General features: G+C 41.5%; 2 protein-coding genes across 6 annotated transcripts; both read left to right on the plus strand.

Moving 5' to 3' along the window:
- Window positions 1-23,907: 23,907 nt before the first annotated feature.
- Window positions 23,908-69,396, plus strand: TAF1B (TATA-box binding protein associated factor, RNA polymerase I subunit B). 2 transcript variants are annotated; one of them, XM_088162396.1, is made up of 15 exons: window positions 23,908-23,997; window positions 24,754-24,852; window positions 25,338-25,425; window positions 27,220-27,317; window positions 27,607-27,702; window positions 28,286-28,418; window positions 31,759-31,915; window positions 38,042-38,141; window positions 57,499-57,646; window positions 59,708-59,885; window positions 60,184-60,230; window positions 62,979-63,069; window positions 63,524-63,594; window positions 65,498-65,723; window positions 68,739-69,396. In XM_088162396.1, exons 1-15 carry the CDS (start codon window positions 23,980-23,982, stop codon window positions 68,929-68,931), a joined length of 1,743 nt encoding a protein of 580 aa, XP_088018522.1. In that variant the 5' UTR covers window positions 23,908-23,979; the 3' UTR covers window positions 68,932-69,396. The 2 variants fall into 2 exon arrangements, with proteins under 2 accessions (XP_088018522.1, XP_014750477.1); XM_014894991.2 differs by having other exon boundaries at window positions 23,909-24,011.
- A 145-nt stretch (window positions 69,397-69,541) lies between these two features.
- Window positions 69,542-117,867, plus strand: GRHL1 (grainyhead like transcription factor 1). Of its 4 annotated transcripts, none has more exons than XM_088162395.1 (16): window positions 69,542-71,524; window positions 80,353-80,539; window positions 83,538-83,608; window positions 85,074-85,464; window positions 86,221-86,297; window positions 87,102-87,258; window positions 87,726-87,837; window positions 88,813-88,907; window positions 101,186-101,344; window positions 106,781-106,868; window positions 109,050-109,189; window positions 110,000-110,037; window positions 110,125-110,213; window positions 111,973-112,058; window positions 113,627-113,691; window positions 114,760-117,867. In XM_088162395.1, the coding sequence occupies exons 2-16, from the start codon at window positions 80,474-80,476 to the stop codon at window positions 114,872-114,874; spliced, it is 1,749 nt and encodes a 582-aa protein (XP_088018521.1). In that variant the 5' UTR covers window positions 69,542-71,524; window positions 80,353-80,473; the 3' UTR covers window positions 114,875-117,867. The 4 variants fall into 4 exon arrangements, with proteins under 4 accessions (XP_088018521.1, XP_088018520.1, XP_088018519.1 ...); XM_088162394.1 differs by lacking the exon at window positions 69,542-71,524 and adding an exon at window positions 71,534-73,099; XM_088162393.1 differs by lacking the exon at window positions 69,542-71,524 and adding an exon at window positions 76,745-76,865.
- Window positions 117,868-129,210: the final 11,343 nt, after the last annotated feature.

Raw genomic sequence — 129,210 nt, forward strand, 5'->3', positions numbered from 1 at the left:
CTGGCCACACAAGTACAGACACAGACATGCCCAATAAGCTTATGATCTTTCTGTCCCATATTAACATTGTGCCAAATTTGGCTTCACTTTTCCACCAAGATTTTCCCTTCTAGTGGTGTAAAAATCAACAGAGCTGATTTTCCCTACACCTGGGACTGAGTTTTTCTGTGTGCCTGTAGCAAGACGAGTAAATTCATGTCAGAATGAGGAGGGATGTGCTGCAGTGTGCTGTATCCAGCACGGAGGTTGGATGATACACCTGTGCTTGACTGGGCTGAAGATCACATGGGTCATCAGCATCTTGAAAGCAGGTGAAACCCCCACCTCATGCAGCTGTGGGACTCTAATCATAACAACCCTGTATGTTGTGACCACCTCCAATGCCTCCTGTGAGCCCTCCTATGCCAAAGAAGCACAAGCAGGCACTTGTAACCTTTGAGGTTTCAGTCATTGTCCTTTTTTTGTGACCGAAAGTGGCCAGCAGGTTTAGAAACCTCAGCCTTTTCCCTCTTCTCCTGATCATCCTCCTGGCTTAGAGAATTTCTGGGACTTTCTCTTGGCTTCTGCCTGCAGCAGTGTGCATGCCCCGGGCTGCCTCTGTGCACGCTGCAGAGATGAGCACCTCCAGAGGGAGCATTCGCCCCATCTTAAAACACCATCCACACACGGGCAGGAATCTCCTTTTCTCATTTTCACCTGGTGAAAAACACGTGAAATGCTCTCACCTGAGCTTATAAGTGCCAACGCTCTGGTTGACTTTTGCATGTCAGAGCGTGTAGAATTCAGGGTGAGAAATTGCTCTTTCCATACTGCCAGAAGGGAAAGCAATCCAGGAGGGACTGTAGACACCTGGATGCATTTACAGGCAAGAGAAAGAGTTCAGTCCCTGCTCACCAGTGACAGATTTCTCACTGTATATCACATTAGTGGAGTTTTGAGCAGTAACCCTAGTCCTGAGGTGGAGAGTAAAACACCTAAAATTGGGTTGTGTTGAGAAGCTGCTGAAGCATTTATAGACCTGAGAAGATTTGCAGGTCCAAAAGGCAAAGGAATCCCTCCATAGGAGGCATAGAGCTCCACATAATCTCTTGGCATTTTGGGGTGAGCTGCAGCTGGACTGCAGAACTCTGAGAGGTACCAGCAGGAGGACAGAGCAGTTCTGCCATAGGAGAACCTTCTGCCAAAGGAGTTCCTCCTCAGCTGGCAAAACCCATTTGTATGTGGTGCTCACTTAGTCCAGTGAGTCCAGTCCCAGTGACACACTGTTTACAGTGATACCTTACAGTGCTGTAAAACATCAGCTTTTCACTTTAGATTGATCTATGTTCCAGGCATTTTGTACATCAGGAAATTGTGATTCATCATTTTACTGTTTGTCTCCAGTTGATATCATATCTTATTTTTGTACGTTTGTATATGGGGGAAAAGGGACAAGACTGAGACTGAGTTCTTCTGCAGCAGGTGAGCTGGAATTCTGCTTTTAGAGGGGAAGCATCTTGCTTGCTTGCTTTCCTTTGAGACCCATCTCCTCCCCTCTAAAAGACAGAACCACAAGGTGCTTTACTGGGCTCAGTGCTTGCTCAGGAATCCCTGGAACATTAATCTCCTCTTTGTCAGACCACGTTTGCTAAGAGACTTCCATGTGAGAAGGGTGCCTGCTCAGGGCAGCACCACATCTCTCATAAGAACTCTGTGAAACTCTGGGAGAAATGCATTAAAACATCCCTGGAGTACTGTCACAGAGCTAATAGCACAGCCTCCCTTCTTTTTCCCATCATCTGCCCATCCACAAGCCTTCCCTGATATTATAAAAGAAGGTAGGTACTCCTTACAGTTTCTGATTATATTTTATAATTTAATTGGAAGTAATTTCCTTCTTCTAATAGAATCTCTTATAACAGCCTTGTTCAAAAATATCAACCCCAAAAATGTGCTACAGAAATTTCTATAAAAGTTCTGAGGCTTCTTCAATTAGTTTTTAAAGAAATCCTAAGTTCTCATGGAGTGGGCACTTCCAGAGAATTATGGGAAAATAATCACGATCTTGTAATTGAAAGTCAAAAAGCTCATAGATGCTCATGAAACCCTCATTTCTGCCTCTATAAATGGTGTGATTCTGGGAACTTGAGTGGAAGCAGGTAGGATAGTCCTTATAGCAGGGTAGGGAGAGGAAATATGTAACTTTGGAAATTGATCAATTAACTTACATTGTTACAGAAACTGATCCTGATCATGTTGATATTCTTTTAAAATCCCATTATAATGCATTAGATAATGTTGATTTCCCTGCAGATTTGACCACATGTCCACTACACAGACATGTAAGTAAATTATAACCTACTTTCCCACCAACTCTGCTTCTACTTAGATTACTTCTTTCTCACCCGTGCTGCACACAATAATTTTCAAAACAAAGTGAATAAACTAGCATAACCATTTAAGTGCGTTTCCACTGATTCCCATACTTAAATTAAATATGCAAATGCAGACATTAAAAGGAATGACTTATTCATGTTCTTAGGCAAAGCATACATATTAAATTAATGTATGTGTATCAAAGAAGACACTAAGTGCTGACTCTTGGAAAGCCTGTGTAAGAAACTGTACTACAGACTGTTCATTTAATATTTTTTATTGCTTATTATGAAACTTAGAAAGACTGACTGTATTGATTCTATCTTAAATATTTGTCAATATATTCTCATTTAGAGCAACCTCCTCATTTCCAAATATATATTTAATGAAGCATTATTATACTCTTAAACATTTTAAGAGTATATTTCACATTAACATCTATACAAGGGAACAACTTTGATGTAGCACGTCAGATGGGAAGTTATCAAAGTAGCTAGGTAGGATTGCATGTAGCAAGCTTCACCAATACAGAAAAACATATTTTTAAGAATGACAGAGATTGGTTTTAATTTTCACTTTTTCTTAGAATCTCGTTTTTATGTGTTGCTCAGGTGAATATTTCATGTACGTGCATTTTTAAATCTCTTTATACCACAAGAGAAGACTGGGAGGGGAAATCATCTGATGATGATTTTTGTGAAGTTACTTCTTTTGTCTGCCAAACAGGTGAAGGCTTAAGTGATCTGCAGTTTAAGTCTCAGAATTCCTTGCAAGAAAAGGTGAAAGCTTGTCAAGCTTACAAAACCAACAAATAGCTCAAGGACAGTGCTGGAAAGGATGGTTTTGGCACATTCAATTACTGGAAAGCTTTCACATGAGGAAAATTGTCTTCAGTGGCTGAACTGCCTTTGTACATGGAGAATTAAAGTGCCAAGGTTAAGGCTGGAACAGACTCAAGTTATCTCACCCAAGTTAATAGGTAGGAAACAAAAAATGGAATAAGTGAAGAAGAAGGAAAAAACCAACATAGCTAAGATAGGAATCTGCAAAGCAAGGAGAAAACACAAAGTTGTATTCACAAGATGGGTGGCCAGGTAAGCAAAAGGCAGTGGAAAACTTCATTTGCAAGGAAATTGAGAGAGGCTGGGGTGCAAGAGCTGATTGCTTGGACACTGTGCAATGAGCCCATGCAGTGAGGTGCAGGAGCCAAATCTTCTGGTGCAGGACCCGAAACCAGACATTTACAACATAGTGGGAAGTTCCTTCTGGCTGGAATACAGCATTGAGAGCAAGGCAGAACTCAGGTAGGGAGGTAGGGATGACAGAAAAGGACTGTACATTACTGATGTGGTAGTGTGTGCAGAAGGAAAAACATGATATAATAAAATCAATCAAGGTCAATTGACTTCTTCAAAAGCACTGTAAGTCTTCATGTTAATACAGCAGTAGCATAGATCTACTAAACTCTCTAGATAAAATGTGACTGTGGTTATGGGAGAGTGGAATAGTGTTAGACAGTCAACAGAACTGTGGGACAGAACACCTGTGCCTGGAGATATATCAGAGAAGGATGATCTCAATAATAAAACTGAGGCTGCAGGTGATGACAGCTCCATTCTTCTTGATTATGGACTGCTGGCAGACGTTTTTAAGAACATATTTATCGAGCTTTCAGGAGGCAGTGCTAATTCAAACACAGTGAGAATGTTATTGAAGAGGTGGCTGTAGAAAATGCCCTGATCGAGCAGATCACAGAGCTTTCTGAACAAAAAGATAAAAAAAAACCCTGTGCTTTTCTGCCTCCTTGTGCTTGGCTTTTTTTAATCTCAGAAGAGTGAAGGAACTTTGAGACTTGGCTGCAAAGGAGATCCTTGAAGTCAAAGATATATAACTGTGTCTGCATTTTGGGAAGGAGAAAAAACTCATGAAGAACTCCAGACCCAACTGGTGACAATCCAACCAGAAAGGGATATGAGGAGCAGGCAAAGAGCCTACAAGAAATGGAAAAAAAGGGGCTAACATGGAAAATTTTATCTTATAGGTCAGAAAGTGTGGGGAGAAAATGAGATCTGTCAAAAACTGGTTTGTGTTACACCTTGTAAAGGAAATTAAAAACACATTGTAAAATATCCTTTAGTCATATAAAAAATAGAGAGCAAAAAGAGAAATTTGAGGCTGCTATGGGGTAAAATTGGAGGTTGAGGTAAAAGATAATCTAAGTATGGGCCAAAAAATGAAATGAAAACTTTGCTTCAGTTTTTAGTCAGCACAGTGACATGCCAAGATGGTGTGACTCAGGTGAATGAGAGAGCATCTGGAGCAGAAAAAAATCCAAAGGCAATCCCATCTCTATCCAAAACCCTGACAGAACCTGCACAGGAACCTGCCCAGACTAGTAAATTCATGTGTTACCTCAGAAACAGATGTTGGGAGAAAAACAAGAGTATCTTCTATGTTTTAGAAAGCATGAAATATTTTGATCTAGCTAAACACCAACTGTTAGTTTGATTTCAACAGCTGGCAGAGATAGACAAAAGAGTATAGTTTAGCTCAGCTTAATCCAAGGTAGGTCTCTAACCTGCCCCCTCTCTAATAAGCTTAATCAACTCTTAGCAGAGAAAAACCCCAATGTTTTTCTCATCCTAAGTAAAGTATTTAATACAATGTTGCCTTAGAAACAACTAAATGAGGAACAGATCAAAGGCAAGTGAAGAAATGGCTAATATGGAAATAGGAGCTAAAAAAAATATTGGGGTAGAAGACAACTATTTAGGGTGCTACTAAAAAACTGATCTTGGAATCAACTTTTTTTTTAAATTAGTGAGCTCAACAAAAAAAACCATGACAATGCTAATGGCAGTTGTCACTGACAAAAACAGAAGAATCAAAATACAGCTCAGAAAAAACTGAAGGGCTTTCAGGATTATAAGAATAAGTAAATGACAGTCTTTCAAGGACAGAGCCATGCACTAAAAATTTCTTTGTGGTTTTGCTGTAAGCTTGGAATTAATTTGTTGGTGGGCAAGAAACTCTTGTGGATTTCTATGAACACTGGTGCCTTTAAGCCAGGTAACTATGGTGAAGAAAAATGTGAACTTAGTGTTTGCAACCTTAGATTTCCCTAATAGTCAGTGACAAGAAATGAGACACATTCTGACTTCCCGTTATAAAAAGAGAATGACCTGTACATGGAACTTACCTTAAACTTAGACTACAAAGCTTGAATGTCTAAAGTTAAATTAGATGAACATCCCCAAGAAATATTTGTCATGAAGGTCCTGCTTCATGCAGTATTTCATCCTGTGTGGTGTTGTTGACATTTTCTTGAAGCGATTGATGGGAGCTGAGCAAGGCTGTAAAAGCCAGATGCCTAAAGTTTCAATTATTTTTTAAAGGATGAAGTGTCTCAGGCCTGTCTTTGAAACACTTCTGCTGTCTGCCTTTTGAAGGCAGTGGTGATGGTGGTGAGCTCAGCCCCAGCAAAGTGATGCTGTGGTGGGGGCCTTGCTACAGTGACATTCCCTGGGTAAGAGTGAGCACATGGATTCTGTGCTGTGAACAGCAGCTGAACACCCAGCAAACACATGGAGCCACACCACCAAGGTTTGGGGTCATATTTTTATGCAGTTGGTGACCCCTGTTGATGGCTGCATTGCAAAGATGATGGCCCTGGACTTAGCTGAAATCCAAGGAGGTGAGTTAGACACAAGCATAAATGCTCTCATTTATTTTGTCTCCTCTTTTCCTAGAGAAAACTAAGGCAAAGAGATACAAACTGGAGTGCTGCCAGCCTTCCTTCTCCCCAAGCAATGGGGCCCACTGGGTGTTAGGAGGTCAGTTTGGGTTGCAGGAAAAACTGGGGTACATCACCGTCCTCTGTCATTAGCAAAGATTCTGGAACTACCAGAGGAAAGGTCTGGGCACTACTGCAAAACAAAAAAATTAACTTCCAGAAGAAGGTTTATGGATGAGGAGGAAACACACAGCATCCTCCAGTGGAAAGCAATCATTTGGGACAACAAGTCAGCCACAACTACTAGACTGAGAAGACAGAAAAACTGTTGGGCATATGCCACATAGACTTGGGAATAAAGTCATCCTGCACCAAATTCCCCTGGCAAAGTGAAAATCCCTCCTGAAGATTGCTTTGAGGAGAGGTTGGATCTCCACTGCTGTGTTCTGGTGTCTCTCAGAGCACCTGCCCTCGTGATTAGACACTAAATTCTGCCTTGCCATCTCTCATCAGGCCAACTAAGACCAACAGGGGCAATTAAATGCTGGAGGAAAGGATAAGGATCACTAATCAACTTGCAAATCGTCTAATCAAACCACGCTGTTCACATCCCACTGTTCCAGTGGATTTATAACTATAATTATCCTATTTTAATTTTTTCCCAATCAATTTTACATGAGTATTTATTTTTGTGCACTAAACATATTGTCCTCCATAGACTCAAGGAGTTTTTTATAGTCATGCTTCTTAAACAGCCACCTTGCTTGGCAACTCTTAACCTTGATGCATATATAGACAGAGACAAAAAACATTTCTAGTGTATGGCTCTATGCTAAACTGAAACATTTTTTGGTATTTATATGTCTTGCTTACATATATATCTACTTTTCATAGGGGATTTTGTGAAAAATCTGAATATTAGTAGATAATTTAGCTGCACTATAAGAGATGAAAGATTAAAAGATACATTATAAAAGATTGCATGAACTTTTTTAGAATGGTTTTATTTTCTGAACAACTAAAATCCTCACATCTTCAGTGGTCCTGTGCAGGCCTTCCCTTTTCACATCAGCTAGACCTAATATATTACATATTGCAAGAACAGTGTTAATGAGGAGACCATTAGCATATACTTAGATAACCTAATATTTTATATTTTAAAAGTTTTTAAAAGGACTTTTGGAAGCAATCTTTCATGTCGAACTTCTCCAACACCATTGGAGCAGTTACCATGAGGTCTCTCTTAGACCTCTGAAAAAATCTCTTTTGACCTGAGGACGTTGAAAAAAAATCAAGGACCCTTTCCTTTTTTGTGTTTCCCAGGGCAGAGCCCCTTCATGTCTCAGAGATGCCATTTCAGGTGGAATAGATAAAAATGGAGCCCCTTCCTTGTCACTTCTGCTTCCCAGCTGTGAGAGCATATTGGATATGCAGAAAAAGTGAGGCAGGTATAGGTTTGGGCCCGTATGTCTGCTAACTGACTCTTATAGCAGCGTGGTTTAATGACTTTTGATAGAATGTTGCAGATTACATGAGCTGTTGAATCCTGGCATGAGTTTTCTTAGGTAAGCACTGAAATTCTTGGCAAGAAATTAAGAAGATTCACAATCAAAAATGGGATGGAAGCCAGTGAGTTTGTGAATTACCCTTGTAGGAAAATGCAGTCCTGTCCATTATACTGAGCCAATGTACTAAGGACAAAAATAGAATGAAAATTATTTCTATACTTACAGCTTGTCCAAAATAATGTTAATGCCAGAACACTTATCAGGCTTGCATTGTGTGTAAAGGCATGGAAAATTTTAGTTGTTCTAAGCATATAGGTTTGGAGTAAAGAAAGAGAACTATTTTCCACAGCTATAAATGAGTCTTCACCTTTATGGTGCACTGTTCAACCTGCTCTGACAATTCTCCCCATGAAAACTCTTGTATTGATCCAACAGCTTCAGTCCCCAGCTAAGGCTTTCTTCATTGCTATAAGCAAAGCAAGGGTCATCACAGCAAATATCTGACTCTCAGGAAATTACAGAGCTTTAGTAAAAAGAAAATAAATTCCACCTTTTAAATCAAGAAGCTTTTGTGACCATTTGTGTTTTCCATATGTGCTGATACTGTATGCTGAGCCAAAAACATCTTTACATCCCCAGTCTTAAAGCTGAAGAGGTAGCTGTAACACATCAAGCACAGCTCCATGTTGCTACTGGAATAAAGCCTTCACCAAGCTGCCAAAAATAAAAATAAAACAAACCCCCACTCTAAAATGTATTTCTGTATTCCAAACGGTAGTGAGAGATGACAAATAGCTGGCAAAGGCAGCAATTCATTCGATCAATAGATAACTACACAAATTCCAGCAGAAGCCTGGAAAATGCCATTACTGAAAAATAAAGCACAGTCACTGAGTCACCTCCTGCAGTCAATCATACCCCACGTTTAAGGCAAGTCTTCTTTTCATGGGTTCAGGGAAAGTTAACTAGGAATAAAAAAATACGTGGAAGACATACAAAACAGCAGTCTCTGCAAGCTAGATTTTAGGGCTTGACTGGGGGTTAATCCAGAGCAGTGCTTATGGGGCAGAGTTTTATGGCAGGGCTCCTCTGCTGCAACTTTACAAGCAGTAAATTCAGAAATACAAAATAAATGTGGAGACTGTGTAGCCCATAGCTCCCTATTGACTCACAGCCAGCAGAGTTGCCTGCTTCATGGGATTTACCATGTCTGGATTCAGCTGTCAGAGGATGCTGAATATATATGGGAGATGGGAGCAGGTGAACCTCCCCCAGAGACCCTGGGAACCCCCAAGGCTGGCTGCTGGGGTGATGGGCACACTTGTACTGGCAGCTAAAGCACACCAAGCTCACAGATGGATAATGGGATTTTTACATCTGCTCAAACAGTAACAGTATGTAGTCCTGGATAGAAATATTTGTTTCTCTCTCTCTGAACTCTGTTTAGAAAGGAGTCTTCCAAACCTACCTAGTTTGGCAAAGTTCTTTTCCCTAGGAGAATGATCATGGTCTCTCCTTGATGTTTGCTGCAAGAAAACTATGTGTAAACTGGAAACCATCAAAAATCCTAACACTTCCAAACTCACAGAGCAAATCAATGTAATAATAAGTGGAACTCTCAGACTGATAAAACCACTGGGAAGCCAAATATATTGAAGAAGTGGCTGTTTATAGTCCAGCATTGAAGCAGCAGATACATACCCACAGTACTTAAAATGTGTAATGAATTATCTACTGTCATTCACTGCAGTACAGTCCAGATAAACCAATCACGTGTTTAATGGAACAGTGGCATGCAAGCAATATTGGAATTCAACTAAAGAAAAAACTGCAAATGACAGTAGAGGATTGCATTTTCATTGATACTTCATTAATCAATGATTGGGATAGCCACCTGCACCCCAGTAGGCCCCTGAGCTATTTATATGCCAGAAAGCTGAACCCTTAGAAACACATAATTTGAAACCCCTATTCCTACAGAAAGGTCTTTGTTAAGGACAAGCTACAAGATTTTCCAGAACGGGGATGTAAAACTGTCCATACAGCTGTACATACACCATAGAATTTAGAGAATTCTAAAATGTTTGGTAAAATGCAAGTAACAAATTATCTAAGTACAACGAGATAAACAGGGTGTTCTGAAGACAGTGGCATTGCATCAGTTAGGAATTCAGCCCGGTTTTATTATTTAGAAACATGGCAAATAATTTATTACTGTAACCATTTGCTTAGGGGCTCAATTAATAAATATTTATGCAGCTGTTTCAACTAAATGTGGTTTATCAGTAGAATGTCCATGGGTATGAATGATGTAATTTAAAATCATTATATATTTAATGGTCTGTTCAAGGATAAATTAACCTGTATAGTACAATATATGTTACTAATGTGATTCATTGATTTTTTACTAGAAGGCATCCAGATACAGACATATATTGGAAATGCAAGAATTTGTTTATTTGATAGTTTAACTACCTCAGATTAAAAAGCAGGATTATTATGAAAAGGTTTTGAAGAACACATTAGTACTTTGTGATCTATTAGGTGCACAATTTGATGTGAAAAAAGTATATTTCTAAAACCAATATGCCATAAGCATCTTTATTTGCATTGCTTGGAAGTAACACAGTTTATAACACATTTTATATTGAAGAGCGTGCTGAGAGATCTCAACCTGCATCTCTCTTGCCAAGTGTAGCTTCCATCTCCAGAAGAGGTTCACTTTGAGAATATCCCCCATGGTAGAGCCTCCACAATGTCCTGGGATCTCTCTGAGGAGGTGACTAGTGGAAAGAAGGACATTGCCTTTGCCATTCCCATTGGCTAAGATGCTGGAAAGGATTTTGGCAAGACCTGGAGAGGAACTGAACCCTGTTTCAAGTCTGGTTTCTTTGCTCTCCTTACTACCTGAAGCAACCAAAGGCAGCTGTGAAGGGAAGAACTGAAGCTCTCTTCCTGATTAAAATTTTGCACATCTTCCCCAAATGCTGCTTCTGCCCACCAGCATATATATTCCCCTGCTGAATGCTGGAACCTTACCTTAATGAGACAGCATGATTTTCTACCTGATTTATTGTCTCACCATAATACAAAGGTGCTTGTCTGCAGACTGGATCCACGTGAGATGACACAGCTCCAACCAGCAGTAAATGCAGGAGCTGTTGCATGCACATGGCTTAGACACTCCATCAGTATTTCAGAAGGATGTGTTTTTCTCCACAGTGTTAAAATGCTGAAGTCAAAGGTTCCACCATTGCTAATAGTTTTGGGGCTGCACCTTTTTTCCCGGCATGGAGAGAATAATTTATGCATCTTGTATTGCTTGTGGGAGTAAAACTAGAAGCAGGTGCCTACATACAGACTCTTCCTCACTGCTTCTCATTCTCTGAATTAGTTATTTTTTATTGTTCTTATTTTTTATAAGGCAAGTTCTCTGATATCTATTAAGCTTTTGCTTCAAGTGTGTCACCACCAGACCTCCCACAGATATTATTTATTAAGGACACAGAAAACACTTGTATTTACAGCTCTGATGGCCACCAGCCAGCCTTGCAGCTCTGCTCCAGGGCTGGGCACAGTTACACAACTTCTGCAAAACAGGGCTACATTTGAAAGTCTGAAAACCCCTTTGCACTGTTTGTATTTGTTTCACTATATTTATTGTTTCTAACTTGGCAACCAACCATGTAAATGTGTAGAAGTATCGACTTTTCTGGCAGGCAATCTGTGTTCAACAAGGCAACATAATGATACCAGCCTCGCTGCAATGCAGCAGCCAAACCTAACTTCTGTCACAGCATAGAGAGCGTCCTAGCTGCTTTATTCTTGAGAAAACACTGGTAAGCGGTTTAAAAGTGTACAGCGTGCATCCATACTGATGCTTTATAAACTGTAATATGAGAAGAACTACCAGTGTAGGGGATGGGAAAGGAGAACAGGGTTTCCTTGGGGCAGGTCTCACAGCAGCTACTGCAGCAAGGGAAGGTGCATCAGCAATACACTATGCTGTAGCAAACCTCCACAAAGCCTTGCTCTCATCTAGCCAGCACTAAGGGTGCTTAGAAAAGGAAATAGGAATTGATGTGAAAGTATTTTCCACTTTTTCAGACCGGGAACTGCCAACTGTAGCATTTTTTGAACTATTATAGGCCCTACAGTATACACATGAATGCATACAATTATGGGAGTATGGGTATAGTGTTTCAGTGGCTTCTATCACTCTGGGAGTAAGGCATATTTACTTATTACACTGCTCACTTCAGGCATGTGACCCAGGTATGATCCAAATGATTGAAATTAGGAGCTTTATTATAGATGTTCCTAATAAGCTGAAATTAGACGACTGGAATGTACTTCCTGAGTGTGGGTGCTGTTGGCAGCACCAAGAGCCTACACTGCAGAAGCCCAAGTACAAGTGAATTTGGATAGAGCTATATTAAAGAATAATAGAATGTCCTGAGTTGGAAGGGACCCCCCAAGGGTCATTGAAGTCCAGCTCCTGGCCCTGCAAAGGACAAACCCAAGAGTCACACCATGTGCCCAAGAGCATTGTCCAAACACTTCTTGAGCTCTGTCAGGCTTGGTGCTGTGACCACTTCCTTGGGGAGCCTGTTCCAGTGCCCAACTGTCCTCTAGGTGAAGAATCTTTTCCTGATATCTGACCTAAGCCTCTCCTGACACAACTTCATGCTGTTAATCATGTGAGATCCTAAATACATGTGACACCTCAATGCAGCTGGACAGATGATTTCCTGCCTCAGCAGGCTCCATGCCAGAGCACCCACCAGGTCTTCCCCAGCACTGGGATACTCGTGGCTGTCACCATTGCTTCTCAGCCACCAACAGCTTTTCCATTCAGCAATACCTGAGATTAGATAAGAGATAAAAGTAAGAAGGAAACTGCAAAGGGTTGTCAGCTGCTCCCAAAGGGTCCTCTAGTGAAAATCCTCAGCTAAGATATTGCCTCCTTCAGGTGCATTGCTTTGTGTGTTTGGGGTTAAAATGCTACTGATAAGACTGACTAGAAGACAAAAGGAGTTAACACTCCTGAAGAGGGCAGGGAAGGTGAATGGAAAAGAGGACCCAGTTTGTCATAAACATTCTGTAAACAACAGTTTCCTGCCCGATCGCTGTGACCTGACCACAGCGACCACATCTCCAATGAACCTCATGCTCTCCTGATGATAAGCATCCCAGACAGAAAGAACGTGACATACCCTGAGGTTCAGTGACAATCAAATTGTGATTCATAAATAGAGAGTTTCAAAAAGGAGTAGCAAACATGATTTTTTCTATATCTTTCTGCCTCAGAAAAAGGCTGAGAAACATATTCTGTCTTTTCTGGTTCTAATGGGAATGTTCTTCATGATACTATTCTGAGCTGGGCCCAGAGAATGTTTAAACTGTGTGTAAATTCATCCTCAAGGCCTGCTTCTTAATACAAGACTTTCCCAGAATGTGATGTTTGAGTGGAGAGCTGTGACAATTGCAGCTACATATTAAATATTGAGAGATATAAATAGTTAATTTTACTTCTTCTCAGTCTCCTCACGTATTACTTTACCTTCCTTAATGATGAAGTCTTTGGAGCCAGGAGTGCATAGCAGCATTAGTGTGGAAAGTGCCAGGCAAACCCAGGCAGAAGCAATGTCGTGGCTCTGCCAGCCCAGCAACCCCAGCAGCATCTCCCCAGACACTGGGAGAGCTCTGCAGCACCTGGTCAGCACCTGCACGGGACACCCAGACCATTGACATCACAGGGTGCTCTGAAGACCTGGATCATATTTTACACCTTGGGTTTTTTCATAGCCAGAATGTTTATAGATTTTTAGCTCTTCTTTCTCTTGGTGGTTACACCCTATCCAAGGAGTGATGGAGACAAGGATGGAGAGTTCAGACATGAGTGCAGGTCTCTGATCTGTTTGCCAGGTTGGAAGCTCTCTGCTACCCAGCAGAGAGCACTTTTTTCTTCACAAGGATAATTCTGGGCTAGACTGTTTTGTTTCCCTGTGTGCTACAGAGCTACTCCATCATGTATGTTCTCCTGTGTGGGTGGAGATAATCTCTGTACCGTTGCCAGCACATTCTTAACTCTTTTGAAGCTAAGGGTCACATACGAGTACTTTCTGTCATTGTCAGCCCATGCTTCAAAGTTATTTCAGACTTACTTTGTGAATGGATTATTTTAACATACTTGACTATGTAATTTTGTTGAAATGACCTTCCTGCAAGTTTAGAAATAACAAAGCAAACTAGTAAACCATGTGTTGTTTTTTCTCATGGGTTTGAGAATGAGTAAGTGTGGAAAGTGGGCAGATTTTCACTTCAGATGTTATTTCTGCACCAGTTTCATGTATTCACCTTGCATATGCAGACCTTTTGTTTGCCAGGAAAAAGCTTGCACTGGGCTGCAGCAGAGAATAAAATATAGACAATTTCTCCCTACCTAGGCAAATTTTGACATATCTCAAAGACCGTCACCCTGAAATTTCAAAGCTCATGTGCCAGGCCCTAAGTATCAGGGAACTATCTAAAATTTCTTTGGAAAAGATGATGTGGATTTTGAAGATGTTTCCAAGACCCTCTTGTCTTCAGGTAAAGATAGGGGAAAGCTATGGTAGCCCCACATTTGGAATGTAGTTGCTGATACAGTTCTCACCCTACACCTATTTTCCTTTTCCATCCTCTTTCCATTTCCTTATCCCAGCACTGCTCCGCACACCTCTCCAGTCCCAGGTGTGCTCCTTGGCCTGATCAGGGAGACCACAAAACTCCAGAGAGGGGGGAAAAGAACACAGGCTCCCTTATTCCACCCTCCCAGGTCTGTGCTTGCACAGAAAGACAAGAAGGAAGACACATGAAGGCAACCTGAAACAGATGGGCTATTCCAACTGAGTTCCTTACCTGGGAGGTTAACCAAGCCATGGCTCAGCAGGACTGACAGCAAGTGCAGCCTCCAGTATCCAGGCCAGCAGCAACACAAAGGATGAACCATTGCCTAATACTGTACGTTTTCACATGCAAGTGAAAAAGATTGAAATGTGTATGAGCTAGGGAAAAATATTATGACAACTTGACATGTTTACAATTTTGAGCCAGACAACTATTTCACTGTGGATTAAAAAAAAAAAAATTCACACAAAAGCTTTTCTTACCTTTTTTCTCACCTTTTCCATTGTCCAGGAGAAGAAAATTTATGAAAAGGAGAAAAACATTTCCCTGTTACCATCCCCCAATTTATTTTTTAAACTTTTACATGTCTACTTCAGCCTTATCTCTCCTTCCCGCATTTTCCTGCCTCTCGAGACAGAAATGCTGATCAGATGGGGTTTCCCTTCCAGACTGAGCCTTGTAGGACTTCTCCCATTTCAAAGATCAGCTCTAGTCCCAGCTAAATGCTATGAGCTACAGGGAAAAAAACCCAACCAGCTAACAAATGTTGGCGAGACCACAAAATACAGATTGTGTCTGTAGGAGGAATATATTCTCATGCTGGGGAAATACTGAATTTTCACAACATTGAAGCAGATAATCTGGAGGAGGATGGCATTTTTTTCCCTAGCACTCCCTTATACAAATAAACACCGCTGAGAAAACAAACTTGTTTAGGTGAGAGAGGGCTGAATTAAACAGCGGTATCCATTTGTGGTCACCTAAAGCTGCTTCTATGCAGATTGCTTATCTGTGTTTACTGCTCTAAATTGCCTAAATGGTGTGAGCAATTCTGGGGATGGGTGGATGTTGTTTATGTAGTTGTTTAGGTTTGTTTGCCCTTGTCTTATGGATGGAGATAGACGAAAATAAGATTCTGGTCTGACTTTGAGATCTCCTTTTTCTTCTTTTTGGATGATTGTGAAGCATGCTTAGAGAACATTAGAATTTTAAAACCAGTAAATTCTCCCTTTCCTATCTTGAATTAGTGTGTAGTGCCTCATGTGCATGGCAAAAAAGCAGAAATAAAATTAAGATGGTGAAGGCATCAGTAATTTGGGCACATGGCCTTTTTACCACATATTATATTAATGTGAGAAAGCAAGCATCTCTTTAGCTACCACTGGGAAAAAAAAAATCCCTGAGTAAAATCAAGACCTAAATCCCTACTCCATGAGGCCACATGATTCCCCACACTACCTTCAGACTGTGAGCAGACCACTAAGCAGAGGTGACTTTATTACACAGAAATGTGCTGGATTTTCCTCTGGGTGAGGGTGGGCTTCCCAGAGTACATATGTTGGGGATTTGCATCCCACCTTCCTGTTTTCAAAGTATCTTCTGAGTAAAACTCATTTAAAGAGATGCTTTGTGTAGGCAGTGGATATAGGGAAAGAGGATTACTATTTTTAAAAAACTGTATAGCCAAAGTAAAACATTTTCTGTGTGCGGATCAAACCAAGGAGAGGCTGTAAGGAAATTATTACTTGAAAATTTTTCACCTGCCAGGAACAGAAAAGCAGGTATAAATAAAAACAAAACCAACAACAACAACAAAAAAATCACCAAACAAACAAACAAATCCAAATAACAAAGACATGGCAGGGAGTGAAGTCCCTGATGCAATAGTAAGCGATCGCTCCAGAATAACGTGCTCCACGATTATGCATTGATCTGACTAAGACAGCTCGTGGTGTGCAGATCTACAGATCCATCTGCAAGTGGTGACAGTGATACTTCTGTTTCCCAAGGGTGAGCTAAGGCTGAATACAATCTCCTGTGATAATTGCTGCCATGTGCATTCATACACTTAGCCTGGGTCAGTGTCCAAGTGGACACAATCAAAAATCCACTGAAATGGGTGAGAAAATTTCCACTGTCTTTAACAAGTTTTGTGTGGGATCTTGAAGCTTATACTTTAATGAAGAGCCAAACAGCTTTATGATTAAAAACAGAAAAACAACCACTGCAGGGATACAATCAGTACTTTTAATGACATTAAAAGGCCACCAGATGGACAACTTTCAATCGTAATTAAATTACTGTCCTCAAGTAGAAACAACACTTTTCAAAAACCATTACGTTTTAAGATGAAACATAAAAAGTTGAAAATAGCATGACTCATCCCTAGCTTTCTTCTTCTCAACCTCATTGCACAAAAGCTCTTAAAATTTGGCTTTAGCACTTTTCTCCTAATTACAATGCATGATCCCTTTGTCACTGTGAATTGCACCCTCTTAAACTAAAAATTTGCTAGAATTGTACTGATAAAACAGGGCTGAAACACAATTTGCAGTACTCTAACAGCTTCTCACAGAGAACAGTCAGGTGCATCCTGACTTTCTGCACATATAATTAATAATTAAAACAAAGATGTGCAGAAATAGGTTGATATTAGAAATTAGGAAGAAATTCTTTCCTGTGAGGGTGTTGAGACACTGGAGCAGGTTGCCCAGAGAAGCTGTGGATGCCTCATTGCTAAAAGTGTTCAAGGCCAGGTTGGATGGGGCTCTGAGCAAACTGACCTAGTGAAAGCTGTCCCTGCCCATGACAGGGGGGCTGGAACTGGATGGCCTTTAAAGTCTGTTCCAACCCAAACCACTCTGTAATTCTATAATGATTTTATGATTCATCATTGAAGGAGTAAAGCTTTCCTCTGTGACTTTTCTGTGCATCTACAGAAAAAAGTTCTTCTAATTATATTACTAGTGGTGAGACAAAAAAAGAACCATCAGAGCTCTGTCCCTGAGTCATTAAGGTCTATTTAGTAACACCACCACAAATACCCCAATGCACTGGTGAGCTCAAAACAGCACTGAGCCTTGCTGAGACACAATATGTTCTAGGTCCCATAGCATGCTGTAACTTATAGACTTAATCAAGTTTTGAATAGGGATGGTGACCTTTTCTTTCTTCAGAAAGAAAGGGACAGAAAAATAAATGGTGAGAAATAGAGGGCAAAGACCATTGGGGAAATGAGACTGTAAATCAAAGCAGAGCTATGGCTCAACTTTACCATATTTTCATTTTTATTAATAGCATCCACTACTATGTTTTATGGCCTATCCTTTAAAAAATAATTCATGAATTGCAGGGGGGGTCCTATAAATTCAATTGCAATTTTTAAAAATATTGTAGTTAGAACAGAAAATTTATCTTTCTGAACTCTACTCTTAAACTCCATGATCTGCATATATATTTACAATTAAAACGATAATAAAGCTGAGTATTGTGGGTGGGGAATAGAAATTGAGAAACAATATTCTATTCTTTATTTTAAGGGCGTATTAAATACTATTCTTGGTTTAATTTTCTTCACAGAAAATTCACTTTGCCAGGACCGTGTCTAGTTTAGAACAGCATTTATCAAACATCCTTTGTAACCTTGAACATACATGTTGGTTTTGAAGAGTACAGCAGCACCCTGGCTAGGGTGATCCTACTGGTTCTTCTGGATTCTCTTGAATGCTGCTATATTCCCTTCTTGACAGAGACAACTTGAAAAGTGCAGACTTGAGACCAAAGCTTGGGAACATTCTAAAAATAGGGGATTGCACTCTACTTATTTCTGTTTCTTCTAGATTTGGCTCTCCTTCACCTCTACTTCCTATAAGGTGGAATCATCTATCATAGTTATTTTGGAACAAACATTGAAAACCTGCTCCCAGTGCTCTTCGCATCCATGTACCATGGCCTCTTGGAAGCATGATGGAATGAAGTACAACAGGAAAAGTTGCAGAGTTTTTTTGAGATTTCCATAGTTTTGAAACCAGAAGTTGTTGACTCCTTGCCACAGCCTTGTGGCGTCTTTTTATGAATTTTCTCCTACTACCACATGTCATCTTATAAGTGGTTACATTTAAATTACTGGGGAAAAATTAATCCAGTCTGAAGCAACCATTAATGATACCCATATACATCTCCTGTTTACCAAAACAACATTTGAACAAAGGGGGAAACTGAACTCTATTGTGCTAAAAGGATATGCTGGGTTTGTCTCTTAAGACTTGGTCTAAAAAGAAAGACTTGTCAGGTTGCTTTCACATTCTACTTGCTTTATACCATGCTTTGGGATATTAATGACTGTTTGGCTAACAGAGATTTTGAAAGGGGCATCTGTTCTGAAATTTAACTTCACTTTGAACTCTGCTAGTGTGTAACTAATTTTAAAAGCTTCTGAAACTTAAAATTCACTCAGCAGAAAATGAATAAAGCACATAGGACAGGTGTGTCATGATTCAATAACCAGACTGATTATCAGTGGACTATCAACCATTTGCATCAGTGCTGGCTTCTCCAGCACCTGGAGGAATGACTTGAGCATCACAGTCCTATGTATTGGTTTTTTGGCAAGTTTTTTTTTTTTTTTAGTTTCTTCAGACACTTAAGGTCTACTACTCAGAGAGACATTTAAAAATTTGTCCTGATATAAAACACATTTCTAAAGTATCATCTAATGTGCAGAGGATAAAGTTGCTGCTGCATAAAGTTCTTGGAAAAGACCAAGAAGATTTCAAAAAAAAGCAAATACCGTTTTTCTTTGGCAAGATCATATCTGGTATCCACATATCAGTACTGACAAGCAGCTCAGAGTCCATCACTCTGAGAGTGGCAGAGAAATGGTAAATGAAACATTTCATAGTCACTTCTGCAACCTCAGAGACTGAGAAGTAAAGACTGCTCCTTACTTCTGTGGAGAAACAAGTCTCACATAAGTGATCCCATTTTTGCTATTTCTCTGGTTATGGGCTATTTGAGCTCTGGCAAACCTAATTCTCTATGTTAATAAATGACTGCAGAAGAAAATAAGCCTATGACAGAAATCTACACATAATGATTACAAAACTTACCAGCATTTTTGAGGGCTTAATTAATTATAGGGTGAAAAATGCTCTGTGAGCAACACCCCACACACACCAAGGCTGTGTAGGGCATAATGAGTACATTACTTTGCTTCCCTGATTCTGCTGCTTTCTGCGTTTTTCTGACAGTTTTACATTCCTGCCTGCCACTGCCCACAAATACATTTCTTTGCTACCCAGTCTTAGCAGAGGAGTTCAGTGCTGCACTGTGCACTGAATATGCACAGATATGTGCACAGTGCCTGTTTCCCAGACTGACCATCTCCAGAATCATACTGGATCTGAATTTCTAGCAGTGAGTAGTTGTTCCCAGCTGTATTATTTGGAACCCCTTTGTTAATTCCAGCTCCACAAGGTGGCTCTCGATTCCTTTAAAAATACCACTGCTTTTGAGGATTAAATATATCCCAGAATGATCTTGAGAACGATCATCATGGCTCTATGGATGCACAAAGCTACAGTGGAAACCCTGTAAAAGATAAAAGATCCCCTTCCGTATGTGGCATATTCTTCTTTCAGTAAAGATGAAAACTAAACAAAGTCTGACACTACTGAAATATTACAATTTGAGGAAAGGTTTCATGTCAACTGCTCAATAAAATCTGAAAAACAAGAAAATAAAGCCATTATAGATGCCATTGTGGAATGGGACATTCAAATGCTCACTGCCTGCTCTGTTCTGTGTAGCTCTCTCCTACTTCCTTCCCCTACTTCCATACCTCTGTAGGATCAGGTTAACATAGTCACCAGGTACAGAGGGGGGGCAATCTCTGAGAGTATGGACAGCAGGATGGCAGTGTGGTGCTCCAAAGGAAAGAGACCATGCCTTTGAAGGCCAGGACACACTATGAGGTATTTATTTACTTGACTCCAGCCAGGATTTCAGCATCCCCAGGCAGACCTCCCAAATCCCTCTGTGGCTGAGTTTTACCTGCTAGAGCACCTCATCTGAATGAGAGGTCCTGCCCTGAGGTCTGTGTCTCCAAACCCCCTGGCTGGGTGACCCTACAGCTGATTATCAGCTCTCTGCAGCAGGGAGACCACAGCTGAAACTGGGGCGGGACTGGGGCACCACAGTGTAACTGTGTGAGATGGGCTGGGCTGCAGCACATGGGCAAAGCAAAGGCTGATGGTGTGAACCCCAAACTTAGTGCCCAAGACTGGATCAGTTTGTCCTCCTTCTTGGGTACAATATTGCTGCATTTGGTAGTCAAAAATTCAAATTCCTGTTGCTTACTTCCTAGGAAAATGTTAAGAAAACTTGAGTAAATTTTTGGAAAAAAGGATTATTTGCTTCCTGTTGATTTGTATGTTTGAGGTCATATTTTCAGGTTTTCCACAACAGGGATAGAAATTTATTTAACTAATAAAATTTGAAAGCTGAAGCTGTATAACAAACACTATCGCAAGGCAATGCTGGGTGTGTCTGAGCTGTAACGTTAAATTCATTCTTCTTGTCGCTTCCTTCAAAGCTCTGCTGAGCTCAGCCCCTCCCTGGTTATCCTTCCCTGCCGAGCTTGCTGTAACCCCTACGCCTTGCTGCTGTTCCCACCTTTGTCCTTGCACAACTTGCTGCACCTTTCTTCCACTGCTGGCCCAGCTTCTCCCCCTGACCCTTTCTACACAGTGTAGTCTCTAAAGATCAGTTAGAGTGACGCCATCTGCTTCTTGTTCTCCTAATTTTTCTTTTGTTTTCCATCTGCCTTTAAACATGTGTTCTTCCATGGAGAGATGGTGCAAAGATGAAATTTTGTGTGTTAATAACTGTGTGCATTTTCTATAAACTTGAATCTAGTAGATCTGCCCTGTGTTCATGTGCACAATCTTTGGAGCAGCTGAGGTTGTTGTTCTGCTCTAACTCTTTGTAGTAGGTAAAGACAATGGGTAAAGACTCTAGGGAGCATCTCTGCTACAGAAATTTGTATCCTGGAGCTAGCACAATTTCATGAACAATCACCCAAAGGACAGGCCAAGGGACATGTCTTTCAGTCCAATATGTATTTTTTACATTTTCACATGCAGAAGGTCTGCAGTCAAGTACCAGAAATGTGATATCAGCAATGGAACTCAGTTCATTAAAAATTCAAATCAATGGAAACAACAGGACGTATTATTTATCTAAGTCTTGAATCAATCTGACTACTATGCATAATGATCTTAATTAGAAAAGTGAGCTGAAGCAGGAAGACAGTCTGTCTCCTGGCTTTGAAATTATCATACCCCTATCAGTATGCTTGGGTAACTTGTAATTAGGGACAAAGGTTACACATAATTTTATATGCTGAAAAACCGGTTTTATACATGTCATTTCAAAAAAATATTTAAGAAATAGTTATAAGACTTGGTAACCCTATTATACTTTGATTTTTTTCCACCAGATTAGTAGTCTGCAGTAGTTAATTGACGGACTTCAGAAATACCAATAGAAACTTTGCATTTATAGAGCTGGGACACTAATAAGTAACTAGCAATATCAGCATCAGTCTTTGTAAAAGTTTCTTTACAAAATTTGGTACCTTTTCACATTTGTTTCACCTGCATGAAAAATGCAGCTCAGCAAAGCAGTATGGGCTGTCCAGCAGCAAAGAGTAAGGGCTTTCCTGCTCAAAATCTTTACTGACATGTTACACCAGTATGGCCACAATTATACCTACACAGTTCCTTGTGCAGTCCTCCACATCTTTATTCTTTTCTTGCTTATCTTCAACTATTGGCATTGAATATGAAGTGTTCAGGTTTTGACAAAATGGCAGTCCTGTGATTACACTTCCTTTAATATTTTATTGACCAGCTGTAATTACAAAACAGAAGACCTAACTCTGAGGTCCTGCCTCATCAAAGCAATCAGTTCCACACTTAATTTAAACAAATTCTTCAGTTTAGTCAAATCCACTGGGCAGGCCCACTGCCTGCTCACAGCATCGAGTCACACATGAGCACTGCTCTCAGCAGGAGCAATGCCTTATCTCCTGCATTGGAATACACCTCTTCCTCTCTTATCACAGGTACAGATGTCCTGATTTTTTTTTCCAAGGTAGTATTTAATCTTAGAAATACATTAGAAAAAGATCAAACCATCTCTGTCACACGAAATGGCCTTGCTTTCCCAGAACAGTATTTCCACAAACAAAAAATATGGAAATTAAAAACACAAGTAGGATCTGTTTCATCAAAGTATTAGCTACATTTCTGTGAGGTTGACAATCACCTTTTTAACATGGCAGGAATTACATGCGTAATTCTCTTTAATGGGTGCTACAAATGTTCAGCCCACACTGAAAAAAGATCACAGTTGGTATGAGTAATAACTTCTTTCTTAAACATAAACAGTTACCCTCTAGCTCTCTACATATCCTCCAACATCAATGTAACCACAGCTGTCAAGGCAGCCTCACCTCTTTCTATGTATATTTTAACTTTAATTTTTTCCCATGCTTTCACTTAGTGGACCTTTTTTTTTTTTTTTAAGGGCCTAAACCTGTTCTCCAATTTTGTGGGCAAATCCACTGCAATAACAGATCTTGGTGTTTAGACATCTTTAAACATTATTATTAGCATGCAAGAAATTAGAGACCTACATCAAGATCTGGAGGTTTGGGTGTTGTTTTTTAATTGAAAGTGGATTTCAGATTGTAGTTTCCCTCATTCAAGGATCTGCAAACACTTTTACATAGTTAAATGAGTTATTTTGCCTCCTCCTTTAGAGGCAGCAGCAGCCCCCTTCCCACAGCCTTGGTGGTCACCAGCTGGGGCCAGCAAGGCGATGGGAGGATGAGGATGCAGGAGCTCTGCAGAGAGGACGGTGACGGGCTGAGGCTCGGAGGGCACACGTAGTCTTAGTCTTAAGCTGCACATGTAGTCATAATCCTAAAATGTGCCAAGGGAGGTTTTGGTTGGACATCAGGAAGAATATATTCACAGAAGTGGTGATTAGGCTTTGGAATTAGCAGCCCAGAGACGTGGCAGTCATCATCCCTGGAGGTCTCTAAGGAAAGACTGGACATGACAATGAGTGCCATGGTCTGGTTGATATGGTGCGGGACTCGACGATCTCAGGAGGTCTTTTCCAACCCAACTGATTCTGTGATTCCGGGATGAAATGTACCCTCCAGCCCTTGGGACACCCCACATCCCCTTGAAGCTTCCATGTCCCCTCCGTGGCTGAAGCACAGAAGTCAGAATCATAGAATAGTAAGGAGTGGGAAGGGACCCACCGATCACCGAGCCCCAGCCCCGCTGCCATGGGCAGGAACACCTCCCACCAGGCCAGGGCCCCATCCAACCCGGCCTTCAACACTTCCAAAGGTGCGGCATCTACAGCTTCCCTGGGGAACCTGCGGCAGTGTCTCACCACCCTCACAGGAAATAATTTCTTCCTCCCATCTAATGTCTAACACCTGGATCTCTGTCCCCTCAGTGAAGCCTCAATGACCCCTGGAAGCGCGCCCCTGTGCCCTGGGTGCCACGCTGCGCCCCGAGCCCGCGGCGGCCCGGAACGCAATCGCAGGGCCGCGGTTTCCAGGCGGGCCGCGGAGCCGCGCGGCGCGGTTGCCGTGGAGCCCCGGGAGCGGTGGCCCCGGGCGCGGCCGCCATGGACGATGAGGACGCGGTGGGGCCGGCGGGGTTGGCTGGGCCGGGGGCGCTTCCCCGCCGGGCGGGCAGCGGCTGCGGGCGGCGGGGAGAGGGGGGGGCGAGGGGGAGCGGCGGCGGGCGGTCCGGCCTGCCCACACTGGGGTCCGGCCCGCCTGCCCCGGCCCGGTGCTGCCCTGGCCATACCGGGGCCCGGAGGCGGCGGGCGAGGCCCTGCCCGGCCCCTCGGCGTTGGCCGGTGCTCGGTGTCGGCCGGGGATCTGCCGCCGGCCGGGCCCGGCGGAGCTGCCCCTCCCCATCACGCACGTGGGCGTTTCTGGAACCACTTTGTTTTAATCTGTGGGTTTCCCTCTTCTCTTTCTCTCTCCGGTTTCTCCGGGAGGCACCAGTTCGTGCGGGCTTTCTCCCAACGCGTTTCTTTGCAGTTTTAGAAACGTATTTTTCCTTTCGCCTCCCCCTCCAGTTTTTGTCTCCTTTTTCATTTCTGATGGATGGGTTTTTTTAAAGCCCCGCCACGTGTGTGCGAGGCGTGGATCACCATTCACTTGTTCTGACGCTCACACACGGGAGCTGGCGCTTGACAGCTACAATTATGTGTTCAGAGTTACCTGTGGCTGATGGCAAGTGCGATGATCACTTGTTACCAACCTGAGCTAACACAAAGGGTATAAATTCTCTCCTCTAGAAATCATTTCAGAAGATGTGCGATAGCCTAGTAATAATGCCTTTTGTTTTACCTGAGCAATTGTGAAAGTCTGTTTTTTCTTCATTTCAGAGAGATTTTAATGAGCGCTGTGCCCAGTGTTCAGAAGTGAACTGGGGTCTCACTGATGGAGGTGGATTTTATTGTAGATCTTGTCACTATGTTACTGAGGTAAAAAGACGAGTTGCTGCCTTGGAAAAGGTTTATTCTGATTGGTTCTTGACTTTAAGAGAATGAAAATTTCTTCTTGGCTTTGGGGACAGTATTTTTATTCTTCCTTCTTCATGCTTTAGTTGACACTGTTTAAAACTAATGTTCCTTGAAATCGCAGCACTTGGAATGAGCCCTCTTGGCCGGCTGTGTTGCTGTAGCTGTGGTGTCAGTGTGCTCTCTAGATGCCTTAGAAGCATTGCCTGGGTGTTGCTGTGTTTCATGCAGTTCAAATCTAGGACTGATGCAAACCCTGATGCATGTCACCTGTTTGTCCATGATAGTAATTCTCTGTTTTTTAAATTTCTGAGTGAAAAGTTCAGACTGTCTCATCTCATGTTAGTGTAGGAATTTTTAGTAAATTCCTCCATTTGTTTTATGATGGGGAAATCTGTGCAAGTTAGATGTGGGTCTTTTTCTAGCTAAGATGTATTCTTGTTTTGCAGAGAACTAGAGAAGTTGTAAACACTGATTTTATTACAAATTCAAGAGTCCAAACAATCTCCAAAGGTTCAAAAAAGCAGGAAAAAAATGGTATGTATGAGTTTCTATCTGTATTTTGCAAAAGAGTGGCTGTTTAGCCACTGTTCACGTAGGCCATTATGTCTTTGGTGAAGCACAAAAGCGGATAGGCAGGAAAAACTGTAGGAGTGGGAACAAAATGCACCTCCCTGATGCTGTCACAACCTTCAGAGATCACACTTGGTGACTTCCTGAGCCACAGATGACCTCTGTGAGCCCAGTGATGGGTTTTTTTTTGATTGAATAGAGCTGTGCATTACTTACTGCTGCTTTGATTTGTGGAAGCAAATACTCACTGAAGCTACTGGTGGCATGCATTCAGATGTGGTGATCCTTTGTTCTTTCCCTGTGATGGCTATCACAAAACCAGAGAGGTTGTTTTTCTTGGCAAGTGAGATGTGATGGTGGTCCAGCTCCAGTGTCATTCTGGCCTGTGTTACAGGCACTTGGCCCTGCAGCCTGCACACAAACTGCACAGAAGAGGTTTCATGCAGTTCCAGTAGCTGAACCAGTACTGCATCTTTCTTCCAGAGTCACTATTTTACTTTTAATTTCATGACTATTCAGAAGAATAGTGGTCATTATAAATGAGGATCTGTGCCATGAGGATGTAGTGGTAAAGCTGCTGCCAGAGCTCTCTGTGTGTTCTGTATTGGCTGGATGCATTTCTTACTGTTGCTGCCACTTTCAGAAACCAAAACTGCATTAAAATGCCAAATAAAGCAAGGAGTTATCTTTCTCTTCAATGTGCTGATCTACCTTTGCTCTGCTGTAGAGGCAGCGGATTGCTACATTCCTTTGAAAAGAGCAATTCTGTGGAAGTGAAAGGAGGTGTAAAAAGGACCTCTCCACTTTTCCTTATCCTTATTGCTTCTAAACTTTGGGCCATGTACCACTCATGCTTTTCATTTATCCTGTTGAGAGTTAGTCAACCCCCAGGCTTCCTAAGAAAGAAATGCTTGTCTTCACACACTTCCTTCTGTGAATGCAGCCATGTTACACTCTATTCCATGAATGTATAGGAGTAAGCTGTGTCTGTTAGTTCACAGGTTAGCAGTTAAGAGCAGCATCATTATAGCAGGGCAGAAGATTTGAGCAGATAACTTCTAAGGTGGTGAGATGCAAGGTGTGTTTCAGAACAAAAGTAGTGAAGAACAGATGTGGAAGGAATGAAAAGGGAGTTGAGAAATGCAGAGAAAATTTCTAAAACCAAAAGCTTGTAGAAAAGGTTAGTAGTAAATTTATAGAAGTAAGGGTGAAAAGTAATTGTAATGCAGCCTGAAGAAATATTCAGTAGATTGGAGCAGGCCCACTCCCTGTGAAATTCATGTTATGCTACGATTTTTTAGAAGTTGGGATATTCTTTTTTTTTGAACATGTGTGATTCTGTGTGAGAGTATGGTAAAGCACATGGTGATATTGGTTATTTTTTGCCTGACTCACTACTGTAATATTCCAGTTTTCTGTGTCAGGGGTGGGAAAGAAATGTTCATATTTCATTTTGAATGTCAGGTTCTCAGTTATTTTTAAACTGGTGATTTAACAATGCTCTGCTCAATTACAAATGCCACACTAGACATTATAATGAATTATATTATTCTTGGGGAATGTGTGAAGTTCTTGTTCAGTAACTTTTCTTCACATTTAAGGCTGTGAATAAATGGAAGTTTGTGGAGTGTTCAGTGTAAGCTGGTTTATGCACTAGGATCTGAAATTATTAACCAGCAATATGGGGATAAGTGTGCATAAGGTTGAAGAAACCCAAAACAGTACAAACAAACATAGCCTCCCTTTTTTTTCCCTTAGATGGAGGCTGTGAATGGTATATTTGTGAAGGCTTTCAGCTTGTACTCAAGAAACAGGTGGAAGCTTTAGAAGCATTAGGAGTATGTCCACAAATGAAGGTATGTAGTTGTCAGTGTTGTACACTCTGTGTGTGTGTTACAGAAGGTGGGATTTTAAAAGATTTTAATTTTTGAAGTGAATCCCACAAGTCCCTGTTTAAAATCATTGAGCATATGAAATCAAAAATTGTTTCTCTGGTAATTTTAAAACAGATTTTATAAACCACAGTGAATAAAATTAGAGATGGAATATTATAGAGATTCCTGAGTTAGAAATTACGCTCTGTTCTCTCAGCAATTAATGATCTTATAAACACTGTACTAATTACCATCCATTTGTGTTTATCAGGATGAAATTCTGTGCAATTTTTGGAGGTGTTACCTTCAGAAGAGCAAGCAGGCATATTGCAAGAGACCAGCTGCAGAAACTGTCAAAACATTATCAGTAAGTGAAAGCTCAAACCCCATGAGATGTTTGGTGTCTTTTTAAAAGCAACAACATAAATCTTTGTTTAGACGACATATCTTGCTGATAATAATGTCACTTCAGTATAAAGGAGATCATATAAACAGGCTTGCACATGTCCATTTTATTGGATTTCAGTTTTTTACCTATTTCAAGAGATTAATATTTCTGTGACTGTTTGAAACTTCTTATTTAAAAGTATTGCTTTGTCTTGACACAGATAATCAGTAAATAAAAAACACAATGCAAAATGTATCATCAGCTACCATCCTTTCCTGCCTGCTCTCTTGAAGCTTGAAAGCTTGGTCAAGCTTTGATTCTGTGTTGCCAACTTTCTGGTCATTGTAGCAGATTAAAATATAGTCACTAGAAGTTTTTAATCTTGAGAAATCCTTTAAAAATGCTTCTCGTTCTTTTTTTTTTCCCACTTGCTGGTGATTCATGGAGTAAAAATGTGAACAGTTTGGGTTTTAACTTTTACTGTTAATGTTGCATCTGTCATGCTTTATGTGGTTTGTTAAACTAAGAGTGGCTAATACAAACATTTATGTACAAACTCCAGGTGTGTGAGAGCAGTACTGATGTGGACAGTGATCCAGAGAGACCCAGCCTTCTGCACTTGCTGTCTCTCTCTGAAAGTGAGGGGGATCTGCAGACCGACTGCAGCTTTGCCTCATCAGTGAGCAAGGTCTCAGGTAGGAGCAGTGAGCTGAACTATCTGAAAACCAGTTTTTCTGTAGTTTTTAAATATAAGTAGATTTAAAGTGTATTTGTGTACAGTGAATTGGAGGAAGTGGTTTGAAGGTGTAAATTTTTCAGTCTTGTTTGACACTGTGCTACTTTATATTCTACCAGAAATAGAAGACTTCCTCCCCCAACCCCCACCCAAGGAGATAAAAGTTGAACAGGACCTGGAAATAGAGTGAGAAGTGCAGGAGGAAGTTCTGTTTTACAGCAAGTTTGCTCCATGCCTCGTGTTTGGAGTGGGAAAAAAATTGCTGTTATATCTGCCAAGCTAGATGTTCACAAACACAGCAGCTTTGAAGAATAAGCACTTATTTAACCAATAGCAGAGGTGTCTGTTACGACTTTGATGTTAGAAAACATGAGTTTGTTCTTTAAGGGGGTGTATTTTTTTTCTATCCCATAGATATATTTAGCTTTTTAATTTTTTTCTTTACATTATTTTGGTATTTCTGTGTCTTTTGTCTCCACAATCTTTTTACTGCTTTCCTAATGACCCGTTCTATGAAAAATCGTATTTTAGCATTCCATCAGTTTCTCTTTCTGCTTACAATAGCATCTGGAAAATATTTACAGAATGCTGAAGTTTTTAATTAGAATGTTGTAGAAAATTGGAGTGTTAGGTTCTGCTGGGCAAGTGTAATATCAGACAATGCTGCAATGCCTGATACTGAAAATGCATTGCAAGGCACATTTGAAAGCTTTTTCTTGTGTTTTAAAGTCTTGATGGTTTTCTTTCTTGCTTTATTCTTTGGTTGCTTTTTCCTTCTTTATCTGTCTCTGTGTTTCTTTTTCCCCTGTTATGTACTATCCTCCTTATGTCATATTTCTGTTCTTCTGTGATATTGCCTCTTCTACCCTCAGAAGCATGCATTACAGTATTTTGCAAAGTCCAGAAGTGGTAATAGAGTAAGAAATTTGATCAGCCACAGTAAGGAAACTCCAGACAGAATTAGGGAGGGGGGGGAAAACAGTGTAAAAATGGTGATGCAAATTTTTTTGAATATTATGTTAGAACCTTTCATCCTTATATATTAAAATGACAACATTTTGAGGTAAAGAGTCACTGTATGTTTGTGCATGTAGAATATTGGGTGTTATACAAATATAATACAAAAAGGAAAGAATTGAGTGAAGAATTTCTAGTGAAAATATTCCCTTGAATTTTCTTCCCCTTTTTGATGTCTAGGAGCTCCTTTCTTCCGTGATACTTGTGCCTTTCATAGGTCTGTTGCATAAAGTTTTAGAACTGCAAGCTAGTCCTACGTAGGCCATAATTTATTGTCTTGGTTGTTTCAGAGATTGCATTCAGCATCCAGTAGTCATCACTTTCACTGAAATCACTTGAAATTAGTTGAGTTCAGTGATACTTTAAGTAAATTTTGTTGAAATCAGACAAACATAGAAATTGTTTTATCCATTGAAATGTAGCATAAGTAAGTGTGTTCTAGTCTCTTGCAAATTCTTGTGAAGATTCATAATTATTTTCTTTGGTGTCTTTTCTGCTGAGCTGTTACTGCTACAGACTAGAAACCTCAACACCCTCCTCCTTTCCCCAAGAGGCTTGTCCAGACGGCAGTTGGGGTTTTTTTGTTATTTTCATGTAGGGTTAATAGCAAATTCCACTGAGTATAGCACTGAGATATTGCTAGAGAAGCCTATAAAACTCTTAAATTATTAGCTGCACGTAACTGTGTGTTGTCACACCTTGCATAAACTGGAAGAAATAAAAGGAAATTGTGTGCCATCATTAAGGCCACAAATATAATGAGGATTATTTTAAATTGAGTTAAATGTGAAATTAACAATGAAGCTTCAGTCACAGAGCTGCCTTTAAGCACAGATATCCGTGTGAAAGGTGAAGCAGTTAACTCCAGGGATTAAGGCGGTGTTTCAGTGCTCCTGCCTTTGTTCCCTGACGCACCTGTGTGCGCTGGGATGCTCTGCTCTGTACCGGGAGTTCGGGCCGGCTCTGAGCGCCTGTGCCGGGGCTGTGCCGGGGCTGTGCCGGGGCTGTGCCGGGCCTGTGCCGGGCCTGTGCCGGGCCTGTGCCGGCTCTGAGCCGGCTCTGAGCGCCTGTGCTGTGCCGAAGCTGTGCCGGGGCTGTGCCGTACCCGTGCCCTGCCCGCAGCGCAGGCTCCGGGGCCGGTAGGTGGCAGCGCAGCCCGGCCCCGGAGCGCTGTGTGCGCTGTCCCCATCCTGCGGGCGCTGCCGCTGACCCTGCGCCCTCCCCGCCCGCGGAGCTGCCAGGCTCTCGGAAGGTCCAAATCGTTTTCAGCGGGCTCTTTGCCCTGGCCCTGCGGCTCCCAGCTGGGGAGCTGTGGTTCCAGCTCTCGCCATTCCTGTCTGAGCAGGTGAACAGTTTGTGGTGAAGCGAAGTGAGGAAAATCTCGACAGAGTCAATGCTGACGTTTTGTGCCAGTGTGATTTAAATACATTTTCCTTCATCCTGTCTGGGTCATGGTGTAGGGAAGAGAGGCTTACAGATTTATTTTTTGTTTATTTCTTTGGTTCTCTTTCCCTGAACTTGCAGGTTTCACTGCTGAAAAGGTTCCAAACCTATAAATAACTACTAAAACAAAATTTTCTCTTTTTTCTGTTTCTTAGTTTTTAGTGATTCACCTCACTAAGGAAGTAGAGAGGTTTGGATATTAACTTATTTGGGTTTTTTTCCCACTCTCTTCACCGTTTTCCTACATTCTTGTTCTAACGTTGTTTCTTTGACACTGAATTTATATACTTTTTTTTTAAGAGTACCTGTGTTTCCACAGTTAGAGATCATAGGATAGATGGATTCAGGGCAGACTTTTAACATCAGAAAAGTAATCTGCACTGTAAATGCCTTTTTCAATAAAGTCTTGCCTGTTGAAATTTAAAACTGTGTTTTAATCCCAAACTCAGAGGAATTGATCTAAGTACATCCAATTTTCCCTTGTTTCCTCTCAGTTCCTTTAGCTCTCAAATGGAAAACAGTATTTCCAGCTCATAATTACCATTAATTATATGTTACATGGGAGTTAATGTCCCATGTAACATATGTCCTAGTCAAGTGGAATAGCACTTTATGAAACAGGTTGTCATCTCATATTGTGGTAGATGAATAAATTAGGGTTAAACTATTTCATATAAAAGTACACAAACAAGCAAAAAACTCAAATTAATTATTTCAAAATGTTACAAGTTGCTGAACAAGTCCTGTATATTCCTTTATCTTGTTTTTTGTATGCCATGGTTCATGTATCTGTCATATCAATTGTTCTTTTTCTTTTCTGTTTTTAACAAAAACCCAAGAAAGCACCTCTGTGTACTCTGGATCAGTAGATGGCAGCTTGTATATAGTGAAGAACCAAAAGGAGAAACTGAGGATGACGATGCCAATGACCCTTTCGTTTTGTTACATGGCATTACTCTGGATGAGAGAACCAATTACATTGTCTGAGTTCTTAAGGTATGCATAGTCTCTAGTGAAGAATTGTTGCTTTTATAAATAATAATAATTTTTTTAAAAAAGCTCTGTACTATTGCCCTCGTGAATTTGTAATAGTAAAGAATCAGTAATAGTGAGTTTTTTATATTTAGTTGTCTTGTCTTTCCTTTGTCATAACCATTTGTGCAGCTGCTGTTGGAGGACAATCTCTGTTGATTGCAGTAAATTTCAAAGACCTGTAATGAAGGAGGTTTTGAAGTTAGAGAAGCTTTTTATCCTTCTCTTTCAAAAATTCTTAAGACTTGCTGGAGGTGTGTATGGCCACACTTCCGTGATATTTGCTGTTGTCAGCATGTCAGAATTAAATGAGTAAACATTCTCCAGGACTTACATCAGTGTCATCCTGCAAACAATACCAGCAGTATACAGTGATCTGAAATGTAGCAAAGTAACTTCATGCAATGGAGTTGAAATTAATATAGGAAGATCATTTTGTCTTCATATCTTTTTATCTGTAATTATCAGAGTTCAGAATAATACTTTTTAATATGGTAGAAATAAATTGTTGTAATAATAGGGTTTGATGCTAAATGGAGACTGTCAGGCTACTGCTGACAATGCAGTTCCCTTCTCTCCCCTACAACAAGGCCATGAACACTTTTTTTTATTTACTTCAGGAATGAAAAATAATTCATCAGCTCTTCTTGTTGGCAATAAATATTTTAAATCAGGCCCAAATAAGTTCAGGAATTCCTAGATTTTCCTTCGAAGACCTTTTACATTCTGATATCCTGTTCTTTTAACAACTGTTGAAATACTGGGTATTTCTAAACAGATGGTAAAAAAACATTACTTGGCCAAAATTCAAGGAATAGAAATACTCAAGTAAATACATTGGCAAATCAAATTGAAAACTCAGACAAAGTAAGTGCTTTCATTTTTATTTTTCAAATATATAACCTGTGAGTTAAAAGGCAAGGCAATGGGTACATTGTCCCCCACCTGTGGCATAGCTGCTGGAAGTGTGATGAATGCAAGGGATTTTTTTTCCCCCAGAGCCTGATGTTCCATCGTGGCCTTTCTCTCCTTGCGTGCCAGGTTCCACCTGCACTTCTCTAGCTTTGTACAAGCTTTCCAAGAGGGATAGGTATTCCAGAACACTTTTTTGCAAGTACTTTTGAAAATAAGAGGTTTTTATGTCTTGAAGTACAATAGTTACTACTAGATAATCAGTTGCTATGCAAAACAATTTGACCCTTTCTTTTTACATTAGGGGTGGCTGTTGCCTTCGTTGATCAGAATTGCACAAACCATTGGATATTTGCGTAACTGGATGTGATATTGCATAAAAGATGCTTGTAAAATTTTCAGTAAAATGCCATACTATTCAGAATTCAAACTAGTACCCTGCAATACAAAAGTATTTATTGAGTAGATTAAGAAATAGTAGAACTCAAAGGTAGTGCTCTATTGCAGGATTTTTACTGGCTACATTCTTCTTTAGGAAATTCTGTACAAATCAGAACTACTGTTTTTCTGAATGATCAGCAAATAAATAATGTAAAATCTGTCTAATAATGTTTGTATCTGGCAAAAATCTAGGTAGTAAATTACAAGTTCTGGGACAGAGCAACTGGTTCATGCTGAAGAATTATTAGTTAGCCCATCCTGTTTGGAGAGAAAAGTTAATAATTAAATGCATAGTCTTTGGTTATTGTATCTTGGAAGTTGTCTCTGGAAGCATTGTTGGCTCATAGCAGGCAAAGACATCTTCACATGTTTCTGTCTTAGTACAATGGTGTGGTTGGAAGAAAACCCAACCAAACAACAACCATTGAAGTCAACTGCCAAGGGGGAAGATAGATTGTTTTGTTTGCATATGAATGGTAAATTATTGTATTTGGCACTTTAAAAATTGGAGACTGCAGAAAAGATACTGGAAAATTATTCAGAACCTGGAGACTGTCCTTTGGACTAATATCCTTAAGAGATGAGCAGACTTGAACAGATTTAGAGAAAACATGAAAGCAATAAAAAGGCTGGGAAAAGATTTTAAAAATCAAGTAGCAAATATAGCACAGAAAGGCATAATCTGAAACTAATAATTGGAAACTGAAATGAGATTATTTGAATGAGAAGGTATAATTTAATTAGATAAAATTTGTGTGTAAGACTGTATAAATCATAATGATTCAGTAACTTTAAATGCATTGAACATAAGAACTGGATTGAGTACAGAAAGTGAAGTTGAAAAGAATGTTATTTGTATTGCAAAGTTTTAGCATGATACGATAGTTATATAAGACTGTAATTATGTTATCATGCTTTCCTCCCTACCCTTAAGGTCTTTGCCTTTCAACAAGTTTGATGAAGAAGTAGAAAGAATTTTAAATTGCATGAACTACCATAAAATACTTGTTTTCTGACTTCTGAATATTGAAGTTAAAAAAACCAGACAATGTTCACATTTTTGCATGCATTAAGATACAAAATAACGACAGACGGAAGATGAAAACTATGCAGAGAAAGCATTAAGTATTCAGCATTACCTTTTAAGTCTTTGTAGGCAAATTGTTTTATTTAAACCAGTTGAATTAGAGTTCTGTTTAAAGTTCTGCCTTGTTTTTTCCTCAGTTTGGTTTTCTCTGTACCCTGAAGTCAGCTGACTACCACTCCTCCCTTGTGATACATGCTTAGGCACTAGGGTTGGGCAATCTGCCAGCTTTTAAAGGATTTACAACACCAAAAATATACTCCTCCTTGCTACTTGACACACTTAGCAGAAAAACACTACAATTACCTCCTCTGACAGGAACATTTTGGTTTAAAAATAACACTTTCAACAATGTTCTACTCAAGTCTGTGCTACACATTAAATCATTTTCCATTGTGGATAGTCTTACAATATTCTGTATTATGTATATTATTCATTTAAATAATAAAATAGTTGAATTTTGGAAAAAGTTTCAAGATGCTAGACTTTTGAGATTCTGAGAAATAATGCCTTTCAAATGAGGTTATACCTAGTTGTGGTGGCCAGAGTAAACTTATAATCAGTTTGTGGCATTACTGTGGCTTTAACAGATGCATCACTTCCTTGTAGCATGCTGAGGAACTAGGATTTTTTTCATACTTGGGCCTTATTAATGTATGTTGCTGCTGTAATTAAATGGACTGTGTACTGTATCTGCCAATCAAGTTTTCAAGCACCTCCCTGATAGAACATAGTCCTACAGGTGTTTTGACCATCTGTCTGTTAAATGAAAGGTCTGGAGGAACAGCAGACAAAAGAAACTGTTCTGAAGTGCTATTCCAAATCTGGGCTTTTGGATTAAGTGTTAAAACTTGAATCATCAGCACATTCTATTCATAACAAGGTATTTGTGCTTGCTAGAGTGTAAAAACAAATTTAACCTGAGAGAGAAGAGCTTTTTTTTTTCCTAGAGACAATTTTAAGCTAGAAAATATATTATTTTTAAACAGTTGCAGTGCTTTGACTTGGTGCAGCCATATTAGTGAAAAACTTTTTTTTTTAAAAAAAAGGTGTGGTGGACACTTCTTGTCTGTTGCAGTGTAAGGATGTGGTTCCAGCATCAGTTTAAGCTGTTCCAAGTTTTTGTTGCTCTAGTCTTGCATAAACATTCCTGTTCTTTCTCTTGCCATGGCTACTAGCATTCATCCAGTTTGTGGTTCATTAGTTGAAAATAGATCTACAGAAGATAAATTTTGTAAAAGAAAGTTTCACTGGACATTTTAGTGCAGATTAATGTGCTTCACTGCTGCCCCTTTCTGCGTTGTGCTGGCAGTGATGTTCCTGCAGTCACTTGAGTCAGTTGGAGTGAAACCCTGAAGAGCCTAGTTCCTAATCTGGTGCTCTGAGAAGTCTCACAAATGCTTTTGTCAGCAGGGAGGAGTGTGTGGCAGGGGACTGGAGGAGGGTGGGATTTCCCATTTCAGAGGCAGCAAGCTGTGAGGGTGGTTTGGCTACATCACCACTCCACCACACCCGAAACAAGGTCCTGATTGCCTGTCCTCTTGCAGCTGCTGCTGTGCTGGCTCAGGCGTTCGCTGCTCTCAGTGTCTCGGTTCCAGGCCTTCATATCTGACAGCTAATGATGTGATTGTGCCTTAGTGTGTGTCAGCCAAAGCTTATCATCAGCTGAGCTAGTAATGCATCACTGTTGCTGAAAGGAGAAGGTCCTGCTTCCCTTTTTCCTCTTCTCCTGTCTGTGTGATGCATCCCCTGCCCTCTGGCAACTGTTTCACTTGTAGAACCATCTGTGAGGCTCTTCACAGTTTAGATGATGAAAGAAACCTTGCTGGCAATAGGGTAACAGGTGGTTTTCTGCTGCTGTTGTGACTTATATTTGGGGAAGAGATGAGCAACAGCAGCTCCTGGCTGGATCACAGGGAGGGAGGTCTTGTGTCGAGCTTTTAGTTTGGCTCAGTCAACTTTGTGAAACCATACCTCAAACTTATGTTCCTCAGTTTGGTGGATGACTAAAATGAGCTAAAGAATTGATGTGCCGGTCCTCAGCAGGTCGGGCAGGGTGGCAGGGACCAGCAATGGGGTCTGGGTTTGGAGAACGGGAGCCCAGTGCTCATCTCCACTCAGGGTGGGGAAATGCTGGTTGAGGAAAGCTACTGAAATTTCATGAGCAAAATGATCATTACACAATTTGATTAGACAGGTCTATGCATCACCTGTAACTTCTTCACTTTAGAGACTAATAAGCAGAGCTTTGGAACAAAGGCTATTGGGCAATATGATTTTTCATATTGCTGTTATTTTTCAGGAATCATTATAAATTATCTGAGGCAGTTTTGATCATGAAATGCAATGCACTTTTTATTTTAATCCTGGGTTTAACTCATTTTTTTCAATTAAACTGAAAATTCAGGTAGGACTGCTTAAAAAAAGATAGACTATAATTGCAAACTGTGGAGTAACTAGCTTTTAAACAGAATTTTAGTCAACTTCAATAGATATGCTCTACATACATGGAACAAATAGTGATGAATGCACAGAACTGGGAGATAGCAGGTGAGCTTGTGAATTCCTGTAGGCTCAGAAGGGACATGAAATGAAATGAAATGTGTGTAGACCAAGGAGTTACTAATCTATGTAGCAAGATCAGAGAGGTCCTGTGCAAATAACACATCTCAGGAGGGGAGAAAATGGTTTTCAGTCCTGATATTAGTTAATGAACAGTCTTCTCTGTTCGTAATGTTAACTTATTCAGGTTTAATGTGCTCTTTTAACAAAATTGATTTGGAGAAGAGGAGATGGGAAGGCATTTCTAACTAAGTCCTATGGGAGACTCCCAGTGTGCCTTAGTGTGGAAGGAGTGTGTTGCCTTGTGAGGATCTGTGCTTGTTTAATGCTTGCTTGGCCTGTTGTGAGTATCTGTTAAGATGCTTTTTATTGGTATCTGTTGTTAAGTCTCATCTTTTCCATATATATACACATATATATGTATGTATTCAAGAAAAATATCAAATAATACTATCAACCACTTACCAAAACCAGTTTTTAACAACAAAGATGCATTATTTGTATGCACATAAAAATTGAACTATTTTTATTTATTGGTATGCAAAACAATTTATATTCATACCTCAGTAACACTTATTTGAAAAGTATCATCATAAAAATGTGATTAATGTGGCTTCAGTTCTATGTATCTGCTTATCATTCTTGATTTTCTTCCTTATCACATTACCTAATTCAAACTCCTCCAGTGGAAAGTCAGTGTTTTAAAAGTAAAATTTACTTAAAGCTTTAATTTGGAAAAAAATAAATCCATACGATTCAAAGGAGGCTGAAAGCAGTTCAAGAAATGCAGTAGTTGCAGAAGAATGTGCAGAACAAACTCCTTGTAAGCTTGTTGATTGTATGCTGACTGCCATAACGTTATCATTTGTCAATCACATCTGAGCTTGAACTTAAAAGCCTGTTAAATGATGGAACTGGTTTTTGTTCTGTTGAGCATTTTGAGCGTGTAACATCAGGTTGAATTGCTTAGGTAGCATAATACTGATATTATTTCAAATCAGAAGTTGATTTGTATATTAATTTTATAATAAACATACTACTTTGTCTTCCTGTATATTGTTTTGATTTGGTCTTCATTTTTTTTTATGCAGGTTTGTTGTTGAAGGGCATATTCCATATCTGAATGTTTTTCAGCATTTTCCGGAGAAGATGAAGTTGTGTGGACTTGATCTTAAGATCTTTTGTGTAGAGGTAATTTTTTTCTTAAAGGAAAAGTTGAAGAACCCCCCAACCAAAACCTAGTTATTTAATGGTGTTTTAAATATTTTGGTCACTGTACTAATAAATTGATTAAATCTACTGTTATGTAATCGGGTTCATGTTTCACAGCATTGGAGCCTGGCAGAAGCCAGTGCACTCTGTGACTTGGAGTGCTTTAATCTTTAACCAGTCTTACTAAACTGATTACCTAAGTTAGAATGAAATCAATAAGTACTTGTGGAGAAAAGGGTGTTCAGAACTTCTTCAAGTCTAACAGCTATTTATTATCCTTTCTGGTGCTTATTTGAAATATCTTTTGAATTTGTTTGTAATTTCATATTCTTTTAATGAAATATGGTTTAGATGCTATCTGTTCCTTGCTGTAGTGATTGAAATATATCAAACCTAAAATCTATATGAGGGGATACAGCTCTTCTAGCAACAGAATAGTAATAGACAGTCTTGAGTGAAATTTAAATTTTCCTTATTTGAGATTGTTATGTATTGTGGTAACAATTGCCTGGTGACATTTCTGTTCCAGATAAAAATTTATTATGGATTTTTGAAGTGTGAAAATAAAATTTTAGCTTTTAAGAGGAGAAAGCAGAAATTCTGCCAAGCCCTCACTGATGATGTTGCAAGTAACATTACCATTCTCCAGTATGTAGTTTATATTCACAGGTCATGAGTTGTTCAGAAGTTGTGCCTTCAGAAGTTTTAGCATTTATATTATTTTTGGTTTTATATTACTGCTCTCCTGTCTGGATAAATGAGAATTATGACCTCAACCTCTAAAAATCAGGAGATAAAGTTATTATAAATCCACTTGATTTCTTTGTCTTAGATATTTCCCTAGCAGAAAAGATGTTAGGTTGAAATATGAGTATAAACTTGGTTTTAAGTCTTTGTTCTTTGCCTCCATCTTCTGGGTGAGTTTTGTTTTATGAATTGCAACTGTAAAGCTTGTACCATACCTCAGAGTGGGAGAACTGATTTATAGAGAGGACATGACAGTTTCCTTTGGAGGATCCTAGTGTTTCCTTTCGGGATAGGGCTGCTTCCTCACTTCCAAAGTAGATATCCACACTAATCAAGTAATCTCTTAACTGTGTTTTCACTGAGATATATAGGTACAATTCTGTAAGCTTAATGTACCATTTGTTTTCCAGCCACTCCAGTATTGTTGTGGCTTCCTCTTTTTAGAAACGTCTGCTCCTTACTCTACCTTCAATGTTACTTTAGTAAGGCATCTTCAGTTTTATTTAGTTTTCATGATTTTTTTTTTTTACTACATCATGAAGCTGGATTGCAAAATCTGCAAAATCCTTACTTGCTCTTTCCTACATCTCATGTTTCTCGCTGCAGCACTGAGATTACCAATGTCTTACTGTGTCTGGTTTTGGCATCTGAGTTTTGAGAAATTCGAGAGATGAGGTTATTGTTCTGGAGCAGGAAATGAGATTGTATAATACTCCATTCTGAAAATATAGCTTGCATTCTTTTCTGCTTTGTGCTCTGTATAGAATATTTTGTAGACAATTATATTAAGAAAACCTTTAAGATATTATGGCTGTTATAACCAGGTGTGTAAGTTGCTCTAATGCCATCATTTGTTGTGCTTCAAGTCTGGTGAATATAAGCTGCAGACATGTTCCAAAATATTGATAACTGACAGGACTATTCCATATGTCTCCTTTTTTTATTTTGAACAGATTTTTAGTGCATTTAGTTGTCCTATGCAGCCCAAATTTGAATCAAGAAGTAATTATGTTACGGTAACTTGAAGGATTCGAAATCATACTAAATATCACTTTATCAGTTAAGTGCAGATGAAACCTAACTTGACGAGGCTCATCTTGTATATAAATATTCTCAATGGCCTAAAGACTTTTTTTAGTAACAATTTCCCACATACCCAAAATATGCTGAATTTGTACAAGGTTGAAGTTGTTACAAGTGGTAGAAAAGCAAATGCAACATTATTACCAGATGAGTCATGTCTACTTTCTTTGTAGTGGCAAGTGCATGTATACATGCACAAAGCGTTTTTTATGACTTGTCATTTAGTAATGGTTTTCCATATGCAAGGAATGGGACTAGTCTCAGGCTTCCCAGCTGTGATAAATTTCTGTGCTGTGTAATTTAGGAGTGGACAAATCACTGACAATTTTTCCCTGTGCTGCATACTATTTAGCAATTAGAGGTGATTGCAGTATCTGCCATACAAGGAGAGGCTGAGAGAGCTGGGGGTTTATCACTGGGAAAGGAGGGCTGGGAGAGATTTCAGTCACCTGTATAAATGTCTGTCAGGGGGGAGCGAGGATGGCATCGGGCTTTCTTCTTGATGGTGTGCAGTGGAAGGATAAGAGACAACTGAAACACAGGGCACCAACTGAAAAACCAAAAATTCCATTTAGATATAGAACTTTTTCACTGTATAATGGTGTCTGAGTGCTGGAACAGGCAACCCTGGACCAATGTGGAGTCCCTGTCTTCAGAGGTACACAAAACCTGATGGGACACAGTCCTGAGCAGCTTGCTGTAGTTGATCCTGCTTCAGCAGAGGTGTTGGACTCCATGTATAATCTCCAGAGGTCCCTTCCAACCTCAAGTATGCCTTGTATTCTGTTTCATATTTTCAGTATAGTTGGCAGATAGGCCATCATATTTTGGTAGTGGAACAGCTAACAAGAAGGGCATAATTCTTTGTTCTGCAACTTTATTTAAAATACCTGCCAAAGAGGTATGGTTGTATCTGAACACTTCTGTCCAGAGGTCTGGGAGCTCTGGGCATGACTGTCTCATAAATAAAGAGAAAAGGAGCTTCCAGCTCTCTGTATCATCTTTAACCATGGTGTGTAACTGTTAGACAGATGTAAGGGCCTAGGGCCTAGCTGAAGATAAGTACTACTCAAAAGTGTTTTATGAAGGATAAAAGTACTTTATAGAAGATCTTTAAGGAAAATGAGTTGTTTATCTTCCATATGTATTTATCTTTCCATTGCTCCATGTCAGTTTTCTAAGCTTTTACTAAATTAGTCATCTTATTTATTCCTTCCTCTATTAAATCGCCTGTATATTAGAAATTATCCCTTGGAAAATGGGTTTTACCTAATACAATAAGAGGGTTAACAGGGCAAACAGCAGCAGCAGCAAGATGCTGCTGTTTTGTTCAGGAGTTCTGATTTCCCAGTACAAGGGAGGAAAAGCAACATTTCCTTTTTCTAAAACAAGTATTCTTATTCCATTTGATTAAAATCTTTTTGTCTGTATGAAGAAAGAATAAGATATATAAGTTTTTGGTTTTGTTCTGTGCAGGAAATCAAGGTTTTTTTTCTTGTATTTGCGAATTGTTTGCTTACTACAGTAAATCTCTGCTCACCCTAAGGCTTGTGCCAGTAGCCAATACATCTTTGATAAGTGCAGTCATTTTTTCTCCTTTAGGGAGAAGTCACCTTTGTTCCCCTTTAAATGCACATAGGAGATCTAGGATTTTAGGATATCTATTTCGTTTAAAACCCATTAGTGTAGAAGTTAAGATGTATTTGTAAATTAGTAGTAGTATATATAAAGTTCACTGGATAATTTTTTCAGCTTGTATTATTTTATTGATATTATCTGTCCTCCAGCTGCACACAAATTCATTCTTTTTTTTCTGCAAGAAGTAAGGATACATCTTTAAGATATGCATCCTCTATTTTGCTTTTACATATTTATCTTTATCCTTATAAAAATTGATAAAAGCATCCCTTTTGTCTTGAAATATCAACAACTTGTCTTTGCCATAGGTCTGTCTTGCCATGCATTCTTTACTTGGGACTGTATACCAAAATATCTTTTAAGTATTATTTTGCTTCTGCTTAGAAATTGTTTGTGCTTTGCACAAACTAATTTACATTTAGCTTTCATTACTTTTTATAAAACACATTATTTTTCTGTATATTCTACCTTTAACAGATTGTAAGTGGATTTTTTTTTAATGTGCGAAAGTAATACTTGGTTTTCATTCTCATGTTTTTCACACTCACAAATTTAAATGTATGTGTATATATAGGTAAGCAGGTCACTCCCATGGATGTTGGGCAACATGATTTACTAAAGTACTGAAGATAACAACCACATCACTTTGGAGTATGTGCTGTGTGCAACACGATAGGTGTAGTCTCATAAGCATCTTTCAGATCCTGTTGTGCTAAAGGGCTTTGGAAATGGTTGCCTCTCGATGTACAAGTATCTGGGCTTGGCAAGGAGCATGATGTGTGACCCCAGAGAAGTTCCCTTCTCTCAATCTCTTCTCCAAATTTAGAAGAAAACTTTAGGAAGAAATGAGTTAAGAATCTTTTTTTCTTCCCCCAGGGATGGGGGGCGGCTGGAGAGAGTTGAGCTTGGTGCGTTAGCTGAATTCTGTTCAGACCTGTCTACTAACCTGTCCCTGAAGACAAAAGGAATGGGCACTTACTGAATTATCTTTGCTGCTTCTTCTGCCCTGGGGTGTGGTCATGGAGTGACTTTTCTATAAGCCTTTCTCCATTCCCCCTTCCCTTACTCTTAGGTGGAAGTAGCTGCACAATTCTAAATCCACATGTTTTACAAGGCCACTCAATGTTTTAGTGTTGACAGTGTTGTTGATGCACCTTGCTGCCTAGGAATCTGCATCTTTAAAATACATCCTTTTTTTTTTTTTTTTTTTTGTAATTCAATTCCATCCTCTCTTTTTTCATGATTTTTGTTTGCTTGTTTTTTGTAATCCAGAGTATTGCTGCCTATAACAAGGAATGTACTTACTTAAAAAGATTGGAGCTTGCCAACGTGATAAAGTTACCATCTCTACTGCTTTCTGATTGTTTTAGTATAGCTTTTTGTTTGTTTGTTTGTTTTTCTTTTTACACATCCAACTTCCAACTTAGATTAACAGAAGCATTGTTTAGTTTGAATTCCACTCTGTCTAATTCACCTCTCTCCATCTCTGGATGTCTTGATTCTTAAATGACTCCTACTGTTACTCCTCAGAATTTTCCATGATGCAGAAATGCTTTCCAAACTTCTAGCTGAGAATGGTGGTAGCATTCTTCCTTACCTTTACCTATGGAAAATGCTTGAATGCATCCTGGTAAAACAACAGAAATATACTCTGCTAGTAATAAATCACTGTTGTGGACAAGAGAGAGGAATCGTGAAACTCAAAATCACATGTAATGATTTTTTCCCTTTTATCCCACCTAACTGAAAAGCTTCTTGTTCTTACCTTCTTGCTGATACCTTGTTTCTTTCGCGTTTAATGGCTTATCATTCTACATTAAAATTATGTTTCTTTCTGTCTGTGTTGGATTAGGCCAGTAGCTCTGGGCAGCTCAGTTGTGTTGAGTTAAATAAGGGCTTTTAATTAATGCTCCATTATGAACTGATGTTGGCTTTGATGGAAAATTGAAGAGTTTGAAAACAAATGTTTGCTGCTCTGCAATTCATCCAAGGCTTTCCTTTTCCTAAAGGTAACCTGTAATAGGTGTTGAAATAGATGCTATAATATATTTATAAAGAAATCTTCAGCTCTTTTGAGAATATGCCACTTGAGCATGGAGTGTTTTATTCTGTATGATGCTTTGGCTTTATTTTATTTGTGCTGGAGGAGTATATACCTTGCACTTAAGCATTCACACACACACCCTCCTTAGCTTGGATTAGTAAATTTCTTTCCTTTTTATTTAGGAGTGAAAGGTTTCCTTGAAAAACTGAGAGATGATCATTCTTTTCTATTCTGCCTGGAAACTTTCCAACTCTTTCATTTCTTCTTTTACAGTATTCCATTGTTTGTATTTTCTTTTTGTTCTTCCATTTTTAAAAAATGTTGCTTGGTTTTATTCTTGGCAGCACTTTGATATCCATATTTCTCTAGCACTAATCCTTCTGTAGCCCATCTTTCTGTGTCAGCTTCAGTCTCACTTCTGAGGATATGAGAGATCTGATTTCTGAGAAGAATTTGCCAGGCTGCTCCTCTGCTATCAAATCAAGAATGCTTCTGCACCTTTGTTCTTCATGCTTTACTTTCCTGCGGAGCAGTTCTTGAGTTTTGATTAAATTAAGAGTTACGTTCTTCCAGTGAGACTTAATGGTAATTTTGATTTGGTTTCCCTTTAACTTTCCCGTGGAAAAGGAAAAAAGGTTTTCAGATCAGCTTCTTGTGGGAGCTGGAGCTTCAGTCCACTCTCTCCTCTCCTTTCCTGACCTTACAAAGGTTGCTTGACTGACAGGATATTTTTAGAGTCTGTTTTCCCATTGCCATAGTATTAATTTGTTCAGGATCCATGCCAAGCTAATCATTCTACAGTTCCTGAATCTCCCTTTTACATTTTTTTAAATACTGCATATTAAAGTGGAGAGTCCTTTGATGTGTAGAATTTCTTAAGATTATTTAAAAAACAACATTTGTGTTTCAGAGAACTCCTCAGTTATTTCCTTGAAGCTTCTTGTGTGTAAATCATCTGGGCCTCTCCTTTATGAAATACTCCATTTTATCAGATAGTGGTTTACTTCTTTGCAGACATAATTTTTCTCTTCCTTACATGTGATTTTAATGCAATGGATTCGTATTCTTTGTCCAGTTATAGCACAGTCTTGCTTTTCTTCCTATTTCATTACCTATTTACCTGTGGCATTGAAATTCAGGATTTTTTGGGGGCTGTTTGGGTTTTTAAGTTTCCCTGCTGCTTACAGCTTAGCTACCTTTACATTGTTTTTCATTGCAGAATATCTATAGTTTTCTTGTCCTTTTTTTTTCATCTAGGAGATTGTCTCTGAGCACTGCAGTCACATGCTCCCCATGCTTCAAAAGGGGGATCTTTTTTCAGTAGTTTTCCCTTTATCCAATTATCCCACAATAAAAAGAGGAATATGACGGATCTGTCTGGGGGTGTAGTGACCTACCAGGACTGGATTTGTAGAGATCTACTTGAGAACAAGTTTTAAACTCAGGACTTGTATCCTTGTGCAGTGCTACCCAGTGTGGGACTTGTCTTCCACATTATCAATGACATGTAATATTAATCATTTGTGTTACAATATGATTAAATATTTCAAAGTTTTACTATTGCAGCTGGGTTAAAGATATGGAACTTCACATTTATATCCTTTTTCTCATTGTCTTCATTACAAGCAATATTAGAATCAGAATATAGTTGTTAATACTTGTACCATATAAACACTTCATGCCTTGTGACCGTCCAACAACTCAGTAGCTTAGTAAAACTGCTTTGAATTCCATGGGGAAGTGCCACAAAAATGTATGTGAATCAATTCGGCTTTGTTCAAGCATAGTAAAAGCCATTTTGTTTTGTAAATGTAGCTGAAAAGTTTAAGTAATTTAAGACGCCTCCTGATTTTGATTTCCTTGTGAATGTTGGGGGCAGAAGAACTGTCAGGTAGCCTGGAGGAAAACATAAAAATGGAAGGTTTCTCATGGATTAAGGAAAGACAATTGCTCTCTGCTTTGACATTTACCTGTCATATATGGCCCAAACTAGGAATTGGTTAGTCCTTAGCTTTTGAGCATTATGGCTCAACTTTAGAAGTAATTTGGCACTCAGTCCCCAGTAATTTCTAATAATCTCTACCAGCTTGTTACAAAGTGTGAGGGAATTCATGTAAAATATGCTGCTTGGATTGGTTGAATAATTTGTCTATCTTCTGACCAGAGGTAGCATCTGTATTATGGGTTTATTGAAAAGTAATTCTTCAAATTTGCAGTTCCTAATAACACAAGTAAACCATCATTCCTGTATCTAAGTGTATTGCTTGGTTTATTCACATTGGAAACACTTGTTTGCATTTTGGTTTAGATACTTTGTTTTGTTTCCTGCACTCAGAAGTATATTTCAGATATTTTACTGTGTTTGAAATATATAAACTCCTAGGAAGCTTTGAAAAGTAGCTACTCCTACTTACTGAGAGTATTTTCATTAGATCAGTTAAATGTACATAGCAAGGAAGGATAAAGATTAGCAGAGGGACTGTTACTAGAGTATTGATTCTTCTCTCTTCTTGCTTACACTCAGCTCTTCTGGAGGTCTATGCAAGCTTGCAAAGGTTGTGAGCTGTTTTCACTCATGCTGGTAATTCTTTCCATATTGCACTGATGACAAAGCCTAAGGACTTTTTCATCATTCTTTTCAAACTGAAAGAATTAATATCTCCTCATATAATAAAAGATCATTGGTGACCCTCATTGCACCACAGGGAACAATGAGTTCTGTCTTTAACCATGGAGTACTCAGGGAAAAGCAGGGTGTCTGTGGGGGTGGTGTTACTTAGGAATGTCTGTAGAGTGTTCTGCTCATAACTCATGGTATAAATTCATATGAAGCTCATGGTATAAATTCATATGAAACTCTAATATTTACCCCTGGAGATCCTTGGAAATCTCACAATGACTGTTTTTAGCATCACTAAAAATATAGGTACTTGTCTTGCTCTTTAGGACAATGTCTCTGTTCAGTTTTCTGGTGTAATTCCTTGATTTCTACCCTAAATGTGGCTGAGTGCTTTCATACAGCAAATGGTAGTTCATTCTTTGCAAATGTTCTGTATGAAAGGTGCTATTTATGGTACTGTAATTTCATCATCTTAAAAGCAGATTAGAATTTGCTTCTTTATAGAGTTTGAGTATGTGAATAGAAGTTTATAAACTTGACAGTATTTCTTAAGTGCTGGTGTTTCTTTAGCTGTGGGTGTGGATTTAGTCTCCTAATTATAGTACTCTTCTAGGAGGGACAGGTGAAGTGAATCACTGTTCTAAGACTTTATGTTTCTTGTCCCACTGTCTAAGGAGGAGTGAAATTCTCTGTATGCTTTTGTATTGTGAATATTGCGTGAGGTCATTGTACTGAAATTGTTATTGTGGAAATGATTTATACTGTTTGGTGACTGCTTTAGTGTTACTAATTTGGTAGTAGACAACAATGCTATGCTAATAACATGTTAAATAATTTTCTAGTCTGAAGGTGGTTTTTTAAATAAAATTGTCTGTGAACCAATGAATAAACTACATAGGAAAAAGTAAGATGCATATCACTGATACATGCAAAGATTACTTACACTTGCAAAAGGAATTTTTAAAGAAGAATGATAATTTTGAAAAAAAATTCCAGCGTAAACAGAAGTTCCTTAGTTCCTGCGAGTTCCTTAATTTTCATCATTCTATTCAGTCTTTGTTTTTTCACTTTTCTTCTCCTTTTTTTCCTTAATAAAATTCTGAATCATGTGTGAGCAGTTTGGAATAAGTCAAGCATTCCTCTTTTTGCGTCTACTGAGATATATAATCTCAGAGCTTCATAGTTATAAGAATGCAGATGGAGAAATACTTTTGAAATTTCTCAAACTTCCTTCTTGTCCAACAGCTGATATGAATATCTTCATTCTAGGTGGAAAAAATAATATTAAGTAAAGAAAAATTGATTTGTAGTGTTCTCTGAAAGCTCACGAGCCTTAGTTTAAATACCTGTGTCATCTTAATTCTACAGGTTTCTGTAATCCCTTTATGATGCAGCTTTTGAACACACAGTTCTTTTAGCCCAGCTACATTATTGTTATTTTCTAATAACTCCTGACATCTAATGGAGACTGAAGATGAAAAAAATTATGTTAATGTATAAATCTATAATGTACAGTATCTTAAATACTATATGGAGTTTTGATTGGGTGTTTTGCTTTTCTCACCCTTCCTTTTGTTGCAGAAGAACTGAGATGTACAGAGAGTTGCAACAAGGACTATCAGACATGGGGACAATTTTCCTACAAGAAACAATTAATATTATCTACTTATCTTTCAACCTAAAGAAGAGGTGACTAAGAAGATGTGGTGGTAGTTTGCAGAACATGTTCAGGAAGCAATTGTTAAATGTCTCTTCCAATTCAAGGGCTGGAGATGTCAGCAGAGGTTGCTGGTTTGCAGGTTCAGAATCAAACAACAGGAGATGTGGCTTCATACATTTTGTGGATAACTGGTGAAACTCCTTGCCTTAAAGGATGCTCTGGATGTTAAAAGGGCCAGATGCTGACTGTACAAATGCCATGGCGGAATAGAGATCTGGAACAAAAGAATAGAGAGATCTCACTGCTGAGTCAGCCACAAGTGGTGTGAAGCTGGACAGATGTTTGGTAGTGTTGTGGCTTGCTTGGTTCATAAATCCCTCCCTGCGCATTTTGCTTGCTTGCTTCTGGAGGCTAAATAGATTTTTTTTGATTGATGTGGTACAGTCACCTTTTTTTTTTTTGTTCTAGGGTTTCAGTTAGGCTTTCAGTTTGTGGGTTTTGTGTTCTAGGGAGGTTTTTTAAAGATCGTAAAACTTTATTTTTCATTAACTAGTTATCTTAGAACAACTCTTAAAATCATAGTTCAAGCCTTTAAGTTAGGTGAATTAAATATGGTCTGATAAAGTTTCACATTTAGAGATCTAGAATATTTCTTATTCAACTTGAAAAATGTTGAGGTGGCAAAAGAATACAAAATCATTGCATAAAAGGGGTATGTCTAGCCTACACCAAAGAATCCTAAGCAATAAATATTACACATTTTTCTTAAGCAAAACTTCGCTATTTGAAAAAAGGTTTTTCATATTTGTATTTTTCTAGTGACCTTTTGGTTTGTTTTGATGGAGGAACTATAAAGGAATTGCTTGTTTAATAACTTGCAATGTAAAATTCCTTACTGTTGAGTAGTAGTGATGATTCTAATGCCAGGAGGAAGCAGGAACACTTGCAAGAAGCCTGGCCTAGAAATGTGGCAAGAAGAGAAACATGAAAAACCATGTAAGAATAAATTAATTCTAGGTCATGGGGAGCCATCCTGGGCTGACAGGGATTGCAGCTTAAGGGGTTTTGCACTTTACCCTTAATATTTCTAAACGATCTTCAGTTCTGTGCAGTCTTCTTTTGGCCCTAAAAGCAGGTACAGGTCTTAATTTGTGAACAGATTAAGTTAATACTCTATCTTCTTTTCATTTCTTTGAGTATCGATTGAAGTTGTACAGTAGAGCATAGGAAATTTAGGAATTACTGAAGAGAACATGTATTTAGCTGAGACTCTGTAAGTGCTTTAGGGTGTAGTCATTACAGTTTCATCTCGTATTGTTTCTAAACCAAGATAGCGTCTTAGTTCAGCATGCAGGAAGTAGTGAGCTGCTCTGAATCTTTCCCTCATTTAATATGGAGTTCAAGCCACATGAAACCAACTCAGTTGCAGAATATTTGTCCTTTCTAAGTGCTGTAAAATGGTGCCTGCATTTAATTTTTTTTTTCCACATTAGCTTTTTGAAAGGATTTTGTATCCCTTAAAAATCTGCTACTGACTGAAGCACGTCTTCAGTCATCACACACTCTTAGGAAACTGCTGACTTATGGATTGTCTAACACTCTAGGTTTTGGTGGATTGCACATACATATTTTAGTTTGGGACTGATTCAAACAAAGTAATTGCTGACTAAATCTGTTCATGAACTCATAAATGCAGGTCAAAATATTTGCTGTTTTCTTCTGGAGAGTTTGGACTGGAATGACAACTGCATTCTGCTTCCCTGGAAAGCATATCCGTTAGACTGGCTTTTAGACATGTTCCTCTGTTTGCTGAAGTCTTCTGCTCAAAATATTCCAGGTCTTATGTGTAAGAGCCTCTTTTCCTGACTGAAATTTGAATGACCTTAGTTGCCATATGATTTTTTTATTTCTTTTTTTTCAGTGGTAACTATTTAAAGAATTCAAATTAAGACAGAAGCCAGTCATTCTTGTTTATTAAAAAAAAAACTTTTAAGAGGGATAAAATTCTATCTATAAAAGTTCTGTTAATCAACTATGCTGCACTTACCCAAACAAGCAGGGATTCCTGCTTTGGTCTACTGGTGTTTTGAGGTACCTTGTAATCTTAAGGTTTTTTGGGGGTGGGTGTGTATCTGTCAGTATTCTCTGCCTAACTCCGTATTTTTGTGCATTTTAGCAGGTGCATGCAGTACTTGTTCAGGATAGAAAATAGTGTAGAATGAAAAGAAGCGAGGGTGAGGCTTTTATTTGAAAGGAAAAAAGCTGAGGAGGAAGTTCACTGCTGAAAGGGTTATTGTAATCAAGTTTATCATGAGAGCTTGCTGTTGTGTAACAGAAACTCTAGCTTGTCCATACCTGTCTTTAAGCATTACTTAATGAATAAAGAAAACAAACCTACCATAGTATTTATGAAATTCAATAAAATTTGTTTCCAAACTCTTAAATTTCAATACATTAGGACAGTTCAGCTCCTTATCGGAATCCTTTACGTATTTTTAGAAAGACTGCATTTGTTTGGAAAAGTGATGTTTGACAGAGTTTTCTTGTGAGCATGAACAAGCTAATGCTTGAGCACGTGTCTCTTGTGGTTTAATAATATTGAAACTCATTTATTCAAAAACCACTTTAACCAGGAATCACGTAATGAAAAAATATGTCTTCCTCTGAAAGTGGCCCATTAAAAAGTCTGCTGGGCAGCCAAAATTTTTTTTCTTAGTAAGGGAGTACATCTATATTGGACGTTCAGTTGACTTTTTTCTTTGTATGTAGGTTGCTGGCTCATCCTCATGCCATCTTGAATTCTTCAGTAAAGACTGCCTGTATCAGTTTAATGCAGTCTAATACCCTAGCACCTCTTTTTTTAATCTCAATAAGGCATAAGCTTTGTTTATTGAGTCATTTTCTAAAATTATTCTTTTTGCTGTATAAAGACTCCTCTCACTTGCTCTGCAGCAATGATCAGGAGTAATTTGGGATTCTAGGATGTAGTAGTTCCAGTTGAAACAGTTATTAAAAGGACAGAGGAAGTGACAGCCTGCCAGTGTGACTTCTGTGATTTTCAAATGGTATCCTGACTTCTTTTTTATTCCCTTCTACCCATTTTTTACCAGACAGATAACTTGGGCCTCTCTTTTAGTGGACAAATTAATTTCCTTTTATTTCTTTCTTCTGCTTGATGGCAGGCTTGTAAAGGAGCAGCTTTACTTTGTGCTTGGTCTCCTTGTCTTTTCTAATGGAAGAAGTTTCACGAGATGCATATTTCTTTGCAGTTATCCGAATGGAGTTATAGCAGTTTCACCTGTCTTCTTCTTGTCATTTGGTTCCCTTTTAATAATTCCAGGCACACCCTCTCACTGTTACATCAGCATCTGTATGTGATTCATGGATATCAGGGTTTGGAGAAATCCATCCACTCATTTAGTCCGTGTAAAAATGAGTGCACTGAGTCAGAGGCAGGGCTCATGGAGTCAGTTCTCGTGTTTCAGATGTGCCTGAGGAGAGGAGGCAGGACAGGGTGCAGGGGTTCTCTCTCCCCCAACACTTGGACACTTGCCAGCAAATCACAAGCCTGGGGTGTTTCTGTACAGCAGTGGTGAGAGTTCTGACATTGCCATGGAATCTCAAGATGGTTTGAGTCTGGGTTGGAACGGACCTTTAGAGTCTCTTCAAACATTGCCTATGTCTTTTCTGTATACTTTTGCTCTGGCAAGGAAGGCTTTCCTGAAAAGACTACACAGAATCTAACCGTTTAACAAAGTCGACTACATTCGATTTTTTCCAGCTAGGTTAAATGGCAAAAATGTTTCAGTATTTCCTATTTTTTATAAGTTTGTATTCATCATGGCACACAGCATTAAAGTACCTTAAATTTGTATTTGATGTCTGTTAAATTAGTTTGTGGCTGTTCCAGGCGTGATGGTGGTTGTACCTGAGAGGTAGGTAGAGGTCAGGCAAGGGGGAAAACTAATGTTGTTTAAAAATAAATTGACAGTATTTATTGGTATAGATTTATATGGAAGGTAGCCAGATTAATAGTGCTGCAAGAATACACAGAGAACATGAAAAAAAATCATTCGTGACCATACTAATGATCTTGTATATAATGATTGATCCACAAGGTCATCTCATTCAGTTTTAAATACTAATTTGGCTGTAAATTTCACAGTTAATACAGTTATTGTCTCTACTGTCAATTCTTTTATGCAATCTGCCTGCAGTGTGGCTGGTGTCATCCCACATCAGGCTCATGCTGCAGATGACCAGATATATCTGAACCAGTTGAGCAGCAGAAGCAAAGTAAGGTGAGCCAGGTGCCATAGAGAACTTGACTGCTCTATTCATTGTTGGTACCTAATTTTACCTTGTAAATGTAAAGCCAGCTTAGGTTCCTTGGAATGTGTGTTTCAATCCAGGCAGCATTCAAAGATCTTTACACAGACGAGGGCAGCCATTTAGTTTATTATTTTTACAATAAATTTATTTTATTTTATCTTATTTTATTGGCATGCCCTGCTTTACACAAGGTTTGAACCAAAATTCTGGATTGTGTTGCAAAAACCCCTTATTCAACCCTCATAACTTGTTACTTTGCAAACATACAAGTTAAATTGCTTTCTTAATCCATTTCCTGATGAGCTTAGTACACTCTTTTTCAAACTCAGTCTAAGCTGAATTTGTCATCTTAAAAATGATGAAGCCTTGCTGAGTTGTGGATTATTGCCAGCATATCCAACTCTAAACATTAGAGGATTCCCCGAGATTTACAGAAAGATGATAATGAAAAAATGAGTCAGACATTATGAAGTTCCAGTATTAAATGCTCATTAAACTAATCCCTTGGGAAGAATGTCCATTGTGGAATACAAGCAGCACAGAGTAGGTGGAACTTCAGAGAATGTGCAGGCATAGGGCAAAAAAGGGTCTCAGGATGGAAATGCACAGATAGAAAGATAATGAGGAAGGGAATTGTGCTGCAAAAAAAACTTCTGGAAAGAAGGATGGAAGGGAAACATATAAAATGAAGAATTTAGAATAACTGTATAATTACTTATTTTCAGGAATAGTAGAACGTTATCATTATAACATAAGCTGAATTGTGAATATTGTGAATATGTTAGTAATGGGATATTTTCCTGATACAGGAAAAGGAAATATACAGTTATCCAAGAAGGGAGTCAATCAGACCACATTTAAAACAAGAAACTATGGAGCCTGCAAATTGTTCTAGAAAGCCAGCCAGTGCATACTGTTTTCTATTTGTTGATCAGCAATATTCTGATATTGTCCAAACAAGTAGGAAAGGCTGCAATCTTGGCTTACTCAAAACAATTACCTGTTACTGTGATCTGATTATCATGCTAATAGTTTGGCTCCTCTGCTCCTGAAAACCAGTTTGTTGTTTGTTGTTTTCTAATATAGGTGAAAAATGCCATGTAACTTTGAAAGATAAAGACAACTGATTTAAATAGTGTAATGAATATTTATCGTTATGAAAATCCTGTTATAGACACTTTTTCACCAACTCAACAATGTGTATTTTGTTCTCCTGAGCTCACAGGGCAGGAGAAAGTTCTCTCAAGTAGTACTAGTCTTCTATACTGCTTTCTGGAGAAGACCTGTAGTGACCTTATTTGTCACACGTGGGAATAAGATACAAAGATTTTAAAAACAAAGCTTAAGAAAAGGTCTTGGCAACCCCATCTGGACAAGTTACAAACTCTGTCAACGTTGTTGATCACTCTTGAAGGAATCCCAGCTTGCGAAACACCTGAAAAGACTAGCAGGTGGCATAGCTTTAAAAGGGTTTTCTGTCTGTCTTCCTGGAATTATTAGGTGCCCTTAAGGGTTTGTAACTTGAGTTTTATATGTGGTTTTTATTGTGTTTCCCAGGTTCCCAAAACAAAGTGAGAGCTCAGTAACTTCATGTGGTGATGGACAGGGGAGTTGTCCTAATATGTGGCACAGAAATACATCTTGAATTTTTTAATTTATGATTGGATAAGTGAAAGTTATACTTGGAGAGTGTGTGGCATATGATCTAACACTGTCCTCTATTGTCCAAGTACTCCTCCCTTGGGGTTTAATCATGGGTTGCTGGAGGCAGAGTTTTTTTAACTGAAGGAGGGAGGCCCTGGCTCTGGGTCTTGCTTTCCTAGTGGATTTGCTGGTTGGCTTCCAGTGCAACTTGTTTTATCAGGTCTTTTTTTTTTTTTTTTTTCCCAGAGATACATAGCTAGGTAGAAGGTGGTAAGTTTTATTAATTTTGAGGCTGCTTGTTTGCAGCGTCTTTCTTTTTCTTAATATTGTCTCAACATTTGCTGTCTTGGTTGTGTAGAATTTGGGAGTTCTTTCTCTTTTAACCCTCCCAGTATGTTTGAAATTTTGCAGAATAAAAGATTTTCTATGTGACCTCACAGCTCTTTCAGAGTTAAACAGAGTATGGACAGGGCATACAGTAACTGGTGAAAACAGCCAGCTGCAGAAACCCTTGAGTGTCCTTAGCCCTGACCTTACAGCCTCCAGCCCTGTGCTGTGTCCCAGGCAGGTGTGATGGATGCAGCTGTGCTTGCAGCTTCCAGTTCCAGAGGTGACTGTGCTGCTGGAAGCAGGGGTTCAGTTCAGCCTCACCATCATGGTGCAGCAATGGGACTATACAGGGAATGTTTTTGAGCTTAGGGTTTAAACCCTGGGAAGCAGCAGTTGATTTGGTTGATCCTTATCTTCTATTAGGATGCACATGGCAAGTGTGTTCAGGTTTCTTATGAACACACATCAACAAAGAACAGTTTTTGTCTGTTAACAGTGTTTTTAAAATAAGCCAAGTGGTAGCTCTCAGTCTTAATTTTTATTCGTTGTTTCTATACTATTTGTTTGCCTTCAGAAAAAGGAAGGCATTCGTTGTTCCTGCAAAGCAGAGCATTCTCTGGCCATTTTGAAAAAGAACCAAATTGTCTTCTGGAATTGCAGACAAAATCTTTGAACCAAAAGTAGATGTTGGGCAGAGGGAAGAAGGTTTGATTCACTAAGATAGAAAAGCTGTCTCCTTGCTCTGGTGCAGGAAGAAAAGCTCAGGTAAAATATGATAAAGGTGACTATTGGAGTCCTCCAATTAAGATCTGTATTCTTTAAAGTAGCTTGGTGTCAAATTGGGCTTTGGATAGCTCCATTGGTAATAGTTTAATGTTTGAGAATGGGAATGCTTCAAATTACTAAATTCCCAGTGTCTTAATTTATTTTCATACAGGATATATTATTAAGAAGCTACTAATTCAACTGCTTTTCATTAGGGGAAAGCATATTTCTTTGCTATCTATGAATAGTATTCATGTAATGTTCTTATTTTAATTATGTGGGACTTTAAATTTTTTCTCAATACACTCAAAAGAAGTTACATATGATTCAGGTTTTGTTCCAAGACTGGATTGGTATTCAATTTAGCACTGCTTTTTAGAAGGAACGGAAAGTACTGTGAGCCTGGTCTTCTGCAGAGTTCTGGTAATGCGAGTTTTTCTTGTTTCTCAAGATAGTCCTGGAGCAGTCCAAGCCAATTTTAACACTGTTTAGAAACTATAATGAACATGATACAACTTCCTAACTGTTACAAAAAGTTACATGTGTAATAGTAGGTGACAGCAGAATTATTCATTTGCCTAAGAATGTGTTCATGCAAGTCTGAGCTGCAGTCTGAGGGGAGATAATTTAAAAAAAGACGGTGTAATGTTGGTAATCACGCAAAACAAAATCTGAGCATTGGCTACAGAGCTTATATTAAAATAGATGAAGGCAAATTATTGAATAAAACCACATTAGGTCATATCATGTCTTGTTGTAAACATGGTTACTCTGTATTCTGAACCAAAAAAAAAGAGCAGAAGCCTGAATTCCCTCTCGTTCAGGAGTTTTGAAGCTGTGCACAAAGTGTAAAGCCCTGCTAAGTTTCTTATAAAGGAAGGTTCCATATGTACAAAGAGACTTTATAAAATATGAATATGTGATAAAGTGCTCTGCTGAATTAGAGCCACTGGCTAAAGCAGAAAAATCATTGCTTTTTATTTATTTTAAATGGTAAAGTAGCCTGGACAGCTGAAATTGCTGCTTTTAGAGGTAAATTCAAGTAATCATTTAAACTATAGAAAATTAAGAATGTTTAGTGAAACAGTTCAGGTATTGTGAAATGAGGGTCAAACCCTACATCCATACTTACGCAAACGGCAGGTCCTGCCGAGTTCATTATGAATAAATATGTCAAAATCTTTCTGTAAGTTATACTCTCCTATAGCACCAAACCTCAGTACAAATTGACAGAACTTTCTCGTGCAGCCAGTGGTTTCAAAAAGAGAATTTCATATTTGAAGTCACTAATAAATATGCAAATATGGATTTTTATTATTTTATTTTTTTTTTAACTAAATAGCATGAAAGATTCTGTGGAAGGGTTCTAGAGAATGTGGCCTGAATGTGAATATGGTCACAAAGACTAAGGAGAAGGCTAAAGTGATGATTTTTTTTTTGCCTCAGTTTTTAAGAAGTTTAGGAAATATGTGAATAATGTGTATGTGTGAGGGTTCATAGGCTGTGATGAGATGCTGCACAAATGTTGAGGCAGCTGGCTGGTGTCACTGCAAGGTCACTGTCAACAAGTTTTGGGCAGTTCTGGTGACTGCACAAGTCCTCAAAGGAGGCAGGGGATCCTTCCTCTCTCCTTGGCACTGGTGGGATACATCAGGAGTGTTGGGTGCTGTTTTGGGCTACCCAGTACAAAGGAGACGTGAATGCAGTGGAGTGAGTCCAGTAAAGGGCTGTGGACATGGAGAGAGAGCTGTGACACTTCATCCTGGAGCTGGAGGATATTCAGGGCAGGCATGGTGTGGTACCTGCAGGAGGGTGGAAAGGAGGAAAACCAGATCCTCCTTAGTGGTATCCAGTGAGTGGATGAGAAGAAATGGGCACAAACTGAAATACAAGAAATTCCATTTAAGTGTAAGGGAAAACAAAATCTTTTTTCCTTTGTACAGTGGGGTTGGTGAAACACTGGAACAGATTTCTCACAACCCTTGGAAGCTGCCATCTATGGAGATGTTCAGTATCTGACTGGATGTGGTCCTGGGCAGCCTGCTCAAGCTGACCCAAGCAGGAGTTTGGACCCAGTGGTCTCAAGCAGTCCCTGCCAGCCTCCACCTTCTGTGGTTTTCTGACCTCTTAGCTGTTCAGAAAGTTTGCCCTCAATTGCATCTCTATTGTTTTTTCCCAAAGCTCTCAGTTTTGGAGCATCTAGACACATAATGAGCATTTCATAAGAAAGGTAATGGGAGATCTGAAGCAACTTTCTATTTGTTCTTTATATATTTCATGGAATTTAAAACTAGCACACGTTTCTCTTTGCAGTACTCCATTTTTGTACATGTGTACATTGAGTGCTAAAAGAATCTGTATAAATAATCCTGTACTAAACAGTTCAGAATTTACCATCAATAACTAATTTTAAATAATTAACAAATATAGTAATAGAGCGAATGTATAAGCTCCCTCTAATTCTGTCTTTCAGTCGTGGCCTGTATATGAAGAAGTATTCAACAAAATGCATGAGCTTGCAGCATTTTTAGACCTGCCTCGTTTTCCAGATATAACAGAAAGCTGCTTTCTTCATCCAGACATGCTGTGCATGAAGTACTTGATGGAAGCTAATTTACCTGGTAAATATTTTCCCTAGCCAGAACTGATAAAATTTTTCTGTGGTTTATTAAACTCTAGCAAAAAGTCTTAAATTACTACTTCAGAAGTGCCTGCTCTTTTCCCTTTATTCCCATTTCAGCTTGAACTGAAAGATATTCTTGCTATAGAAAGCACCTTTGTCAAACATTTATAGTATATGTTATAGGCCCAGATATGCAGGGGCACTCTGATGTTGGCTCTGTAAGGCTGTGGAGTGGATACTTCATTTTAAATCTTTCACTATCCATGTGAACTAAGAGGCACCTGTTGAATTCATGTGATATATTAACTTTAGCTAAATGATTCATGAAGTTGGGACCTGATTGCTTAGCTCTGAAATTCTTATATGTAATAATATCTGTACATTGTTTAACAAAGAATAAATTTTATGTATTATGTAATGTTGTATATTGCCATTTATTTTAATCTTAGTTGATGGTGTTTGACAGAGCAGCTGCTGTCTCACTTGATTTATGATTTAGTTCTGAAATCATATATAGCATAAGTATTGACTCTTTTTGTCTGTCCTAAAATTAAGTCTTGAATATTGACTTTTCAAAGAAAGACCAGCATGTCCAAGTGTGTGAACTCTCTATTGGGTTACCATACTTTCTGTCAAATACCACTGTGACTGAAGATGAGTTACACAGACAAATGACCTGTAAACTTTTTCTTTTCTCAAAACATTCCAACAGTTCATAGTAGGGAAGGGAGTTACTGTCTTATTTGGCAATTAATTACAATGAATAAAAGCATTTGTTTTTTTCTGTTTATTCAGTTGAATGAAGAGAAGATAACCCAACAGGTTTAGGGCTAAAATTCTGGAGTAGTAATTCTGATTTTGTAGTTTTATGACAGTGTTGTGAGCCCATTGAGGATTACATTGTTTTATAGATTGCGAAGTATCAATTGAATAAAAAAAAAAAGGCTACGAATTTGTCATTTTCAGATCTTTTGCATAGAAATCCAAAGCTAAGTACTCTTTGAAAATTACTGTGGAAGAGGAATATATTGTCCTTTTCCCTGCAACTAAGATTTTTATCGTGGATAAACATTTTTTTTTAATTGAAAAAGGGCTGCTGCTGTTGTCTAGCAACTAAAAAAGAAGAAATTAATTGGGAGTGGTAAAGGAGACTGAATATCAACGAAGAGACTGTTTTTGTATCTGAAATAAATATGCTTCTAGTATTTAAAAGAAAAATTAGTTTCCACATTATTTTTTAACTTTTACTGTTATGCGCTAGAGGATTAAAAACTGGTTCCTACTGAACTCTTTGTAAGCAGCAGGAGAGTATAAGTACAGCTGGATTAAGGTTGTACTTAGTCATACATTGCTAACCTTTGTGGAATCTGATGGTGATGTAATCAACTCCTGTATTTCTTGCTGAACAGGAAAGGTGAGAAATTTGGGGGATTTGTATCTGTGAAAAATAAGCAGAGGAATAAGGCTGTGTAGATAAGCTGCTGTGTGTCTGGTGGAGCTGCAGCTGGATGTCCCTGGCACAGCCCGCGCGTGCCATGGGGCTGTGCAGGGACAGCCAGGCGTGACCCCGGCACCTTCTGCTGGGCCCTGCCACCACCAAACTGCTCTCCGTGCCCAGCCAGCCCTGTCCCTCCTCTGTGCCCTGCTGATTCCTGCTCTGGGTGTTCAGTCAACATGCAGGGGAAAAGGTCGTGACAAGTTTTTTTTGTTTTGGGGATTTTTTTTGAAAATATATTTATGTGGATTTGCAATAGGCTTTCCCACAAGAATGTTCAGGATGATCTCACTACGTTATTCAAGTAACATCAAAGCACTATTAAATATGTAATTTTTTAATTCTTCATATGAATATATAATAAGTCACAAGTGTTCTCCATGTAAGCACAGTGAAGGTTGCCTAGTATTTTTAAAAGTATCCAAAAATACTCCTCAGCCTGAAAAATATGGCTGTCAAATCGTCCTAAAAGACCTAAGCAATGTTTTCATCAAATGGCCAACATATTTGCACTGTAAAAATATTTCTTGCTTAATATTTTATATTTTTATTTATATTAATCAGATGAATTGCATAATTGGACTTGTCGAGTGGTGAAAAAGATTGGTATTGGAGAAGTGGATTTCCTGACTCTTATGCCTGGAAATAAGTCAACAAGAAAAGTGAAATATGATGTTCTTGCTGCAGCAGTTATTGTAGTGGTCCTCAAATTACTGTTTTTATTAGATGATCACTATGAATGGTAAGTGTACAGACAAATCTGTAGCAACCCCCAGATTTCAAATTGTGCTTGTCTTGGATCGTTCTTTCTTTTCAGTTAAATTTATGCTATTGGAATTTCAGTTAAGTTCAGTAGCTTAAACCATACACTTGAAGGCATTTTAGTCATGAAATATTAGTTAGTTTCAAAATTCATTGAGTTTTATCTGATACTTGGAATAAAATTAGGATGTAATTTTTGTCCATTGTATTTGAACATCATGTGAAAAGTGCAGTATTTGGATCTATGAAACAGCCTGATTTTAAAACTTTTTTTACAGGTTACTTTCAGAGTTTGCTGAAGAAAGAAATAAAAATAACACAGAAGGTACATAAATATTCTAGCAAAAGCAGTATTATGATTCTGTAAATGAAACAGTTTTGCAGTCAGGGTTAGAAAGATTTTTGCTGATCATGAAAATGTGTTTCTGTCATTCATTAAGGGCAAATTTTATTTGGAGAAAAGAGTAGATCCTGTTCATGTAAAATGGCCTGCACATTTCTTATTGTTCGAGATAGGGGAGTTTGGTACACATTTTGCTGGTGCCTCTCTGCTTCTGCTTGTGCATGTTTGCCTCTTGGTTTACAGTTTTATGTGTGGTAGGTGGAGATGAATGGATATGCTGTGAAAAGGGAACACACTTTGATCATAAATAGCAGATACTTACTAGGGGCATCAAACCACATTTATGATAAAATCCAAACTTGTTTAGTCTTGTTAAATAAAATTTCTTAGTGTGTAACATATTTTAGATGTAATCTAGTTTCTTAGTCCAAATAATCTTGAGAGAGTGTGGAAAAGCTAACAGCAATTAAGATAGAGAAGATAATGGTGTGAACATGGTTCTTTGAGGGCAGAAAGACGAAATCAAAGATTAGAAATCTTCAGGAAGACGTTCCATAGCCTGATCCAAATCACAGTTGAAGATAAGACCCAAGATGTGCTACAGTGGTTTATCTGTTAGGCCTTTTGTCCAGTTTTGGGTCATTTTGATGCTTCTGCTGCTTTGTTTAAAGTTCGGGTCCATAATAAAAGTGTCATGTGTGAGCTCAATTACTGCTGTAACTAGAGACAGTCATCGCTGTTAACTAAAACTGGTAATTTTCACATTCAGGTGGATACACAAACTTACGGTGGATTTTTTCATTTCGATTTTACTTCCCTTGAAAACTTGAAGTACATGATAGTGACAGGAGTGGGGAGTTGTGCAACTGCTTTACAAGCTGAGGCTCAAAGCCATTAATGTCTTAATGGGGTTTCTCCCTTATTAACAAGTCTCATTGCCCTTGGGAATTAACAGCTCATTCCTTGCCCACTTTTTAACTTTAAAATCTGCTGGTGCAAATGATCCATATGCTCTGTTTTGTTGTCCCTGTGCTTAAAATATTGAAGGGGGTGGTGAGCAGCTGCGCAGAGAAGCTAATGTGAAAATTTCTGTTAGATGACCAATCAGTGCCACAGCTCAAAACTGACTCTGGCATTTTCCCAAAGTCAGAGTGCTGAAATGAATAATGAATAATACCAAATTTTAAAGATTCAATTTATGTTAACTCCATTCTCAACTTAACTATCCATTCTCTAGTCCTTTTTTAATTAAAAAACAGTGTTTCAGTTCCTACATTTCTTCAAGTCTCACTGGAAGCAGTACAAGAGATAATTGTAATTACCTACTGTGTGTGTTCTCTGAACTGCACACATCCACAATACGGATTTTGTTCAAATAGAATGTGATTGAGATATACATATATAGATGTATATGTATGTGTGTATCAGAGCTGTGTATTTGCCAGTCAGCTCAGCAATATGAATGTCAGACCAGCAGTAGTACTGGGTTATTACAGTGTAGCGTCATGTCTCTGACTATGATTTTGCATGTGACAGATGCTTAATAATTCATATGAAGTTTAACACAAATTTCTACAACCTCCCACATTGCTCTCCCAGCAATTTAGGAGTATTTACTTAAACCTCAGGGTTTAAGGAAATGATGAAGTTGTATCCAAACCTTTGAATTTCAAGGACTACTAAAGGTTCTTTGTTCTTTTCATGTGTCCCTTGCTTTTTGAGACCATCTATGTTTTTAGCATCTAGACATTCTGAGGCAGGATAATGCAAACAGCAGAAATGCAAATAATACAAAAGATATATAAGTTTGATTGTAAGAGCAGTATATTCACTTTCAGGAGAGTCTAAACAGCTGGCTGGCAAAGCTGAGCATGACACAAGCATCGCATGCAGTGCAGGGATGATGGGGAAATGCAAAGTCTGGTTAATTCACAATGCAGATATTCCACCCACGGGGAATAAGAGTTGATTATTTTAAAATATATAAATCGACACCATATTTCTGTTTGGAATTCTTATCCTTACTGTACCCAACTGGTCTGCTTCAGTCTTCTGCCTCTTTGGAGGATCAGTGATAAAGGTGCTGCTAACTGTCCTAAGTCTTCATATTTTTGCATGTGCTGGTAAATACTTGTTCACATATCAACAAATGAAGTTCCTGTGCTCTGGACCATGAGAGGTTGATATGAAGGCCATTGTCTAGTTTATCTTTCCAGCCCTGTAAGGTTTCATGGGTAGTAGGATAGACAGTTGCTGAGCTGTCTATCAGCTATCTATCATGGGAGCTGATGAAACTATGTGAAATTTTGCATCTGAGCTTCTTTAGGTTTTATTTGTTTAAACTTAAGCTTGATGCATAGTTTCATTAATCCCTTGAGTTCAGCTTTGAACAGTTGAAGGCCACTCCACACATTGGAGAACAAGCCGATTTCATAGAGAGGAGGTAGGCTTACCTTTCCAGAAAAGAGGGAAAAGGTTTGATTTGTGCTAAATCTATGAAATCTAAGATATGGGGCTACTTTGCATTTCTTATGACATGCTGTTCTTTCACTCCATTTCAGCATTTCTCTTTCTTACAGAATTTTTAGATCAACTTTGTTTTCTTTAAGCACATAGCATTTGAGGTAGTTTGTGTACAGGTGCAAGATGCAGGGTCTAGCTGCTTGGAGACCACCTTCTCTGTCATTTCTTTCATTTCTTACCAAACTGAAGTGTGTATATTTTATTCAGGTGGCCCTTATTTTGAGTTCAAGAAGTGGTATGAGGTGGTAAAACATTCTTTGGATGTGGAGCAGAAGAAATTGGATGAAGAAAGAGCCAAGTAAGAGGTTTTTAAGTACTTCTTTTTTAAACTAGACAGTTCTACATGAACTCTTGATCCCTACAGAAATTTTTAAAAAGTTAGAAATTTGCTTCACATATCTATCCACCAAGCTTGAGTGAATAGAATGATTAAATCACTGTATTAATTTTCTATTTACACTCATAATGTTTATCCAGGTTATTAATTAAATGCTCACTTACTGTGAAAAATAGCTTATACAGCTGAACAATTAACTGATTACAGTAGATCTAGGCTAACATGCCTTGGTTTGCCTACTCAGAAAAATATTTCCTTTATATGTTGGAGGGGCAGTGGTTTTTAATAGCACTAAACATTAGATTATTTCAATTTTAATTTAAAACTCTATCAGTATTTGTAATAAGTTATTGTTCTTTTATTCATTTGGTCCAGCTTTCTTTTTGTTAACAATTCTTATGTCTCTTACTGGTAGGTATCTGTGGAGATGTGAAAAGCCTTTGTTCTATTCAGTCAAGAAAAAATCTAAAGTTCTAAAGAGAAGACGTGAGTAAACTTTGCTTCTTCCCAGAAACACAGAAATCTGCTCCAACTTTTCCCGTCATGGAAAATCTTCAGCTGTGACTGATAACTTTTACATCTTAAAATATTTTGTCCCCTCTCTTCCATCTCTTGGTACAATTAATGTAGTACTGTTTTATAACCTGTAGCTGGAATTTTTCAAACATGCACAACTGAAACTGCCTTTGCCAGTCTTCCTAACAGCCTACTGAACCATGTCTCAGAATAAATACTCTTGTCCTCATCTTCTCTAGTTCGCCTTTATATCGCTGTTCCTTGTAAGTTGTTGGTCTTCCATAGCTTTCCTTCTGTTTCCTCCTTTAGTTTCTTGTATGCTTTGGTATGAATATCCCAGCGTGTCCTTTGGTAGATCTTGCATGCCTCTCTTCTCTCCCACTCATTCTTGCAACCTTCTGTGGAAAGCAAGGAAGGCTTTACTTGCACAGCCAGCTGTATATGGTTGGAAAGCAGGTACAACTACTGTATTTTAGTAGCTCTGGAAGTACTTGTGAGAAGTTTGTGTTGACATAAAAGCAAAGTAACAAAACAACAAAACCCCAGTTGTCTGTAGAAATAAAGAAAACCAGAATTTTATTCAGCCAAATTAGATCTGGAGTTCTTCATTCTACATTTCATTTTATCCAGAAAGCAGCAGCTTTTTGGGAAGAGATCTATTAAGTGTGGCAAGTGGTACTTTTCCTTTTATATGCTCTTTCAGTTTCTGGAAGCAATGGTTCAGGGACTTCTAAACAAGTTGTATAATCCTCTTTGGTTTGAATTACACATGTTGGATATCTCCTTCAAGAATGCAGTGGGGTTTTTTTTAAGTACTCTTCAAAAGTCAGTTGGGATGATCCTGTAGTCAAGTAATAATCCATGGAAACCACGTTTGATGTATTTATTTCAAGCTTGATGATTTACTCAGATGCCCTTTAATTCCTGCATTTATAGGAAAAGAGATTCCTTTTCTGGCTCTGCTTCTCTTGGAGCTAGAAGACAACTGCTTAGATTACAGAACTTTATCATAATGTTGTGAGCAGGAATATCATATAATTATAACTGGGCAGGATTCATCTTAAAAGAAATGTACCATAATAGAGACAAACAGTGCTGTAGAACACTTATGTGCCAGGTACAGACTTTCAGAAACCTTCCTAAACCTTTGATTTTGATCATAGATTTTAGTGTCATCTTGAAGATAAACTTCCCAGTCCTTGGATTATTTTAGGAGGTTTTTTCTTGTTTTTTTTTTTTTTCTTTCAATATATGAATGAGTTTATTTAAATACAGCTCATAAAAAGAAGTTAAAGCTCCAGCAATGTTTTTAACCTGCTTTTTATCCTAGGTAAATAAGTCATAGGCAGTCATACAGTGTTTGCTGATCTAACATGATACCTTCTTTCCCTTCTCAGCCTCAGTAATTTAGGAAAGCTTGTCATTCATTCACTAGCAGTGGGCAGACATAGAGTGGGGTTTTTTGTCGTTGACGTTTTTTACCAGTTGAAATTTGCACCAGGAAAAGCTTAACCTTGAATCCATGTGTGTATGAATGTGCTTTCTATCAGCATAAGAATCCTGGTGGTATCAAATGGATTTTACAGGTTTTACTTGCATGAATGCTTTAGCGTGCCCCACTACTAATACCATTATATATAGAAGACATGGCACTTTGAATTATGTTTCAAAATGTTTCACTAAAACCTGTAAAGAGGGTGGCAGAGAACCTAGAGACTTCACGTATTTCTCAGTCTTTCATGCAGAGGTTTAAAGAAAAACCAAAAATTTAAAATGCACAAATATGCCATTTTCTTCTTGTATTAATCATCTCTAAACAGTATTCTGGTACTTGATACTTTTGAATTTGTTTCTTTTGTTTCTCTTTGCATAGAAATGGTTGTGAACTTACAAAATCAGTTTAGCAAGCTGTCTGGTTCAGTGCAACGTGCTGAAAAGCCAAATCCTTCAAGTTTTCAGTTAAGTTGGTCTGAAGAAAACACAGATGGGAGTTGTTTTCACGGGCATAGCCTGAAGGGAGTCTTGCAAGAAAAACGTGGTTTACTGACAGCCATGAACCCTGACTATTGGCTGTGTACAGTTAAACTATGTAATGAGAAGTAAGTATTCACATTTTTGCTAAATACATTTTGGAAAGCTCTCCTGAAAGTAAAGTCCTATACATGTATTTTTTGCAAACAGCAAGTACAGGGTGTGTGCAGAGCTATGTGTTCACATACAGTTACAATCATTTCTAGAAAGGGGTGTGTGAGGAATGGATAGTCTTGGACTGTGAGTAGACAAACTGTAACATGAAGAGTGATCAAAGTTAGCTTATGGGAAGAGAGGAGACAAAATCAACAACTAGAGTCACATGACGAGAGTAGCAGCTAGGTGCAAATACTCACTTCATTTCTTCATAGTGTTTTATAAAAATACTTGTGATGCAGCCCTGCAGAGAATGGAAACACAGTCCCATTCCTCTCGTCCCTGGCCTCTAAAAAATCTACAGAAAATTAATCATTGTATCTAAATCACTATACTGATTTTGTGATGGTCATAATCACATTGACTTCTGGATCATATGCCAGACTTTGGTTCTGCCATTGGTTGCATTATGAAACCCTAATCCAGAAGAGGAATGTACAGTGGAAAAGATAACTCTGTAGCTGGCTTGGATTCTCCTGAATTTCTCATGTATGCTATTGGAAAGTGTGTTTTTGGAAAGGAGGTTGGGTTACATTCATGTGAAATGAGATTTCATTTGTCTATTGAATAACATGTGAAATCTTTATCTGGTATATAATTTGAAATGGTATTCAGAGATCAATAGCCCCTATGCAGTCTTAGTGATACGGCCTTGATTTTTAAAACATTAAATTCCCCTTGAAAATAACTGAGTTTTACAAGTATGCAGTCTTTTCTGTCTTTCTGTAGATTTATTTGCTTATCTTTATTTTCCTTTTCACATTACTTTTCACGTACTCACCGTGACAGAAATGGGTTGGAATAATGTAAGCACAGTGTTACATTACAAGGGGTTTGGTTATATGGATTCATTCTTCTGTATGAATAAGAACCTTTTTTTTTTAAAGGGAGTAGAGGCAATAATCCTTTTACCACAGATTTGCGTAAATCTTATGTACACATTGAATGAGTGGATATTTCAGTGTATGTTTGTGTGAATAATCTTGCATGCAAAGTCTGTTTTTAAGCCTACATTTTCATATGTAATATATTAAAATGTTAATGGCAAACTGTCATAGCCTTCATGCGGCAAGACTGGAATTTAAATTCTTACTGGTTAAATTTCCCATTATATCATTTGCAATGCAAGTAGTTAAGTATACATCTGACACTTACTTAACGTTGGAAAACAACATCTATTCCCTCAGATATGAGGGCTTATCCTCTGTGTATGTAGAATAGAACTAAAAAAAACCTTACAAATTGTCTTTCTCTAAAAATCAGCATGGCCTAACTGGACTGCTAAAATGCTTTATTCCTGGGACTAAAATGTGATTACTGTGTCAGCAAAGCTGAGATCAGTCAAATGGTTGGTGAAATGCTTTTACATTTTATTTTAAAACTCTATTTTACTGGATCCTACACTGATTTGATATGGAAGTCTTTAGGTGACAGGAGTTGTACTCAATGTTCCTAAAGGTCTTTTCCAACTAAAGGACTGTATGATTTTGTATGTGATGAGGTATTATAGTGTGTGAAAAATGTGGTAATGCTTTTAGGGGGTCTGAGGTAGGGCAGAGGATGGGATGCATGGCATGAGAGACCTAGTTCCAGATTTCCAGTGTGCCAGACTTTGGGAGGCTTTGTGTTCCCTGAAGTGTGGCTTGCCTGGCACTCAGGACAGGTCTGGCTGTTCCTCCAGTTTGAGGTAAAATGTAAATGTTTGCTGGGCCAGAGGGAGCGAGCAAATGACTTTATAGTCTAGTAATTAGCACACTTACCTGTAAATTGGGACAGACAGATCCCAGTCGTTGTTCTGGTGAATATTTAAGACAGCTGCTCTGAATCAGACATGGGGAACATTTTAAACTGCTTCTCCACATCCCAAGGCAGTAACTAGTAAGTTAGAAGATATATAGGATTTATAGGTGAATATAGCACCTGGGCCTCCATATCAATGTACAGTGTTTTTATTTAAATATTGAAACTTTGTAGTATTTTAAACTAAATTTGAGGTTTATCCAGTTTGGTGTTTCTCCAACCTAAGTTGCTGAACTTAATGTTTACTGAGCTATCTCTGCAGGTCATCCTCTGCAGCTCATCTTTTGTTCCTTCTGACACTTGTTACCAGCAAGTCTAGTTCTGCCATTTTCATTATATACTTATATATCAATCACCTCATTATTTTCATTAACATTTTCACCATGAAAGCTACAAAATAATGAAGCAGAAGGCTGCTATACCACTAATTAATTTCTGTTGACCTCATCAGTGTTTGCCCCAATGTTTCCTGTTACTCCATTAACTTAACTTAGCTTTTCTCTCTTGTTTTCTAGACATGTAATTTGTATTTAGCACATAAAGGCAATGGACAATAAATGAATGGGTTGTTATCCCATGACATAGTGTCAGGAAGATGAGAGGGGAACCCTATGGAGAGGGAAGAACAGAGTAAAGAGCCTAAGGTGTCTGAATTGGATAGTCTTAGAAATTTAAAAAATAGGGTGAGGTAGTAATTTTAATACTTTGCTACATTTGCTAAAAGCTGGAAGAACAAACAGTGATTCCATTTAGTCCTGAAAGGCAAAGAATGTATTCTTTGTCTGGCTGAGTGACATCCTGATTCATAGTGCAAGAAGCTCTAATGGCTTTTTCTTCTTATTGTGATTGCACCAGCTCTGAAGATATCTTGGTTCAGTTGTACTTTGGTTTTGCAGGAGTGGATCACTTCACAGGAATCAACAGTGTAAATTAGAATCATGATTTATGCTGTTGGTAAAATGTAGAGTTTGGCTCTAATTACAGTTTAATATATTTAATACAGTTTATGTATTTAATATACAGTTAATATATTTATACAGTTAATATATTTAATGCAGTTTAATGCTAGCTAAATACTAAATGCACTTGTAATTTAGGGCTTTTGTTTTCTCCCCATTTCTTTTCAGATTGTGTGGTCATCTGGCTCATTACAAAGACGTGGAGTTTCCCCAGAGTTACCATTTTGTACTAGGGTTGTTCTCCTTTCTTCTGAGGATTCAGCCCTCTTATATCCATGATGAGGTGTGTATGATAGAACACAAACTTTTTAATAAAAAACTCTATAAAAAACTAAAATACAGCAGAGTCCTACGGAAGTAAAAAAGGCCTAAGACTGCTAGTATTAAAAACATGTAATTTAGTTGGTTTGATCCCAAACCATCGTATTACATCTAAACTTGCACTGATTCTTTTGTCTCATGGACATTTTTTTGTTAAGATAGTAGTGCTGAGATCTACTACTGTACTTCAGTTTTAGTGTCATTTTATCTATAATTTGTCACTGATACTGGGAAAGGAAACTGCCAAGGAAACTGTTAATTACCATTTATTTTATAAATTTGCATCAGAGACAACAGGAAGCTGTGAAATTACCATTTTTGGGGGCATAATTGTACATATTTTAAGTGTACTGGACATGACAACATCTAATTACATTGTGAGATTTTGCAATTAAAATAACTATTTTTTTACCTACCATTGTATGACAGTAAATTTATTTCTAGAAAATAATGTTTACTTTGTTTTTAAATACTATGTTAACAAATTAAAAAAGCTGTGTGTTAATGTTGTCATTGCAGTGAGTTTTTTCTTTATTATTTCTAAAAAGCATTCCAGTTGTTCTGGAACAACTCTGACACAGTTTTCTACATTTCCTTGCATACTGTATATTTCCCAGTCTTTTGTTATGCCAGAGCCTCTCATTTAGGTTAACACCTTTCAGGTCCACATTCCACTTCAGGCTTCACAGATTTTGCAGATACTTTTGTACCTGGTATAAAATCTGATCCTATTTCTTGTGCAGCGGTAACTGCCAGGTCCTCCTGCCATTCTTCTTTTGCAAGGCTACTGTTAAAGCCTTGAACTTCTTCTGGGCACTTTATAACCCAGTATCTTCAGCAGCTTGTGCCCTGGCCATTCCACCAGTTTCTCATGCTCAATCTTATTTATGCACCGTGTTTTTATACTGTCACAGATGACATGTGAATGAAGTTGGGTGCTGCCACTACACGGAAGACTCCATAACAATATACATACATATGTTGAACCTAGATGCTGTGGAGATACCCAGATGAATAATGCTGATTTCAGCTGAATGAAATTAAAGTCATCATTTCCAACCATGAGTACAGAACTTACCAAATCTGTTTGTTCAAATCCAAGACCAACAGCTGTTTCTAAACATTATTATAACTAAGAAAAACTGTGCCTGCAGACTTGACAAAGAGTAATGACTTTCTCCCTGAGCAGTCAGTGAGATTTAATCTGGGAGGATAATCAATTCAGTGAGTAGATTGCAAAGGGTTTAAACCATGAAGTTGTTTAAAAATCGAGAATGATAGGAGAGGTGATGTGCTCTATCTGTCTGGAGCAAGTGATAAAGTGGTATTTTGCATACAAGTAGGGCAGACAGGACTATTAAAAGTGTGTTTTAACAGTTACATGGAAATACAGGCAAACCAGGAGGCTTTGCTGGCTCAGTAGAGGCAGGAAGAATATGGTGTCCTGATTTGGGGTGACACAAAAGCACAGTTTGGGTGAAAGCTTTTACTTTTTCAGGTGTTTTACTTAGTTATTGAAGCACAGGGATTTAAAGCAATGGTCCTATAAAGTGACTAACATGCAGGTGAGCAGGCATAGTTTTAGCCATACAGAACTAAACTGCTTGATGTGGGAAGAGAAAAGACACTGAATTATTACTTGGTGTGTGTGTTAAGAGATTTCGTAAGTGGGCACAGTGCAGTGTGTCTAAATCTATTGCCATGCTGTGCTAGATACCTCAGACTTCTGGTGAGGTGTGTCTGTACTGATGTTTACATTAATGGACTTGGAACGTAGCAGTATAAATCTCCTCTTGTGTCTGGTGTTTGTGTTTTAAAATTAGCCATTACCTATTATGTTTGACCTCACCTGAGTGAATTACTAATATTTGTAAGTATTAGGTAAAATTATTCTTTGTACTTTTCCAGATGAGTATTTGTATCAGTTAAAAATCTACAGAAGTGTAATATACATTGTCACTCTTTTCAACAGTGAAATGACTGAAAGTCTCATTCTTTTTACTGTAATATCTATTAAAGTTTTGAATTAACTATTCAAAAGACACCTTAGTACACATTAAGGATTAATTTAATTCAGAAGTCTTTATTTGAAGGACTTACGCACTTAATTATAGGTATACTTTTCTCCTAAAACTACTGTAGTAGTAAAATCTGAGCTTCATAAATTAAAAACACTGTGCTCATTGTTGCATTGTTACAAACGTAAGAAAGCTTCCTTAGATGTTAGACTAAATTAAAGCTGAACTTTAATAAACTGACATAAAGCTTGCAGTTAATCATCAAGAGCCATGTGCCTTCTGGACACATAGGCTAAGAGTCAGATTTAAAATAAAGGGTGTGGCCCAAAAATGCTTTTTGTTAGTTCTATCCAGTTTAATCAATCAACTCTTGTGTTGGAGTAGTGGTGTTTAAGAAGCTGACGAGCCCCAGGAGTGCCTTATCTTCGCTGAGGTGTAGCTGAGCTCTGCTGGGACAGCTGCAGTGAGTACAAGCCGGAGGCGGAGCCGCGCCGGCCGAACAGACACTGCGGGCACAGCCGAAGGGCAGGGTGTCTGCACAGCCCAACACTCCCCATCACCTCTCGGCTTGGAAGTTACAGCTCCTTTCTGTAACTATTTGCTGAAAGTGCCCAGGTACTTTTTTGTACTTAATCCCGTGTAAATTTTGAGTAAAAGAGGTTCCCCTTGTTTAGTTTCTTTAAAATTTGAATGACTGTTCTTAAGTATATAGATAAAGGCAAGTGAGAATAGTTGAGAAGAAGTTGAGAATAAACTTCTTAAACAGTATATACTAAGAAGACTTAATTAATTATTAACTTAGACAATAGCAAATCAGTTATTCTAAGACCTTTATGTACCTTCTAAAGTGAATTTTCACTTTTTCTTAGTTGATATGTTAGGGGAAAAGTGTGTTTAAATGGGCAAAAGTAACCTTGCTTTATGAATTCTCCTAAATGCAGCCTTTCTGTTGTTTTGGTGGAGAAATATGACAGATGTCTCATTTTCTTTTGAAAGGCACGACCTTGAGCAGAATTGGTATATTTACCCTTACTAGTTTTTCACTACCTCAGTGTGTCTGTGTTCTCAGTATCAACTTAGCCTCATTCAAATACATTTTTCTTTAAGAAGTTTTTGTTGTTGTCCAGATATGAAGGTGTCTGACTTACACAGAGTGAAGGCCCTGAACCTGATTTAACCAGAGAATGAGAATCAGCAAGGCCCAATGCCTGTAACCAGTGTTAGTCTAATTTGTTTGCCATAGTGTATTGCATGGGCTTCACTGCAATTACGTCTTTTCTAACCCATTTTTAGCACAACCCCTGAAACAATGATGTGGAGAAGATGTAAGAAAGCTTCGTGCAGTATTGCAGGCAAAGCAATGAGTATCTTGCTTCCTCATAATGTCTTGGAAATCTCAAAAGTCCCTCAAATGACTTTTCTCCTGTTTTGGACAAATAAGACTTCTGCTTGTTCTGAATAAAAATACAGGATCTTGTAGTAAGTTGTCAAGAGGATGCTCTTGCAGGGCTGGGAGCAAAAGAGCCAGGACCCACATGGCTTTTGGGACAGGTAAAGTCTGGATATGTTAAATCCCCAAATAAGATGTCAGCCCCTGTAGATCATCTGTCCTTTCCCCATGACAGTTTGAGTAAGTTTTATTCTTCACAGGCAGAAAAAAGTCAGGATAACTCTCTGTAATGAGTCTTTTATTTTGATCCAAAATGGAATGGGCTTCCCAGCACATATGGTTGTACATATTTCCTGGCTGAGCGTGTTCATATGTGGGTTAGTTACAGCAGTGTCTCTCACTGCATTTGTCCTTGTGCTAAATGCAGGATGTTGTTTTCCAGCATCTCCTCCACAGTTACTGGTCCTATTGCTCCTCATGTGTGAAGCTATTTGTTCCTGGTCAGGTTAGATGAGGGAGAGCATTAAGGGGATGCCAAGATGTGGAAACAGGCATATGTGAAAGATCTCTCACTGCTCCTTTTGCTAGGATGCTGCTGAAATGGTGAACAAGAGTGAGTAAGCATTACCAGAACAGGAGATGGAAGCTGGTGTCCTCACCTGAGGTTATTGCTGCCCTTGTACAACTGCTAATGGCAGCATTTCCAGAGCCAGAACACACCTCCCCCACCTCAGCATCTACATTCTGCCTCCAGCAGTACATCAGCTGCTTTTAGAAGAAAATACAAGTACTTTCCTCTGGTAATCTCATGTGGCTGCTGTCTGTTGTAGAAGCACTCTGTGTGTGCTCATAGACCACCCCATTGTCGCAGCAGTGGCTTTGCTCTCCAGCTCCAGACCCTGCTGTTGCATCCTGACAATGCCACCAAGCATGTTCAGTGCCTGTGTTGTGATCCTGGGATGCTTCTGTCGTGCTGTGTTGATATAAAATTGTGGCAACCATTGTTTCCTGAAATGAGACCCACGCCATTCATAACTCCTAACTGGGCAGCTGCATGAATTCCACGTTGCGGAGCAAAATGGGTTGGGCAGGGAACAGCAGCAGCAAAGGACCTGCACACGCTGTTCTCTCACTACACCAGTATGGGCCGTCTGGCAGGACCTATGGACACAGCAGTCAGTCCCAGAGGAAGCACAAAATCGACCAAAGATGATAAGTGCTCAGTGAAACCAGATGATATGCTAAAGATTTTAGCATCAGTAAAATTTTAGGTTTCAGGCTGACTTTTTTTTAATATGTAGACTGCTGCAAAATTGGCGAATTTATATTGTAGTAAATTCAGTGTCCTCAGTTAGTCTGATGGAACTGTATCTCCTGACCCTGAGTAGTCAGTATCTTTTTAAGAGTATTTACATTATCTTTAGGGATTAATGCAGAATCAAAAAGGGGAATCTCTAAGGAATGTTTGCAAGATTGCATATAGGGATATGACTGAAGTGGAAAGCAAACTGTTTCTTTGTTCGATATTTTACACATTGTGCTCTTGTTTATTACTGTACCTTTTTCCCTTCACCCTTTGCCATCTCTTTATTACAAGGCATTTCCATCTTCGTTTTCTGCTGTCACTTGTCTATTCTTTCCACTGTGCCTTCTTTTGCCTCAGTTTCCCCTGTTTTTCTCTTTTTTTTTTTTTCTTCTTAAGCTCTTTGTTATCTTCAGGTTTATTCTGCAAGGGTCAGTGATCAGCTTTGGGCTCACTTTTCCAGGTCCTTGGTGACCAGAAGCCAAGAAGAAGCAAAGCAGAGAAGGAAAGTTTGCCTGGTGTGCTGTGTAATGGAAAGCATAGGAGCTTCCCTGCTCTTTACATCCAGCCCAGCTGCTGTATCTGAAGGTTTCAGATTAAGCAAAAAGTATCTTGTTTTGACTCCCTGCCGTGTTTTGTGAAATCAAAAGTACTGCCACAAACCTGATGCAACTTGTTTGTTTATTACATAGGTGTGAATGACCAGAGCATGTAGATGATAATTATCAGGTATGAGATTTTAAACCCATATTTGTTAGGTAAGTCATAACAGTAGCTAATTCTTGTGCAGGATAAATCCCAGTTTCTCTACACAGCAATGTTAAAAGACAGACTGGGAAGAGGGGCAAGCATGATGGGACAGTGCTCAGCCTGATAGGTGCTAATGATGTATGAGTGTGGTGGGGTTCCTTGTGTGTTTTGAGTGGGATTCATTTAAAAGGAAATGAATGTGTGAAGAAGGGAAGGAGAATGCTGAAGGAAGGATTGAGGTAGAGAGAAAGGTTAAGGGAAGGGCGTGAGAGGTGGATGAGAAGAGTGAGTTTGATGTGAAAGGGCTGAGAGAAGTAAGAAGTTGGAGGGAAGGCCAGTCAGCACAGGGCAAGGGAAGTCCTGCCAGAGCACTGCCCCACCAGGCTGGCATGGCTTTATGCCCCAGCCAAAGCTCTGCTAAATCCCTTTGTGCTTCTTGCCTGATTTTACTTGGTGGTGATGCAACCCAGTTAGTGACATCACATAAATACACCTACAAGTGGTGTTGCAGAGTCTAGATTGTGACCGGCAGATTAGTCAGTGGTGTCACAATCCGGTGTTTATATCATTGTCTCCTGAATGTGGAAGTGATTGCTATGGTGATAACCAAGTTTTCATCAGTGGATCAGGCTGTTAAGAAAAGGCATCCCTTTTGCAGAGATAAACAGCTTTGAGTTATTTGGAATAAAATCATAGTAAACTTGAGTTAAGTAGAAATATCAAGTGTGGCACATCACTAAGATTTTAGTAGTTGGGGTGCTATATAAACATATAACTGAACTCCAGCACGTCCTGCATCTGGGTCACCTATGGCTACAGGGCAGTATTATATTTTATTGTTAATGAAAAGTGTGCACCTGTGCTAAAAAGCAGCCATCACATCTGCATATCCCAGAATTCTACAAACAGAAGCAAGGAGTATGAGGAGTGAATAGAAAGACAGCAGTCCTTCCCAGTACTTGTGATTTTGAGCTGGTTTTGTAATTTGTATCAGAAATGAAGCAAGTTATACTTGTTTGGAAAAAATGTAACTTTTCAACCTCTTAATCGGGTGATATTATTTTTTTCATATGTGAGATCAGATAAGAAATTTCTTCTATGTAATCTTGAATGAGATTTTAAACATGGGTTCAAAATATAGAATACTTTTTACTGCATGTCCTATAAGAACAATTTTACATCAGTTCATTTCACTTTGTAGAGCAAGATCTTACTTCAGTAATGGTATTTATCTTGCCATCCTAATGGCGATGTTTGCAGATCCAAACAAAGCATTTTCTTTTTACAACACTAACTGTAATCCAGTCAGAGGATATTATGCAACTTCCAGGATTAGACTCTTAGTTAAAGTTTGTCTTCAGTTTCATATTTCCTTCGGTTGGCTGGTTGAATTGTTCTTCTATAATTTTGGAATATATCCTGTACAAATAGGGAAGAGATTTTGACCTAGAAGGAGAGACCTCTTATTAGTGAGCACACTTTTAAATTACAGTAGCTATCTGAAGCATCTTGACATATGATAGATAGCACTGTTGCTATATGGGTTTGATTCAACTTGTTACTTAGACAAGCAACCTTCCACCCTTATTTCTCAAGGAGAAACTCAAGATCTTTCTGATTTAACTTCATGCATGTAACTTTGGATAAATCTGATGTTTGCAATGCTGCTGCTGGTGTTGCACTGGAGCATTTTGGTGCACTTTCAGCATTAACCACATTGTAAGTGTCCCTTGCTCCCCAAACCCGGGTTCATCTGAGAGGCAATGAGTAACGCATAGATCTGCTGCCCTGTAGCAGCTGGTGCAGCGCTTGTGCAAATTCACAGAACCAATTAGGTTGGAAAAGAGATCTGAGATCATCGAGTCCAAGCTATGAGCGAACACCACCCTGTGAGCTAGACCAGAGCACTGGGTGTCACATCCTGTCTTTCCTTAAAAACCACCGGGACAAGGAGGCCATCACCTCCCGCGCCACCGCATTTCAATGTCTAATCGCTTTTTCTGCAAAGAAATTCCTCCTATGTCCAACCTAAACCTTCCGTGGCGCAGCTTAAGGCTACAGTAAAGACAATTCATATGATTGTGGTGAGTTTAGATTTTCCTAAAACTGGGTGCAGTACACGTGAGATAAATGAAGTTACATGGGAGGGGAGAGAGGAAGAAGGGAATCCCATTTTTAGAAGGATCCCGGTGCTCCCCGCGCAGGGCCGCTCCTGGGCTGTCCCCTCACGGGCTCGGGGCTCGCTCCGGGCCCGCGTAGCCCTCACAGCGCCGGCCCCGCCCCCGAGCCCGCCCGACCAATGGGGGCACGGCAGCCCCGCCCCTCAGGCCGCGGCAGCCAATGGGAGGCGAGGCGCGGCGCGCGTCCACCTGCGGCTGCGGGAGCACCTGAGCGGGCGAGAGGAGCCGACAAAACCCGTCGGAGCGGCGGGTGTGCGGCGCTGCTCCTCCCGACCCGCCCGGCCAGTCCTGCCGCCCGCTGCCTCCACCAGACATGACACAGGACTACGACAAGTGAGTGAGCCGGGCGGGGGAAGGAGTACCGCGTCCGGTCCGACCGGTGCTGCCGCCCCGCCGGGGGGCTGCGGCGAGAGGGGCTCGCCGCCCGGGGGCCGGGCTGGAGAAGCCGCGCTTGCGGGGTCCGCCCCCCTCGCTCCTCTCTCTCGGAGGAGTACCCGGAGGCTGCGGCGGGGCGGTGCGGAATGGCGGGGGGAGCGGGGGCTGAGCCCCGGGGGGAGGCCCGGCGGCGCAGCGGGGCGACCCCGGCGGCCACCCCGCCCCGCGGGGCGAGCGCCGGGGCTGGGCCGGCTTTGAAACCCGACACCCGCAGCGAGGCGTGGGGCCGCCCCCCGCCCCGGCGGGCCGCGCCTTAAATGCGGGTGGCGGCGGCGGCCGCGCCGTCGGGAGGAGCTGCCAGGCCGAGGGAGCCGGGCTGAGCCCCCGCGCCGCTGCCCGGCGGCCGCAGCGGCCCCCATGGACTTCTACGAGGCGCATCCCTCCGGCAAGGTGGACTTCGGCAGGTAAGGGCGGCTGCCGGCCAGCTCGGCTGCGGCGACCCCGGAGTAGCCGAAAGTGGGTCCTGAAAGAGTTAAACTGAGCTCGAGGTGCGTGTGTTCTGTAACTTCGTGGTTTTGAGTACGAGACGTCGCCTTCAAGCGGATCCCGGGCTGTGTTTAATGACTCGGGTCTGTTGCTGCACTTGTCACCGTGTCCATCTGCTGACGGTGGCCGTGGACGCCTAAGTGCCAGAAAACGGGGTAACTGAAGTGATTTGATTTCAAGAACCGATTATAAGATTTCTATACTTTGAATGATTGGTGACTCAAATGCACTCCTTTCCTAGGGAATGTGTAGGATTTTAAACACAACTTTTTGTTTCGATATGCTACTTTCTAGGAAGAGGACTCCAACGCAGCAGTTCACTAACTCATGCCTCTGATTAGGATTTTTCATAGGTGTTTTTATTTCCAGTGACACTTAGCAGATGAGGCCGTAGCAATTTGGGTACCTGCACTTTGCTTTTCTGGCACGCAGATGCCGGTGGCAGAGCTCCTCGGTGCTGCCTCAGCATTGGAGGTGTGCTGTGTGCAGGAGCAGGCACGGCACGGCTGGGCAGCTCTGAACGTCACCGGGATAACCGAGGGACAGCACGGCTGGTCCTGGGTCAGTGAAGGAAGGAGGAATAGTTTCTGTGGTCTGAACACAGAGCATCGCAGGCTGGGGAAGCCTCATAGGCAAAGCGAGAGTCTCTACCTTTTGTAGTATTCCTCTGCTTCCACTGTGGTCACGTGGAAAGTAAAATCGGGAAATTATTAGAGCTGCTGTATGGAACTTAATTTTCTGCCTCTACTGGACTTCTGCTACTCTGTGAGCAGATCAGCATGCCAGATACCTTCTAAAGCTTAGGAAACAAATATGTGTTTGCCTTCTCTTATTAATATGTTCTCATTTTCCCAAAAGAAGTTGTGAATCTAAAGGAGTGAGTTCCTGCCAAACACTGCTCTTTTCTTGATAATTCTGCACATAACTTTTTTCTATGCTTCTTTAGTTACCTATAGGGCAATGTCCATTGAATTTGGGTGTTTCAGTGACGAAGAAATCATACAAAAATACATAGGTCTTGCATTCACTACACTTCCAGTTGTTTGATGCTTTTGTTCTCAGTATTTTTGGTTCTCAGATGATTTTCCTTTCCCTTGTGAGTATTGTGTTGCTGGAGGGAATCAGCTTAGTGATCTTGTGAGTTCAGCAGGGCTGACTTAGCCCTTCAGCTTGGCGGGGATGGATCAAGGGAACTGCACCCAGGTTATTTCAGTTGCCTTGTTCTCTGTGAGTAAGTTTAACTGGAGGATTTTCCCACTTGTTATGGATATTTTGAAGGTTTCTTTTGTCATACTGTATAGCAGGAGCTTGTACTATGTCCCTAAAGAAAATTCCGCTTTGTCTTCTCTGAGTCTCCTCACTTTGATAGAAAGTAGCTGTCCTCAATACCAGAGATATCTGCATTTGTGTGTGTCTGTGTCACTGTGTACACAAATACGGGTGAAGACCTAAAGAAAGGGCTTGGTGCAAGAACTTGTCTCTTTTGTCATTTTTGTTTGCTCTTTTTCCAACAACATAATACTGATTTATAGCCACGAAGTGCTCTCACAAGTCCTGGAAACTCCCACTTGCTTTCAGTGCCTTCAGCTCAGCCAAGCTGTCCGATGGCAGCTCAATGGGGTGACTTGTGTAACTGATAAAGCGTCGAATGCGTAATTTGCTTTGCAATCTTTTTGGTAGAAGGTGGTGATAAATGTAGGATACTGCTAAGCTGATTATAGTGATTAGAGAATTTCACAACTTTCTATTTCATAACTTTTTGTATTTGTAGTATATTTCAGTCTCTGAATGTATCTGGGTAAATAGATGAAAAGAAGGATTCCCTACTAGGGAGAGGATGTGAAGTTCTTTTTAAATAATTACTTTTCTATTTTACCTATGGCCAATTCCTTAAAAATGTCAAGTTTAGGATTACTAAGGAAAATCAAAAAGCCTTTCCTTCTCTTCTAGCCAATCTGCAGTAAACTAATGTTAAACTTGCAATGTAAAGAAAACTGAACTGGTTTAAAAGTAAGGTTTAAACTTGAGCTTGAGCTGACTTAAAAGGTGAAGCGTATGTTGTACCAATAGAACCAAAAAAAATACTAAGTTGTCTAGGCTGGCAGAACAACATTTTCTACACATCTTACTTTTGTCTGTGGACAGAATGTTCAAGTCATTGTGGAGTTTGTTGGCTCCCAGCAATCTCCAAATGTTCAGAGTAAATATATCATATTTTTTATAGATATACTATAGCACAAAGGGACTGACTCTAGATTTTTCCTTTTTTCTTCACTTATCTGAGTGTGTTTCAAACTAGTGTGCTGGATTATTTCAACAATAACCAGGCAGTAAGTTTTGGTTTCTTATCAGAAAAAAACACTGCCAAATTGATTTGAACTCCCCTTTACTGATATCCCTATATCATCTGTAACTTATCAATAGCTTCTAGGTGGTGTTTCTAGATATATTCTGAGAGTGAAGACACTTGAAAGCACTGGAGAAAACAGATGTTTTGTTAATGCACATTTTCTAGTTCCACATAGGAGCTAGATCAGGTTGTAGCTTGGCAGTATTGCATAGGATGTGCTGGAGGCTTTGTAGGTGGTTGGCTAGAAAGTGTGTAACTCTTTCTGGGTTGGATTCAGAGCATGAACAGGTCAGTTGTGCTCTTACATGGCTTTGTCTTTTTATAGAGGCTGGTGTAATTCATCTGAGTTTGGTCAAATTAATCCTGATTTACTCTGAGCATGAGATCAGAATTAAGTTTCTGGGCTTTTTGTGTTGACTAATCCTTGCAGTACACGGAATCAGAATATGAACCCCATGAAACTGGGGCAGCTAATTTTGAAGGGCTTTAGGAATGTTTCTCATGTGTTCTAACAGGTGGCTTTTTTATTTCTTCTTTTTATGATTCAAGTAAAAGACCCGTGTTGGTTCTTCAGAATGACTCTCTCTACTCTCAGAGACGTCCTTACACCAATGAAGATGAGGCCTGGAAAACTTTTCTTGAAAATCCCCTCACAGCAGCTACCAAAGCTATGATGAGCATCAATGGGGACGAAGACAGTGCAGCTGCCCTCGGACTGCTCTATGATTACTACAAGGTAGATTGATGTGGGTTTGCTCTGGTAGCCAGCAGAGCTCGTGTTCCACCTGTGGCAAAGGTGTCATTTGCTAGAGGATTTTACAGACGCTGTGAACAGGTCACAAGGATTTTAAACAACTTGGGTTTTGAATTGAAAAAAACTGTCTCTCATTCTGAAAATTTGTTTTATGTTTACCTTTGTAAAGTAAGATCTCTTAGATCTTGATGGAAAAGTTAAGTAGTACTTTGCTACTTTTCAACTTGAGTAATGCTTTTTCTGTTGACCTCAGGCTCTTCAAGAGGCAATGTGTTATAGAAATAGTTATAAAGAATGGCACTTTAGGACTGTATCTCAGTCTGAATATAAATATACATGGAGAAAGAAACTCCTTTTGTTCACATGATCCCTATTTTGGTGGACCTTTGGCTTTTGCTGAGGGTTTGTTGTGTTACTTTAGGCTCAGCTGATACTAAAAATTCTAGGTTTTTGGTGGTATGTGGGGCAAAAGTGTCCACCTGAAAGAGTTGCTGTCTGCTTCCCTCTAACCCTCAGTGAACTTCAACTGCTGTCATCTGTTAATCCTTTGATAGCAGTGATTGTCTTCCCTGGAGTTTGTGGTCTTCTCAGAAACATGTGCCTTCCTAGATGCTCACAGCTGAACTGAGCAGTCAGAGTGTTCTGGTCTGCATGGGATGCATATTGCTGAGCTTTGTTTCCTGAATACCAGAAGTATAAGCTAGGGTAGTTATCTCTAGCCAGGTCAGTGGAGACCAGCAGGCATTTCCAGGCAGGGAGGGGTCCTGCTTGTGTTGAGACGCTTGTGTTATGGTGGCCTGGCTCACCAGGTGGAGATGCCTGTTTTTTCTTTGCTGAGCATGCAGGAAGGCCAGGAGGCTGACTTGGCTCTCCTGCCTGGCACTTTGGCTTGTGTCTTTTAAGAGCAGTGAGTGCAGTTGCTAGCCTCAGTTATGTTCTTCAAGCACTAGGAGAGATTTCCTAGTGCAGACAAAACCCTTGCCTGCCCTTTTAAGAATTGAACATGTCTTACGTATCAAAATATTCTTGTAATGCTTAATATGGAGATTAACACTCCATGCGCACACGACAAAATGCCACAGACTCACTGATGTGGATGTTATTCAGCTAGTTTTGTGAGAAAACTGCCTTTCTGCTTTGTGTTTGTGCTTTCTATGCTTTAAAAAAACTCATCAATATGCTTTCACCAGAACAATTTTAATCCATGAGATCAATTTTGATTTCTAAACCTGTAGATTATAAAAAACAATGTTGATGTTGATCCTTTGTGCTTGGCAAAGCAGAAGCGATTTGCTGTACATTAAAGCCTAATTCAGGGTTTCCTCTTATGTTTGGGTATCTGTGGGTGTACAGAAAAAAACTGATGGAAGAAGAGCTATTCTGCACACTTGGGTAAAGCAGAATGGCTGGAGATTGAAAGATTTATTGAGGGCTGTTATGGAGTAATGTTATAGAGGGATGATGTTGAGGCATTTCTAATATTCCCCGTCTGCATATTAAAGGCTGCTGATGAGATCACCTTCCTATAAAAAAACAAAGCAATAAAACAAAAAAACCTTTTGTTTAATTCCGTTTGACTACTGAACTTGCTCAACTGTGGTTAATAAGGCCTTATAGAAAATAAATTTTTTATAGAAGGTCTTTTGGGGGTGTTGGCCAAATGCAGCTTGGAAAACCCTTCTTTTTCAGTGACTAGTTAGTGTTGGCCTCTCAGCAGTCTCTAGCTGGAGGTTCTCCAAACTTTGCTGGTTACTGTGGGAAATCTAACAGCTCTGGTGTTTCTGGAGGTTCCAGGTTATATGTAAGAATGAGGATATAGTTTTCAGCTGGGGCTGTGTAGAGAAGAGCACTATTTGTGCTAGTGTGCCCTCAGCCTTCGTGTTCGTGCTGAAATGGTGGTTCCCCAGGCTGGCAAATGGAGGCAGGATCTGAACAGGCTTTGGTGAAGGAGAGTGGTGGGAGTTCACTCCTCCATACATACACCAGAAGATGTTTGCTTTGCTCATTCAGGAGGCATGATGAGGGTGACAAAAGTTCTGGGCCTTATGTGTGGGTTGGCAGGAGAGCTTGTGTGGACTTGCTATGTGGCTGAGGGGACCTGAGTACCACGGGATTGTGCCAATAGCTGCAAGAACTGTTTGGGTTTCTGGGGTGCTGATTATGTGCTCCATGCAAGGAACTGAGCCACCACAGCTCCAAGAGTTCACAACCTCCTGTGTGCCTTGGCCTTGCAGTGCAGCCAGGAAAATGGCATGTGTGTGGGCAAGGTGACTTGTTTGATTGATGTTGTGCTTTCAGGGCAAATCCTATCCGTGGCATAAAATACAAGGAGCAGTACTGAGCAGTCTTAAATCCAGAGTGCTGATTACATTTTGTTTATGCAAGGTTTAATACAGTTTGGGCCAGTGTGTTTTGTGTGGCCGTGCACAAATATGAGCTGTAGTATCTCAGTGTGCTTATTGGATGTGGTGCTCCCCAGATTCCCTGATCCATGAGGAGAAGGGGGAGCCTCAAGTAGTCTTAGAGAAAATGGCCTAGAGAGCACATGTCCTTGGGGAAGTGGCTGTGGAACAGCATCCTTTCACAAGCTTTGAGCTCGTCCAGCAAGCTGAACTCTGCCAGCCTGCAGAGGAGAAAACCTGCACTGCCAGCAAACTTGGGAAATCTCCTCTTGGTCCTGCTCACCCCAGTACCGGTGCTCCAGCCGTGGATGGATGATTTTCTGCACTGGTGTTCTCACCACCTGGTGCTGGCAAGAGCTCAGGGCTGACACAGGTGACTGAGTTGGCTGCATAGGGATCCGTGGGGCATCTCCTGGGGTTGGCCTGGCATCCCAAGGCTATGTGAACATGGTTTAAGCTGTAATGCAAATAATGTCTGGCATCCAAAGCAAGGCTTCCTTAATTCGACCAAATTTTAAGGAGCTATTTTTTTTGAATGGGAGGAAGAATTGAATTATAGTATGTTTTAAATTTCCCAGGTTCCAAGGGAGAGGAGATCTTCAACAGCTAAGCCTGAGGTAGAACATCCTGAACAAGACCATAGCAAAAGGTATTTTTTTTTTTATTGCTTCTCTGTTTCCTCCCTTCCCTCCTAGACCATCAAGGCTGCTGAAATAAAGTAACTTGATGTGCTCTGGTGATGTGCTGGAAGAGAGAAACTGTTAGCTTTTACTCTGTGCCTCAGATTCCTGTGTTGCCTCAGGAGCAGGATGGGGATTGAACCATGGTGTGGAGAGTTGAGGCTTAAACTGCTGCTCAGTGCCATCTGTCTGCTTTTAGTCAGCCTAGCAAAAGCAGCTCTCTAACATTAGGCACAGCCTGGTAGTGGAGGCATCCCTCCAGGCTGCAGTCACTGGGGACACTTCATTTTTCATGCAGTTAATTCGTTTGCTCTCTGCTGAATTTTGTTCTTAGGTACCAGCAGTATTGCTGTTTCATGCATGGGCCAGTTGGGAAGGACTTCAAAATGCTTATAATTAGGTTCTGTATTGTTTGGGGACTTCTTTTTTATCCTCTGGAACTTCTCTTTCTTCCCCTACCTGCCTTCCCTTGCTTGTGCCTCCCAAGCAGGTGATACTGATGAGATGAATATAGCAAATGGGAGGTTCACTCAAGCCAGGCTTCCACTCCTACGATCCTCTTCCTTTGGACAGACTAGAATGCATTAAGGACCTCAGGGGAGGTTTTGTGGTCTGGCTGAGCTGATTGAGTGACTTGTCAAGAAGAAGAGGCTGTTTTTCAGCCATGTGTTCCCACTGCTCCTCTTGGACCAGATTGAGTCCCACATGGAGCCATCACCAAACATGGAAAGAAAAGGTGTCTGGTTTTCTGTCAGCCAGGCAAGCTGAACTGGCTCACCAAGAAGGCAGGGGAATGTCAGAATTGGTAAAAGAAAGGGCAGGACCACTTTGTGGGGCGGGAGAAAGGAGGGGCAGGCTGACTTAGTGGCTACTAGCTATGAGGTCAGCTCAGCCACGGATTTCAGTGTTCTCCTGGCAGAAATGAGTGTGGTGGAGTGGAGAGCAGCAAGTTGTGCAAAGCACTCCCAGGAGTCTTTGTGGATTTTCTTGGTGGTTGTGCATGAAACGAGGGCTGTGACTTCCCTGTTAGTGGTTCCCAGGTGGTGCACAGTCCTGGGGCAGAGGACTAGTGACCTTGCTGTCAGTCCTCTCCCTCTGCCAGAGCAGCTCTGTGGAGCTGCCTGTGCAAATGGGTGGTGGGAAGTGCTATGTTCTGGACTGCTTTTTTCCAAGCAGTGAGGATCTGGGCTGTGAATCCTCACCATTTACTCCAGGGTAATTTGTCTCCAAGGTGGAATGGTTAACAGTGGGAGAGGAGTTATGGGGTTTTTTAATGAGTTTCTCAGGTTAGGATTGAGCTATTCTGCACAAGCAGGAGAGTTTGTGTCATCTGTCGTTTTCCAAAAGGCTGAAAAGCTTTTCTAGCTCTTGTTTAATGAGAAAATAAGCTGTATTATTTATACCTGGGTTGGTTTTTTTTTTTGCCCTTTCAAGGAACAGCATCCCAAACGTTTCAGAACAGTCGCTCATTTCTGCTGGAGAAAACAGAGTCCAGGTTCTGAAAAATGTGCCTTTCAATATTGTCCTTCCACACACCCCTCAGATGGGCATGGACAAGCGAGGCCACCTCACAACCCCTGACACGACGGTCACGGTTTCCATTGCCACGATGCCCACCCACTCCATCAAAACGGAGACGCAGCCCCATGGCTTTGCCGTGGGCATCCCACCCGGCGTGTACCACCCCGAGCCGCCCGAGCGGGTGGTGGTCTTCGACAGGAACCTCAACCCCGACCAGTTCAGTTCCAATACCCAGCCTCAGAACTCCCAGAGGCGAACGCCAGACTCCACCTTCTCGGAGACTTTCAAGGAGGGTGTGCAAGAGGTACCAAGAGAGGCAGTTGTTCTGTGTGTGTGTCTCTTGATCTGGATGGAGAGATACGGTTCTGTCTTTAACTGTTCTTGTTACATGAGCCAGAAATCTGTCCAGTGGCTTAGAAATAGAAGACTTTCTCAGAAAGGTGCATAATTAAAACTTAGTAAATAAAACCTTCACAACATGAAATCATTATCAAAAGCAAATGACTAATCTTACTAGTGACAGAGGCTTTGGCTTGCATAGTGTGGAAATAGTTATCTCAATCCATAGAGCTGGGTTTTGCAAGAGTTCAGCACTCTGTGGTGCCTTTGCAGGTACCAAACTGAAGTGACTGTTTGTAAGCTTCCTTACTGCCAGTTTCTAGGTGTGGTGTGTGTCCATAGAAAACAGTTGGATTATGTAGGGCCCTTGAGTGAGAAAATCTGTAGGCTTTGTTTTATGATACTAACTGAAAATAGCAGCGTAACCATCTTTTGATTTTTAAGCCAAACCTCAAGGAGCTGTGTAGCTATGCCCTTTGTGAGTTGGGAAAGTGTTAAAATTTTGCCTTAAGCTGACTTGGAAGGCTTGTGAGATGTTGTGCTTAGTTGACACCCAAAGGTTTTGGATTAAAACACTGTTCAAGTGTCCTGTTTGTTAAACCAAAAATCAGTTGTTATCTGGTGAACAATTTGCCAGACAGAAGTTCCGTGCTAAGGAGTATATATTTAATATTGACTTTTCTTGTTGCTGCAGAGTTAATTTTTGTTTTGTCTGCTTTAGGTTTTCTTTCCTACTGAACTGAATCTGCGAATGGCCAACATGAATTCAGAAGATTATGTTTTTGACAGCATTTCTGGGTAATGATTTAAGGTCCCCATTTGCCTATATCCTCCTAATCTTAGTTGTCCGTGGGCAAGCAATACTACTCATGAAGTTTGCACCAAGTCACAGTTGGATTCTGGGGTGGGGGGGCTGTGGATCTTAAACCTATGATTATGTCTGCTTATTTGAATATCAGTTGAAAATTGTAGCTTTAAAGATACAATTCTATCTTTAATTTAAACAAATACTTCAAGAAAAACTACCTGGAGGATTGGAAATACCACCCAGCTTCATTTATGGTCCTTGCACCAAATCTGTGTCCCGTGGAAAGGGGCAGTGCTGTCTGGGAGTTTGCTTCCAGCTGTGCCCCCCTCCCTGGTATGCTTGTCTTGCTCTTAGTCTGCTGGAAATCTACAGTAAGAGTAGGAAAAATAATGTCTGAGCTCCAGAGAAGGGGAGCAAATTAGTTGTTTGATAGTTGCAGTTGACCAAGAGGGCGATGGCTGTTGAGTAGCTTATTAGCTTGTGAATTTAATTAAACTGCTAATAGATACTTTTCTGTTCGTTGAGAGCAGCTTGCTGCTCTCAGCCTGAATAGGGACCTTCCAGTCTTGCTTGCTGATGTGTCTTAGGATTTAGCTTGCCAAGAACTTCTCCTGAATGTTCATTCATGAAGGAAATGGTTGAAAAAGGGGCTCATCCTGTTTTCCAACTTCTTTGCCTGTTGATGGCTTAATGAGTCAACTAACGACTTTGGAATTTCTCCAAATTAAATGTGGAACGTTTAATCAGCTTTCCAGGAAAATGCCTTAGCAATCACTACCCTCTTCACTCTATAGGAATAACTTTGAATACACTCTGGAAGCCTCCAAGTCCCTGCGACAGAAGCCTGGGGACAGCACAATGACTTACCTGAATAAAGGTCAATTTTACCCAATCACACTGAAAGAAGTCAGCAGCACTGAAGGAATCCATCACCCCATCAGTAAAGTCCGAGTGAGTGGCAGCACCTGTGGTTTCTTGGGAAGGAGGGTGTGTACCATGGTAACCTTACACTCTCCCAAAGTGCAGTAATCTAGACCAGAGCATCAGCACAAAGGCCAGCTTACCTGTGCTCTTACGTCAGTGTTCGTTCCTTTGCTGTCCACCTACTGCCAGACCAACCCATCCTGGCTCAGACTGTTAAGAAGTGCTGTCAGCACTTGTGTAGAGGTGATGCAACACCTGGAATGAGATCCCTGAATTCTAGTTAGGAGAGCAGTTCTGCTCATCTCTCTTTATGACCCAGAAAGTGCTGTTGTCTGCTTTGCTGTTTGGCAGCGATGTGCCAGGTATACTGCAGTGCCTCAAGTGCCTAAAGATCCAAACCAAATGTACTCTCTGGCCTTTTCTCTATTTCTCTTTTATGTTTTGGGGGTCTTTTTGTTTGTTTTTTTTTTTAATCCTTCCCTCTCTCCTTTCAGAGTGTAATTATGGTTGTGTTTGCTGAAGACAAAACAAGGGAAGATCAGCTCAGGCACTGGAAATACTGGCACTCAAGACAGCACACAGCCAAACAAAGATGCATTGACATAGGTAAGGAACACTCTAGTTGCTGATGTCAAACTTCAGACCTAATTCCTTGGCAAGGTTCAGTTTTCTGCTAAAGCCTTGTTATTTTAAGGAACTTCTGGATCATTCTCTCTGCTATCCATAGCTTTACTGAAAGCCCAGAGAGGGTTGTGATTGTTTGGAGCTAATGCTGTAGTTTTTAGGACTCATTACAAAGGCTGATTTTTTGGAGGATTTTGATGGGTAGGGTTTTGTATTGGGAGATCTCACAGTCTCCTCCAGGCAACAGGTTTCTCTTTTTATTTTTTTTTTCTTTTTTGGAATATCCTGGTGTTTGTAGCTAAATCACAGCTTGTAGTCCCAGTGGCTGTCCTAAATACTATGTTTCTTCAAAGGACAAGATCCTTGTAGAAATACCTCAAGACTAATGATCGTCCTTCCCACAGCTTTGCTCACAACTTGTCTTTGGTACATGTAAAAAAAGAAAACACTGCAAATTTCCACTTGCCTCCAGACAAGACTGGGGCTGGCTGGGTTCCAGCCTTCTCTGGCTGAAGGCTGGGCTGTTCTCCTCGTCCCTTCCTTCTGTGAATCAAAGCAGGGATTAATCACTTGGCACTTAAAGCAGACGCGCATGCAAATCTTTGTTTGTTATTGAAGGAGTTTTATTGAGAGCTTATGTCCTTGCCATACAGGGTAGAGTTTCCCGAACATAGCACGTTATGGCACAGAACATGTCGTATTTAGGATCTGCCTTTCTCACTGGAGTTTCTAGTTTAGAATTTTTGCAAGTCCCATTTTGCTCCTTCCTCCTGTTTGTTGAGGGTTTTTTTTGTGTGAGAACCATTTCCAGCCTCTTTAAAGATCCATTTTGAAAGTACAGTGCAGTTATTTTTGCCCCCAAGAGGCTGCTGAAGAGTTAGTTTCTGGCTCCTTCATGTGATTAAGGTCTCAGGTGATCTCCTCCTCCTCTCCCTCATGAACCCTTCTTTCTAACAGCTGACTACAAGGAGAGCTTCAACACCATCAGCAACATTGAGGAGATCGCGTACAATGCCATATCCTTCACCTGGGACATCAACGAGGAAGCAAAGGTATGTGACCACGATTATATTTCCTGTCCTTTTAGCAGATTCAGGGGCTGGGGGAAGGGAAGGGTGTGTGGCCTACCTGGTGATTAGCATGTAACAAGTTTGTTTACGCTCTTACATTAGGCAAAACCTTCTGGCTATTTCTTAAGAGGGTTTGCATGTGCAACTGGGAGAGCTTTGCAACTGCTTTAGGGTTCTTGGCAGAAGTGCCTGCCTGAGAGACAAGTACTGACAGAAGGAAGCAGCGAGCGTTTCCCGAGCAGATGAAGTGGCATGGGAGGTGTGATGGAGTGTAGCTGGGCTTGGCACCGAGGATCCCCGCGGGAGGGGAGGTGGGGGGCAGCTGCTGGGGAGCTGATGCTCTAGCCATGGGCTTGCCTTCCACCAGAGAGGGAGCAGCTGTGGCCTCTGAGCTCCCAAAGCACGCGTTGCTTAAACCGCAGATCCCAACACCCAGTGACCTATTTTAAACTAGAACAACCTCCTGGTGAACTCTGGTTTGATCTTTCCTTAGAACTGTGGGTGCTTTTGTAGGTGTGTCAGTACAGGAAGCTTCCCTAGTTAGTAGCTAACTGCAGCTGTTTGAGCCACTCTGGCTTCTGGAAAAGGTTTGTGCATCTTCTAGATTCAAGAAAAGCAGGTCAAAGTGTGGAGCCAACTTAGTTCTAAAGGCATTTGTCACTGGTTAGTTGCTGGAGTCTAAGTGAAGGAGTTTTCTTTTGAGGATTTCATTACTGCCTGGGTTGTCTTCAAAAATTGGGAACCATTTCTGTTCATTTTTGGAGACTGGCTGTTTCCTTGGCAGTACTAGTAATTGGTACCAGCAAACAGTACCAGTAGTCACCAGCATCATGGGGAAAAACAGTGATGGCTGCAGAGTGCCGTGTTAAGGGAGAGCCTGGCTTGGGAACTTCCAGCAAAGAACACAGGTCCTTCTCTGGAGCTGTGTGTGCTCCTGCTCTGCAGGAGGGGCAAGGGCTGGTGTCACTGCACAGAACTTGCTGTCACCACAAACTGTACTCTGTCCTGCACAATGGCTGTGGAGAAGATGTTTTATGGGGACTGCTGTTAGGTTTCAGCTCTGTGGGAGAAGTTTGGGATGCTTAGCAAACAGCAGTGAGGAGCTGTGTATGTGCTGCTGCTGAAAGTGCTGCATTGCAGCCTGTGGGACATTACTTGTGAGGCTGATGTTGAGTGCCCGGATTCCCTTTTCACCAGATTTAGCTTCAGTCAGGTTAAGAGGGCTGGCAGGGAGGGCCTTATCTGCTGGAGGATGCTAAAAGGCTGACATGATTTCTAAAACATGAAGCACTTCACTTTGTGAACAAACGAGCTGTCAAAAGGAGTCAGTAAATATTAACCTGCTGCCATAGCCAGTCAAACATTTAAGAAACCCAGGTAGTCTCTGTCTACGAGGTATGCAAACGTTTAGGATTTGCACACAGGGTGGATCATGCAGACAGAACAATGCAAGTCCTCAAGGAGCTGGAAGCACTTTCTGCAGCTGACTCTCTGCTGACTTAGCCACTCTGAAGCAGTAGGGATGGGCCACTAACCCAGGAGCAGGGCTCACAGCTGGTGCTGAGAACTTTGTGGCTGTCCCAAGGAAAGCCATCCCTTCCTACCAGGTGGCTATTGCCAAGTTACTCTAAGGACCCCTGAATTAATAGTTTCGGTCTATAATGAAATTGCCAATAGCATGTTGAAAAGTTTTAAGGACCCTCATGATGATATTTCACCTCGGGGCTGAATTTAATGGGATAAAGTGGTGTGGGGAGCTGTGAGACAGACTACTTTTTTAACTACAGAGGCAAATTTGCTTCCAGATTGACAGTCTTAGTGTGTGAGATCCATATACTGTAAGTCCTGGATTATGTGAACTTTCAGAGGGGACTGTTGATACCAAATGTACAAGCCTTGACTCTTGGGATCAGAGTCATATTAAGACAAAAATACTCTCGACTTCAGTATTTAAAGAACTGGCATTTTTAGCAAGTGCTCCATGTGCTTAAGTGTCTGTTTAACGTCATTTTTTCCCTGAGTTGGATGTGTTTTGTCAATGACTGAATTTCTCACCAGAAGAGCTGCAGTTCTTTCTCAACTTCTGTGATCTTATCAGGAGATGTCTGAGCCAATTTCAACAATTTTTATTGCATGGTTCATTTACCTTGTATGCTCTTGCTCTTTCTTTTCTTTTCCCTCCCTGCCCCCCAACCCCTGACAGGAGTCTTAAAGTATACGAAGAAAGCAGGGAATGGATAGAGCTGAGTTTCTGATGTTACAGAAATTCCTTCACAGTAATAAATACAGTGTTTCATATTTAATAAGAGCAGAAGTGCTGCATAGACAGTATGTTTAACCAGCCAGCAAGCCTTGATCATTAGAAATTTGCTTCCTGAGCCCTGGAGTTACCTGGACCAGAGCCAGGTGATTCTTCTGGGCTTGCTGCTTCTCCCATTTCCATCTTGCTTTTGCTTCCAGTTTGCTGTGGAAATGATTTGATCCTGTGCATCCCTGTCAAATAGGAGGTAATGAGGCTCTGTGTCTGGGCTTTCTGGTGTAGTTACTCATTTGGACATGCAGGGTGTGTGTCAGATTTAAGGCAGAAGTAGCATATTATCACAAGGAGTTGTCCTTGGCAGCTCTGGGACCCGGTACTTGCCTTCTTGTGGAGATGTACAGGAATATTGCACCTCTGCCACTGTGTCTGTTTAGGGGGGTGTCACCTGCCTGAGACTGCTTTGCCAAGGCCTTTGTGGCACTAAGGGGGTATAGTAAACTGCAGCTTTCTGCTGAAAAAATGCTCCTTTTATACAACACAAGTCATCTGCTCCTTCTGTAGCAAGGAAAACTGTGTGGATTTCGCAGTTGTGAGATGGAAAAAGGATGTTTGAGATGCCCTCAGTAACCAGTATTTTGCATTTCCCAGTTGCATTGTGCTGGGAGAGCCAAGCGCAAGGCCGAGGTCACTGGACACATCAGACAAGCCTGGCTCTGCATGGCTGGGGTTGTCCCACAGCTGCCTGCATTGGTGTGCTGTTCGTGAGCCCTTGGGTGCAGAAACCAGGAGTATTTCATGCATGACAGACACTTCCACTCTGGGACCAGACCTTGGCCACGGATTTCAGAGCAAATGTGCTTCTTTCTGGCAGCTCCCCTCTGCCCTCTTCTGTTGTTTTGGGACATCACAGGAGCTGCTGGAAGCTGCTGCTTCATAGCAGAGGCTGGTTTAAGTATTCTCTGATCTTTGCAAAAGTGTGTTCAAGTTGGAAAAGGGCCCAGGAGCCAAAACCTCCTTACTCTGAGACGGGGAAGGCAGCGAAGGGTGGAGAGGAAGGCCAGACTTCGAAAGAGGCAACCTGCCCTGAAGTGATGCTGTTGAGATTTGAAGGAGAGTGAGGTTAGGATTGGGAAGATTGTCAGGAGACATTGCAGAGTCAGGAAGCAGTGATTCAGTTGGGCTTTCAGATGTCTGTATTAGAGGTGAGGTCTGATCCCATCATCTGACAGAGCAGAGGAAGGGAATAGTTGAATGAGGAGACATTTGTGCTTTGTGAGACAAAAATGGAAGAGGGTTGACTAGAACATTATTTGATTAACTGGTGAGTTGTTGAATGGGATATTTAAGAAAGCCATTATAGCTACTAAATCAGGAGCCATCCTGCTTGAGTGGAAGCATGGTCTGATGAGTCTGATGAGATGTATAGCTGATACTCACTTGCATGCAACAGGTAATGCTGGAGTTAGCCTGAGGCTTGTGGAGACATCAAACAGTTTCCCACCCCATGATGGATGTCTGCCGTGGGCAGACAGCCGAGGTGGGGTTCTTCTGCAAAGAAGCTTTTAGATGTCTGAACACAAGCTTGCCATCTTTTGTGTCTATGACTTCATTAGGGACAGGGTGTCTAGAGCTGGGATGCAGCTTTCTCTGGAGGTGTCTTCCCCTTCTTGTTGACTTAGCAGGCTTGACTTTGAAATGTGGGGATGTTAAAAGTAGGGAATAGGAATCCTTGCAGCCCTTTTTGGGTCTTTGTCCCCCATGTCAGTCAGAAGAAGTGGTTGTAGGTTCAGGTCATGAGTTTTTAAGGCTGGGATCCAGCTCTTCCCAGGTCTGTGCAATATGCTAGGCTCTCCTTTTCTTGGTTGGTACCCAATAAAGATATTTTAATAAAAATTCCCACTATGTGTGTGGTTGAATGCACATTTCATACTGCTCTTCATGTTGGCTGTTGTCCTATTATCTCTGCTATGTTGCCCGTTAGGCTGTGAAACAAATTCTGTCCTTTAACTCTGGCCTGGGGACATGGCCTGCTCTCAGGTCAGTGGCAGTTGAACAATCCGGACAGATTGGTTTCCCCAGGGTTAACTGGCTTTGCTGGATCCTGCTTTGCTCAAATCCTGTCTGAGCTCTTGCTGTATGGAGCAGGAGGGTTGGGGCGTCTTGTCTGAACAGGGCAAGTTGTTGTCTGCACAGTGACTGCAAGAGCCTCCCTGCCTGTTTGTGTAGCTCTACCAGGGCAAGGATCCTGCTGTTGTGCTGGGGCACCCCTTCTGTGCTTCCCAACAGGTCCCCTCTGAAAAGCAGCATTGCTTCCAGCAGCTCCCAGAGAAGGGCCCCATGGAGGTCTTTGGTCTGGCTTGCTTTAGGCTGGGTAATGGGACTGTAGCCAGAAATGATGTCACTGCACATTAAGGGTTCTATTGTCCTCCTACTCTTTCCCTCAAAAAAAAGGCATTGTAAGCCAGATGCTCTGTGTGAAAAGACTCTTTCTACTAAAAGGGAATACACTTGAGTGAGTGTAGCAGGCATTTTGAGCTCGAGAATATCATGACACAGCTTTTTGCTGCCTTTTCACCAAAGGGAAGATGGTGTGGTATCTCTTAGTTGATGCTCTGAATGACAGAACAATTAAACGGTCCTTTTTTTATTACTTTTTTTTTGGTCCAAAGAGAGTGGAGTGGTCCTAATATTATGGTAATTTGCATCTAATTTGGGATAGCCTTTCAAAATAGAAAATTAGGCAATGAGGGTGGTCTTCTTGGCAGATCCTCCCATGTGTTGGCAAGATTATTTTGTTTAGAGGAGTTCAATTTTTGAAGAGGGTGGATCTCTTGCTACAACTTGAAGTGAGGCTGGGTGGTACACTTCTGTTTTATTTTAAGAGTTTATTCTAGCATAATCCTCCCTTGGTGTTCTTTATAGGAAGAATTTCAACTTTTTTGATTGATTAATATTGCACACATTCATATGGATGCCATTGTAATGAAGCAGCAGTCATATGCCTCATTAAAGAAGGTGTTGCCACCTTCAGCAGCATTGAGGAGGTACAGGTTTGACTAGTTGGAAATGAAACTATGAAATGTGATGAGTCAAACATACTTAAAGGAAAGAGATTGGTGTGAAGCCAGGGCTGCAGACCACAAATACTTTGAGGCACAGGTACACACAGCCTTTGGAGCAGTGACATAGGAAAGTCATAGCAAGTATTGCTTACCTGCCTCTTAACACTGACCTCTCCCTACTCTGTCCTGGGTTTTCTGGAAAACAAGCATATGCCGCCCTTGTTTTTAAGTATTGCCAGCTAGAAGCAAGTTTTCAACTCAGTATTTCTTCTGAACTTGATGTCTCAAGCCTCTGCCATTGTCTGGTTTTCCAAGTACAAACTTATAGGGTGTGAAAGGAAAATCTCGTGATATTAGCTTTTCTATAGAGAAAACTAGGAGGTGGTTTTTCTTCTTTCTTTTCTCTGTTCCTTTTTACTTGATGGCAACTCTTCCTTTTTAGCCATTTTTGTGCTTTTATAGACTTAATTCTGTTTTGTGTTGTTTTGTTGTGTTTCAGCTTTTGCCATTGTTTTTGGAGACTTGTGCTGTTGTTGTTGATGTGGGGTGGTGCATTAGGGGATTTCTGGGTTTTTTTGGGGTTTTTTGTTTGTTTGGGTTTTTTCCAACTTATTGTCACTGTTTTTGCCAAACTGCTGTTTTTACTTTCTTTCCAGCTAACCTAACAAAACCTGGCCCAGCAGCTTTATCTTATCAAAGCGTGGGGTGGGAGGAAGCATTAGTAGGACTGGGAACCATTATCCCCAGGTTTCCCAGGTATTGTGAGCAGAGACGTTCCTATATTTCCTTGCCTTGGAACAGGTTGGAATAGCAATCAGCATTGCTCTTTGTGAGCAGGAATATGTATTTTCCTTTCATTACCATTCCTTTTTGTTTTGCTGATGGAGCAAACTTGCTAGGAGGATGTTCTTTATCTGGAGGTAGATCGTATTTCCCACTTGTCTTTCCTTGACGTGGTGTGGGACCCATGATGGCCTCTGTGTCAGTCACCCAAATTGGGATTGGTAGGTTTGAATGCAAACTCCTTGAGCTGCAAGCAGGATGGTGCTGGGTCTGCCTGAGCAGAGCTGGAGCGGATGCAGCCCTATCACCCGTCTGCCAGACAAACCTTTTTTGGAGCATCCGATCCCAAAGGCAGGAGGAGGCTGAGGAGCCCACAGGTGCATGAATTGCCCAATTTTTTTATCTCTTTCCTGGCTCACCTCCTGCTGATGCAAAACCTGTGGTGCGTGTGGGAGGTGAAGAAACGCATGTGAGAGCAGTAAGATTAGCCACCTCTCAGGTGATCTTACCAAAGTGTGGGTTTGGGGTTTTTTTTCTTTTAAATACAGAAGAGTCTTCCCAGCACTGCTTTCTTAGGACATGCCTTTGTGGATGTGTGCAGGCAGACCTGTGCTTGCCCTGCCTGCACTCGAAGCTGCTCAGGTCTCACTCAGAGCCAATCTTGGAAGCCACGTAGCTACACTGGCATAAGGTAGTCCCCAGGCTGACAGCTCTGCCTCTCAGAAGGGCTTGAAACTCTGCTGGAGTACTTCATAAGGCTTTGGACTGGAGATGTTTTGCATCCAGCCAGGTTGCAGCATAGAGGAAACAGACAGGGACAAATCTTTAGAAAATACACTTTTTTTATTTTTCTTTGCTGTTTATATTTGTCCAAGCCTTTAGAGAAACCATATAATTTCAGCTATCAGCATTGTTCAAACTTTGAGCTTCTAGTTAATTTTTCCTTATGGGAGGGGGGAGACACTGCCTTTGTGTCAGGAAAATGGTCTCCAGACCCACTGGAATCCCTTTGCGTACTATATTTTGGGTGTAACATTGAAATTATTTAGCCAAGGCCAAGAAAAGCAGTATCCAGCTGCATTCCCTGGAAAGCAGCTCATTGCAGTTTAAGCTGTCTCTGATTGTTGTGTTGTAGGCTCCAAACTCTGTATTCTATACAAACACAGTCATCCAAAATCAAAAACATCCTGACAGTTTAAAGTTGATTATAACATAGACTGAATATAACTTAGCCTGGAACGTCTCCTGTGAAGACAGGCTGAAGAGCTGGGCTTGTACAGCCTGAAGAAGAGATGGCTCTGGGGAGACCTTAGAACACATTCCAGTACCAAAAGAAGGCCTAAAAGAAAGCTAGAGAGGGAATTTTTACAAGGGCTTATAGTAATACAGATAAAGGGTGAATGGGTTCAAACTGACAGATTCAGATTAGATATTAGGAGGAAATTCTTCACTGTGAGGGTGCTATGGCACTGTAACAGGCTGTCCAGAGAAGCTGTGGAAGCCTCATCCCTGCAAGTGTTCAAGGCCAGGTTGGATGGGATTTTGAGTGTTCTGGTCTGGTGAAATGTGTCCCTGCCCATAACAGGGGGGGCTGGACTAGATGATCAAGGTCCCTTCTAATCCAAACTGTTCTGTGGTTAAAATGAGAGGCTTTTGCATTACTAGTGTGAGAAAAGAGCTAAAGTTTTTATCTGATTTCTCAATAGAGAAAGAAATAGCCAATGGACTTGGATTGTTGGATAAGGTCTTTATGCTTTGGACACAGAAATATAAAGGATCATAAATAGGAGGAGAATACCATTTACCTGTCTTCTCTTGAAATGAAATAAATGTGGAGCAAGGTGATCAGCCTGGAAAAGTCCCAAGTCTACCTGTGTAGGTCGTTATCCAGAAGGATGTACAAGACACTGCAGGATAGTGTTACCCATGTCTGTGTTTGCTCTGACTGGTCAGAGTTCATGGTGTGCTAACACAAATTGCTCCCCATTGCCTGAGGCAGCCATGGGTGCCATGGGTGAGAACCTACACTGCTCCTTTCCAGCTGGGCAGATGAGCCTGCACGAGGTGACATTTCATCTAAAGCTGCTGCATATATAGTCTTTGGACTCATCAGAATTGCTAGTGCTTTTTGTGTGACAAAAGAGTACAGTGTCCAAGATAAACTGAGGAGATCTGGGTACGCAAGCCTTCATTTAAAAAAGGCATCTTTCATCTCACTGACAGAGAGGTTCCTGCAGCGCTTTGATTGCCCTTTAATTATGTCTGTTTTTCCTGGTTTGTTTGAAAGGCAGATCTTGTTAAAAAAAGGTGCTGTGTGGAAAGAACTTGGCTGTCTCTGCTGCCCTTCCTTGAGGGCACACGGCAGAGCTGTCGGATTAATTTTTTCTGCATTATTAAAATGGAAGATTGTTTCTTGTGGATTTGAATGTAGGCACGGTGTGTTCCTCCCACCTTAGGTGAGGAGGGGCATGAGGGGTCGGATGGTTAAAGCAGACAGAGAAGTCATGAGGTCCGACTTCTTCCCACGCTAACTTCCAGCATGATCCCAGAGGAGAGGTGCTTTAATCCTTCTGCTTTCAGTCTTTTGTTGTGTGCAGCTGGGCTGCCCCAAAGGCTGCAGGAAGCCCAGCATGGTGTTGGGGAAAGGAGGCTCTAGAGTGTTGGGGTAAATGCCAGGTATGGGAGGTTAGCAGTTTGTAGCAGCTCACAGCTCTCATGCTGTTTGATTTTTTTATTTTTTTTTTTTAATCTGAGATGCCACCATTGTGGATCTGTTTGCCTCAATGAGTATCTCAGCTTTCATTAAAAGGAGTTAGAAGAAGCATGGAAAAAATCAACAGGAAAAAAAGGGAAAATAAAGCCTGTCTTTGGTTAGAGAGAAAAGTCTGGATATGTGATAGCCTAGCTATATGTAGTCAAATATAGACTAGAGGCTCAACTGCCAAGCAAGCAAAATAACTCAGGAACAGGTTTCTAATCCTTTTACAAATCTTGGTTTTAAAGAAAATCTGCGTAACTTTGGAGGGCTTGACTCATGTTTCTAAGTGCCCAGGCTTGACAGTGCTCTATTTTTAAGTGCTGTCTTTATGCTGAATCTTGGGAGGTGAGGTGAAAATGTGTTTTTTTTTAAAGTAACAACAAATCTTAATATAGCTGAGAATGCGGAACTGCCCTTAGAAAAATGGGTTGGACACATGAGAAGGAATCTTGCTCAGCAGGCTGAAGACGCAGAGCAACTTCTGCGGTTACGTTTTTATTTCTGCTGGCAATTTTGGGGTGGGGATGTAGCTGATGCAGTCACTTGGCCTTGCATTTCATTTCTAATATAAGTCAGATACTCCTGTACATAAATAATCTGGCTGAAACTGTTTTAGCCCAAACTGGAAAAGCTGTTTGCTAAAGTTCTGTTTTGTGAAACTTCAGGCAACCTGAAGTTGCTCAAAAATAGGAGTTACAGATGGGTAGAGAGAAGTAGATGCTCCTTTTGAACTGAAATGGCTTAGTACAAACAGGAGAAGACAGGCTGGCTCTCTGTTGCTTCAGAGACATGGTTAGGTTTTAGTTGTCATCTCCTGCCTAGAGTCCTGAAGATTTAAATGGCATGAAAATGAAGTCAGCTGCTTAAAGCCAAAGCTAATCAAATGAGGAGACTCTAAAGTAGGAGGATAATCTTTGTCATCTGACAGGCAATCCTAAATTCCCATGGGATACCTGTGCATCTCTGCTGTAGTAATATGTGTCTGTTGTGCTAAAATCAACTCTTCTACCTTCAGCCCAGCAGGCTTTGTGTGGCTGGTAAGCCATAAAAGCTAAAAACATGAACTTGAGGTCTCAGAAAAGAAGACAACTAATGACTGATGCTGCACACTGAATCCTCTCGTGTCCAGTGGTGTGAAACTCATTTGAGAAATTTCACAGAAATTTCGAGGCAGTGGTGGACCTGCTTATGTGGCTACTTGGACATGTTTTTCTTAAAGAATGTAGTAATTTTTTCATACAGAAATTAGTTGAGTGAATATTCAGTGTAGGTAAATTTAAAATTAAAATTTAAAATGTAAAATTATGCAAACACCAGAGTTGAGGGTCTTAAAAAATCAAAACCCCTGCTCAGGGAATGCAATTATTCAGGCTGTGCATACATCTGATTACCAAGCTCCCAAGCTGGTGAGAGCAGCTCTTCAAACTCGTTTAAGCTTTCCCCTGGGGTGTACCAGCACTGCAGGCAAAATGCCCTTGTAAAGCCAAAGGTAGCAAAAAGGGAAGTGGGGTGCATAAAAGCAGTCAAAGCCATCCTTTGGGTTAGTCTGGGGAAGACTGCGAACAGATTATTTTAAAATAATTTTCCTGACTTGAGGATTTGATGTATTTGTGATTTGAGATGTATTTAATGCTTTCACAAAAAGCCTTGGAAGAGTGCAGGTTTGGGATGCTGGGACACAGGCTGGAGGGTGAGCAGGCTTTGAGCACCAGCTCACCTCGGGTCCTGTGCGTGTTCTGCCTTGAGGCAGCAGCGTGGGTCCGGGGCTGGGGCTCTGCTGATGTGCTGTGCTGGCCTGGGTCGGGTGGTGTTTCACACATTCCATGTCCCTTGGCACAGCAGGACTTGGGGGGGACATTGGAATTGGAATCTCTGGGATGGTGTGTGCACACGAGGGAACAGGGGGACTGTTTGCAGCAGCTGCGCTGCCATCTCAGGGCGCAGGGGCTGCAGGAAGCAGCATGTGAATCCCCAATATTCAGACAAGTTATTACGAAACAAATCCCTCACCTGCACTATTTTTCCTCCCTGCCCCGGTTTTTTTATACAGCTGTATTATACATGGCGGGGAAAAAACAATGGCTATAAACTATCAGATCAGGGCTTTACATTTAAATTTCCCATCATTGTTAAAACCGGTAAAGGATGTTTTAGAACCTATGCGAAGAGGACCTTGATAAGCAGCACTTAGCAGAGCCAAAGCCTGTAGCTTTCCCAAGGCTGTGTGAGCCTCTGCAGCCCCGGGAGGTGGCACCAGCTCACTGCCGAGGCTCAAGCACCGCCTAAGTGAGCAATCGGGTCCTGGGATGGTGCTCCTGCAAAATCTCTGGGAAGGTGCTTCTGGCTCCCAAGATTTGATTATTTTTTAAAGCAGTGAGTTCCCAGCCTTTATCCTTCAGGCAGAGAGAAGTCGTTGCAGGTCTTGGTGGCTCCTAAATTCCTGGTAATTAATCCTTACAGCTTCTGAGATGTGCCAGTAATGGGCATCTTCTCTGTAGAAAAGCCTGGCACGCTGCAAGCCCATTATCTAGATACAAAGTACTCTGGTCTATCTGCTCATATCCACTTAAGGATACTTCTTTATTCTGTTAAGCAGCATTGGACCTGTTCTCTGTTTGTGGGTGATTTGTGTTTTTGAGAGGATTTTTCTGTTGTTTTTTCAAGCAGTAATGAAAATGAAATTAGATATGTTCAAACATGCGATTAATTTTCCCTTTAATTAATTTTTGTAAGAATAATGGAAATGTTTCTTTTACCCTTTCCATCTGAGTGTTAACAGGGCATTGCATGTCTTAGTAAGGAATATTCAAAGTAGTGTTCAACTTAGTATAAAGCCCAGAAACCTTCACTGGAATAATGGTGTTATTTCTGTGTTTAAATATTACATGTTGCCTAATATTTTTAATAGCCTTTAGAAAAAAACCTTAGCTAAGTACTTTCAAGCATAAGCTGTGCTCATGTAAAACTCGTGGAAAGATTTAATTTGCCCAGAGTAACATGAATTTTTTGGAACACGGTTTTTGTTCTTACCAAGATCCTAATAAATGCTGAGCAGTGAGGGTTGATTGTAGGAGCATTCCTTGTGCTGAAAGTTTGATGGTAACATTTGAGAGTTCTTGGGTGGAAAGATGGGTGGAGTCTTCCTGAAGTTTGGAGCGTTTGTTGAAATCTGTTTTGGACAAAGTGATTTTTGTCTCCTCCAATGCCTTATGTCAAGACTTAAGAATGTTACATTGCTTCTTGGGGATTTTACCTGGTGTCTGAGAAGAAAGAAGGCATTGCTTGTAGTGGCAAGGACCAGCATTTGGGCCTTAGTATTCCCCAAGTGTCCCTCGTTCAGTGGTCAGCCAGGACTCTGCGTGTCACTACTGACAGCTGCTGCTTTCCTCTTCTGCAGGTTTTCATTTCTGTGAACTGCCTCAGCACAGATTTTTCCTCTCAGAAGGGAGTTAAAGGTCTGCCCCTGAATCTTCAGATTGACACTTACAGCTACAATAACAGGAGTAACAAACCTGTCCACAGAGCATACTGCCAAATTAAAGTCTTCTGTGACAAGGTAAGGTTGGATCAATGTGCCAGCGACTGTTTTGGAAAGGCTATACCACAGCTTACCAGCTGCGTTTTTTTTTTTTCTCAATTGTGTCACTTGCTATTTTGGCTCACTGAGAAGTCCTGCCTGTGTTTAAAAAATTTCAACCCCTTCTACTTGGCTCATAGATGTTATGATGACCTCAAATAAATTTGCTGCTCTCAAAATGCTGGAGTGCTAAGTATTCCTGAGCATTGACTTGAGAAAGGTCAGTCAGTGGCAGACTAACACTGGGAAGAGCTTTCAGCAGGAGAAATCATTGCCATTGACTGGAGCAAGTGCAGGCTTGTCTTTTTGCCCAAGTTCTGTTGTATTGGTCCTTTTAAATTTCTTCGTGTTTTCATACTGCGTTTGTTACAAAAAAGCCCCAGACCAATAACTTGCAGAGCTTGTGAACAAAAGATGTACCACCGTGAGATACAGCAGCATAAAAAAAGCCCATTTACAAACTGGATGGATGTTGTCATTTGACTGCTCTGCCCAATGCATTTAGCACACAGAATTAATCCTATTTCCAAAGCCAGTATATTCAACAGAAACTGCGAAAAAACCAGCAGAAGCTGAGCTGAAAGCAGCTGTAAAAGCTTAACTAAGTTTGCAAAGAAAGGAAATTTCCTAATCCTCATACCCTGTTCCTACCTGAGCAGTCTTTTGAAGGTCCAGGGCAAGTAATGTGTAATATTGCTATTTCCAGAGTGACTAAGATTGTTCTAGGCCATGATAAATGCTTCTTGGACTTCTCCAGTCCTTTTGATTGCTGTGAACCATGTTGACTTCCTATTTTGCTGATATCCTGCTTGATTTGGGCCTCTTATTCTTTGAATCCAGACTCTGTCTTCATAGGGCAGATTTTTAGGTGATATCTCAAATGCCTCTCTGTGCAGCTGCAGGGCTGAGGCAAGTCTGTAACCCCTCTCTCTGGTCCTGTGCTGCCTTTGCCAGACCACTGTGTGGTCTTGCCTGGTGTTCCCTAGGACGCTGACACAAAGATACGTCTCATGTACCACTCTTCTGTTTCTTGCATCCAAAATCCTCTGCACTGTGCTCCTGCTGTAGCATCCCACTAACTCAGCCTGCCACATTCTGTTGTCTGTCTCTAGGCTTTTAATGGGTCCCTCTGCATTCCTGCAGAGCTGGGAGAGCTGCCTGTAGCTGCTCCTGTTGTCTAAATTCTACAAAGAATTTACAGGGACTTAGCAAAGGCTCTCCAGAGCCATCTTAAAGACTTGCCAATAAATCTAAGAGGCTTGGGTCTCATGAGATTTCTTCAGTCCTTTATTTTTCCTTCTTTTTCTATATTCTTCTTCCTGTTTGTAGATGAGACTCAAGCAAGTGTGTCATCTAACATTTTTTCACCAAAGTAATCTGGGAGTTTGTATGCTATCAACCTGTTTTCTCTACAATACAGAGAGTACAGACTTGCTACAGGGTAGGGGAGGATCTTTTACTCCTAAATTGTCCAATCACTGACATAATGCTAAAATGACTTGACAGGCTTGTGCCACTGCTAATAAGACAAATTGGTTAATAAAAAGGCGGATATGTAGTCAGCATATAGACTCCAATGACTTCTTTCAAGCTGTGGCAGAAATAGTAATGCCAATGCATCTTTTATTTCCCTTTGGGATTTTGACTTACTCTCTTGATTTATTCCTCTAGATACTTTGCAAATTGTACCTGAATTAAGAGGAAAGATAGGAAGGAGAAATGTAAATCAAAACAGGATAATAAAATATAAAACTGAACCTTAAAGTACCTTCCTTTCACCCTTCTGTTCTTCTCAGGCTCAACTTCACTCCCTAATTCTCTCCCTTGTCCCCTGCAGCAGCGCAGGGGAATGGGGCCTGTGGTCTGTTCTTCACACATCTCTGATGCCCCTTCCTCCTCAAGGGCAGGACTCCTCACACTCTTCCCTGGCTTCAGTGTGAGGTGCCTCCCATGGGAGACAATTTCCACAAACTTCTCCAACATGAACCCTTCTCACAGGCTACAGTTTTTCAAAAACTGCATCAGTGTGGGTCCCTTCCATGGGGTGCAGTTCTTCAGGATCAGGCTGCTCCTGTGTTGGTGCCCCATGGGGCCACAAATTCTGAGGCAAACCTGCTCCAGTAGGGTCTCCTCTCTCCATGGGGGCCACAGATCCTGCCAGAACCTTGCTCCAGCATTCATGGAATCACTCCAGACTTCTCATGGAATCACAGCCTCCTTTGGGTACCCCCCTGCTCTGGTGTGGGGTCCTGCACAGGCTGCAGGTGGATCTCTGCTCCCCCATGGTCCTCCAAGGGCTGCAGGGGCACAGCTGCCTCCCCATGGGCTGCACCAGGGCTGCAGGGGAATCTCTGCTCCAGTGCCTGGCTTCCCCCCTCTGCACTGACCTTGGGATCTGCAGAGCTGTTTGTTTCACATATTCTGGGTTTGCTTCTGACTGTTGCTGCAGAATATTTTTTCCCTTTCTTAAATACATAAGCCCAGAGGCACTACCACCATTACCAATGGGCCTTGGCCATCTTAAGCTGACTGGCATTGGCTCTGTTGGGCATGAGGGAAGCTGGTTCTTGGAATAAACATTCCCTCAGAGAATCCGTCCCTACAGCCCCTGCATGCTATGTCATATCATACACAAACCCCATGTACTCATGGGCCCTAATGCTGGCTGCTTGCTCCAGACTCCTGTAAGAGCATCGGCATTTCAAAAGGAGCTATTTTCTGGCCTATATTGAATTGTATGTAGTCAGCCAGCTGCTTTTGAATGTTTATAGGATTGTTACTATAATATCCACACCTATTACAGCCCTGAATGTGTTTGTCCTCATGTGACCACTCTTACCTGTAGAAATTCTGTTACCTATATTTTCTTCATGGAGGGCCAAGTCTACAGTCTGGAGGTCTGTTGGAAAAAAACTGCAAACCAGCAGAAAATGATGATAATGTGGCCACCTAACACAGATGTCTCCTCTGTTCCTTTGCCAAGGCTGTACTTGCAGTGCCCAGGATATTTGAAATTCATCTATTCTTGTATGGTTTCAGGACCTGAGTAAAGCAGTATGGGTATAATGGTGTCATCCTGTAGAATGTTATGGCACAAGCTGCCCTCAGGCTTGGCCCAGTAATATTTGGGTGAGCAGGGATGGGGTTGACCTGTCCCAGAGGAAGAAGACCACCTTTATTCTGAATGGTACCTCAGCTATGAATTAAATACAGGGTTTCACAGACTAGAGCTTGTGTTGCCTTCTGCAATATGTTGTTACTCTGGTAGTGATGGGCAGTGCTATGGGAAAGCTTCCATGGGTTGGTAGGAACAAATGAGGGAGATGCTGTTGGAAGGAAAGAGTGAGTGCAAGGCTGCTGGAGCATTGATGTGAATGGGCAGCAACATAGAGACTGTTCTTTTTGTTGCAAAGCACCTTTAAAGGTCATCTAGTCTAGATTTCTGCCATAGTCAGGGATACATTCCCCTAGACCAGCTTACTCAAAGCCCCATCCAACCTGCCCTTGAACACTTTCAGGGATGGGGCATCCACAGCTTCTCTGGCCAGCCTGTTCCAGCACCTCATCACCCTCATCAGAAAAAAATTTTCTCCTTCTGTCCAGTATAAAATTATCCTCTTTCAATTTGAAACCACTGCTCCCCGAGTTTTGCTGGCAGGGCAGAAAAGCCTGTTATCAAGACGTAACTTTTTTTTTTTAATGTGGGTTGTAAGATGTATTTACCTGGGCACCAGTAGCCTGCATCAAGTTGACTTTCAAGCAGGGAATGGGAGGGCAGAGATTTTTTCAAAAAGTGTGTTCATGTTGAATCAGCATGCGCTCCACAAGAAAACAGATGCTGTTCTGTACCAGTGTTTGAGTAGCACAACTTTATTATTTCCACATGAAAGGTAAAAATCAGATCTGGATCCAAATCTAATCTTTCTGTTGTCAAGCTATGATGTGACTGCTCTGGTAAGGGATGACTCAGAGGTGTTCAGTCCAGCTGTGCTGAGGTTTAGATGGGCTGTTTTCACTGTAGTGGGCTATATCAGCTTTATTGGGTCAAGCAAAGCTGGCAATGCTTCTGTCTTCATGTGTAATTTTTTCTCTTTTTCACCACAGCTGCCTGAAGCTGCTTTTTCCCCTCTCATTGGGTGTAAGAAAAGATGATACATGTGAATGCAAATCAAATACCTTGGCTAATTTTCCTTTTTATTGCTGGTGCAGATAAAACCCAGTGCTACCAGCAGGCATAGGCAGCCTGGCATCTATAGAACATTGGTTTACTGGGAAGTAAGGAGGGCGTGCCCCTTCTGCCATGCACTATTTGGCACAGATTGCCACCCCATGGCCACAGGAGTTTTGACACCTCATTTGCTGTAGCTAATCAATTCTTCCTCCAGTACCATGTGAGGGTGTGGGTTCGTTTTGGCAGCTTTGAAGGAGAGGGAATTAGAAATAATGGCTTGGTGTGGCCAGGTAACTGTTACCTTTTGCCCTGCTTTGCAGGAGGGTATTGGGAGACAGGTAGAACTTGTGTATACCAGTTTTGATGAAGTAGTGGTAGCACCAGGATTGAATGTCAGGGATCTCCTGTGGACTTATCGCTTCATGGAGTTGGCAATGTGACATCCCTGACTTAACCCAGAGTCACATATAAGGTCTGGGCAGAGCTGAAGGAATGAACACTATTCCAAAGCTTCTTCCTTGCTTTTCTTTCTCCATCATAGCTGTCTGCGCCTTGCAGAAAAAATGACGATATGTCACTGTCCCCTCCGCTGCTTGGTTTGGAAAGCCAGGAGCAGTGCAGGCATGAACCCAGTTAGGGAATCTGGGGATTCCACCATGGCCCTGATAAAAGAGAAGAAATTGTCCCTGCTTTAAAGCAGTGCACGTCTGCAGCTTGAGCTCAGTGAAGGCTGGTGCAACTGCTGGAGGCTTTGTGTAAAATGTGCAGGAGGTATCTTGCACTTGGTGATCCAAGTGTGGTGTGACTTCTGTAGATTTGAATGATAAGCAAGGGAACTCCTAAACTGAGGGAACTTGCAATTCTTTATTGTTTTAAACACTTGAACCATACTTTTATCTAATGCTTTATACAACTGTTATAGATGTGGGTATCTTTTGTCATCATATCTCCATCTGACTTGAAAGAAAAACAGATATTTGCATCTTGGATATGGTTGTTGGAGTTCATTAGATAGATGATAGGACTCAAAAGCAAGCAGATCTCAAAGTTGGCACACTTTGGCAAACCCGCAGCTTGGGCACTGTGGAACTAGCCTCCACACACATGGCTCTGGAAGAATTGGTGTTCCTGCCTCTGCAGCTGAAAAAAAACCTCAAAAACTTAAAAATACCTTCTCTTTCTCTCTCACCTCCTCCCCTCTTCTTCACTCCCCCATTCCTTTCCCTCAATCTCTTGTCTGACAGGGAGCAGAGCGGAAGATCAGGGATGAAGAGCGAAAGCAAAGCAAAAGAAAAGGCAAGTGCACTGATCCCAGCTCTCAGTTGAATGCCTGTAAGTAGAACTTATTCCATTAATATTTTAAATATTGGATTTCGTTTTGGCTACAAATAGCTTGTGCAGTAGAACTCTCACGTAAATTTTTATCCTCTGGATCAGTGCTTTTTTAAGCAGTTCCTTATGGAACAGTCGTATTTTGCAACACACTGGGTCATTTAGGGCTTCATTCTGTATAGTTCTTTCTGGCCAGATGGCGTCCTGCTGTGTATTCAGTCAGGTGTGGGTTGTAGCAGTTGAAGTGGTGGAGTGAGGGTGGGATTTTTGGCCAGTGCTGGAGCCTCTCCTAATCCAGGTGGCAGTGAGAATGATCCAGTTCCAAATATTTTCACCTTGATCCTAAACTTAGGTTTTAACTTAGATTAAAAATGTGTTTGCAACTCCTCAGCAAAGCCGTGGCAGCCTTGAGGCTGAGCCTTCAGCCTCTCAGCCCTATGCTCAATCTTCATAGAGCAAAGTGGTCCTTAGCAAGTAATTTCGAAGTTTCTGCATGTGTGAAGCATGTGGAGACCTCAGCACTGTAGTGCATAAAGGATGAAGAGTTTCTCTCTGCTGAGCATCTTCCTTTAGCTGCTGCAGGTGACAGATCCTGTGTTTGAATGACTGGCTATTCACCAGCAGAGCTGCTTAGAGGAAGATACATCTGTCTCCTGTTCTTTGTTGGCACGGGGCAGGCGTGTGCTCGCTCGCTCTGCTGTAACAGCCTGACTGGTTCAGCCAGCACGCAGCTCGCAGCTCGCCGGGCAGGATTTTCCTGACACAGCAGGTACAGGCTGCTGGAGCAGCTTCAGAAGATAATGCTCAAGGGAACCCATTTGCTCAAGGGAAGTTGTGCAGAGGGCTGGGTTTTTGGCTTCTTTCAAAGTACTTCACAAGAGGCAGGTTTAGCACACTGTTAGCGTTTCACAAACGTCATAGCCCCAGCGGCTCCCGAAAGATTACTGCATGCGACCCTTTGTATCATGGCTGGAAAGGGAAGGCAGTTTCAGTACACATTTCCCAGGACCTTATGGTTTTATGAAAGCTGCTTTCCAATGTTAATTTTTTAGGCTTGGGCTTAGCCCGATGTGATCCTTATTTTCCTGGAAAGTACAATCTTTGGCTTTTTAGTTCTTATGTGGGAAGTTTCTGATTCCTTGAAACCATAAGCTGTTACACTCACCTTCAGGATCACAAATGCCATGTGTACATGAACTCTTCAACAGCAGAAACAGTTGGTGGCTTTTGTCAAAGTTATTTTTACAGAAATTCAGCAATTTTTAGAACATCAATTTTGCAAAGAGAAAATAGTATATTTCTTAATAAAGATGTGAGGAAATGGTTTCGTTTGAAAAACATTTGTTGTGTTTGCAGTTGGTTTGACCTCAGATGGATATGTTTTCACTTGGTAAAATAAAGTCTTTAACTGTGATAGTTTGACATGAATGTGTCTGAAAAGCAATTTGATGCACCTCCTGCCTCACTTTCTCCTCAGAGGGTTTTTGTGGATAAAGTCTGTCCTCTTGGTGGGTTGTGTCACATCAGCTGGTACACTGTGAGAGCCAAAGGGCCCTGTGGGAGACAGTGCTGATCCTAGGGAGATGGACCAGGATGAACAATGAGAGGAACCAGACTGTGAAACTTGGAAGTGTGTAATCAAAATGTAACTTTAAATATAACAACTTTCACAAACCAGTATTTGTACTACCTCTGTAGTATAGTGCTGCTGTGGTGCTGTCTCTTTAAGATGCTCCCAATTTGGAACATGCAAGCTTGTCTTCTTTGTATCCTCCTGGCATAGGAGCACCAGCAAGATTTTGAGTGAATGGAGAGGGTGAAGGTGGGGCAGGGACTAGTTTTTGCCCTCTGTTTAGAGAGCTTACTTGGGACATGGAAGACCTAGGTTCCTCTCTTGGGCTGAGTGCTAGGTTATTGTCCATCCTGATTAATACCTAAACAAAGCTGAGCTGCTCAGTTGGAGAGGTGGAGAAAGCTTGGAGTACTCTGTGAAACAAGCCCTCAGGGCCCAAGCCCTCAGCTGAGAGGTAGACAACCAAAGTTCAAAGTTCTCCTTTACCACAGGAGATTTTCACTTTGACCCTGACTGAAGAATACACTTGTTCAGCAATGTATGTACCTTTTAAATGATGATCCCTTCAGTGCCTTCAGTATCCTCTATCCCCATCTTTGTCTCCGCAGTTTCTGATGTCAAAGTGCCCATGCTTCCCTCACACAAGCGTACTGACATCACCATCTTCAAGCCCTTCATGGACCTGGACACTCAGCCCGTCCTGTTCATCCCTGATGTTCACTTTGCAAACCTGCAGCGTGGGGCTCACGTGAGTAAAGCTCTGAGATGTATCTGCAAAAGGCTGGGATGCTGTGTATGTGCATGTGAAATGTCAGACTGCATCACTGCTGTAATCCAATACAGGCTGCGTCTCATGTGTGCAAGAAATGTTGCTCCAAGATACATTGACTGGAGTTAACTAGGGGTGTTTCACCATCACTGAAAATTATCTTAATATCAAGACAAGTTTCTCTGAACCTGAAAGGATTTTTCCATTGCATTTTCATTGCATGAACTGTAGGGTGGTTTTCTCTTGTAACATCCCTTGGGATCCTGGTGTGTTTTTGTACAGCACAGACTCCTCCAGATGCTTGCTGCAGGATAAAAATCTGTTCTGTGGAACTGGCATGTGTGTCAGCTGCATGATCCAGTGCTAGGTTGCCCTGTTCCTGTAAAGTTCCAGCTCACAAGAAGCTGGAAGGGAAAAAATTAGTGTGCAGCCAGGTTTCAAAATCTTGAACTCTGCTGTGCTGGGAGTTCTGCCATGCTCTAGCATAATCTAAACCTTACTTTTTAAGAGCTTTGCCTGAACTCCTAGCAATGATTGTATCCCTAAGGCTGACATTCCTGCATGTTTTTCTACAAAGGCCCTAGTGCTGAGTTTTGTCAGAAGATTCTACACCAGTCCAGGTGGAAAGCTGGTTAGGTCCTCTTAATTACTTTTTATGAAAAAAAGGTAAAGATGTTTACTGGCTTTTGGAGCCAAAGTGTCATTTGATTTAGCGTTGAAAGATTATAAGAGAAAATTCATTCTAGTTCTGCGTGAAATATTCATAAAATCTCCTCTTTGTTTTTAAAGGTCCTTCCTGTTGCTTCAGAAGAACTAGAGGGTGAAAGGTAAGAGCTGTCCTTCAACCTCCTGACACCTCAGATAGAAGTCCCTGTAATTGTATCACTGCTAACTTTTTGCCCTGTCAATGACAGCTCCAACCTGAAGAGAGGAGCATATATTGGTGAAGAGGACTTTATTGCTACTCCAAATAAGATGGCCAGAATAGAAGAGCCAAAAAGAGGTATTTTTCTTCTTTCAGAGACTGAATTTTTGGAGTATTTATCCATCATGATAGAGAGATGCATCTGAGGCTAAAGAATTTTGAAATTCATATTAATGTATACTTCAGACTGATTTTTCTGGTTTTGAGTAGTGACAGTTCATGTATCAAGATGTGGTTCAGCTGTGCAAATATTTTACATGGTGAGAATTTTTGGGGGCTTCTGTCAACTCAGTCTTGAGCTCTGAACCTATAAGGAAAGAGAGTCAAGATGAGCAGCTTACCAGTATCCCTAATGGACTGAGGCAGAGAATTCATCGTGTAATCTGCTACAGAATACTCTGGAAATCTCCTCCAGGACTTCAAGCAATGAACACCAAGAGCTGGTTCTGGGTATAAAACTGTTGCATCTTTCATGGTGCCAGGAAATGGGATGTTCGCCTCTGAAAGCCAAGAGAATATTCTGATATTTTTAACTGAGTTTGTCTTTGCAATTTCACATTGCTATGGTGTTGTGGAAGGAGGTGAGGAGGTGGGGTGTTGGAGATAGTGTACGTGCTTGATGATAGTTGTGTTTGGAAGGACTGCAACACAGCTTGAAGTATTAACCCTATGAAGAAACAAATGTTAAGTCTAGCAAGTCTCACCATAATGGGGCTGCACTTCTGCAGTCTGGATAAACTAGTAAGGAAGGATGAATTTTATAGAAGGAAATCAGACTTCTTGTTTTTTCAAGTTGCTGTATGCCGTAAAACAAGGCCCATGGGATTCTCTCTCCTTTGGCTGACTGTCATCTGACCTTGTGCTGCAACTGAGAGCATGTGTCCTGTCTTTTTCAAATCTACAGTCCTCTCTTTTTAAACCTGCCTTTAGCAGGCAAATTGCAAAATGCATCAAGGTGCTGTGCTGTCCTGAGTTCACCTCGTTCTATTAGAAATGCCAATAATTGTTCCATGTTGCAGGCGTGTCAAAGCTGTGGCTGATGAACTGCAAACAATCCAGTCATTAGACTTGCAATACCTAGTCATTAGAAGATGGATTAAAGACAGCAAAGCTGTTAAAGTCCAAGCTTTCTTGCTCTCCTGGCTTATTCCTCAGCCTTAATGCAGTTTTTAATGAGGCTGATGTTACATGCAGTGAGTCTGTGCTAGCTTGGGAACGCTAGGGATGCTCACCTAATTTGGGTTCTTGTTCTTTCATTCCCCTCCTAGCAGGAGACCAAGCCTGCATTGTATGTCAGCTCTGGTGGTAAGTTCAGTATTACTGAAACACAGCAAGGGGTAGGAAGAAAGATGAGACAGTGTAGGAGGAGCACAGAACTGTACAAATCAATTAGTTAAAAATAAGGAGGTGGCCAGGATGGCTTCACCTGCTGTGATAGCATTGATAGCATCTGTCAATTCATTTGATCGTGAGAAGTCCTTTGGCAAATGACTTTAAGATATGGAGGAACCCAAAAGTTTCAAAGATTTGTGTTTTGTGTTCCTCCTTTGTTTCAAATATGACCTTTATTCTGATAGTAGAGAAAATAAAAAAAATACAGAAGTATTTTGACAATAAAGATGCTTGAGCATACAATGGCTTTATGTGCAAGAAGTAAGTTTTGAGCTAACCTAGCTGTGTGTGTTTGTGGTACAGTCTTAAGTGTATATTGAATGTATGTATGTATATTTCTTCATAAGATCCTCAGTGGATGTCCCCATGTGCATAACCACTGTGGGATACAGATTTTTCCTGAGGAGCAATTGCACAGTTAATGCCTCTCCAAATTGCTTTCCAGTGCTGCTGTATGTCCGAAAAGAGTCAGAGGAAGTCTTTGATGCATTGATGTTAAAGACCCCGTCTCTGAAGGGCCTGATGGAAGCGGTAAGTCATGAGGTTGGTTTATAGTCCTTAAGAAAAAGCCCTGGCTACCCAGTCCTTACTGACACTGGCCAGTCATAGGAGACTTTCGGTCACAGCTTGTGTCCACATATTTCTTCTCTTCTGGATAAGAAGAATAAGAAAGATTTCCTTTCAATAACATGGAAATTAATGCAAATAATGCTGTAATTTATTATTAAGGGAATTTGGGAAGCTTGTCTTTTAAGTGCCTTACCCACATCTGTGGGGTCTGAGTGTAAGAAGCCTTCCTGAAGATCCAGGTGTGTCAAACTCAATGATTGGATGTTCCTCTTGTCAGAGGGGGTACTTTTGTTAGGAGATGGAGTGATTTTCAGAAAGTGTTCAGTGGCTTGGGTTTGTTTCAGCCTTTGAAAGTTATGTGTGGGGCCTTCCACTGCCCTTTCACCAGCCGGTAATGCAGAGCTCCTAGTCCCAGCTTCTGTGTGTTGCTGAACACTTTTATATATCTGTGCACACATGTGAAATTGCTCTCTGCTGTTTGACTTCCAAAATAGCCTTCCACTCTCCCTGTGCTGCAGAGCAAGGGAAGTACAAGGAATGGTGTAATGTTTGGCATGAGCTCAAAACTGACGTTTCTGTCTGTCTCTTTGTGTGACTAAAGCCTCTGCTCAGAGAACAGGGGCTTTGGGGATGTACAGGCAGTTCTGGCCATTAACTTTCGGTTGTAGAGATAGTTCTGTAACCAGAATCTTCATCTCTCCCTCATCTCATCTCTGGCTGTGAGGCTTTGCCAGCTGGAGGGAGGGGGCTAATGGACAGAGGGATTGAAGGCTGTGAAGTCCTCCCTTAGCCCATAGTCCTGAAGTGAAGCTGTACCTTTGTTGTTTCACTCTGATTTCTTAAAGCAGGGAACTAAGTGCTCACACCTGTAGCTTGGGGGAAATTCCCTGTACATTTGCACGTCAAAGCAGTGTATTGGTGTGATAGAGCAGTTTGCCAAAGTAAACCAGGCTTAGGTTACTGACCTCCTTACTTTCTGGAGATTGTGCAGTGAAGTGCCATGGACAGTGGCTCTGGCTCTACACTGATCTCACCCTACTGGGGAAGGAGAATGCTTCTGATCACCTCATGTTCTTAGCAGAAGAGGTCTTCTCTTGCTATTTTCTTCTTTCAGCCACTGTCATGACTAGTTTTCACTTGATCCCTCTAACACTAATTTTAAAAATGGTTTTCAGTATGCTAAGAGAACAAAGAGTCAAGAGAGAATGAGCCAAGGTGTGGAGTGGGCTTTTAATGGGTGGGCTTTTGAGTGTAGGGGCAGGAAGTTGCTGTATGAGAAGTAAGTAGCCAGGTTTCAAATGGGTTTCAAACATGGTTAAGTTTTTTGCAAATAAGTTAGCTAAATGCAGAGAAGGGGTTCTGATATGTAAATTTACACTATAGTTTGGGATTTAGTATTGCCTTTATAGGGCAGAGCAGTTGTCCTCATTTGTAGGCTTTTTGTTGTTGTTCCTTTCTGTAAAATAGGAAGTGAAAGACAATGACAGCAGTCTCCTTGCTTCACCAATCATTGCTTTCTTTTGTTCTAGATATCTGACAAGTATGATGTTCCTTTTGATAAAATAGGAAAAATCTTCAAAAAATGTAAAAAAGGGTGAGTATGTACCTGTGCAACAACTGCCTGTGGATGCCATTTGTTGTTACGTGTGTATGCACACAAGTACACACAATCCATCATCATCCACAGAGCTGGAGACTGGAAGACTATAGGAAGGGTCCTGTAGAAATATGTAGTCTGGCTTCCTGGGTAAACACAAGTCACCTCTCTGAGCTCACTGTTATTTGAACCAGAGTTGATCATGTCAGAAGAAGAATTCAGTTTGCTAACAGACTCTCAATGATCAAGAACCTCTTTCAGCCCATGTTAAATTGTTCCAGTGGTGACTGGGCTCGCTATATCTGCATTTGGCTACAATTACTAAACCCTGGTTGTCTTTTTGTGGGCTAAATTGAAGAGAACTTAGTTGTGAAGTGTCTGTTTCTCCCAGAGGCAATACTTGATCATCTTTTTATTTTGTAGCATAAGTAATTGAGTTTCTGAACATTGTCTGCTTTTTTTTATCTTTTAATTTCTCAGTAATTTTCTTGGATTGACTATAAATCAATTTGATATCTCAGCCCCTTCTCCTTCTATCCAGAAAATTGCACCCTTCCACGGTTGTGCTTTCATATCAGAACATCTGCAAAAGCTTAGAATCTGTGATATTTCAACTACTGCTAAGCACAGCTTTGTGTGTGCACATAAACACACAGGTATTGGCCTTTCTAGCAAATGAAAGAAGTGGCCAAGCATGAGTGGTTTCTTCCCTGTGAGCTCTGTAGGGTTTTGTGCTGATAGTTTATACCTGGCAAGCAAACCCATTCAGAGCCCCAGGTAGCTGCAGCTTCAGAAGGATTCTGCCAGTTCCAAGATCTCTCTCCCTCCCTGGTCCAGGAGCCAGATTTAATCCTTCCATGCAGACCCTGAGAAGTGTGGCTGCCAGCCTTGATGGCAGGTTTGGGTCAGAACAACCAGATCCGCTATGGGAAGCAATGAGTCAGAGAGAGATGAGCAGGGATCTTGTGTTACGCTTGGGTAGTCCAGGCTTTTTTAGGTTTGAGAGTGCCTTTGGTCTCTCAGTATTTTACAGTTCAAAATGCCAAATCTATTTTGTTTTTCCAGAATTCTGGTCAACATGGATGATAACATTGTGAAACACTATTCTAATGAAGATACCTTCCAGCTGCAGATTGAAGAGGTTGGAGGATCTTACAAGCTCACTCTGACTGAGATCTAAGATCACAGATCACTGTGGATTTTAAACAAAGGTCTCAAGTGAACATTTTCCCATAATTCAGTATGTTGGGCAAAACACTAATCACCTCCAGAAGAAAGCCAGATATTTGACTTGTTCTGGGGAGCAGAGCAGTGGTTTTGCTTAATACATTTGTGTTTGTGTTCTTGCTCATTACCTTATTTGCACTTGAAATGGGCAAGCAAAGATCAGCAATTAAACGGAGAGCATGTATATATTTTTACTAGTGTATAAACCACTAGTAGGTATGGGAGGGGAAATCTCCTGGAAGGTGGCCTTTTAGACTGGTGATGTCTTATTTATGTATTCACTAACAATGTTTGAGCCTGTTATCACCTAATACCATTTTACTGGACTGTTTTCTGCTAGGGAGAGCTGCAAAACTACTAATTGATACTAGTAGGAGTTGCATGCAGGTTGGAGAAAAGTCTATAATGTTTACTTGTGACCAGGGCAGACTGTTGAAATCACTTGTGTCATTTGGAGGGAATGTAAAACTGCCTTGCTTATGAAGAACTCGCCTTAGTAACTGTGTGAACTCTCATCAGATGAAGCTATATTGTATATAAGTGCAATATATTTTTGAAGGTTTGTAAATGTGTACATATAAGCAATATATAATATATATAAAATATGGTGTTCTGTATATACCGTGAATATATGCAATGAAGCCCATCTAAAAGGATGCCATATACAGAGAAAACATATTTAACTTAGATATTTAAAAATGGACAAACCCTTATCATGCACCAAAGGTGAGCACATGTTTGTACATTCATAGAAGGCACAAGAGACCTGCTTGTTAAACCTGGATCTTCCTATGTAGAAGGAAAAATATACCAGCTCTCCTGAATCCTCATGCACAGGCAGGCGATGGAAGTCCTGGTTTCTGTCATGAACTGCCACTAAGTCCTGAATCAGCTGTGTACTGCTGTCCTGGGACGTAATTTGGGCCAAGTCTGAAAGCTGGTTCACAAGAGGAGCTGGGCAGATGCAATTCTCTTGAAGTCTCGTGTTTGGGGGTCAGAAAGAAGGGTCCCCTGGAGGGTGGATTTTTTTCTGTAGCAATGTACTTTAGGTGCAGCTGGATGCTGCCCACACCAGCAGCTCAGGCTGGATGAACTCATGGGCTAGATGGAGCCAGCTTGCAAGGCCTAGGATGTCAACAACTGGAAATGCACAGGCAAGGCTTTTGAGACAGGAAGGTGGCAAAATGGCTCAGCAGGCCAGGTGTTAGCAGGGCGTAGGGCTTCCAAGTAGGTTATGCATTCTTGGTGTCTGTACATACCATGGACCCACTGCTGAGCTGGAGAGACCCAATGGGCACAGCAGGCATCCTGAGCCCCAGCTGGGAGTGCCAGACACCTCCAGAAAGTGCTGCCCTCTGCTATTTACTCATCATGTGCATGTGCTTATGAGGGAAAGGCACTCTTTGGTTAATAGCAAGTGAGAGAGGAGCACTTAAAGGGCAGCACTAAGGCAAAAACCTCCGTTACATAGTGAGCAGATGAACATGAGAACAGGTCCAGTGTCAGAGCTTTAGTTAGGGATCTGGGTAATGAAAGAGGTTTATAACATTTTCAGACAGTACAAAGATGCACATACCTCACCTAGAACATGAAGGTCAACCTGGAAAGACTGGAGAAATAGTCCGGAAAAGTAGCATATGATCTTACTTAATAATTAATGATTTTACTTAATGGTTAACAAATTGTGACCTACTATTATTTAGCTCTGTGTAGTGCTGTTTGGAAGAGGGAGGCAAATGCCACGTTGAGTTGATCAACAGGAGCATGACCTGCAAGAAACAGGAGCCCTTCCCCCTTTGGCCCTGCTTGGCATTGCTGAGGCCTCCACTGGAGCCCAGGCCACACCATGTGGTCCTTCAGCCAGAGCTCATGGCTTCTGAGGAAGGCCAGCATGATTTGGCTGGTGAGGGGTCATGTTCAGATGGGAACATTGATGGGAGCAGCCTCCTCACCCATGGACATGTCCTCCCTATCCATGGCAAGCACAGGGAGTAGTGTGTGTAAATCACAGAAATTCAGGCTGGGTGTTGAGGCAGTTTTCTTTAGTGGGAAGAGCAGGTTGCCCATGGAGGCAGTGGTTTGGCATCAAAGGTCTTCAGAGCCAGGCTGAGCAAAGGTATCTCTGGACTGTTACAGGTGTAATTGATTCTCCCGTGGTGGTGAGTCCAGGTGACCACTTGAAGTCCCTCCCCACCTTTTTTAATGATTTATATTAAACACAGTATTTTGGAATTTGTATTTGGATCAGTCCTGAGCTGGTTCATTCCATTCCCCCCTCTACTCACCCCTCCTTCGTTGATGGGTCCCAACAGAGGGTTGGCAATGCTCTGGGCACTGCATGCTGCCCTCTTTGCTGTGTGGCTGGAGTTGAGCAAACTGCACACAGACTTTGGGCTTGTGGCCAGAACGTGCGGGCTCGAGGCTGAAGGAGAGAGGCTGATGTGCAGCACGATGCTGAAGAGACTTGGCCAACACCTGCCCCCCTGCACAGGAATGCACTGCTGGCAGAGCACCACGGGACTCAAACCAAGCCAGCACCAGCCTCCTGTTTGTGCCTCCCTTCAGCAGTCATGGGAATCATTTTACTATGGCAAGGGAAGTTTTTTAAAAACCTGATATATAGAATGCATATATATATTTACACATTTTTATTGAAAATGGAAGTTTTATTATGGAAACTTGGTCTAGGGTCAGGGAAGTAGATTTAGAGTCTCTATAGAGGTAAGATTGACATGAATGTTATTTCTTTTTACTGCTTAATGAAGTATGTGAACTAAATCTGACGATTGTTTTCCACTATAAGATACTCTGGGACACGGGTCTTATAACAGTAGCAGCAATGTCATGTATGTTTTATGAAACTGATTTTTTTTTGTTTTGCCTGCTGTTTTTTAATTGAAAATGTATTTTAAACCAAGCTATTAAATTTTATATGTTCATTTCTAATTGTGAGTCCTCTATGTAACAAATGTATCTGCTCTTATCCCTTCGATTTTCCTCTGACACAGACTCTATAAAACCCTGGTGATTGTTTCCTAGTTTCTCCTTGCAAAAGAAAATAATCCCAGTGCCAGCCTTGCTGTTATCCCACATGAGAAATGGCCAGTCCCATTCTCATTCTCCGTTTTATTCCAGCTGACCTCCTTCAGTTCAGTGTGTGGGGAAGCTGCAGCGTTTACTTCCATAGGACCCTTCCCTTTGGCAGGAGAGCAGAACATCCTTGGGTAAAGTCAGGTGTGTAGGGGAACCACTAGTGAAGCTTCAGGCGTTGACTTACCCAAGCTGAAAACTAAATTCATGCTAACATCTCCAGGGTAATCCTAGTGCCATGGTATCTGGAGTGCTGTTCACCTCCTCTTTTTCACTGTCAGAAAATGTCTCAACAAGCTTTTGCTGCAGCTGGCTCCCAGCCCCTGCAGCAGTTGCTGTCCTGGAGCAGCTCCTGTGCCGGCATCTTCCCAACCACTGGGCTTGTGTCAACATGCTGGGGCGGGGTGGGGAGCAGCGTAGGTGGCAGAAGATTTCTGGGCTAGGAAAAGGCCAGGAAAACTTTTACTTATTTCCTTATATATTTGTAGTTCTTGTGCAGTTCTTATTTAAGTGTAGTTCTGCTCGCAGGGTTTGTCCCAGATGCAGGAAGATGCTGTAGTGTGTCATGACTAGGGGATGCACCAGTGCTGGGGGATGCCCTGTGTCATCTCCACCTGCGTTTGTTCTTGCTCCAAGACTGGGCACAACCCATAGAGTTGGTGTGTGGCCATCTCACAGCAAACCTCAGCATGCTATGGAATCTGCTGCAGGGCTGGCTGAGAAACAGCTGCTACTCCCTCTTCCCTGGCCGTGTGATACCAACATTTTCCTCAGCCTTCACAGGGGGAATGTGTGTGTCTGTGCCAGCACTCTTTCCTCCTCCTGACACCCCTCAGCCCTTTTCTATTCTAGTGAGTTTAAAGGAAGTGAAGGTGAACCCCCAAAGATGCAACTGTGAGCTCCCAAGGCAGGGAGCCTTACATGGAACTCCATGCTTCTTCCTGGGGCATGACTCGGGGCTCGATACTGAAAACATTTAGGTAGGCTTTTAAGATCTGACCTCTTTTTGTATGGGAAAGTTGAATTCTGCATCAGTCTCCAGGTTCTTGATGGAACTTTACTGAACAAGGGTTTGCAAGAGCATGGAGCTTTGATGCTCCTCTATTTGGTTGGTGTTTTAGATCACTGGAGCCATTATTACAATTATTAAATATTAGACAATATTTAGATGACACCTCAACTAGATGAATTGATCTAATATATGAGTTCTCAGAACTTGTTTAGCTGCTTGTCCTTGGATTATCCTGCCATACCACTGGAAAACTTAGCATAGTTCACAATGCTGCAGAAGGAATATTTGGCCTTTTCCCCCTCCTTGGCACTGTCAGTAGCTGCTGTGGCTGGGGCAGATGTGGGAGTTTTGGCACATCCTGCAGGTTCTTATTCCCACAGGGCAGTGCTGCCCTGCCCCATCCATCTGTGTGCCTGTGCATGCAGCTTGTGGGTGGCTGGTGTGCCCTCTGGCTCAAAGCAGGGGTGTCTTTTGTCGTGCCTCTAGCATGGCCACCCTGCAGGCTGCAGATGCATGCATCAATAGCAGCTGGTGACCAGTGTCAACCACACTGCAGTTTGGGAAGCATGCAGTAGGCAGAGGAAAGGTGCATGTCTGAGCCTGGCAGCAGCTCTGAGTGGGAACACGATGGAAAAGTATTTGGATGTCTTGGGAATTTGATACCTGGAGGACAGGCAGCCCTGGGCTCAGGGATTATAGCAATGAGGGATGATGGAGCATGCTGTGCAGGTGGCTGCTGCCACTAGGCTGAGAAAAGTGTACATTGGAGTGAAATTTGTAGAGGGTGAAGTGACATGGGGAAAAGCAAATGGAGTCCTGTGGTTCCTCAGCACCAGGGAAATCAAGTCCCTTGATTCCTCAGTGTCCAGCAGGACAGAAGAGCTGGATGGAGCCTCAGCCAAGCAGTGCTGGCCCTGCCAACCTGTTGAATCTGCTCTTCCAACTTCTGAGCTTGGTTTGGGTCGAGCAGGGCACTGTCCTACTGCCACTGCCCAGGAGTTTGGATTGAACCAACCTGCCTGCTTCAGCCATTGGAATGTCGGACAGAGCCCAGTCCCTGCCTGGAGAGATCCAGCTGGAGCAGCTGGGAGCTCTCTGGGAGCAATGCTCAGCCCTGCTCAGGGGGCAGGTGTCTGTGATAAGGGCACAGGCATGCAGGGATTAGCACTGGCTCTGCCAGGCAGCGGTGCCAGTGCCATTGGGGTTGTAACCAGTGCTTGGTTTGATGATGATTCTAATCTTGTCATGATAGGGCTTGCTTGATTTTTTTCCCCCTACATAATTATGTGAGCTATTAATAGATAAATAAAGGAAAAATGATCACACAGTGGTCAGCTTTGCAGGTCATGTCCCCACAACTTCTTCTCACTTGAAATGCTTTGAGCCTGTCAGCCAGTGCTGACCAAGGGCTTTTGGGGAGCTGCAGGGCTGGGTCCCCCATCTTGTGGATATCTTAAAGGGCCCTAAACCAACCCTTGCTCTCCCACTTGCCTCTGCTTTGCATGCTTAAAAAAGCGCCCAGGCTGTAGGTAAAGAGGCTGGTCAAGACTTGCTGTCTACAAAGCCTCAGGTCAGGGTAGTGCCTGAGACAAAAGGAAGCAGTTATAAAATCAGTGATGGAAAGCTAAAAAAAATCCTTTCTACCTGAATCACTCCCTGCTGTGCTACATGGCCGTTCCCGAATGAGCTGGCACCTCATGGCAGTCCTGTTCAGAGTTTTGCCTGTGAGTGGCCCCTAGCCCAGCCTTGGGGGCTAGCTGAGCTCTCTCTGTGGGGATGCTGCAATGCCTTGGACTGCCTGGCCTCACCAGGGGTAAGGGTTTTGATGAGAGGAGGGCCCAAATCCACCCCATCTCTGTAGAAGCACAGCTTGTCCATGCTCCTCTGTACATGCTGCAGGGCAAGGGAACACAATGCTTCCCCATTAATGGCCAGCAGCATCCCAAAGACCCCATTCTGACATCCATTGTTTTTTTCAAAGGCAAATTTTGAGCTCTTCCCCAGGACTGAAAAGAAAATTTGAAATATACCTCAAGAGAAAGAAAAATGAAGATGATTATTTTGACCCTAAATCACTCTCCTTCACACTTTCGTCCATCTTTCAATTCCTAAGTGCTGGGGGTTAATGATGCTCTTCAACACCATCAAATTGTGCAATATTTAATTTCTTGGAGGAATTTCCTCCCATCACCCTGCTTTGAAAACTCTCTTTCTCTGATCCTCAAGGTTTTTTTCACGCTGCATTACATCTACCCATTAACCTGCTGTTATTTTGCTCTAAAGGTACATCTTGAGGCTTTTATGAACCATATTTGAGCTCCCTGACAACAGCACTGGGGTAGATGTAATCCAGCGTGACAGAGCATGTGAATGCCATAAAGTGCAGGGATAGCAGGTGGAAATCTGGCCAGCAGGGACCTGGCTGGCTGCAGCAGCACTGGGATTTCATGCTCTGATGAAGGAAGAAGGAGGACTTGACCTGAACTGGGGCAAAAAATAAGATGCCAGGCAAAGCCAGGCAAATCTGAATGGAAGCCCAAGCCATCAGGTTAAGGTATCCAGGCAGGGTATTCACAGCTCAGCTTACTTCAGTCAATCGCTCAGGAGAAAAGGAGGAGCTGTGGCCAGGGCTCAACTTGACTGTAAGGCTGGAAGTTACCGGGAGTGTGGAGAAGGTTTTTGGGTAAAAGCAATGTTTCTCCCCAGTCCAGGGCCCTTCCCATCCAGCAGAACTGTGAATGTTCAGCCTCAGATTGCTCTGGTTGTGGTTGAAAGGGATGTCTGGGGGCACCCTCACAGTGAAATATTTCCTGATGTCCTGAAACTCCTCCTGTGTTTGGATTTCTGCCTTTTGTCTTGTGAAGGTGTGTGCTGGGTCTCCTGGAAGAACTAACAGCAAGAGATCAGAGATGAAGTGGTGATTTGGGACTGCTTCAGGTGAGCTGCAGCCATGGGGAAGAGAAGTGCAGCAGCCCAGAGTGGGGCGTGCAGCTGAGGGACAACATCCACTCCTTGGAAAAGCACTGCAAGACATGGTGCTGGCTCAATTCTCTGCTCTGCACTGTGGAAGGATGCCCAAGGGGAAAAAACTGAGTGTAAACAGTGTTGCCTGTACTCAGGAAGGGAAAATAGTAAGGCTACACACCAGAAAAGCTGCAGCACAGGATTGGAACTTGAGTTTATTTCACATTAGTCATCTTGCTGCACCTCTTAACATCCTGAAGCACTGTAGTAGTGAAGGGGAAGTGCACACCCAAGGCTGATGTAAGGATTTACCCATGCTGGGCAAAAAATAGGGACTCATTGTCCTTTTCATGTAAATAGTGTAAAACTAAGTGGGAAAGTGCTTTTGAAGGGAGATATTAGGATCTCCACTGTGCAAAGGGAGTTTCAGCAATTAAGTCCAGGCAAGCACTAGTTATGAGAAAAAGCATCAAGCTGGCTGAATACTTGATCCAAACAACAGCCAGGGTCTGTTGTGCAGCTCAGCAAGTGAATGGAGCTGACTGAGTCATGTATGACTAGTAGTGCTGCCAAAGAAGTACCACAACAGGAATTGCAGTTTTCCAGCTCCTCAGCTGGGGCAGGGTTAGGATGTGGCCATTGCTGGGGTGAGATATGTCCCTTTAGATGCTAGAAGAGGCATTTAAACTATTAAGCAACTCAACTGCCACTGACTTTTCCTCCCAAAAAAGCTTGGAAGGTAGCTTTTTAATTTATTTAACTATTAATGGAAAATGTATTTTTCAGCAGTAAAATCCTGTACTTGTCTGTGACCTTCAATATATAGTTAATTCAGCATTTTATGTAGGAGGTTGCTCAGGGTATAAAATCATTGATGGCATAGTCTGAGTGCAAGCACTGAGGGGGGGAAATTACCCTTACAAGCAGTCTCCTCAGCTCATGCCCTCCTTTGCTTTGGCTGTCATTTACCAGAGACGTGTCCTTGTCCCTGGATTTGGTATCTGTCCTGCCAGCTGCAGCCTCTCTCTGGCCCCCCAGCACTTGGCATTGTGACACCCAACGAGACTAATGTGGCATTGAGAGAGAAACAGAAACCCTGTCACCCATCCATGAGGGAGCACGGGCTGACTCGGCTGGAGACAACGTGTCTGCAAGAGCACAGCTGTTCTGCCCACTGGAAGTGTTTGGGGAGGCAAAGGAAGGTGTCAGGCCAGCAGGATGCAGACCCTGCTACCAGGAGCAGAGATGGGAGTGAGCACAGCACAGCCCAAGGAAACTGGAAGAAGGTGATGGTGTGGCCAGAGTGGTTGGTGAGGAGTTTATTTATAAACCTGCTGATAGGTTAGAATCACATCTCTGCATGTGTGTGGTGACAGCTGGCTGCCACGGGGAGCATCTTATACAGCAAAATTCACAGTGCACTCGCTCTGACATGATTGCATATGTGTATGCTCTTGTAGGAAGCAGCAAATAAAGCTGAGCACGCTCAGCTTCTGTCTCTTGCTCATCTATTGCAGACCCTGCGCATCTGTGAGCAGCCAGGGGAGGCAGACCACGCTCCCACTGCACTGGTGGCCCCATAGCCAAGTTCTGCACCCCTGGCCAGAACACATCCAGGGGCAAGCGGGGCTTGGTGTCCATGGGACATCCATGTGCAGGAGAGCAGCAGTAGAGGCGTGTTTGGTGGAAAGGACAGTAATTTGAAAGTGGCCTTCTCATCTGTCTCATTCTCTTCCACACAAGCTTTGTGTTTACTTCTGTTCAGGGTTGCCCTGGCTGGTCTCTGCCCCTGCTCAATCCCTTCATTTGTCTGAGACTTTCAGTGATGGTCAGTAATTGCAACCCGTGATGGTGACATTTTAACAGGGACGTTCCTTATTTTTAATATTTTACCAGGAGGCCAAGAAGGGAGAGGGAGAGGCTTGTTCTGCAAGGCTGGGGAAGGAAAGCATAGGAGATGCAGGTCCAGGGAGTAGGAGATGGAAAACCTGCAGGCTGGATGAAGTGGAGCAGGGATATGTGAGTGATTAATTCCCCAGGAAGTGCAGGGTCAGGAGTCACCCGGGAAGTGAGTGGGAGGAGGGTGGCAGAGATATAGATAAGGCACTAGACCAGAAGTAACATGGATTCTTATTTTAGTGCCTGCTTAGAGACATGGCCTCAAGCAGCAGCAACCTTTCATCAGACAACCAGGTCTGGGATGTCACAGCCATTCCCAGGCACATAAGAAGGGTCCATTCCCAGAAAGGGGTGTTGGGGGAAGCTTTTCAAAGGTGCTCAGTAGTGTCTCACATTATTAAACGAGAGGGGGGACAGAGGTTGTACATCTGAGCCATGCAGAGAGCCCCTCTGATATCAGCTGGGTAATCCAGGACCAGTGTGAAGAATGGGAAAAAGCAGGATCTTAAACAAGCCCCATCTGATATCAAAAAGGGTGACACACTTGAGAAGACAGCAAGATACCTGTGATCAGCCACAACACCACCACCACCCAGAGCCCTCCCTGGGGCTTGGCACCATTCTGTACCTGGTGCTCCACAACACTTGGCTGCCCATGGACAATGTCCCAGGGGAGATGCCAGTGTTGGTACTGGGGGAGCCATTGCCAATGCCAGGCCACTGCTGCCCCTTGGTACCCATCACCCCCACTGGGAATGATGTCCAGTGGTCCAGAATTCAGTCCCTGGTCACACAGGATCTCTTCCAGCACCTGTGCTCTGCATGAACACACTGCAGGGTTGTTAACATGTGGAAGACAACTCAGGATGAAACACATGTTTGCACACAGGCTTGATAGCTGACCCAGCAAGTCCTGAGATGACCAAAAGAGAGGAACATCCATCAGCATTGCTAATGCTTTAATATACTGTGTGTCAGACAATATGCGTAGGCTTAGCTAACAGTAATGCTGAGGTCAAGGGAACAGAGAAAAGAATGAAGACATCCTCTTAAGCAGAACAATAAATAAATAGCATGTAATTTTAATTTTTGCTGGTTTTTGAATCCATCTCCTGGTGCCACTAAAATAGGATCAGGGCACAAATACCAGCAGTAGAAAAACCAGATGGTGCACTCAAGCAAGCAGATGGTGCACTAGTATGTCACACTAATCACTGTCACTTACTTTTATATTTCTATTACAGTGGGCCTGTGGACAGTCCACACCTGTAATCAATATTTGTGGATTGGATTCTTTTAGTTCAGTAAACACTATGTTTCACATACTCATAACAAATCTGTTTGAGTGGTGATTTCTCCCTGTGGTACTGCCAGGGCTCATGAAGTCTTGGATGCAGTTAATATTTTTTTGTGTAGAAAGAGATTTTTAGGAGTGAAGAAAAAAATTGGCAGTGTGTGTTTATTCTATCAGGACACTGGGTGCAAAATGGAGCGGGAAATACTTTTTGTGGCTCTTCTCTTGAAGCCTTTCCTTTTGTTGTAACCTGGCTGTGTTTCCTTACGCTATGCTGGCCGCTGCCCCACTCCTTGTATGCTTCCCATGCACCAAAAGCTCAATCTGCTTCGGAAAGCAGAATACCAAAGATGCAGGCGAGGAAGAATTTGACTTTTGACTCCAGCCATTTGGGGACAGCACGTGAGTGTTTTTGTCCTCCCTGGGGCAGAGGCTGCTGTCAGGGGCTGTCCCTGCTGGCAGACACGTCGGCAGCTGCCCGGGGCAGATCTGCTGCGCTCTGAGCCGTACACGAGATGTCCCCTTGGGCAGCTGTGTGACAGCGAGGGGGGACAGCACATCTGCGCTGCCCTTCCTTCCCTATGACTCGCTGTCCCGCACTGCCCTTGGCTCTGCCGGCACGCTGGGAGCGTGTCCCTGCTCATGTCCCTGTCGCTATCCGTGTCCGTGTCCCTGTCCCTTCACCCCGCGGTGCCGCCGGGCTCGGGGACAGCTCCAGAGCCGGAGACTGAACGGGCCAGACCCGCTCCAGAGCAGAGACAGCTCCCCAAAACTTCCCTCACACACACACTCCATGGCATCCGGGTCACAGGCTTTGTAAAAGCCCGTGGGTTTATCATCACTTTTACATTCTGAAATTATTCTACCAAGAAATATTCCTTGTTGGTCTGTCTGCTTTCTCTTATTCGCTTTTTCTTCCCACCTCTATTCTTCATGGCTATCCCTTAAATCCTTCCCCCCCTGTGTCTCAGAGATACCCTGTATAGAACTCTGACTATAAACACCTTCTGTATCTCTGCTATTCCCCTAGGTGAATCCCTGTGGTCCTGCTCCTGCCCTTGGCCAGGGGCTGCTGCAGTCGTTTCCATCAGCTGCTGACACCTGGCAGAGCTCCTGACTTTCCTCCCTGGTGGGGCGTTCCTCCTCTGCCTGCCCAGCAAGTGTGCTTTGGGACAATCCGGGGCTGTGGCAGCTCTGACTGCTCTGTTCTTCACAACAGAGAAAGGGGAGAGGGGACAGAGATGCATCCCATCACAGCCTTTCACTTCTTCCCCTGTATCTTCTCACAGCCCCTGCACAGGAGCTCTGACTGTAATTATCTATATTCATTTAGTGCTCTCCTGTTTGCTAGGCTCTGTGTGTTTGCTACAGTAGCTTGCTGCTGTATGGAGCCAGACCAGATGCTGCTGCCAAAATACAGTAACTGTAGAGCTGCACCCCAGACAACTGCTTTGGTCTGTTTTTAACTACTGGTGAATATTAGGAAAACTGTCTGAGCCCATAATATTCTCCCTTCAGTCCCTTTTGAACGGTATATGGTGTAATTAGCTACAAGAAGGGAATGGGGAGAGCTGCCTGCATGACCTTTTGTTGTTTTCAGTCTCCAGTATTAATTATTTTCCCTGCTAATCACACAGGATGTTTGATTCTTTCTTGTCATCCCAGCCAAAAGGATAAGAACCAGAGCAGAGCCTTCTCAACCCTCCACTGCAGCCACTTACATCTGCTCCTTCCTGCCTCGGAACAAAGGCATTGTCTATCTCCAACAAAGACAACTTTTCTCTGAAGTGTTTGCCAGTGGTCTGAGTTAAACAGGCTCTGCTGGGAGGGAAACCACACTGCTACAGGCAGGCAGGGCAGAGACACTGGCATGCTGCAGCCAGCGACATGGGCAGCCTGCTCTGAGCTCTTCAGAATGGAGTTCTGAGGATACCTGGGCTTTGTTCCAGGTCACTGCCTCCAAGGAGGGAAACTGCAGCCAGCGTGGATCATCCTGAGGATCTCGCTCGTGTGTTGCTCAGGGAGCTGTGCTGCTGGGTGAAACCCATGGGGAAATCAGTGGGCACAAGTATAAAGAAGCAGGAAAATGTTAACTGCTTTATTATTCACCTTGGTACAGCCTTGGGAAGGGAAAGAAAGCAGGGAGAACTAGGAGTCGGGAGAGAGGGAGAAGCTCTAAGGCTGCCAGGGCTGGGGGCTCAGGCTTTGTGGGGTTCAGAACCCTGATATTCGATGTGTGGATGAACGTGCTCCTTCCTCATCTAACCCTGCCTCAGCTGGCAGCAGCAGAAAAAGACAAACCAGGTGACTTTGGTAAGAGTTCCAAGGATTTATTTAAAAAACTTTAGTTGCCATTTTTAGCTCAGCAAGGGGAACATAATCAAACACATTTTTTCTATAGCACCCGTCAGAGTACAGACCTGTAACATCACTTCTTTTAACTGGTCTTGCATCCATGAGCTGCAGCAAGGACTCCTGGGGAACTTGGAACGTGTAGGCAGAGTCTGTGGTGTGTGACATGGGAAACACCCTGTTGAGAGTCAGGAGAAATGATTCCACTCTACTTCCCTGTGTGACTGCTTCTTCCCTGGCGAGGCTGCTGTGCTGCCTCCAGATGTTATTACTCAATTAAAATCTCTGCTGTCAATGACGAAGGCTGTGTGAGTAAGTGCTTTGAGCAGGAGCTGCATGTGTTACAAGCAGCAACGAGACAAATACAGGTCACTTCCCAACTACAGCAGAACTGGAAAACATGCAAAATAGAACAGTATTTTCCTAAAAAAACCTAAAGTTTTTTCTTGAAAAGGATTCATGCAATTGAGAAGCACAAAACCTATCTTGCCACTGTGCCACCTCACCTGTGCTTTTTAGTCACCGATGGTATTTTCACAAATTTTTTTCATTTTCTGTCACACAACTGATTCCTTTTTGCAAACCCTTCAATGTTAGAACTTGATTTGCAGTTTGAATTATCCGTATTTTCCTTACCATCATACAGCAGAGGCCAGGGCTCCAGCACAGCAGGTTCCATGCAAATATGGAGAGAAAGCTGCTGGTAACCTACACACTGCACAAAGAGCTGGCCAGGGAGATCCTACTAATTTATTGTTTGATGGGCTGGGAAGTGATAGTGCTGGGGAAACTGAAAGACATGAAATGGGCAGTAATGGAGAGCAGGGATGAGCACAGTGCAGTGAAGCTTCAGAAACTACAGGGACAGCAGGGAAGGACAGGGATTCAGAAGAGCTGTAATGGAAAAAATAAAGCCCAGTGGCAAAATGAAGCTGACAGCAGAAGGAGCCTAGATATTCAAGATGATTCTCTGTGTGGACACTTGAGAATGTAATGTCTTGAGAAAGCAGGGAAGGAACAAATAGAGATAATTCAGCAGGATAAAATGCTTTTTGCTGTCCACGTTCTGTGTCAGGAAGGCATAAGGGAAGGGGCGGGGTAGATTGGGATAGTGCTGGCAAAGTCAGCAGCCATCAGAGGCCTGCAGGACCCTGTCCTGTCCCTGGGGACGCAGGTCCTTCCTGTCCCATCGCAGGCTTTGAGATGCAGAGATGCCCTAGCCTTGGTCAGTGCCACCACTGCCAGCACTTGGTGCTGCTCACTACAACCACAAATCCTGCTGGGAATCACAGGGCCAATACACTTCAGCTGCCACTGGGAAATGAAAGCAAGGGCTGGGGACAGGAAAAACCGAAGAACACACACTTTTAAATAGAATATATGCTGTGACTTGAAGGCTTTTAAGGGGCACATGCTGGGCTGGCCCAGGGAAGGCCTTCCAACACCAATGGATCCAATGATCCATAACCCTGGCCCTTCATGGATTTTAGGAGAGGGTTTAGGGCTATTTGTAATTCCAAATGTTTCATCCGGCAAAGTAGTGCCGTGGCCGGGCAGGCACCCGACCCCTTCCCTATCGCATGTGGCAGGCAGGACCTCGACCGGAAAACTGGCGGTGGGTACCGGGAAGCGGCGGGAACAGAGGCAATTCCCCAAAACTAGCGGGAACAGGGGTGCT

The sequence above is a fragment of the Sturnus vulgaris genome, chromosome 3 (genome assembly GCF_052056855.1).
Source record: "Sturnus vulgaris isolate bStuVul1 chromosome 3, bStuVul1.hap1, whole genome shotgun sequence".
NCBI lineage: Eukaryota > Metazoa > Chordata > Aves > Passeriformes > Sturnidae > Sturnus > Sturnus vulgaris.

Bases quoted from the DNA above. Each gene is read 5' to 3' on its own strand.
- TAF1B (XM_088162396.1), top strand. The intron at 25,426-27,219 runs GTATGTATGAGT...TTTTTCCCTTAG, and splicing joins AAAAAAGCAGGAAAAAAATG to ATGGAGGCTGTGAATGGTAT. The intron at 27,318-27,606 runs GTATGTAGTTGT...TGTGTTTATCAG, and splicing joins GAGTATGTCCACAAATGAAG to GATGAAATTCTGTGCAATTT.
- GRHL1 (XM_014894990.2), top strand. From the start codon at position 77,325: ATGGACTTCTACGAGGCGCATCCCTCCGGCAAGGTGGACTTCGGCAG. The intron at 101,345-106,780 runs GTAAGGTTGGAT...CTTGTCTGACAG, and splicing joins TTAAAGTCTTCTGTGACAAG to GGAGCAGAGCGGAAGATCAG. The intron at 110,038-110,124 runs GTAAGAGCTGTC...TGTCAATGACAG, and splicing joins GAAGAACTAGAGGGTGAAAG to CTCCAACCTGAAGAGAGGAG.